We start from the raw sequence: 144,179 nt of genomic DNA, 5'->3' as shown, positions 1-144,179 counted from the left end.
AAGACTCCAACCACCCAAGCTATAGACTGGTCTCTCTGCTTCCGCACGGCAAGTGGTACCGGTGCATCAAGTCTGGCCCAACAGGCTCTTGAACATCTTCTATCCCCAAGACTGATAAATAGCTAACAAAATACCTAAACGGATTATCTGAATAAACCTTGAATCTTTATTGACCTTTTGCACTCTCTCTATACACAGTCACAGGCCCTTACAAACTCACAGGGCCCTACAAACTCACAGGTCCTTACAAACTCACAGGGCCTTACATAGTTATAAGGCCCTACAAACACACAGGACCCTACAAACTCACAGGGCCTTACATAGTTATAAGGCCCTACAAACACACAGGACCCTACAAACTCACAGGGCCTTACACACTCACAGGGCCCTACAATCTCACAGGGCCTTACACAGTCAAATGGCCCTACAAACTCACAGGGCCCTACAAACTCACAGGGCCCTACACACTCACAGAGCCTTACACAGTCACAGGGCCTTGCACAGTCACAGGGCCCCACACACTCACAAGGCCCTACACAGTCACGGGCCCTACACAGTCACAGGGCCTTACACACTCACAGGCCCCTACAAACTCACAGGGCCCTACAAACTCACAGGGCCTTACAAACTCACAGGGCCCTACAAACTCACAGGGCAATTACACACTCACAGGGCCCTACACACTAACACAGGGCCATACACACTCACACACACTCACTCCATCATCTTCTCACTCACACATAATGTGCCCATACATTTATACTGACACAAACACACCCACTCACATACCCACTCAGAGGAAGGCCCTAAAAATTGTCAAAGACCCCGGCCACCCCAGTCATAGACTGCTCTCTCTACTACCGCATGGCAAGCGGCACCGGAGTGCCAAGTCTAGGACAAAAAGGCTTTTCAACAGTTTTTACCCCCAAGCCATAAGACTCCTGAACATGTAATCAAATGGCTACCCGGACTATTTGCATTGTGTGCCCCCCCCCCCAACCCCTCTTTTATGCTGCTGCTACTCTCTGTTTATCATATATACATAGTCACTTTAACTATACATTCATGTACATACTACCTCAATTGGGTCGACCAACCAGTGCACATTGGCTAACCAGACTATCTGCATTGTGTCCCACCACCCACCAACCCCTCTTTTACGCTACTGCTACTCTAGTCACTTTAACCATATCTACATGTACATACTACCTCAGTCAGCCTGACTAACCGGTGTCTGTGTATAGCCTCGTACTTTTATAGCCTCGGTACTGTTATAGCCTCGCTACTGTTATAGCCTGTCTACTGTATATAGCCTGTCTACTGTATATAGCCTGTCTACTGTATATAGCCTGTCTACTGTATATAGCCTGTCTACTGTATATAGCCTCGGTACTGTTATAGCCTGTCTACTGTATATAGCCTGTCTACTGTATATAGCCTCGCTACTGTTATAGCCTGTCTACTGTATATACCCTGTCTACTGTATATACCCTGTCTACTGTATATAGCCTCTCTACTGTATATAGCCTCTCTACTGTATATAGCCTGTCTACTGTATATAGCCTGTCTACTGTATATAGCCTGTCTACTGTATATAGCCTCTCTACTGTATATAGCCTCTCTACTGTATATAGCCTGTCTACTGTATATAGCCTCTCTACTGTATATAGCCTCTCTACTGTATATAGCCTCTCTACTGTTATAGCCTCTCTATTGTATATAGCCTGTCTACTGTATATAGCCTGTCTACTGTATATAGCCTGTCTACTGTATATAGCCTCTCTACTGTATATAGCCTGTCTACTGTATATAGCCTGTCTACTGTATATAGCCTCTCTACTGTATATAGCCTCTCTACTGTATATAGCCTCTCTACTGTATATAGCCTCACCACTGTATATAGCCTCTCTACTGTATATAGCCTCTCTACTGTATATAGCCTCTCTACTGTATATAGCCTCACTACTGTATATAGCCTCTCAACTGTATATAGCCTCTCTACTGTATATAGCCTCACTACTGTATATAGCCTCTCTACTGTATATAGCCTCACTACTGTATATAGCCTCACTACTGTATATAGCCTCACTACTGTATATAGCCTCTCTACTGTATATAGCCTCTCTACTGTATATAGCCTCTCTACTGTATATAGCCTCACTACTGTATATAGCCTCTCTACTGTATATAGCCTCACTACTGTATATAGCCTCTCTACTGTATATAGCCTCTCTACTGTATATAGCCTCTCTACTGTATATAGCCTCACTACTGTATATAGCCTCACTACTGTATATAGCCTCACTACTGTATATAGCCTCTCTACTGTATATAGCCTCACTACTGTATATAGCCTCTCTACTGTATATAGCCTCTCTACTGTATATAGCCTCTCTACTGTATATAGCCTGTCTACTGTATATAGCCTCACTACTGTATATAGCCTCTCTACATTCATTTAAAAGAAACAACTGCATGGTTATGACCGAAAAGGGTTACCTTCAGAAAAATCATTGGCACAGTGCAATCAACCTGTCTACTGTATATAGCCTCACTACTGTATATAGCCTCACTACTGTATATAGCCTGTCTACTGTATATAGCCTGTCTACTGTATATAGCCTCACTACTGTATATAGCCTCTCTACTGTATATAGCCTCTCTACTGTATATAGCCTCACTACTGTATATAGCCTCACTACTGTATATAGCCTCTCTACTGTATATAGCCTCTCTACTGTATATAGCCTCACTACTGTATATAGCCTCTCTACTGTATATAGCCTCACTACTGTATATAGCCTCTCTACTGTATATAGCCTCACTACTGTATATAGCCTCTCTACTGTATATAGCCTCTCTACTGTATATAGCCTCACTACTGTATATAGCCTCACTACTGTATATAGCCTCTCTACTGTATATAGCCTCTCTACTGTATATAGCCTCTCTACTGTATATAGCCTCACTACTGTATATAGCCTCTCTACTGTATATAGCCTGTCTACTGTATATAGCCTGTCTACTGTATATAGCCTCTCTACTGTATATAGCCTCACTACTGTATATAGCCTCACTATTGTTATTTTCCACTGTCTTTTTACTGTTGTTTTATTTCTTTACTTACCTATTGTTCACCTAATACCTTTTTTGCACTATTGGTTAGAGCATTTCACTGTACCTGTGGTGTTTCGGCACACGTGACAAATACACTTTGATTTGATTTATACTGACTCTACACACAAACACACTCAAATACAAGCTGCTGCTACTCTGGTCATCTTATATCCTGTTGCCTAGTCCCCCCTATACATATCTACCTCCATCACATCACTAGCATCCCTGCACATTGTTAATATGGTATCGAACTGACCCTGTATATAGTATGGTATTAACTGACCCTGTATATAGTATGGTATTAACTGACCCTGTATATAGTATGGTATTAACTGACCCTGTATATAGTATGGTATTAACTGACCCTGTATATAGTATGGTATTAACTGACCCTGTATATAGTATGGTATTAACTGACCCTGTATATAGTATGGTATTAACTGACCCTGTATATAGTATGGTATTAACTGACCCTGTATATAGTATGGTATTAACTGACCCTGTATATAGTATGGTATTAACTGACCCTGTATATAGTATGGTATTAACTGACCCTGTATATAGTATGGTATTAACTGACCCTGTATATAGTATGGTATTGAACTGACCCTGTATATAGTATGGTATTAACTGACCCTGTATATAGTATGGTATTAACTGACCCTGTATATAGTATGGTATTAACTGACCCTGTATATAGTATGGTATTGTAGCGACCCGCACAGACAGCTGTGTGTTATGTGTTAGGCTAGGAGGTGGTTGTGTTGTACTGACCAGTACCCGGTGTTCGCGGGGTCCGACCTGTCAATCAACCTGCTATCTGCCAATCACGGGAATGCCTGGAATGTTCTGATGCCGGGCATCCTGGTGGTTGGCGGAGTGGCGTGGAGGGGGGTTGGGCAGGGGGGTGGAGCATTGGAAGTTAAGACCAGGTTCAGCCTTTGTTCTCTCTCTCTTACGTCTGGGTTTCACAAGAGAAGGTCACGATTGGCTTGTGGGTTATCTGTCATCTATTTGGCGTGTGCTACGGCCCAAACAGTAGCCTGTGTAAGGTTGGTGTAATAAACCGTCAATTCGTAAACTCAAGCCTCTGTCTGGACAATTGTTCATTTATGATCTAGTCAGGTCATTACATTGGTGTCAGAAGTAAAAACGTTGATACAAGTTAGCCAGCTAGCTAGCTGACTTATGTGGCTAGCTACCGTAGGGGAGAACGGGGATTGAAAATGCTTCGAGGGAATCCGAAAGTGAAGGTGGAGGTAGGGGACGATTATGGCCAAGGAGGTGCGTGTGAATGGACGTCGGGGCTCTGTCTGAGGAGATCGCCAGGGCGTCGGAGCGCAGAGGCCGCTTGGGGGAGGACGTTAGAGCGATGGCGGCTGAAGCGGGCATGAGTGCTTCGTCGAATGTATTTCGCGCGGATTCTGGTGGGCGGACCGAAGTGGTGACGTCGACGCGGCGTGACGAGGAATCTGGGGCTCAGGATGTAAACAAACATGGCGGCGCCCAGTTCCCGGCTGCGTCCGTATCTGTTAAGACCCCGAAGTATTCCGGTAAGGCGGATTGGGAAGCTTTTCATGCTCAGTTTGAACTGTTAGCTCATTTTAGGGGTGGTCGGATGAAGAAAGGGCACTGCAGTTGGCTTTATGCCTCACGGATGAAGCTCTGGCCTGTTTGATATTGATTAGCCCCGAGGACAGGCATGATTATGGGGCTTTAGTGGGAGCACTGAGGAGGCGCTATGGACAGTGTGTACAGCCCGGGCTACTGCGCTCCGAACTGAGTAATAGACGCAGGCAGCCTGGAGAGCCTCTACGGGTGCTAGCTAATGACATTGAGAGCCTCTCTCGGCGGGCATATGCTCACATGCCCCCTCCGTGCAGAGCGAGCTAGCACGGGACCAGTTCATACAGGCGCTCTCTCCTACGGAGCTGCGCATACAGACCCAGCTGGCTCATCCTGAGTCATTGCAGACAGCCTTGGAGATGGCTTTGGAGAGGGAGCTGGTGTGGGCTGGGGCTTCAGCTGGGGCTTTGGTGGGGGTGCAGGGAGACACACCCTCTGTGCGAGCTGGGGGCAGAGCAGCCCGGAGCCGGAAAAGCCTGCTTGGGTGGCCGAAATGACAAAACTCATTCGTGCTGTGTCGCTACAGGCGGAACGAAACACACGCCCTGGTCCCAGGGTCTGCTGGGGTTGTGGCCAGCCAGGCCATCTGCGCCGAGATTGCCCCATGTCCCCCAGAGCTCAGGGAAACGGCTCGGGGTCCGCATAGACCGGGTAGTGCGGACCCTGGCTTTCTATCCCAACCACCATCATCTTCAGGAGGAGCCCACCGGCACAGACGGGGAAGCAAGGCTCCACTTCCCCCAGAAGCAGACGAGGGCAAGCGGATGGAGCCTGTTGTTGTGGTGGGCCGGACCTGTGTTGGGGACTTTTGTCATGTCCCTGTCACTGTGGAGGGGGTGCCCTGCTCCGCCCTGGTGGACACTGGGTCCACAGTAACCCTGGTGAGGCCAGATATTGTGCCAGGTTGGACTCAGTGTGAGCCTACAACTGTGCAGCTCCGCACAGTCACAGGTGAGCTGGCACCCATGAAAGGGAAGGGAATAATGACTCTGACAGTAGGGGGCAGGACTGTGCGTCATCCTGTGTGGGTGGCGGCTGTGCAGGACCCTTGTATCCTGGGGTTGGACTTTCTTAGGAGCACAGGCTGCCAATTAGACCTAAATAGGGGCACACTGAGCTTCCAGGGAGGGACGGAAGTCACCATGGCCCCCCCTAATGTCACATTCACTCAACCCAACAAACCCTTTACTCCAACAGTTAAAGCAGCAGAGACTCATGGCTGCACCCCCTCCCCCACAGCTGTGTGTGACTTTTCCCCAGTCCCCCTGTCACCTACGGCGGTGTGTTACATTCCCCCAGCTACCTCCATGACACAGCCCTCTGTGAGCCCGGGCCGCACCCCCAGCCCAGCTACCCCAGATGGGAGAGGAGAGGACACTGTCTGCAGTGAGGGAGATATGGGGAGGAACTGTGTTGGTCTTGACCCTGAGCAGCAGGAACGGTTGTGGCAGTTGCTGTTTGAATTCAGAGACAGCTTTGCGTTGAGTGAGGAAGAGGTGGGTCAGACTCATCTGGTGCAGCATGAGATCGACACAGGTGATGCTCGACCCATCAAGATGCGTCCCCGCCGTATCCCGCTGGCACGCCAGGAGGCGGCAGACAAGGCTGTGTTGGAGATGCAGCGGGCAGACTTCATTGAGCCCTCAGACAGCCCCTGGGCGGCGCCAGTCGTCATGGTTCCGAAGAAGGGGGCAAGCTGAGGTTCTGTGCGGACTACAGGCGGCTGAATGAGGTAACCAGGAAGGACTCATACCCCATACCACGTATCGATGAGTCGCTGGACCTGGTTAGGGGTCCTCCTGGTTCTCCTCACTAGACCTCCGCAGTGGCTACTGGCAGGTGCCCCTCTCCCCAGAGGCCAGAGCCAAAACTGCGTTCTCCACTAACAGAGGACACTGGCAGTTCAAGGTCCTGTGCTTTGGCCTGTGCAACGCTCCAGCTACTTTTGAGCGTTTGATGGACAGGGTGCTGGATGGCATCCCCGACATCAGTGTCTGGTATACCTCGATGACATCCTGGCCCATGGCAGCTCCTTCCAGTCAGCCCTGGGGGCGCTACGGCGTGTGCTGGAGAGGGTGGCTGCCGCAGGTCTGAAGCTCCACCCCGAGAAGTGCCACTTCATGAGGAGAGAGGTGTCCTTCTTGGGCCACCGAGTGGGGAAGGAGGGGATCAGCACCATGGAGGACAAGGTAGGGGCTGTCAGAGACTGGCCCACCCCCACCGACCAGCGTCAGCTGAAGAGCTTCCTGGGCCTGGCCTCGTACTACAGGAGGTTTGTACGGGGCTTCTCAAGCGTTGCTGCTCCACTGAACCGCCTGCTGCCGAAGGACAAGGCTTTCACTTGGACAGTGGAGTGTGAGGAGGCGTTCAACACCCTCAAATGTGCACTGATCGAGGCCCCCGTGCTCGCCCCCCTGACCTCACCTTGCCCTTTATCCTGGACACAGACGCGAGCAATGTGGGCATGGGTGGGGTGCTGGCCCAGGTGGGGCCAGAGGGGAGAGAGTGGTGGCGTACTTCAGCAAAACATTTGACAAACATGAGCGCCGCTACTGTGTCACCCGGCGGGAGCTCTTGGCTGTTGTGGCTTCCGTCAAACACTTCAAGTACTACCTGGGTGGTCTGCCCTTTACTGTAAGGACTGACCACTCTGCTCTCCAGTGGCTCATGTCTTTCAGAGAGCCAGAGGGGCAGGTGGCACGCTGGTTGGAGGAGCTTCAGCCGTATGACTTCACGGTGGTGCACAGGGCAGGGGCACGCCACTCCAACGCCGACGCCATGTCCCGTCGGCCCTGTACTGCAGACGGCTGCCGCCACTGTGAACGGAGAGAGGGACGGGAGAGAGAGCTGCGGGCAGAGGAGGGTGTCTGTGCCACAGTGTGTCGGGCGAGCGGGCCTGTCTGCTGTGAGCTGCAGACTGTCGACGTGGCTGAATGGCGGCAGCAGCAGGGACGGGACACAGACCTACAGCCAGTGCTACAGTGGGTAGAGGCGCAGGTGAGGCCACCATGGGAAGAGGTGACAGCGCTCTCACTCGCGACCAAAGGGTTGTGGTCGAAGTTTGAGAGACTGCGGCTGGCTGATGGCGTGCTACAGCGGGCATGGAAGGAGTCAGCTACGGGAGAGGAGAGGTGGCAGGTGGTGGTCCCAAAAGCATTGCGGGAGGCTGTGCTCCAGAGTACTCATGGGGGGTGGGGACTGGACACTTTGGGGTCACAAAAACACTGCGCCGTCTCCGTCAGGGCTTCTACTGGGGGCAGCACAAGAGGGATGTGGAGGACTTTTGTCGCCGCTGTGACAACTGCACAGCGAGAAAGGGCCCCCCGGGCCGCTCTCATGCTCATCTCCAACAGTTCCCAGTGGGGGCTCCCATGGAGAGGTTGGGAGTGGATGTAGTTGGGCCGTTCCCCACCACAGACCTTGGAAACCGCTGGGTGCTCACGGCCATGGACTATTTCACAAAATGGCCCGAGGCCTATGCTCTGCCTGACCAGGAGGCAGAGACCATCGTCGACGCCCTGACAGCGGGGATGTTCAGCAGGTTTGGAGCTGCGGAGTCCATCCACAGCGACCAAGGCAGAAACTTTGAGTCCCGTGTGTTCGCCACCATGTGTGAGAGGCTGGGTATGCACAAGACCCGCACTACTCCTCTCCATCCTCAAAGTGATGGCCTTGTGGAGCGCTTCAACAAAACGCTTGGACAGCAGCTGGCCATCGTCTCTTCCAAACACCAGCGTGACTGGGACAAGCACCTGCCTATGGTCCTCATGGCATGCCGCTCCGCTGTCCAAGACTCCACTTCCTGCACGCCTGCCCTCCTCATGCTGGGGAGAGAGATCCGCACCCCTGCGGAGATGGCGTTTGGTCGGCCCCTGGATAGCCCTCATGTTCCTCCGGGGCCGGAGTATGCCCGGAGACTCCAGGACCGCCTGGAGACAGCCCACACCTTCGCCAGAGAGCAGCTGGTGAATGCAGGTGTGAGGCAGAAAAGGAACTATGACGTGCACACCCGGGGAAGGCACTTTGTGGCTGGGGAGCTGGTCTGGGTCTACAGCCCCTAACGAAAAAAGGCAGATGCCCCAAGTTGGACAGTCACTGGGTGGGACCCTGCAGTGTCCTGGAGAGGGTAGGGGAGGTTGTGTACCGGGTGCAGCTTCCTCCCAGGGGGAGAAAGGTGGCACTGCACCGGGACAGGTTAGCCCCATACAGAGGGGCCTCTTCTCCCCAAACCCCAGGAACCCCCACAATTCCCCTCTCTGGCAATGACATTCTCCAGGCACCCACCCTCAGGTGCCGCAGACAAGGCTCCAGACAGCCCACTCCCCCTGTCTCCCCCCCTGTGTCACCGCGTGGTTCCCCAGAGCCACGGACTGTATTACCCGTTCCCGCTTCCTTGTCACCCATATCCCTGCCTTCATCCCCTGGGTCCCAGAGGGGCACTCTGCGACCATCACGGCCACGCAGGCAAAGGAGACCTCCGGGTCGCTTCAGAGACTTTGTTTGTTCCCTCGGGGACGAGGGACTTTGTGGTGGGGGGGCTGTGTAGCGACCCGCACAGACAGCTGTGTGTTATGTGTTAGGCTAGGAGGTGGTTGTGTTGTACTGACCAGTACCCGGTGTTCGCGGGTCCGACCTGTCAATCAACCTGCTATCTGCCAATCACGGGAATGCCTGGAATGTTCTGATGCCGGGCATCCTGGTGGTTGGCGGAGTGGCGTGGAGGGGGGTTGGGCAGGGGGGTGGAGCATTGGAAGTTAAGACCAGGTTCAGCCTTTGTTCTCTCTCTCTTACGTCTGGGTTTCACAAGAGAAGGTCACGATTGGCTTGTGGGTTATCTGTCATCTATTTGGCGTGTGCTACGGCCCAAACAGTAGCCTGTGTAAGGTTGGTGTAATAAACCGTCAATTCGTAAACTCAAGCCTCTGTCTGGACAATTGTTCATTTATGATCTAGTCAGGTCATTACAGTATTAACTGACCCTGTATATAGTATGGTATTAACTGACCCTGTATATAGTATTCTTACTTACTTAGTTATTATGTTCTTCATATGTCTTCTTTTTTCGCATGTGTTTTGTCTAGTATTACATTGTCATTGATTATTACATTGTTGGGTTTTGAGTTTGCAAGAAACGCATTTTACCCTACTTGCGCATGTGATATTAAAAATTTAAACTTGTTCAATGTTTCTTTGGAATAAAAAAATAAAAAGTAATATTTAAACAAGAGTTCAGTTCATGTTTACCTTAAAATGAGGGACAAATGTAAATGAATCACTGATCACGTTGTCACGCCCTGGCAATAGAGGCTTTTATTCTCTATTTTAGGCCAGGGTGTGACTAGGGTGGGCATTCTAGTTTCTTTAGTTCTATGTTTTCTATTTCTGTTTGTTTGGCCGGTGTAACGGTTCTCTTGTGGTGAAGGAGAGTTGGACCAAAATGCAGTGTGTAGATTGCGATCCATGTTTAATAAACAAACGTAAAGCACAAATCAATTACAAACACTACAAAACAAAGAACGTAATGAAAACCGAAACAGCCTATACTTGTGTAAACTAACACAGCGACAGGAACAAGGACACTAAGGACAATCACCCACGAAACACACAAAGAATATGGCTGCCTAAATATGGTTCCCAATCAGAGACAACGATAAACACCTGCCTCTGTTTGAGAACCACTTCAGACAGACATAGACTTAACTAGAACACCCCACTAAGCTACAATCCCACTATCTACACACCACATACAAAAACCCCATGCCACACCCTGGACTGACCAAATAAATGAAGATAAACACAAAATACCTCGACCAGGGCGTGACAGCCGGGTATGGTTCTCAATCAGAGGCAGCTGTCTATCGTTGTCTCTGATTGGGAATCATACTTAGGCATCTGTTTCCCCACCTGTGTTTTGTGGGTAGTTGTTTTGTGTCTGCACCAGACAGAACTGTTTGGTTTTTTTGTTCTACTTTGTTTCAGTGTTGAGTTTGAATAAATTATCATGAACATGTGCTGCGCTTTGGTCCTCTTCTTCAGACGAGCGTTACACACGGTAACATAATGGATCATCTTCAAAGCAACAGAAATAACTAGAGCTTAACCCCGAAACCTTTTGGGGTTAAGAGGGTTCAAACCTCCATGTCCCACATGACTTGGGACATTTTAACACACATGATGTGGGGCATTTTAACACACATGACTTGGGACATTTTAACACATGACTTGGGACATTTTAACACACATGACTTGGGACATTTTAACACACATGACGTGGGACATTTTAACACACATGACTTGGGACATTTTAACACACATGACGTGGGACATTTTAACACACATGACGTGGGACATTTTAACACATGATGTGGGACATTTTAACACACATGACTTGGGACATTTTAACACACATGACGTGGGACATTTTAACACACATGACGTGGGACATTTTAACACATGACGTGGGACATTTTAACACACATGACGTGGGACATTTTAACACACATGACTTGGGACATTTTAACACACATGACGTGGGACATTTTAACACATGACGTGGGACATTTTAACACACATGACTTGGGACATTTTAACACACATGACTTGGGACATTTTAACACACATGACGTGGGACATTTTAACACACATGACGTGGGACATTTTAACACACATGACGTGGGACATTTTAACACATGACGTGGGACATTTTAACACACATGACGTGGGACATTTTAACACATGACGTGGGACATTTTAACACATGACGTGGGACATTTTAACACACATGACTTGGGACATTTTAACACATGACGTGGGACATTTTAACACATGACGTGGGACATTTTAACACACATGACTTGGGACATTTTAACACACATGACGTGGGACATTTTAACACACATGACGTGGGACATTTTAACACACATGACGTGGGGCATTTTAACACATGATGTGGGACATTTTAACACATGACGTGGGACATTTTAACACACATGACTTGGGACATTTTAACACACATGATACTTTATCAAGTCTTTATTCATGTAAAAAAAAAATCTGATTTATAGAATTTCCCATGTGATTTATTTTAAAGGGCATTTCATTTAATATAACAGGCTTTTTTTAAATGAAGTATTGGTGAACAATTTCAACATATCAAAGGAACGTAAAAAAGCATTCTATTCGTGGAACGATCCAATTCATATAAACGTTTTTTCTCTCTGGGATTTGCGGCAGCACCAATATTGATTTCTTCCAACATTGAAATTGGTAAAGAATGCCTAGATGGCACCTTTTAACCACAAAGTAGATGTTATCAGCATCCATTCAACAGTGACCGCTAGAAAAATATATCCATCCCAATCTGTGCCCCAAATTCTCAGTTCGCTAATGGAGTTGTGATGAAATGCAAACGCTAATTTATTTAAGTCCCATTGAGGTCAGAAGACATATTTCCCAGTTAAGAGGGACATGAGAGAACTAAGAGGTAGAATGATATATGTTCCACTACTACATCTGTCATTGTATTTTGATTATTGGGTCCAATTCCAAATGAACCTCTGTGTCCTTCCTACAGGACTATTTGTCTCCAGGACTATCTGTGGGGACTATACCTTGGTGGGTCAGACCAGTCATTGCAATGCAGGGATCAGTCTGGTACCCAGCCTGCTTGCCCTGATGAGGTCATGTTGGCTCAGAGGGTTATGGGTAGGTTAGGTAGGCTACTACCCTGGTTTTACATCACACTTTACATCCTATCCAAATCAGGAATGAACGTTATGCAAATGTGACATGACATTTTTTATTTTTTATAAAAGCTGATATATTGAACAGAATTTCAGGAAAAAATGTAAACATATTCCTCTACAGAGAATATTCGACACGTTTTCTTCACGCTGATCTGTAAATCCATCCACTTATCCTACCAATACATGGATCGGCTTTTCTTGCAAAGAAACATATGGTGAGCGTCTCGACAAGATAGAAACCCAGCTGTAGGCACAAAAACCAACTCCTCCACACATTATAATAATGGATTTGGTACAGTATATTGCCTCTTGTAGTCCTACTCTTTGCCCTCCTGCTTATAAATACAACAGAGACTCCTGTGGGGGGGTCTATGTGTAAGTCCACTAAACCATCTCCTGTAGGGAAGTGAGAAATGGATGGATGGGAGGAGTACACATGCCTCCTCTAGCCTTATTTAGTTTGTAACTTCATGTGACAGGACTGGCGGAGCTTCCAGCTGCTTTTCTTGGGAATGTCCAAGAATAGAGTGAGGAAAAGAGGAGGAGGTGAAGGGGGAGGGGTTAAGGGAAGGAGAGAAAGAGTGAAGCAGAGGCAGGGTGAAGGCCGAGAGATCAGCTGGTTCCGTCTGTCAAGGATAGATTAGACATTTGGACTAGCAGAGGTGACATCAGTGGTCCAAAGGGAGGCAGAGAGAGAGGAAGGAGAGAGGAATGAGAGAGGGAGAGAGAATGGAGAGAGGAATGAGAGAGGAGGGAGAGAGGAAGGAGAGAGAACGGAGAGAGGAATGAGAGAGGAAGGAGAGAGGAGGGAGAGAGGAAAGATAGAGGAGGGAGAGAGGAAATATAGAGGAGGGAGAGAGGAGAGAGCAGGAAGAAGAGAGGAAGGAGAGAGGAAGGAGAGAGGAGGGGATGTGTTAGCTGAGCCCTCTCCTTGGTATGAGAGGAAGGGGAGATAGATTGACTGCTACTTACGAGGTGCAACTGCAGTTGGGGTGAATGATTAGGGGCCAGCCAGAATGGTGTGTTGTTACACTTTGGGTAGCTCAAAGTCCGTGATGACAGATAACTGAATCTGCATTGAGTACGCCAAGACCTTGGTTTCCCTAACTATGTTATACAGCAGTATAATGCATACTTGTGAAACGCACTGCGCAGGCAAGAGAAACAGAGATAAAGACTTATTAACATTCCCTGACTTCCCCTTTCATGCACAGATTAAGAGAATTTGCCCAATATTAAGGCATTCCTACGCAACGCACAAATAATTTCTGGACAAATTGGCTTATTTTAATGGATGGTGATTGAACAGCCTAATTTTTTACATGACGAGGCTGTTCAAATGTGTTACTGGATTCAGCCAGGGACCCTCTTGTGTCTGCACTGAACTCTGAACTGAACTGCACTGAACGCAATGGATAAGGTTATGGAGTGCTTACAGTTACTGTAATGTATGTCTGTGGTTGAATCACGTCGAGCTCAGGATATTACGTCCATTTAAGGCATGTGCAAATCGACTTATCTCTGTAATAAAAATAGGACTCTCAGATTTAAGTTTTAAATTATTAGACTTGGCCTCAAATTCAGGTGTGGTTCTCTGTACTATGCTTTCATTTTGTGATGTAAATCACTTTTTTTTTTAAATACTTTGAAGTACTAGACTGAAAACAATATACACACAACATGTGTAGTGTTGGTCCCATGTTTCATGAGCTGAAATAAAATACGCACAAAAAAGCTTATCTCTCGCAAATGTTGTGCACAAATTTGTTAGTGAGCATTTCTCTGGCATATCAAGAAGCTGATTAAACAGCATGCATCATTACACAGATGCACCTTGTGCTGGGGACAATAAGAGGCCACTCTAAGATGTGCAGTTTTGTCACACAACACAATGCCACAGGTGTCAGGTTTTTAAGGAGCGTGCAATTGGCATGCTGACTGCAGGAATGTCCCCCATAGCTGTTTCCAGATAATTAAATGTACTTTTCTCTGTCATAAACCGCCTCCATCATCGTTTTAGAGAATCTGGCAGTACGTCCAACCGGCCTCACAACCGCAGACCATGTGTATGGCGTCGTGTGGGTGAGCGGTTTGCTGATTTCAACGTGAACAGAGTGCCCCATGGTGGCGGTGGGGTTATGGTATGGGCAGGCATAAGCTACCCCATGGTCTGGATCGACGTGTACGAACGAGTGTGTTCCAGTTCACTCAAATATCCACCAACTTCGCATAGCCATTGAAAAGGAGTGGGACAACATTCCTCAGGCCATAATCAGCCTGATCAACTCTATGTGAAGGACAACTGTCGCACTGCACTGTATGAGGCAAATGGTGGTCACACCAGATACTTACTGGTTTTCTGGTCCACGCACCTACCTTTTTTTAAAGTATCTGTGACCAACACATGCATATCTGTATTTCCAATCATGTGAAATCCATAGATTAGGGCTTCATGAATTTATTTCAATTGACTGATTTCCTCATATGATTTCCTAGACAGTCTTGCATGTTGAGTTTGTATTTTGGTTCAGTATTACTTACGTTGTTTTTTTGGGTATCTGTACTTTACTATTCATATTTTTTACAACTTTTACTTCACAACATTCTTAAAGAAAATAATGTACTTTTTACTCCATACATTTTCCCTTAAAAAGTACTCGTTACATTTTAAATGCTTAGCAGGACAGGAAAATAGTCCAATTCATGCACTTATCAGGAGAACATCCCTGGTAATCCCCTCTATCTGATCAGGTGGACTCACTAAACAGAGAACATCCCTGGTAATCCCTACTGTCTCTGATCTGGTGGACTCACTAAACAGAGAACATCCCTGGTCATCCCCTCTATCTGATCAGATGGACTCACTAAACAGAGAACATCCCTGGTCATCCCCTCTATCTGATCAGGTAGACTCACTAAACAGAGAACATCCCTGGTCATCCCCTCTATCTGATCAGATGGACTCACTAAACAGAGAACATCCCTGGTCATCCCCTCTATCTGATCAGGTAGACTCACTAAACAGAGAGCATCCCTGGTCATCCCCTCTATCTGATCAGATGGACTCACTAAACACAAACTTAGTTTCTAAAGTGTTGGAGTGTGCCCCTGGATATCCATAAAAATGATATACACTGCTCGGAAAAATAAAGGGTACACTAAAATAACACATCCTAGATCTGAATGGCTGAAATATTCTTATTAAATACTTGTTTCTTTACCTAGTTGAATGTGCTGACAAAACAATCACACAAAAATGATCAATGGAAATCAAATTTATCAACCCATGGAGGTCTGGATTTGGAGTCACACTCAAAATTAAAGTGGAAAACCACACTACAGGCTGATCCAACTTTGATGTAATGTCCTTAAAACAAGTCAAAATGAGGCTCAGTAATGTGTGTGGCCTCCACGTGCCTGTATGACCTCCCTACAACACCTGGGCATGCTCCTGAGGAGGTGGCGGATGGTCTCCTGAGGGATCTCCTCCCAGACCTGGACTAAAGCATCCGCCAACTCCTGGACAGTCTGTGGTGCAACGTTGCGTTGGTGGATGGAGCGAGACATGATGTCCCAGATGTGCTCAATTGGATTCAGGTCTGGGGAACGGGCGGGCCAGTTCATAGCATCAATGCCTTCCTCTTGCAGGAACTGCTGACACACTCCAGCCACATGAGGTCTAGCATTGTCTTGCATTAGGAGGAACTCAGGGCCAACCGCACCAGCATATAAAATCAAATCAAATCAAATTGTATTTATATAGCCCTTCGTACATCAGCTGATATCTCAAAGTGCTGTACAGAAACCCAGCCTAAAACCCCAAACAGCAAGCAATGCAGGTGTAGAAGCACGGTGGCTAGGAAAAACTCCCTAGAAAGGCCAAAACCTAGGAAAAAACCTAGAGAGGAACCAGGCTATGTGGGGTGGCCAGTCCTCTTCTGGCTGTGCCGGGTGGACATTATAACAGAACATGGCCAAGATGTTCAAATGTTCATAAATGACCAGCATGGTCGAATAATAACAAGGCAGAACAGTTGAAACTGGAGCAGCAGCACAGTCAGGTGGACTGGGGACAGCAAGGAGTCATCATGTCAGGTCGTCCTGGGGCACGGTCATTGGGCTCAGGTCCTCCGAGAGAGAGAAAGAAAGAGAGAATTAGAGAGAGCATATGTGGGGTGGCCAGTCCTCTTCTGGCTGTGCCGGGTGGAGATTATAACAGAACATGGCCAAGATGTTCAAATGTTCATAAATGACCAGCATGGTCAAATAATAGTAAGGCAGAACAGTTGAAACTGGACCAGCAGCATGGCCAGGTGGGCTGGGGACAGCAAGGAGTCATCATGTCAGGTAGTCCTGGGGCATGGTCCTAGGGCTCAGGTCATATGGTCTCACAAGGGGTCTGAGGATCTCATCTCGGTACCTAATGGTAGTCAGGCTACCTCTGGCGAGCACATGGAGGGCTGTGCGGCCCCCCAAAGAAATGCCACCCCACACCATGCCTGGCCCACCGCCAAACTGGTCATGCTGGAGGATGTTGCAGGCAGAAGAACGTTCTCCACAGCGTCTCCAGACTCTGTCACGTCTGTCACGTGCTCAGTGTGAACCTGCTTTCATCTGTGACGAGCACAGGGCGCCAGTGGGGAATTTGCCAATCTTGGTGTTCTTTGGCAAATGCCAAACGTCCTGCACGGTGTTGGGCTGTAAGCACAACCCCCACCTGTGGACGTCGGGCCCTCATACCACCCTCATGGAGTCTGTTTCTGACCGTTTGAGCAGACACATGCACATTTGTGGCCTGCTGGAGGTCATTTTGCAGGGCTCTGGCAGTGCTCCTCCTGCTCCTCCTTGCACAAAGGCGGAGGTAGCGGTCCTGCTGCTGGGTTGTTGCCCTGATACGGCCTTCTCTACGTCTCCTGATGTACTGGCCTGTCTCCTGGTAGCGCCTCCATACTCTGGACACTACGCTGACAGACACAGCAAACCTTCTTGCCACAGCTCACATTGATGTGCCATCCTGGATGAGCTGCACTACTTGAGCCACTTGTGTGGGTTGTAGACTCCGTCTCATATTACCACTGGAGTGAAAGCACCGCCAGCATTCAAAAGTGACCAAAACATCAGCCAGGAAGCATAGGAACTGAGAAGTGGTCTGTGGTCACCACCTGCAGAACCACTCCTTTATTGGGGGTGTCTTGCTAATTGCCTAGGATTTCCACCTTTTGTCTATTCCATTTGCACAACAGCATGTGAAATGTATTGTCAATCAGTGTTGCTTCCTAAGTGGACAGTTTGATTTCACAGAAGTGTGATTGACTTGGAGTTACATTGTGTTGTTTAAGTGTTCCCTTTATTTTTTTGAGCAGTGTATATAAAAAAACGTGCCGTTTGCATAATATCAGGAATTTGAAATTATTTATACTTTTACTTTCATACTTAAACAAAGTTTAGCAATTTCATATACTTTGGGATACATAAGTACATTTAAAACTATACCTACTGTACTGCAGCGCCAGCTGTGCCATCAGAGACTCTGGGTTCGTGCCCAGGCTCTGTCGTAACCGGCTGCGACCGGGACCGGGCTAGGGAGGGTTTGTCCGGTAGGGAAATCCTTGTCTCGTCGCGCACCAGCGACTCCTGTGGCGGGCCGGGCGCAGTGTGCGCTAACCAAGATTGCCAGGTGCATGGTGTTTCCTCAGACACATTGGTGTGACTGGCTTCCGGGTTGGATGGCGCTGTGTTAAGAAGCAGTTCGGCTTGGTTGGGTTGTGTATCGGAGGACGCATGACTTTCAACCTTCGTCTCTCCCGAGCCCGTACGGGAGTAGTAGCGATGAGACAAGATAGTAGCTACTAAACAATTGGACACCACAAAATTGGGGAGAAAAAGGGGTACAATTTAAAAAAATTAAAAACCTTTCAAAAAACTATACCTGTAGACTTTTACTCATGTAGTATTTTACCTGGTGACTTTCACTTTTACTCAAGTATGACAAATGGCTACTTTTTTTCATCATTGTTTTTAGTTGCACTGCAGCGTGTTCCAGTGTACTTGGATGTATTAGGAGGAGTAGTATTATGGTCATGATTATATATAATCTCCTATCCCCTTCATAAAATAGTCTTCCTAAATTTAGTTAATCTATTTAAGGTCTGATTATTACCTTAAAGAGATACTGTGAGATTAATTTTTCGATACCATGTCTATGTATCAGCGTGCAGAATGAAGAAAGTTCGAGGTCTTTTTGTGAACCAATGCTAACTAGCGCAGTCACGCAAGTTAGCGTTTTCTCGCCTAACTATCGACAAACAGAGCATCACACTATACAGGCGGCACTCGCCTAGCCACGCTAACCTCGTGCTAGCAAGCAAGCAAGCTAGCTAGGTAGTGCTACGTTTCGACAGCCATTGTCAGACAATTCAGTAAGGGTTGGAAGCTTCTGATGTTTCACCGCGCGATGTGTTTGTACAGTGTGAATGCACTAACGACCTGAATTGACTAGGGATGACGTTGTGCGATGAAACATTGGAACCCGTTCGTTTTCAATGGAAGGAAAGCAATGAGAGGTAGAACGGGCAGGGGACTGTTGGGCGAATCCAGCACGGGCTAGGGCATGTGAACAGGGTGGGACTAAGGAGCTTTATGCAAATGGTTGCAATATTGTAGCTTGATTGACCAATTGAAGCTCACCATAGCTTCCAGACCCTACTGGATTGGCTATTCATACCTAACACACTACCAGGCATGCTGTCGGCTTGCTAGCACCCACATGATATATATATATATATATATATATATATTATTATATTATTATATTATTATTATATATTATTATTATTATTATTATTATTATATTACATGATGAGCAAAGCTAGCGTGGTTGGGCAAAGTATCGCTGTATAGTCAATCATGGTCGTAAGGTTGCGTTTACACAGGCAGCCTAAATCAGATCGTTTGCCAATTGTTTGCATATCTGATACCTGATATCTGATCTTTTCCCTAATGTGTGAACAGAAAAAAAATCAACTATGGATCACATGTAAACTGAGTGACGACAGTAAGAAAAAAAGGGATCTAGAAAGGAAATCGAATTTGGGTTCTTAGGGCAGTTGTGTAAACACAGCCTTCTGTCCTTCATACTGCAAGCAGACACATGGAAATGGTATGCACGAGTTCACCTGACTCGGAGAAAAATGTCAAATAAAATACAGCTTAAAGGGACATGTCACGGTTTTCATATGGTGAAGGAGAGTCGGACCAAACTGCAGCGTGTCGATTGCGATCCATGTTTATTTAAACAAACGTAAACGCGAATAAACACAAACTCAACAAAACAATAAACGTAGTGAAAACAGCCTATACATGTGTCAACTAACATCGAACAAGGCCATCAAGACACTCAGGACAATCACCCACAATACAACCAAAGAATATGGCTGCCTAAATATGGTTCCCAATCAGAGACAACGATAAACACCTGCCTCTGATTGAGAACCACTTCAGACAGCCATAGACTTTCCTAGAACACCCCACTAAGCTACAACCCCACTAAGCTACACACCACATACAAAAACCCTGGCCTGACCAAATACATGAAGAAAAACACAAAATACTTCGACCAGGGCGTGACAGGACAGCTGAACCCAAAATGACAAATTGGTTTCCTTACCCTGTAAGCAATCTATAATGACAAGGTATGACATCAATCCATGCTTTGGTTTAGTTTCCCTGGAACTGTTTCGACATGCTAACGGTTTAGCATTTGTGGTACAAATCCCATTCCAAGTCATGGGATCGATATTAGCATTTTTCGCACATCATGTCCAAATCACATGAAAGTATTTAACATTGATTGTGAAGCTCAACAAAGTCACCTGTAGATGAAGTGGACATAATCTTACAGTATCCCATGACCAACTACAGAAAATGGATTTATTGTTAAATGAATGATAGTCTGTGTCACTGTGTTACATGTCATCAGTGAAATTGATCTGACAGGTGGATCAGATTTGTTCCTCACTTCCCACTGTGTTTCTCTGTTTGACAGTGAGCTCTGCATTGGTCTGTTTCCAGGAAGTCTTGACATCTAAAGAGACAGTAATAATGCCTGGGTCATTCCATGAAATAAAGTCGATTTTATAGTGCAAAATTGTCAACAAAAAAAAAGAAAAAAAAAACAAAACGATTACATTCACCTAATTGTAACATTCTGCCATAAAGAGCACGTGTTCAACTTAATTTAAAAAATCAGTTTTTCAAACTCAAGGGGACTAGACTCAGGACCTCTGCCTTGCTAGCACACATGACTGCCCTCCTGAAGCACCTTACCAGTCTGCACCAAGCAAAAAGCTAATCTATTCACTGGCTATTCGCAGGCGTAAATGGGGACACTTCAGGCTGAGGAGTAAGTTTCACACACCCCCATGGAGATACACACGATGAACAAACACAATGTAACTGTTAAAACCCTTCTAGCCTAGCTATCTCTGGGTAACAGGGTTGATGTGTTATTCTAGCCTAGCTATCTCTGGGTAACAGGGTTGATGTGTTATTCTAGCCTGTCTATCTCTGGGTAACAGGGTTGATGTGTTATTCTAGCCTGTCTATCTCTGGGTAACATGGTTGATGTTTTATTCTAGCCTAGCTATCTCTGGGTAACAGGGTTGATGTGTTATTCTAGCCTGTCTATCTCTGGGTAACAGGGTTGATGTGTTATTCTAGCCTGTCTATCTCTGGGTAACAGGGTTGATGTGTTATTCTAGCCTGTCTATCTCTGGGTAACAGGGTTGATGTGTTATTCTAGCCTAGCTATCTCTGGGTAACAGGGTTGATGTGTTATTCTAGCCTGTCTATCTCTGGGTAACAGGGTTGGTGTGTTATTCTAGCCTGTCTATCTCTGGGTAACAGGGTTGATGTGTTATTCTAGCCTGTCTATCTCTGGGTAACAGGGTTGATGTGTTATTCTAGCCTGTCTATCTCTGGGTAACAGGGTTGATGTGTTATTCTAGCCTGTCTATCTCTGGGTAACAGGGTTGATGTGTTATTCTAGCCTGTCTATCTCTGGGTAACAGGGTTGATGTGTTATTCTAGCCTGTCTATCTCTGGGTAACAGGGTTGATGTGTTATTCTAGCCTGTCTATCTCTGGGTAACAGGGTTGATGTGTTATTCTAGCCTGTCTATCTCTGGGTAACAGGGTTGATGTGTTATTCTAGCCTGTCTATCTCTGGGTAACAGGGTTGATGTGTTATTCTAGCCTGTCTATCTCTGGGTAACAGAGTCGATGTGTTATTCTAGCCTGTCTATCTCTGGGTAACAGGGTTGATGTGTTATTCTAGCCTGTCTATCTCTGGGTAACAGGGTTGATGTGTTATTCTAGCCTGTCTATCTCTGGGTAACAGGGTTGATGTGTTATTCTAGCCTGTCTATCTCTGGGTAACAGGGTTGATGTGTTATTCTAGCCTGTCTATCTCTGGGTAACAGGGTTGATGTGTTATTCTAGCCTAGCTATCTCTGGGTAACAGGGTTGATGTGTTATTCTAGCCTGTCTATCTCTGGGTAACAGGGTTGATGTGTTATTCTAGCCTAGCTATCTCTGGGTAACAGGGTTGATGTGTTATTCTAGCCTGTCTATCTCTGTGTAACAGGGTTGATGTGTTATTCTAGCCTGTCTATCTCTGGGTAACAGGGTTGATGTGTTATTCTAGCCTGTCTATCTCTGTGTAACAGGGTTGATGTGTTATTCTAGCCTGTCTATCTCTGGGTAACAGGGTTGATGTGTTATTCTAGCCTGTCTATCTCTGGGTAACAGGGTTGATGTGTTATTCTAGCCTGTCTATCTCTGGGTAACAGGGTTGATGTGTTATTCTAGCCTGTCTATCTCTGGGTAACAGGGTTGATGTGTTATTCTAGCCTGTCTATCTCTGGGTAACAGGGTTGATGTGTTATTCTAGCCTGTCTATCTCTGGGTAACAGGGTTGATGTGTTATTCTAGCCTAGCTATCTCTGGGTAACAGGGTTGATGTGTTATTCTAGCCTGTCTATCTCTGTGTAACAGGGTTGATGTGTTATTCTAGCCTGTCTATCTCTGGGTAACAGGGTTGATGTGTTATTCTAGCCTGTCTATCTCTGGGTAACAGGGTTGATGTGTTATTCTAGCCTAGCTATCTCTGGGTAACAGGGTTGATGTGTTATTCTAGCCTGTCTATCTCTGTGTAACAGGGTTGATGTGTTATTCTAGCCTGTCTATCTCTGGGTAACAGGGTTGATGTGTTATTCTAGCCTGTCTATCTCTGTGTAACAGGGTTGATGTGTTATTCTAGCCTGTCTATCTCTGGGTAACAGGGTTGATGTGTTATTCTAGCCTGTCTATCTCTGGGTAACAGGGTTGATGTGTTATTCTAGCCTAGCTATCTCTGGGTAACAGGGTTGATGTGTTATTCTAGCCTGTCTATCTCTGGGTAACAGGGTTGATGTGTTATTCTAGCCTGTCTATCTCTGGGTAACAGGGTTGATGTGTTATTCTAGCCTGTCTATCTCTGGGTAACAGGGTTGATGTGTTATTCTAGCCTAGCTATCTCTGGGTAACAGGGTTGATGTGTTATTCTAGCCTGTCTATCTCTGGGTAACAGGGTTGATGTGTTATTCTAGCCTGTCTGTCTATAGGTAACAGGGTTGATGTGTTATTTTAGCCTGTCTATCTCTGGGTAACAGGGTTGATGTGTTATTCTAGCCTAGCTATCTCTGGGTAACAGGGTTGATGTGTTATTCTAGCCTGTCTATCTCTGGGTAACAGGGTTGATGTGTTATTCTAGCCTGTCTATCTCTGGGTAACAGGGTTGATGTGTTATTCTAGCCTGTCTATCTCTGGGTAACAGGGTTGATGTGTTATTCTAGCCTGTCTATCTCTGGGTAACAGGGTTGATGTGTTATTCTAGCCTGTCTGTCTATAGGTAACAGGGTTGATGTGTTATTCTAGCCTGTCTATCTCTGGGTAACAGGGTTGATGTGTTATTCTAGCCTAGCTATCTCTGGGTAACAGGGTTGATGTGTTATTCTAGCCTGTCTATCTCTGGGTAACAGGGTTGATGTGTTATTCTAGCCTGTCTATCTCTGGGTAACAGGGTTGATGTGTTATTCTAGCCTGTCTATCTCTGGGTAACAGGGTTGATGTGTTATTCTAGCCTGTCTATCTCTGGGTAACAGGGTTGATGTGTTATTCTAGCCTGTCTATCTCTGGGTAACAGGGTTGATGTGTTATTCTAGCCTGTCTATCTCTGGGTAACAGGGTTGATGTGTTATTCTAGCCTGTCTATCTCTGGGTAACAGGGTTGATGTGTTATTCTAGCCTGTCTATCTCTGGGTAACAGGGTTGATGTGTTATTCTAGCCTGTCTATCTCTGTGTAACAGGGTTGATGTGTTATTCTAGCCTGTCTATCTCTGGGTAACAGGGTTGATGTGTTATTCTAGCCTGTCTATCTCTGGGTAACAGGGTTGATGTGTTATTCTAGCCTGTCTATCTCTGGGTAACAGGGTTGATGTGTTATTCTAGCCTGTCTATCTCTGGGTAACAGGGTTGATGTGTTATTCTAGCCTGTCTATCTCTGGGTAACAGGGTTGATGTGTTATTCTAGCCTGTCTATCTATAGGTAACAGGGTTGATGTGTTATTCTAGCCTGTCTATCTCTGGGTAACAGGGTTGATGTGTTATTCTAGCCTGTCTATCTCTGTGTAACAGGGTTGATGTGTTATTCTAGCCTGTCTATCTCTGGGTAACAGGGTTGATGTGTTATTCTAGCCTGTCTATCTCTGGGTAACAGGGTTGATGTGTTATTCTAGCCTGTCTATCTCTGGGTAACAGGGTTGATGTGTTATTCTAGCCTGTCTATCTCTGGGTAACAGGGTTGATGTGTTATTCTAGCCTGTCTATCTCTGGGTAACAGGGTTGATGTGTTATTCTAGCCTGTCTATCTCTGGGTAACAGGGTTGATGTGTTATTCTAGCCTAGCTATCTCTGGGTAACAGGGTTGATGTGTTATTCTAGCCTGTCTATCTCTGTGTAACAGGGTTGATGTGTTATTCTAGCCTGTCTATCTCTGGGTAACAGGGTTGATGTGTTATTCTAGCCTGTCTATCTCTGTGTAACAGGGTTGATGTGTTATTCTAGCCTGTCTATCTCTGGGTAACAGGGTTGATGTGTTATTCTAGCCTGTCTATCTCTGGGTAACAGGGTTGATGTGTTATTCTAGCCTGTCTATCTCTGGGTAACAGGGTTGATGTGTTATTCTAGCCTAGCTATCTCTGGGTAACAGGGTTGATGTGTTATTCTAGCCTGTCTATCTCTGGGTAACAGGGTTGATGTGTTATTCTAGCCTGTCTATCTCTGGGTAACAGGGTTGATGTGTTATTCTAGCCTGTCTATCTCTGGGTAACAGGGTTGATGTGTTATTCTAGCCTAGCTATCTCTGGGTAACAGGGTTGATGTGTTATTCTAGCCTGTCTGTCTATAGGTAACAGGGTTGATGTGTTATTTTAGCCTGTCTATCTCTGGGTAACAGGGTTGATGTGTTATTCTAGCCTAGCTATCTCTGGGTAACAGGGTTGATGTGTTATTCTAGCCTGTCTATCTCTGGGTAACAGGGTTGATGTGTTATTCTAGCCTGTCTATCTCTGGGTAACAGGGTTGATGTGTTATTCTAGCCTGTCTATCTCTGGGTAACAGGGTTGATGTGTTATTCTAGCCTGTCTATCTCTGGGTAACAGGGTTGATGTGTTATTCTAGCCTGTCTGTCTATAGGTAACAGGGTTGATGTGTTATTCTAGCCTGTCTATCTCTGGGTAACAGGGTTGATGTGTTATTCTAGCCTAGCTATCTCTGGGTAACAGGGTTGATGTGTTATTCTAGCCTGTCTATCTCTGGGTAACAGGGTTGATGTGTTATTCTAGCCTGTCTATCTCTGGGTAACAGGGTTGATGTGTTATTCTAGCCTGTCTATCTCTGGGTAACAGGGTTGATGTGTTATTCTAGCCTGTCTATCTCTGGGTAACAGGGTTGATGTGTTATTCTAGCCTGTCTATCTCTGGGTAACAGGGTTGATGTGTTATTCTAGCCTGTCTATCTCTGGGTAACAGGGTTGATGTGTTATTCTAGCCTGTCTATCTCTGGGTAACAGGGTTGATGTGTTATTCTAGCCTGTCTATCTCTGGGTAACAGGGTTGATGTGTTATTCTAGCCTGTCTATCTCTGGGTAACAGGGTTGATGTGTTATTCTAGCCTGTCTATCTCTGGGTAACAGGGTTGATGTGTTATTCTAGCCTGTCTATCTCTGGGTAACAGGGTTGATGTGTTATTCTAGCCTGTCTATCTATAGGTAACAGGGTTGATGTGTTATTCTAGCCTGTCTATCTCTGGGTAACAGGGTTGATGTGTTATTCTAGCCTGTCTATCTCTGGGTAACATGGTTGATGTGTTATTCTAGCCTGTCTATCTCTGGGTAACATGGTTGATGTGTTATTCTAGCCTGTCTATCTCTGGGTAACATGGTTGATGTGTTATTCTAGCCTGTCTATCTCTGGGTAACAGGGTTGATGTGTTATTCTAGCCTGTCTATCTCTGGGTAACAGGGTTGATGTGTTATTCTAGCCTGTCTATCTCTGGGTAACAGGGTTGATGTGTTATTCTAGCCTGTCTATCTCTGGGTAACAGGGTTTATGTGTTATTCTAGCCTGTCTATCTCTGGGTAACAGGGTTGATGTGTTATTCTAGCCTGTCTATCTCTGGGTAACAGGGTTGATGTGTTATTCTAGCCTGTCTATCTCTGGGTAACAGGGTTGATGTGTTATTCTAGCCTGTCTATCTCTGGGTAACAGGGTTGATGTGTTATTCTAGCCTGTCTATCTCTGGGTAACAGGGTTGATGTGTTATTCTAGCCTGTCTATCTCTGGGTAACAGGGTTGATGTGTTATTCTAGCCTGTCTATCTCTGGGTAACAGGGTTGATGTGTTATTCTAGCCTGTCTATCTCTGGGTAACAGGGTTGATGTGTTATTCTAGCCTAGCTATCTCTGGGTAACAGGGTTGATGTGTTATTCTAGCCTGTCTATCTCTAGGTAACAGGGTTGATGTGTTATTCTAGCCTGTCTATCTCTGGGTAACATGGTTGATGTGTTATTCTAGCCTAGCTATCTCTGGGTAACAGGGTTGATGTGTTATTCTAGCCTGTCTATCTCTGGGTAACAGGGTTGATGTGTTATTCTAGCCTGTCTATCTCTGGGTAACAGGGTTGATGTGTTATTCTAGCCTAGCTATCTCTGGGTAACAGGGTTGATGTGTTATTCTAGCCTGTCTGTCTATAGGTAACAGGGTTGATGTGTTATTTTAGCCTGTCTATCTCTGGGTAACAGGGTTGATGTGTTATTCTAGCCTAGCTATCTCTGGGTAACAGGGTTGATGTGTTATTCTAGCCTGTCTATCTCTGGGTAACAGGGTTGATGTGTTATTCTAGCCTGTCTATCTCTGGGTAACAGGGTTGATGTGTTATTCTAGCCTGTCTATCTCTGGGTAACAGGGTTGATGTGTTATTCTAGCCTGTCTATCTCTGGGTAACAGGGTTAATGTGTTATTCTAGCCTGTCTATCTCTGGGTAACAGGGTTGATGTGTTATTCTAGCCTGTCTATCTCTGGGTAACAGGGTTGATGTGTTATTCTAGCCTGTCTATCTCTGGGTAACAGGGTTGATGTGTTATTCTAGCCTGTCTATCTCTGGGTAACAGGGTTGATGTGTTATTCTAGCCTGTCTATCTCTGGGTAACAGGGTTGATGTGTTATTCTAGCCTGTCTATCTCTGGGTAACAGGGTTGATGTGTTATTCTAGCCTGTCTATCTCTGGGTAACAGGGTTGATGTGTTATTCTAGCCTGTCTATCTATAGGTAACAGGGTTGATGTGTTATTCTAGCCTGTCTATCTCTGGGTAACAGGGTTGATGTGTTATTCTAGCCTGTCTATCTCTGGGTAACATGGTTGATGTGTTATTCTAGCCTGTCTATCTCTGGGTAACATGGTTGATGTGTTATTCTAGCCTGTCTATCTCTGGGTAACATGGTTGATGTGTTATTCTAGCCTGTCTATCTCTGGGTAACAGGGTTGATGTGTTATTCTAGCCTGTCTATCTCTGGGTAACAGGGTTGATGTGTTATTCTAGCCTGTCTATCTCTGGGTAACAGGGTTGATGTGTTATTCTAGCCTGTCTATCTCTGGGTAACAGGGTTGATGTGTTATTCTAGCCTGTCTATCTCTGGGTAACAGGGTTGATGTGTTATTCTAGCCTGTCTATCTCTGGGTAACAGGGTTGATGTGTTATTCTAGCCTGTCTATCTCTGGGTAACAGGGTTGATGTGTTATTCTAGCCTGTCTATCTCTGGGTAACAGGGTTGATGTGTTATTCTAGCCTGTCTATCTCTGGGTAACAGGGTTGATGTGTTATTCTAGCCTGTCTATCTCTGGGTAACAGGGTTGATGTGTTATTCTAGCCTGTCTATCTCTGGGTAACAGGGTTGATGTGTTATTCTAGCCTGTCTATCTCTGGGTAACAGGGTTGATGTGTTATTCTAGCCTAGCTATCTCTGGGTAACAGGGTTGATGTGTTATTCTAGCCTGTCTATCTCTGGGTAACAGGGTTGATGTGTTATTCTAGCCTGTCTATCTCTGGGTAACATGGTTGATGTGTTATTCTAGCCTAGCTATCTCTGGGTAACAGGGTTTTGTGTTATTCTAGCCTGTCTATCTCTGGGTAACAGGGTTGATGTGTTATTCTAGCCTGTCTATCTCTGGGTAACAGGGTTGATGTGTTATTCTAGCCTGTCTATCTCTGGGTAACAGGGTTGATGTGTTATTCTAGCCTAGCTATCTCTGGGTAACAGGGTTGATGTGTTATTCTAGCCTGTCTATCTCTGGGTAACAGGGTTGATGTGTTATTCTAGCCTGTCTATCTCTGGGTAACAGGGTTGATGTGTTATTCTAGCCTGTCTATCTCTGGGTAACAGGGTTGATGTGTTATTCTAGCCTGTCTATCTCTGGGTAACAGGGTTGATGTGTTATTCTAGCCTGTCTATCTCTGGGTAACAGAGTCGATGTGTTATTCTAGCCTGTCTATCTCTGGGTAACAGGGTTGATGTGTTATTCTAGCCTGTCTATCTCTGGGTAACAGGGTTGATGTGTTATTCTAGCCTGTCTATCTCTGGGTAACAGGGTTGATGTGTTATTCTAGCCTGTCTGTCTCTGGGTAACAGGGTTGATGTGTTATTCTAGCCTAGCTATCTCTGGGTAACAGGGTTGATGTGTTATTCTAGCCTGTCTATCTCTGGGTAACAGGGTTGATGTGTTATTCTAGCCTAGCTATCTCTGGGTAACAGGGTTGATGTGTTATTCTAGCCTGTCTATCTCTGTGTAACAGGGTTGATGTGTTATTCTAGCCTGTCTATCTCTGGGCAACAGGGTTGATGTGTTATTCTAGCCTGTCTATCTCTGTGTAACAGGGTTGATGTGTTATTCTAGCCTGTCTATCTCTGGGTAACAGGGTTGATGTGTTATTCTAGCCTGTCTATCTCTGGGTAACAGGGTTGATGTGTTATTCTAGCCTGTCTATCTCTGGGTAACAGGGTTGATGTGTTATTCTAGCCTGTCTATCTCTGGGTAACAGGGTTGATGTGTTATTCTAGCCTAGCTATCTCTGGGTAACAGGGTTGATGTGTTATTCTAGCCTGTCTGTCTATAGGTAACAGGGTTGATGTGTTATTCTAGCCTGTCTATCTCTGGGTAACAGGGTTGATGTGTTATTCTAGCCTAGCTATCTCTGGGTAACAGGGTTGATGTGTTATTCTAGCCTGTCTATCTCTGGGTAACAGGGTTGATGTGTTATTCTAGCCTGTCTATCTCTGGGTAACAGGGTTGATGTGTTATTCTAGCCTGTCTATCTCTGGGTAACAGGGTTGATGTGTTATTCTAGCCTAGCTATCTCTGGGTAACAGGGTTGATGTGTTATTCTAGCCTGTCTGTCTATAGGTAACAGGGTTGATGTGTTATTCTAGCCTGTCTATCTCTGGGTAACAGGGTTGATGTGTTATTCTAGCCTAGCTATCTCTGGGTAACAGGGTTGATGTGTTATTCTAGCCTGTCTATCTCTGGGTAACAGGGTTGATGTGTTATTCTAGCCTGTCTATCTCTGGGTAACAGGGTTGATGTGTTATTCTAGCCTGTCTATCTCTGGGTAACAGGGTTGATGTGTTATTCTAGCCTGTCTATCTCTGGGTAACAGGGTTGATGTGTTATTCTAGCCTGTCTATCTCTGGGTAACAGGGTTGATGTGTTATTCTAGCCTGTCTATCTCTGGGTAACAGGGTTGATGTGTTATTCTAGCCTGTCTATCTCTGGGTAACAGGGTTGATGTGTTATTCTAGCCTGTCTATCTCTGGGTAACAGGGTTGATGTGTTATTCTAGCCTGTCTATCTCTGGGTAACAGGGTTGATGTGTTATTCTAGCCTGTCTATCTCTGGGTAACAGGGTTGATGTGTTATTCTAGCCTGTCTATCTATAGGTAACAGGGTTGATGTGTTATTCTAGCCTGTCTATCTCTGGGTAACAGGGTTGATGTGTTATTCTAGCCTGTCTATCTCTGGGTAACATGGTTCATGTGTTATTCTAGCCTGTCTATCTCTGGGTAACATGGTTGATGTGTTATTCTAGCCTGTCTATCTCTGGGTAACATGGTTGATGTGTTATTCTAGCCTGTCTATCTCTGGGTAACAGGGTTGATGTGTTATTCTAGCCTGTCTATCTCTGGGTAACAGGGTTGATGTGTTATTCTAGCCTGTCTATCTCTGGGTAACAGGGTTGATGTGTTATTCTAGCCTGTCTATCTCTGGGTAACAGGGTTGATGTGTTATTCTAGCCTGTCTATCTCTGGGTAACAGGGTTGATGTGTTATTCTAGCCTGTCTATCTCTGGGTAACAGGGTTGATGTGTTATTCTAGCCTGTCTATCTCTGGGTAACAGGGTTGATGTGTTATTCTAGCCTGTCTATCTCTGGGTAACAGGGTTGATGTGTTATTCTAGCCTGTCTATCTCTGGGTAACAGGGTTGATGTGTTATTCTAGCCTGTCTATCTCTGGGTAACAGGGTTGATGTGTTATTCTAGCCTGTCTATCTCTGGGTAACAGGGTTGATGTGTTATTCTAGCCTGTCTATCTCTGGGTAACAGGGTTGATGTGTTATTCTAGCCTAGCTATCTCTGGGTAACAGGGTTGATGTGTTATTCTAGCCTAGCTATCTCTGGGTAACAGGGTTGATGTGTTATTCTAGCCTGTCTATCTATGGGTAACAGGGTTGATGTGTTATTCTAGCCTGTCTATCTCTGGGTAACAGGGTTGATGTGTTATTCTAGCCTGTCTATCTCTGGGTAACAGGGTTGACGTGTTAAGCTCCACCTGCTCAGCTTCCCCCCACAAAACACCAGAAAATGGCCAAAAAGACGAGAACCAGTTTAGCTGCTTTCACACTTTGATTTGACTAGTAGATGTTCAATTTACTTTTAATTAATAATTTCACCATATTAAAACAAGAGTTCAGTTCACATAACAGGGTTCAAATTAATTCATTACCTTAAAATCAGGGGCAGATGTAAATGAATCACATGACATAAATAATAATGTTCAGAAATGAGCAAAAATAAAGCTTGGGCTTTACAATGATGATGAAAACATGAAGACATTTTGGGGCTGAGTCATTTAAAATCTTCCTGGAAGTTGGAAATACTTGATGAGGGTCATGCTGATTCTTGACACTTAGCAAGTTTTTATTCACATGAAAAAAAAAATGGCACTTCATTTAATATAGACAGACTTTTAAAATTCAATATTGGCGCACAATTTCTGTATTCTACTCGTGGAATGACCTGTCTGTGTGTAAGAGTGTGTGTGTGTGTGTGTGTGTGTATGTGTGTGTGTGTGTATGTGTGTGTGTGTGTGTGTGTGTGTGTGTGTGTGTGTGTGTGTGTGTGTGTGTGTGTGTGTGTGTGTGTGTGTGTGTGTGTGTGTGTGTGTGTGTGTGTGTGTGTGTGTGTGTGTGTGTGTGTGCATCTGGAAACTTTAGTAGTGTATTTTGTGTGAGTGCCTTAGTGTGACTGTCAGTAGCATTGTATGTTCAGTGTTTTATGTCAAATGAAATCTAATCTAAATGTTATTGGTCTCATACACATATTTAGCAGATGGTATTGTGGGTGTAGCGAAATGCTTGTGCTTCTAGCTCCGACAGTGCAGTAATATCTATGTGTATGTGTGTATGTGTGTATGTGTGTATGTGTGTGTGTGTGTGTGTGTGTGTGTGCGTGCGTGCGTGCGTGCGTGCGTGCGTGCGTGCGTGCGTGCGTGCGTGCGTGCGTGCGTGCGTGCGTGCGTGCGTGCGTGCGTGCGTGCGTAAGTCTGATTATGATTGCCAGTCTATAACACACACCGATGGGCCTTGAGAACAGATACTGTATATTTGCAAAGCCAACGAAACTCAAGATCTTGAAGGATTACCATGAGAGAAACCTGATCGGGCATGGAAGACCAATGAAGTGGATCGGGAGATTAGTGGCTGACAAGGTCACTCCTTGTGATTGGTCTGTAAGAACAGCCAAAGAGCAAGCAGCGAGAGAAAGATAGAACACAAACACACAGACATGAAACTGATATCTACAGTTACATTTAAAATATCAAGATATAACAGTCTTCAAAGTAGTTGTCGACTTCTAAGTTCTTGTATAATTAGATGGGTTTGATATCCTTGTTGAGACCTCTGATCTGTCGGCGTTTGGCAATTCTCAATGAGGAGAAAAAGAGATCGTTGTGATGGTTGATTTGATGTCACCGTTGTTCGATGAGAGATCATAACTTCATGTGCATGTCGTTTACAGATGTCACAAGTGCGAGGCCGTGAGTATCGTGAAGAGTGCAGACTGAGTGAAGACAGAAAATCCTTCCCCCTCATGTCCAGCCCATCCCACATACAACACAAGGCCAGTGCGTGTGTGTGTGTGTGTGTGTGTGTGTGTGTGTGTGTGTGTGTGTGTGTGTGTGTGTGTGTGTGTGTGTGTGTGTGTGTGTGTGTGTGTGTGTGTGTGTGTGTGTGTGTGTGTGTGTGTGTGTGTATGTACATGCTTGTGTGTGTGTGTATGTGTGTGTGACAGACAGTGTCCATCTGCTGTTAGATGGTCAATTGAACACTTGCCATAATACATGTCATTGAGACTGGCTACTCTTGTCCTTTAGCTAAATATGGAGGGAGCTTAAGGAGAGGGGGGTATGAGTGAGGTGGAGGTTTTGTGGCGTTACAAAGTAAGCAGCAAGACGATTGGTTGATGCTAGTCCAGGCAAAGGGCTTCTTGCCCAATCCTGATCATATTCAGACAAAAGTTACCTAGATAAGGGGTACTTATTGGGTAGTCATAGTACTGTGTCTATCAACGGTGTATCAGAAAGGCACTCTTTCCCTGGACCCCCTTTCTCTCTGTTGTCTGTTGCAGCGGAGACAGCCACCATGGTAAGATTCTGTAGAGGGAGAAACCGAGAGCGAACGAAGATAAGAATCTTTCTTGAACAGATGTTTCAGGACTGTTTGGTTCATTCTGCTTTTTTTTTCGACAGATGATGTCGGATTTCTTTTTTTCTTTAAAAAAAAGTTTTTGCTGATATTTTTTTCCATTGTGGGGAATAGAGTGGAATTGCTGAAGATGGATATTACTGATTGATTTGAAAATGGACTAGTCCTGCCTGTGATCAAACAACACACACACACACACACACACACACACACACACACACACACACACACATGCTGGCCCAGCTGTGGAGTACAGCTAGACCAAACAATTTACGTAAAGAGAGCGACTGATTTTACCGTTTTTGAAGGCTCTAGTTTTGTTCTTGTAGCATTTTTTCTATTTGCTTGTATGAGTGATATTAAGTTGCATGTACCATAGAGCAAACATCATACGGTATAATATCGGTTAACAACGGTATGCCGTTGTTAACGTTTTTCCTAGGCCACCATGGTCACCAAAGGTTACTGAGACAGTGGTGCTGGCTAGACAGAACACGGTGACAATGTGATTGATAGTGACAATGTGATTGATAGTGACAAAGTGAGTGATTGACAGGTGGATGGCCAGCATATCTGTGTCTATGTGTCACAGTGTAGACATAGACACTAGTAATGACTCTGGCATAATCTTTTGACATGCCAGAGGGAGGCAGGATAATGAATGTGAGGGATTGGGTTGCGGGGGGGCTGCTCAGAGTACAAGGAGTTGTTAAAGAGGATGAATGAATCAGAGTAGGGGCAGAATGGTGGGACATGACTGTGATTGACTATCAACTCTCCCTGGAGGTGTACCAAGTGGCTGTCATATGTTTTTGCTGTTGAACCCATATGGTTCAAGGAGCAAAGACAGACAGTCCTATACTGCTTCATTACTTTTCTTGGAAATAATCTATATTGCTTTTCTGCTGCTTCTTAACAGTTATACAATATGTTCATTAATGACATTGAAAGGAAATAAATAATGTTGTTAGATTCTTATTTTCTACCATGAACCTGTACAAATATGTGCTGGTTCTGTTTATGGACTATTGGTTCTGTTTATGGACTGTTGGTTCTGTTTATGGACTGTTGGTTCTGTTTATGGACTGTTGGTTCTGTTTATGGACCGTTGGTTCTGTTTATGGGCTGTTGGTTCTGTTTATGGACCGTTGGTTCTGTTTATGGACCGTTGGTTCTGTTTATGGACTGTTGGTTCTGTTTATGGACTGTTGGTTCTGTTTATGGGCTGTTGGTTCTGTTTATGGGCTGTTGGTTCTGTTTATGGACTGTTGGTTCTGTTGGTTCTGTTTATGGACTGTTGGTTCTGTTTATGGGCTGTTGGTTCTGCTTATGGACTGTTGGTTCTGTTTATGGACTGTTGGTTCTGTTGGTTCTGTTTATGGACTGTTGGTTCTGTTTATGGGCTGTTGGTTCTGCTTATGGACTGTTGGTTCTAGACTGAAATGATAAATGAAAATAAGGTGCTAAAAGTGGAAAGTTTGTGAACATTTAATATCTTGTTAAATAATGTAGCTGGTCATTTAGCTTGATGTAGATGTGTGAGGAGTTGCTGCCTGTCAATGGTAGGTAGGTGGAGGTGATGACAGATATATGGGGGGAAATAAGTGGCACAGAGGTTTAAGGCACTGCATCTCGGTGCTAGAGGCATCACTACAGATATTCTGGCTCAAATCCAGGCTGTACCACAACTGGCTGTGATTGGGAGTCCCATAGGGCGGCGCACAATTGGCCCAGCATCGTCTGGGTTTGGCCGGGGTAGGCCGTCATTGTAAACAAGAATTTGTTCTTAACTGACTTGCCTAGTTAAATAAAGTATGTTCTTTATTAAAATGTACTAAATGACCCATCCCATACAGTGTGATAACAGCTGTCTGTAGCTATAGGGTGTCCAGACTGTGGTCTGAATCCTACATGCTCTCTTCAATGACAGCTCTACGGCACAGTTGCAGTCAATTAGAATTGAAGGCAGTCAATTCAGGAAATAAACTGAAATTCCAATTCAATAATTGAAAAAAATGCAATCTGTTTTAAATTACTTCTCAAAAAACTAAAAAGTATTTCCATTTTTTAAAGTTTAAATTCAAATCGCTTATTGAATTGACTCCAACCCTGCTCTACAATGCTTGTATTAATCTTCTCAGAAAGGTTTATTTTAATATATAATATATAATTATATAACACCACAGGCACAGTGAACTAGTACATGAGAGAAAACATATATATGAATACAACTTCCCCTATCCTCCCCCTCTAGCCTACTGAAACACAGAGTGATGCCCGCTCCTTCCTGAGCGAGGACATGATTGCCGGTAAGCCACGTGTGTAATAAATAACCTATCCACATGTCTCTGATTGTACCAAGAGGACATTAAGGTCAACAGGTGAGAATTTGTCTCAGTAAACACCAACTTTCCCCTCCAGAGTTCCAGGCTGCCTTCAACCTGTTTGACAGTGACGGTGGCGGTGACATCAGCACCAGGGAGTTGGGTCAGGTGATGAGGATGTTGGGCCAGAACCCGACCAGAGAGGAGTTGGCCCTGATCATCGAGGAGGTCGATGAGGATGGTAAAATAACTGACTGGGTCAAATGTCTGGCCAGGGTATTTCTACTATTATTCATACATCCCATGTCCCTGCTTCATCTCATGAGCCCCTGGTTGTCTTCCCCTCCTCCAAACACCAGGTAGCGGCAGCATCGACTTCGAGGAGTTCTTGGTCATGATGGTGAGGCTCCTAAAGGAGGACCAGGCCGGCAAGTCTGAGGAAGAGTTATCAGAGGTCTTCCGTATTTTCGACAAGTACGTCGTCCCCGGAATCATAACTCCTGGAGTCTCGTGCTTATTGACATGACACAAAGGTTTCTCACCCGTGGTTCACCATAACCAACCAGGGATACCACACGGTATCTGATGGATGGATAATCACAGGACCTCGTTCGGAAGCTCTAATGACAAATACAGCAGCTATGTGTTACATTATTCTCATGTATCTCAACTGATCTTATCCTCTGCCCAATACAACAGAAATGGTGACGGTTTTATTGACCGTGAGGAGTTAAATGACATCTTGGCCGCCACTGGAGAGCCAGTCACAGAGGAGGAATGTATCGAGCTAATGACTGACGCAGACCTAAACAAAGACAACAGGCTTGATTTTGATGGTAAGACATTCACTCCCACACACACAGGCTTCATTTACTGCAATGGAAATATCATTCACATTCATGTGTTGTGCTAACTGAACATAAACATGTAGATGCCTAATAGTCAATGGTAAACGATAGCATAGTAACTTTGACTAGTGATTGGTTTGGGAATAACAGGGGCAATTTGGGTGCACGGTCTGTGGGTAAATATAGACTGGAATGCACACACACACACACACACACACACACACACACACACACACACACACACACACACACACACACACACACACACACACACACACACACACACACACACACACACACACACACACACACACACACACACACACACACACACACACACACACACACACACACACACACACACACACACACACACACACACACACACACACAGTTGACTGTTTAAACTATGGTAATTTGTGTAGGCAAGTTTATTTCTTTAATTAATATTAATGACCACAAGTCTTGACTAAACTCAACTCCCGCTGTTCTGGGTTTTTCTACAACAAATATTCACAACAGAATACAACGTTGAGGTCTGGGATCACGGAAGTACCACATCCACATGACATAAACATTAACATGAAAGGGCTCATATATAACATTGGTCCTCTGGTGACTGGACACATACAGGGTTATAGGGGGATACTATATATTGTGCTTGGGGTAGAAGGTTGTAGTTTGATGATTACAGTAAGGTGTTTTCGTATCCCACAGAGAGGGAGGTGGATAGGGATAAAAGTATTCTCAGTAGTAGTTGGTGGGAGAGGAACCAATGAACCCCTTTCTTCTGTGTTCCAGAATTTCTGAAAATGATGGAGAATGTACAGTAACAAGACCAACATTCCTTTGTGACCCTTTCCATGTGTCACTTCTCCTGCTTGAAGAAAAGAACAACTGTTTCTGAATGGAAAAAAATCTAATACAAAAATGAAAGCCACATTTTCTTTTTGAGTCTTTACGACTACTTACAGTAAAGAGTCTACCCAAAAACACTACAAATCAAATCAAAGTTTATTGATGGCGTACACAGATTTGCAGATGTTATTGCAGGTGCAATGAAATGCTTGTGTTAATATCAGTAATATCTAGCAATACAATAAAAAATACAGACTATACAACAAGTTTTTTTTTTAAATAGAAATGAAGAAATATTTTTTTTAAAGTCAAAGTCTAGAATATATACTGAACAAAAATATGAACGCAACATGGTTGGTCCCATGTTTCATGAGCTGAAATAAAATATCCCAGATATTTTTCACATGCACAAAAAGCTTAATTTCTCTAAAATTTTGTGCTAAAATTTGTTTACATCCCTGTTCGTGAGCATTTCTCCTCTACCAAGATAATCGATCCACCTGACAGGTGTGGCACATCAAGAATCTGATTAACGAGCATGATCATTACACAGGGCAGCAGGTAGCGTAGTGGTTAGAGCTTTGAGCCAATAACCGAAAGGTTGCTGGATTGAATCCCTGAGCTGACAAGGTAAAAAACTGTCATTCTGCCCCTGAACAAGGCAGTTAACCCACTGTTCCTAGAACAATGTTGAAAATAAGGATTTGTTCTTAACTGACTTGCATAGTTAAATAAACACAGCTGCACCTTGTGCTGGGGACAATAAAAGGACACTGCAATTGGCATGCTGACTGCAGGAATGTCCACCAGAGCTGTTGCCAGAGAATGTAATGTTAATTTCTCTACCATAAGCCCAGGACCTCCACATCCGGCTTCTTTCACTGTGGCATCGTCTGAGACCAGCCAACCGGACAGCTGAGGAAACGGAGGAGTATTTATGTCTATAAGAAAGCCCTTTTGTGGGGGAAAACTCATTCTGATTGGCTGTGCCTGGTTCCCCAGTGGGTGGGCCTGGCTCCAAAGTGGGTGGGCCTATGCCCACCCATGGCAGCGCCCCTGCCTAATCATATACATAGGATATAGATATAAATATATATATATATATATATAGATATTGTAAGGAGTCTGCCCAAAACAACTACAGTAATGATTCCACCCCAAAACACTACAGTAAAGCTAAAATAGGGTTTGAGAAAAGACAATAACGGAAGGTTATTTACCCCTTCCTCGATGCTGCCGATCTCAGTCATGTTGACTCTGTGGCTATAAATATACGTCCAACCCTTTTAAGACGAAGGGTCTTTCCGCTCCCCGCAACCTAACACTTCCCACCCAGCTGTCTCTTTACACCTGCTCCCTCTCAAGAAATGCTACACCCCTCTGGCCCCTCTGTGTCTCGCCACTCGCACCCCTCCCCTCGCCCCTCTCCTCTCTGCTTCTAGCCCCTCTCCTCTCTGCGTCTCGCCCCTCCTCCTATCCTCTCCTCTCTCTGTCTCACCCCTCCCACTCTCCTCTCTGCGTCTCGCCACTCTCCTTTCTGCGTCTCTCCCCTCTTGCAGTCAACCCTGTACAGAGTACTTTCAAAATAAATCTGCTTTCATCTTTAACATATGTTTCCATCTCCTTGTTGTCATGTTGATCCAGTAGACTGGATCATTGTCTGCTCCTTCTGTATGACTCCACTCTACCGTTTCTCCCATAATGCAACACTATCAGCCCTACTCTAATGAAACAGACTGCTCCAGTACCACTACTGCTCCAGTACCACTACCCCTCCCCCACCACAGCTACTTCTACCCCCGTCCCTTGCCACTCTCCCCCACCCTGACTTATGACTGCAACATCTCAGGTATCCTAGCCCCCACCTACCTTGCCTTGCCACTCTCACCCACCCTGACTTATGACTGCAATATTTCAGGTATCCTAGCCCTCCCTCACCCCGTATATTCCACGTTCTCCTCCTCTCTCCTATTCCCATATAATAACTATTCCCACCTGTCAGTGTCCTTGGTTTCTGAAAACACCTTTGTTCCAAAGTCCACAGAAAAAAAAACAGTCATCCTGATTGGCTCTGCCTAATCCTTCTGAGGTCCTTTGTTGTCGTTTTTCGTGTGATGAATCTTGAAAGATTCATGAAAACGGATGAAAGAGAAATAAGCCTACAACATTAGGTTAAGGAGCAAAGTCCAAAACAGTTAACTAAAATAAAAAGACTGTACAGATGAAGAAAACTTTCAGAAGCTTCTAATTGAGTAGCTAAATGCAACTTGCAAAATCAATGATCTTTTCATCACTTGAGAGATGTCATCCATGATGATCAAAAAACTAGACTGCAGCAGTTAACAGTGATAAGAATGCTCTGACACCGCTCTGACACCGCTCTGACACCACTCTGTCTCCATGAAGAGGTTACAAATACCATATCAGTATTGTAAGATGCCATCCCCGGAGGCTCTGACACCGCTCTGACACCACTCTGACACCACTCTGTCTCCATGAAGAGGTTACAAATACCATATCAGTATTGTAAGATGCCATCCCCGGAGGCTCTGACACCGCTACCCGATGCAACAGCGTACCTTGAAGATGTCTGGAATAAGAACCTAGAGGAGGTTTGTAATGTGTCGTAGCAGCACCCCACCAAATCCTTATTTTGGTGGATATCCTCTGTTCCCTGAGTATATAGCCATTAAACCCTCCCCCCTCCTCGCCACCACCACTAACAACATCCCACCCCCTTCTTCCCCATAATACCCCAGTATCCCACCGCTCCTCCTCCCTCTAAGACATCAGGCCTTATTATCTCTGCTCAGGAAACTACCACCATACAAGGATAGTCAAATATTGAGTGGTTGGCCTGTTTATTGGATACGATACTGTGATTAAGGGTGTGCTCCGTCTCTGTCCTGTCCCCATACAACCATAAATCGTCTGCTATTCAAGGCATAGCACTGCCAGCTTCCAGCTTCTGCAGCCCTTTTCCACAGGGTAGGGTTTCACGCCCAGAAGAAAACGCCATCCCACAGTCACAAACCACTCTGGGCCCACCCTTCTTTATCAGCAATGCAGAGGCCTACCTTGGTTTAAAGTATGGTAACAGCAATCACCATGTTTGCTTGAAATCACAAGTGCATGCTTGGACATAAGCTACACCTTGTTTCAGAATGCAATCATTTCAGAGATTGCTTAAAAGGGCAGGGTTCATTCCCTTCTGGAAATCTGCAAAAAAGGTTTAAACTTGGAGAGTGGGTCCGGAGAGGGAATTTGTTTAGGTTGATGAGCTAAAACATTGTGTCTGACAGGGAATAGATAGGCATACTGTTACATTCAGGCACCTCAAACCTGCTGCACTTACAACAGGGGTGTCAAACTCATTGCCTGGGGGGGCCTAGTCTCTGCTGGTTTTTGTTTTTTCCTTTCAATTAAGACCTCGACAACCAGGTGAAGGGAGTTATTTAATAATTATTGACCTTAATTCATCAATCAATTACAAGGGAATAGCGAAAACCAGCAAACACTCAGCCCTTTGTGGAATGAGTTTGACACTTGACTTACAATCAAAAGAAACAACTGGTAAGATGGATACTAATAAAAAAAGTCTTACTTCAATGCCCAGAAATGTTGTGCGCCTTTCAATAGTGACATGTACCTGAAAACTTCCCAAAACTTCCTAATAGCTAAGTTTACCCCATCAATTAAATGTTTGCAGATTCAAGACCACCACTCTCCACTTTTATTGGCTGGTGGGGGGCCTCAGAACCCTAAAAAGTTCAAGATTCTAAATCTGGAGTCCTGTGAGCATCAGTGGGCGTGTCTTAGGTGACCGGTTTAAAGTGTGTCTAAACTCACTTGACGTCTAGTCTTTCTGTTGAGGTGCACGCGGATTGACCACTCCTTTGGGCTATATTTCCGTGGATATTTAGGGGAAAGCTAATCAGCAACCATGGTAAGAACAATGACTTGAACACATGAAACCAATTACACGAATAAAAGCATAATGAATAGCGAGTTTGTACAGGTTAAATGTGCAAGGTTACATTTGGATGGGTAAAGAAATTAGGGCAATTAAAATAAAATTAGCCTAATTTTGAAATGATTTATTTGAGAATAATTTCAACAATGTATTTTCTCAATATAAAGTGTAAGGTATAAAACATCCGATTGAAATAGTACAGTAATTAGCTTAGCTCATGATTTCTCAATCATCTTGATAACAATCACTAAATTGCTTAACCAAAAAATATAAAGTGCATAAAGTGTCATATGTTTACAGTGTATAGATAGATCCTTTATATATCTAAGTTTATAGTGTGTATAGATATATAAAGTAGATATCTATATATATCTGGAACATGAAAGTTGTGGGGGCGCAGGGTAGATATGGGTACTTGTCAGGCACGCAACCTAAAAGGGAGTCCGACAGCAAGGCTGCGGATAGTGCTTATGCGACAAATTCTGTCAGATTGTATGTCAGTATGGCCATACACGGAGGGAGGGAGGGGGGTGTAATGTGTTGAGCCTAAAATAGCATGGCACATTTTCACTTGGCCTAAGAGCTGTCCGTAGGTCGTATAGGCCTAACCTACCCTTTTTGGGCAGGGCACGTGTGACTGTCAATACAAACACACGAATGCTAATAGCCAATAACTTTTGCTTCAAAAAATATATATGTTGTCTTGGAGAGATGGTCACTACAATGACTTGACACATGTGGCGCTGTTTTTCCTCTAGACTGACGCGCAACAGGAGGCCCGCTCATACTTGAGCGAGGAGATGCTTAACGGTGAGTAGGCCCATAGCAAACCATGTTGCCGTTAATTCACGTCAGGTCTAATGAATATAATAATTCGTTTCCCGATACTTATGGCCTAATCATTCTAGAGTTCAAGGCTGCCTTCGACATGTTTGACACCGACGGTGGCGGTGATATCAGCACCAAGGAATTGGGTCAGGTCATGAGGATGTTGGGCCAGAATCCGACAAGAGAGGAGTTGGATGAAATCATTGAGGAGGTCGATGAGGATGGTGAGAAACAGCTGAATCTAAAATAGACTGTTAGCCTACCTGAATGTGTGTGTATATACAAACCTAAATGGAACGCTTGCGTTTTGGGAAACCAATGCCCGTGTTGTGACCAGTGTTTCATAAGTACCTGTTAACATTGTCTGTAGTAGTTTTTTTTATTCGAGCGTGATGCGTAATCTGGCCCTTCACCTCAGGTAGCGGAACCATCGACTTCGAGGAGTTCTTGGTCATGATGGTGAGGCTCCTAAAGGAGGACCAGGCCGGAAAGTCCGAGGGAGAGTTAGCGGAATGTTTCCGTGTGTTCGACAAGTACGTTACAGGCTTGGGGAGAAGAGGTTACCGTTTACATGTGTGCAATTACAGTCAGCTTTCAAATGATGTCGAAAGGCTCGTAAACTCCTTCCAATTTGTTACTTATGCAGGAATGCCGACGGCTATATCGACAGAGAAGAGTTCGCCATCATCATCCGCAGCTCTGGCGAACAAATCTCAGAGGAGGAAATTGATGAGCTGCTGAAGGATGGAGACAAGAACGCTGATGGCATGCTGGACTTTGACGGTACGACATAGGGATGATGCCTTTAATTATAACTGTGGTGCTGATTGGCTAATTAGCCTACATATTGACCTGCATTTTCATAATGGATACTGAGGGACTTTTTAATTGACCCTGAAATACATTTACATGTTTTGTTCATAATGGATTCATTTTTCAGAATTCCTCAAGATGATGGAAAATGTGCAGTAAAACGGAGACTCATGGACATTCCTCCTTCCTTTGACCCCTGCTGACCTATTCCGATCCTCTATTGACCCACTCCAACTCACCCTCCCTATCTGGTCCATTGCCCCCATTCATCCACCTCGAAAAACAACTAGACCTGTTCGACAGGCACCTGGTGGAAGTTACCAGAGCTTTTGAGCCCTTCCTGCTTGTGATTATGACACCAAGCTGCTGCTGTTCCCCAAATCAGGTGGGCAAGGCCCGGGATGTGAAAATAACTGCAACTCTACAGAATGGCTCAGTGCATCATAGGCACTCAGCACAACAGCCTGAAGCTGGGAGCTTAGTCAGAACGTAGTCTAATGGGCTGCTTGTGATCGCTGCTTAGACCAATCACGTCACTGTAATAACAAATGGTTTGAAAGGAGATATTAATAAACACATGCTCACTGGAAGTTGGTCTGTAGGCTATTATTGAGGAATGTCAAAATATATATATTTTTTTAACTTTGATTCATACATCCATCTTGTCTTTGATGCCGTTACTGTTGGACCAAAATAACAAGCCAGATTAGAAAGCAGTGAAGCTAGGCCTACTTACTCATTGCAAAATACAAATAAATATATACCATCAGGGGGAAATCCTGGCAAGTTTTTAATATATTGATTATGCAAACTAAGTAGCCAAAGGAGTCCCACTTAAAATAGAGTACTGATAGTGGGTTAAGGCAGGGTTTCCTAAAGTTGGTCCTGCCCCAAGGGGTGCACCTTTTGCCCTAGCACTACACAACTGATTCAAAGCTTGATGAGTTGGTTGTTTGAATCAGCTGTGTAGTCCTTGGGTTAAAAAAAACAAAAGGTGTGCCTGGGGAGGGCTCCAGGACAGAGTTTGGGGAAACCCAGGGTTAAGAGACAAAGAATAAACTCAGTCCTGCAGTTTTCTTGCGTGCAGTTAGGTCCATGTGCATTCATTTGCAAACATTTAATAACAGAACAGGCCAAATAGTTAATTCAACTATAACACTATATATCCACTGTCTAAAGGTGTAGGAGCAAGTTAAATGGTTCTGGAACAAAAACCCATCCATGGAACAAAAACCCATCCATGGATTCATATAGAAAGTCTACATTGACCTCCCCTCTGGGCCATGTCCTGAAATATCTCCGTAAAGGATGGAAGACTGTGTCAAAAGGTGTAAGTTACTGTATTAATTTCACTATGCCTATCCTTAGCGATGAATGGGACAATCCTCTCACAAGAGCAAAGTTAGCTCACATGACATGATTTATACTGCAAAGCAATATCCTTCAGACAGTCCTTCTGTGGCTCAGTTGGTAGAGCATGGCGCTTGTAACGCCAGGGTAGTGGGTTCAATTCCCGGGACCACCCATACTTAGAATGTATGCACACATGACTGTAAGTCGCTTTGGATAAAAGCGTCTGCTAAATGGCATATATTATTATTATATATTACTTTAGTGAGAACTTTCCAGTATTAGGTTTCACATACACCGGATAAGTGCAGTGAAATGGGATGTTTTACAGGGTAAGTCATAGTAGGCAGCCCCCTAAAACAAATTAGGGTTAAGTGCCTTGCTCAAGGGTACAGACATTTACATTTAAGTCATTTAGCAGACGCTCTTATCCAGAGCGACTTACAAATTGACCATTTCTTTCAGTGTCAGCTCGGGTATTCGAAACAGCAAAACACTCCGCTACCTGCCATCCTGTTCGTCTACGCTATTAGATTGAGAAATTATTTGTGAACAAACGTGCAATTCCCAACTGAAAGGCAGCAACATAGCATCTAGTCTGCCAGAAAACCACACAAATATGATTTTGATAAAGATATGTAAGGCATTGGCATTTGACATGAGCACAAACATATCTGAAGTCACAAGTGGATGGTCAATTAATATCTCTATGGCCACATCTGCTACAAAATAAACGTTAGATCCTTATAAAAACATGTGTAATAATCATAGCAGAACAAACAGCATGGACAATGCGACATGTTGAAGCCCATATCCCTCTACAATCACAGGACCTAAGAACCATAGTTTGCTTCATCAAAGGCCTTGCGGGCTCTCTTCAACTCCTCGTTCATCGTCAAGAGGTCCTTCACTCTGGCAAACTTCCTTGGATCTTTCCGGATGAGGAAAACAATGTCTTCCACCTGGACACGGCCCTGGCGTCCGATGGACATGGCTTTGTGTGTCATCTCCGTGACGAACTCGATCACAAGGTCCTCCAGGATGTCCACTGATTCAGTGTATGGATTCTGGTCGTCTCCAAACCCATACATCATACACCGAAGCTCTTTAGAAAACAACCGTTTTCGCTTGCCGTGGCTCCCATCTGTTCCACCCGCCCCGTCATCCAAATCCTCGTCGAAATTGGTTTCGTCTTCCTCCTCCGCCATTCTACCAGCGCCAAACGGTGTACTAGAGCTAGCAATTGTAGCTAGCGTTAGCTACCTAGCTAATTAATAACGTGGCAAACTTAGCTGGCTAGTTACATTTTTTTTTAAAAACTTTATTTAACCAGGCAAGTCAGTTAACACATTCTTATTTTCAATGACGGCCTAGGAACAGTGGGTTAACTGCCTGTTCAGGGGCAGAACGACAGATTTGTACCTTGTCAGCTCGGGGGTTTGAACTCGCAACCTTCCGGTTACTAGTCCAACGCTCTAACCACTAGGCTACCCTGCCGCCCCAAATCCCAGTGTCCAACGGTGTTTCGCAAACGTTTCAGGAAGATGCAATTGGAATCCTGAAACGGTTTGTGTCGAGGTGTTTATATTTATTTTAGCTTAATATCAATGATAAAAACCTAGGAGCACAACAGCCAAACCTCCGAATTAGCGATTTCTTCTTCGCTGTAGTTGCCACCGGAAGTACTTACAGCACTTGTCTTGGCATTATTTTGCTTGGAAAAATAATAATACTGCCACCTAGCTGCGATGAGTGGGCCTCAAATCAAATGTTATTTGTCACATGCGCCGAATACAACAAGATTAGACCTTACAGTGAAATGCTTAACCAACAATGCAGTTTTAAGAAAAATAAGTGTTAAGTTAAAAATAAAAACATAATTAAAGAGCAGCAGTAAAATTGCAGCAGCGAGGCTATATACAGGGGGTACCGGTACAGCGTCAATCAATGTGCGGGGGACCGGTAAGTCAAGGTAAATGATTAATATCTACATGTAGGTAGAGTTAAAGTGACAATTTATAGATGATAAAGAGAGAGTAGCAGCAGTGTAAGAGTGGGGGAGAGGGGTACAATGCAAATAGTCTGGGTGGCCATTTGATTAGCTGTTCAGGAGTCTTATGGCTTGGGGCTAGAAGCTGTTAAGAAGCCTTTTGGACCTAGACTTGGTGCTCCGGTACTGCTTGCCGTGCGGTAGCAGAGAGAACAAGGGTGGCTGGAGTCTTTTTGACAATATTTAGGACCCTCCTCTGACACCGCCTGGTATAGAGGTCCTGGATGGCAGGAAGCTTGGCCCCAGTGATGTACTGGGACATACGCATTACCCTCTGTAGTGCCTTGCAGTCGGAGGCCGAGCAGTTGCCATACCATGCAACCAGTCAGGATGCTCTCGATGGTACAGCTGTATAACTTTGAGGATCTGAGGACCCATGCTAGTTTGTTGGTGATGTGGACACCACTTCTCTCCAGCCCCGTCGATGAGAATGGGGACGTGCTCGGTCCTCCTTGTCCTGTAGTCCACAATCATCTCCTTTGTCTTGATTTCATTGGGGGAGTGGTTATGCTCTGCCGTAATTGAATGGGGCGCACTTGATTCAGGTCATCCTGGACCAGGTAGGGAGAGTGATCCATCGCCTCTACCTCTCGCACTGTGATTCTTTCCATTGGACCAAGATCCCAAAATCCAACATGCACCAGCGGCTTCAGGAGAGCAAAATCAAGTGCATAGGTTAATTTGCTTGCACACATATCCAGATGATGCTGAGTACCATTTTGTGTAATGATGCTGTCGGTGTGATCAATGTGTCGGTCCACATACAGTGAGCTGATGGTTTGTGCTGCAAAGTGAGGTTTTCTGAAAGCTTCAGGGCTTTTTCACCCGGAAAACGGTTCATTACACAGAGCTCCATTATCTTTTCACAATGTACATTAGTGATATCTGCTGGTCAGCAATCAATAGCAGCGTGTGATTATCAGATTAAAAAAACGTCAATCAAAACTCCGTGGTGCAGCTTTGAGTCGTTGCTTTATTTAGGATGCTTAAGACAGAAGCTTATATTATACAAAATAAAACAAATTATTTGAACAACAACGCAGAAAGTGTGGTTTCACACACAAAAAAAATGTATAAATAGTGTGCCTTCAAAGGGATTGGATATTGCCTCACACATACCTACTTATTTAAAAAGTTTATTTTTTAATTATTCATAAATATTATCCTGAAAACCGTGAAAAAAGGCATACATTAAAATTGTACCTTTTTTGTAACGACCACCCAGAAACGCCGTTGCATCTTCTTTGACACTGTATTCATGTAAAGAAGGTAAGACACCGAGGTAATGTTGGTTTTATATTCACACATTACACATTCAACAGACATTCAACAGACATTCGCCAAAAGTCATTTTAAAATTGTAAAAATCAATAACTAATTCATCGATTGTCACAGAAATGTAAAAAAAAGATGTTTTTTTCCTATAAATGTCTAGCATACTTTTACAACCTTTGTTTTGAATAAAATGTCCAGTTTTGATTTGTTGGAATACATACAAAGTTTCAAATGCTATTTAAAGCTGTATAAATCAGTAACTAATTCAGTTGGTCACAGAAACATCAAACTAGGTGTGATTTATTCTATAAATGTCTAGCATACTTTTACAACTTTTGTTTTGAGTAAAAATTCCAGTCTTGATTTGACAGAGGACATGTAGTCTGTCTTGAGGGTGTGTGGTCAAAGATCTAACGAGTCTGTTTTACCCTATTAGAAGGGGCCTGGCATAAAATTCTGCATCTTCAGCCATATTACATGACATTACAGGAATAAACTACGTGATGAAGGCGTCAGGCCTGACTAACAAAGAAGACAGGTGGATGGATCAAGAGAACCAAGACGATCAACATGGACATTCCACAGTGGCGATAAGGAAAACTAAGAGTGAACCATAACATACACTACCGTTCAAAAGTTTGGGGTCACTTAGAAACGTCCTTGTTTTTGAAAGAAAAGCAGTGTAGACATTGTTAATGTTGTAAATGACTATTGCAGCTGGAAACGGCAGATTTTTTAATGGAATATCTACATAGGCGTACAGAGGCCCATTATCAGCAACCATCACTCCTGTGTTCCAATGGCACGTTGTGTTAGCTAATCCAAGTTTATCATTTTAAAAGGCTAATTGATCATTAGAAAACCCTTTTGTAATTCTGTAAGCAATGTGATAATAAATGTGTATTTTGTGATTGTGACCCAGAGACTCTTGACCATTTATTTTGGGACTACTCTTTTGTCAGAAGATTTGTGTGAGTTAGAAGATTTTATTTTAAAAGAAACAACTATTAATGTTAATTTGAAAGACTCTGATATTATGTTTTATTGTGATCTAAATTATATGGACCCTGATTTAACTATCATTGTTAATTTGTTTATCTTTAAGGGAAGATTATTTGTCCATAAAATGAAGTGGGCAAAGAACAAACCCCCTTTCACATTGTTTAAGATAGAATTTCAAAAATAATATTAAACTTCTATCAGTAAATGTAAAAACAAAAAAGTAATATGCACCATAAAAGTATTTAACAATTTGAAAATTAATCTTTATGTCATACTGTTAGGTTTATGTACTCTTGTTTGTATATTTCTGTTATTTTGTATTCGTTGTGTTCATAATAAAAAAAATATAAAAAAAATACAATAAAAAATACAAAAAGACAGATTTATAGTTGAACATATGAATTAAGATTTGACCCTATTATGGAGAGATGTACTGCTAGGATTATATACCTACGATATAAATCATTGTAAACAATTTAATGTAATCAATTTCATTATTCTTTTTGCCAAATGTCATATTCACAAGAGTACATTTACAATTAAATTAGACCTAGCTTTACAGCAGCCGACGGGAGTAAAGTATACGGGAGTTGTCGAGTAGGTGGCGGTAATACAACATGTTGGATGCCAACCGCTGTTAAACCTCATCGAATATGAAGCAGGCAACCGGGACCTGCCAAACTTTGCTTACGTTACCGCCGCCGTTCGCAAGTTGAGCTGGTGAGTTTAACCAGATGGTAGCCACAGTTTTATAAGATCTCTGGTGCAGCTAGCGCCAAACCGGAGCTAACTAGCAAGTTATCGACGAATAGCCCGGTGGTTTGCCCATACATACTGCTCTCCGGTGTCATCAGCAATGCAATCGATTTAGTTTGGCCACTGGATTTTCTAGTGACATCGCTACTACAGTGTTTAATCATTCAATTTTTTGTCAAATCTGCATGCTCATGTATAGTATTACTACCACACACATTTAAACCTATGCCTACATAAACATTGGAGTATGCTTACTGATAAGACTGGTCAGACAGATTGTTCAACTCAGTAGTCTGTCACATGCTCGCTGCAACCTGGTCTCGGAGCATTTCATACTATTCTGTATTTTAAACCTGTTCTCCATTTTGTATGATATGTTATGCATTACAAATTGTATTGTTTGTTACGATTTTGCCAAATGAACAATATGTTATGAATCTGCTAAATGTATGTTATGTTACAAATTGTGGCTAATGTTAGTTATCTCGGTAACGTTAGCTAGACTAAGGGTTAAGTTTAGGAGTTAGGGGAAAGGTTATCTAACATGCTAAGTAGTTGCAAAGTAGCTTAAAAAGTAGTAAGTACTTAAAGTTGCTAAAAGACTAAAGTTGTCCGTAAGCGTTATACACCTACCCCAACAAACCACCCAATGTTTGCCTTAACCATCTGTTGTATGTAAACCATACCAGAGATATTAGAGAAAGGAGGAGATAGGAATCCCATTGGGCAATGAATGAAGGAACGTATAACGCCCCACCCAGCAGACTAGACCAATCGCATTCAATTTGTCTTGCTGCATCACGCAGTTGCTAAACTGATCGTCACGCAATCCCTTCTCAAAGTCAGGTTATGATTAGAGAGACACTGCGATTTTCCACGGAAGTACGTAATTTCACAATTCCACAACTATACAATATTACAGATAGCAAGTTCATTATCTCACATCTTGGAAAATATTTGTAATATTGTACTAATTGTTGACAAAATTAATGCTAGTGTTGGGTTTTTGAGCTAGTGCCCAATTGACTCTTGTTCACTGCTTGAAGGAGAACACTCCTTAGTCCCAGAATCACCCAGAATGCACCGCGCTGCCCATTGACATAGCATGGGCAACGTACACAATGGGCGTTAATACGATTCCAATGGAGTTTCTCCATCTCCTCAAATGTATCATATCATACTAATGGAGCTTCTCGGATTTGCATACAGAATAATACAAAATGCTGTGAGACCAGGTTTCATGCTCAGCTAGCAGCAAATGATATCAGTAATTTGATTATATTGTCAACTACTCCCATCTTTCTCTCTCTCCCCCTCTTCCCTCCCTTCTAACTGTCCAACCTTCAGCACAGCACAGCGTGGTACATTGCTCCCGTTTGAAGATGGTGCCCCTGCAGTAGTTTTTGTGGGGAAGAGTGAACCTGCACCATGACTTGCCCTGTCCAGATCCTATGCCGGACAGACCGGTCTGTGAGCCTGGTCGTCTTTTTCTGTCTTCTCCATCGGCATTACTTTTTTTTAACAAGTGGCTAATGAAGGTGAGTCTGAGGCTGGCTCACACTCCTCAAGAGACATAGCATGGTATTTTAGGGCAGGTAGCCTGTTGGATCAGTAACTGAAAGGTAACTGGTAAGAATACTCAAGGTGAAAAATCAAGGGTTTTTCTTTATTTTTACTATTTTCTACATTGTAGAATAATAGTGAAGACGTCACAACTATGAAATAACACATATGGAATTATGTCGTAACCAGAAAATGTTCCGACATATGCTGAGCACTTGTTGACTGCTTTTCCTTCACTCTGCGGTCCAACTCATCCCAAACCATCTCAATTGGGTTGAGGTCCCCAATCCCCAAAGCCAACACCTACTTTGGCCGCCATTCCTTCCAGTTCTCTGCCGCCAATGACTGGAACGAATTGCAAAAATCGCTGAAGTTGGAGACTTCTATCTCCCTCACGAACTTTAAGCATCAGCTATCTGAGCAGCTCACTGATCGCTGCAGCTGTACACAGCCCATCTGAAAATAGCCCATCCAACTACCTACCTCATCCCCATATTGTTTTTATTGACTTTTTTTGCCCTTTTGCACACCAGTATTTCTACTTGCACATCATCTTCTCATCTATCACTCCAGTGTTAATTTGCTAAATTGTAATTAATTCGCTACTGTGGCCTATTTATTGTCTTACCTCCTTACTCCATTTGCACACACTGTATATAGATTTTTCTATTGTGTTATTGACTGTACGTTTGTTTATCCCATGTGTAACTCTGTGTTGTTGTTTATTCCATGTGTAACTCTGTGTTGTTGTTTACTCCATGTGTAACTCTGTTGCCAAACCAGATGGGATGGCATATCACTGCCATGCTGGTTAAGTCTGCCTTGAATTCTAAATAAATCACAGACGGTGTCACCAGCAAAGCACCATCACACCTCCTCCTCCATGCTTCCTCTGAACAGTTGATGTTGAGATGTCTGTTACTTGTACTCTGTGAAGCAGTTATTTGGGCTGCAACCTGAGGTGTAGTTAACTCTAATGAACTTATCCTTTGCAGCAGTGGTAACTGTGGGTCTTCCTGTTCTGTGGCGGTCCTCATGAGAGCCAGTTTCATCATAGCGCTTGATGGTTTTTGTGACTGCACTAAAATTAAAATAAAGTTATTTAAATTTTCCATATTGACTGAGCTTCATGTCTTAAAGTAATGATGGATTGTTGTTTCTCTTTGCTTATTTGAGCTGTTTTTGCCATAATATGGACTTGGGTCTTTTACCAAATAGGACTATCTTCTGTATACCACCAACTACCTTGTCACAACACAACTGATTGGCTCAAGAAGGAAATAAATACCTCAAATTAACTTTTTAACAAGGCACACCTTTTAATTTAAATGTATTCCAGTTGGTTGAGAGAATGCCAAGAGTATGCAAAGCTGTCATCAAGGCAAAGTGGGGCTACTTTGAATAATTTCAAATATAAAATACATTTTGATTTGTTTAACACTTTTTTTGGTTACTACAGTACACGGTTCCGTATGTGTTATTTCATAGTTTTGATGTCTTCACTATCATTCAGTTAAAGAACAACTTCTTATTCACAATGACGGCCAAAGAACAGTGTGTTAACTAACTTGTTCAGGGGCGGAACGACAACGTTTTACCAAGCAACCTTTCGGTTACTGGTCCAATGCTGTAATGCTCTAACCACTAGGCTACCTGCTGCCCCAATATATTTATTCAATTGCATACATACACACATGTTTACTTAATTGTATACATACACATGTATATATATTTATTCCATTTGTATACATACACACATGTTTACTTAATTGTATACATACACATGTGTATATATATTTATTCAATTGCATACATACATACACTCGTACAGTTGAAGTCGGAAGTTTACATACACTTAGGTTGGAGTCATTAAAACTCGTTTTTCAACCACTCCACAAATTTCTTGTTAACAAACTATAGTTTTGGCACGTCGGTTAGGACATCTACTTTGTGCATGACACAAGTCATTTTTCCAAAAATTGTTTACAGAGATTATTTTACTTATAATTCACTGTATCACAATTCCAGTGGGTCAGATGTTTACATACACAAAGTTGACTGTGCCTTTAAACAACTTGGAAAATTCCAGAATATGATGTCATGGCTTTAGAAGCTTCTGATTGGCTAATTGACATCATTAGAGTCAATTGGAGGTGTACCTGTGGATGTATTTCAGTGCCTACCTTTGAACTCTGTTCCTCTTTGCTTGACATCATGGGAAAATCAAAATAAATCAGCCAAGACCTCAGAAAAATGTGTAGACCTCCACAAGTCTGGTTCATCCTTGGGAGCAATTTCCAAATGCCTGAAGGTACCACATTCATCTGTACAAACAATAGTACGCAAGTATAAACACCATGGGACCACGCAACCGTCATACCGCTCAGGAAGGAGACGCACTCTGTCTCCTAGAGATGAACGTACTTTGGTGCGAAAAGTGCAAATCAATCCCAGAACAACAGCAAAGGACCTTGTGAAGATGCTGGAGGAAACAGGTACAAAAGTATCTATATCCACAGTAAAACAAGTCCTAAATCGACATAACCTGAAAGGCCGTTCAGCAAGGAAGAAGCCACTGCTCCAAAACCGCCATAAAAATACCAGACTACAGTTTGCAACTGCACATGGGGACAAAGATTGTACTTTATGGAGAAATGTCCCCTGGTCTGATGAAACAAAAATAGAACTGTTTGGCCATAATTACCATTGTTATGTTTGGAGGAAAAAGGGGGATGCTTGCAAGCCAAAGAACACCATCCCAACCGTGAAGCACGTGGGTGGCAGCATCATGTTGTGGGGGTGCTTTGCTGCAGGAGGGACTGGTGCAATTCACAAAATAGATGGCATCGTGAGGGAGGAAAATTATGTGGATATATAGAAGCAACATATCAAGACATCAGTCAGGAAGTTAAAGCTTGGTCGCAAATGGGTCTTCCAAATGGACAATGACCCCAAGCATACTTCCAAAGTTGTGGCAAAATTACTTAAGGACAACAAAGTCAAGGTATTGGAGTGGCCATCATACACAATTTAAAGGCAATGCTACCAAATACTAATTGAGGTTATGTAAATGTCTGACCCACTGGGAATGTGATGAAAGAAATAAAAACTGAAATAAATCATTCTCTCTACTATTATTCTGACATTTCACATTCTTAAAATAAAGTGGTGATCTTAAAACAGGGAATTTTTACTACGATTAAATGTCAGGAATCGTGAAAAACTGAGTTTAATTGTACTTGGCTAAGGTGTATGCAAACTTCTGACTAAAACTGTGTATACACTACCGTTCAGAAGTTTGGAGTCACTTAGAAATATCCTTGTTTTTGAAAAAGCACATTTTCTGTCCATCAAAATAACATCAAATTGATCAGAAATACAGTGTCGACATTGTTAATGTTGTAAATGACGATTGTAGCTGGAAACGGCAGATTTTCTTTTGATGGAATATCGACATAGGCGTACAGAGGCCCATTATCAGCAACCATCACTCCTGTGTTCCAATGGCACGTTGTGTTAGCTAATCGAAGTTTATTATTTTAAAAGGCTAATTGACCATTAGAAAACCCTTTTGCAATTATGTTAGCACAGCTGAAAACTGTTGTGCTGATTTAAAGAAGCAATAAAACTGGCCTTTGTGAAAAAATGCCCTTTGCTGAACTTTGAAGGAAATAAGTACAATGATCTGTACTTATGTTAAAAATAGAACAGGTATTGAAGGCTAATAATGAGTAACCCCCCACCACCACCACCAGTCATTATTGTTCTCATGCAGCTCTTAGGTGTACAGTTGGAATGGTCTACACATGGCCATTCTCAATAAATGCTTTTACCACCCCCCTCCCACACACACCCTCCAATATTAATCTTTGCGACTTCCTTTTCAATGTTAAGAGCTATATGATTAAGTGAATGGATTATGTATATATATATTATAAGCATGCCTTAGACCACTGCGCCACCCGTGAGGCAACACTCCCTTTTCAATGTGAAGAGCTATATGATTAAGTGAATGGATTATATTTTTAATCTGTAGGAGGAAGTTCAATTTCCTTTGTGTATTTAAAGGGACGGTTTGGGATTTTTCAATAATAATTTAGCAAAGGTAGTTTTGCCAGTCCCATTACCTTTATGTTCCATTACCCTTTATGTTCCATTACCTTTATGTAAACGATCAAAGGCAACTGCATCTATTTGAGTGTTTTTCTACGCACTTTGTGAAATGTCTGCATGTGGACAAAAGCAAGGCTTCTGTCCTGACCCCCCTCCCTCAAGTCCCCCTGTTTCTCCAGAACCCATGATAATGTTGATGGAATATTCAATGAACTGATGAAAACTAACCAAGCGCTCCAGGACAAATTGTCTGGAAATAAAGGAACTTAAAATCAAGAATTTCAACCAAGACAAAAAAAGACAAGGCCGAGGATAAAGTCTACTTCTGGAGAAACCCTGATAAAAGAGGTCCTCCTCTCCATGACAGAAGCAGGAGGGAGGCTGCTTACTTCTATCCACCTCGTCTGATCAACGTTCTACAACCAGCGCCTCATCCGCTTCCTGTGCCAGTTTTTTATCCAACGAGAGACTGGGCCGACGGAAGGGAGGAGGTGGCCGCGGACACGCGCACCGACGAGATGTCACACCCGACGGTGTAACGACTATCAGAGGCAGAGGGGACCTTTCACACGGTCCCAGAACCCACCAGACTGAGTGGTATTAATTTATCAAGCAAGATATTGAGCCCTGCCCATGTCTCCTTGCTTAATAAAGGGTTATCCGATACGTCAGTCCTTACCCACCCTGTTGATAAGGGTGGGTCGGTTGTACAATCCGATACGTCACTCCTTACCCGCCCTGTTGATAAGGGTGGGTCGGTTGTACAATCCGATACGTCACTCCTTACCCGCCCTGTTGATAAGGGTGGGTCGGTTGTACAATCCGATACGTCAGTCCTTACCCACCCTGTTGATAAGGGTGGGTCGGTTGTATAATCCGATACGTCAGTCCTTACCCACCCTGCTGATAAGGGTGGGTCGGTTGTATAATCCGATACGTCACTCCTTACCCACCCTGCCGATAAGGGTGGGTCGGTTGTATAATCCGATACGTCAGTCCTTACCCACCCTGCTGATAAGGGTGGGTCGGTTGTATAATCCGATACGTCAGTCCTTACCCACCCTGCCGATAAGGGTGGGTCGGTTGTATAATCCGATACGTCAGTCCTTACCCGCCCTGCTGATAAGGGTGGGTCGGTTGTATAATCCGATACGTCAGTCCTTACCCACCCTGTTGATAAGGGTGGGTCGGTTGTACAATCCGATACGTCAGTCCTTACCCACCCTGCTGATAAGGGTGGGTCGGTTGTACAATCCGATACGTCAGTCCTTACCCGCCCTGTTGATAAGGGTGGGTCGGTTGTATAATCCGATACGTCAGTCCTTACCCACCCTGTTGATAAGGGTGGGTCGGTTGTACAATCCGATACGTCAGTCCTTACCCACCCTGCTGATAAGGGTGGGTCGGTTGTACAATCCGATACGTCAGTCCTTACCCACCCTGTTGATAAGGGTGGGTCGGTTGTACAATCCGATACGTCAGTCCTTACCCACCCTGTTGATAAGGGTGGGTCGGTTGTATAATCCAATACGTCAGTCCTTACCCACCCTGTTGATAAGGGTGGGTCGGTTGTATAATCCGATACGTCAGTCCTTACCCACCCTGCCGATAAGGGTGGGTCGGTTGTATAATCCGATCGTCAGTCCTTACCCACCCTGTTGATAAGGGTGGGTCGGTTGTATAATCCGATACGTCAGTCCTTACCCACCCTGTTGATAAGGGTGGGTCGGTTGTATAATCCGATACGTCAGTCCTTACCCACCCTGCTGATAAGGGTGGGTCGGTTGTATAATCCGATACGTCAGTCCTTACCCACCCTGTTGATAAGGGTTCTTTACAATCCGATACGTCAGTCCTTACCCACCCTGTTGATACATGGGTCTTGTATAATCCAATACGTCAGTCCTTACCCACCCTGTTGATAAGGGTGGGTCGGTTGTATAATCCAACCCACCCTGCCGATAAGGGTGGGTCTCTTAATCCAACATTCTCTACCCACCCTGCCAACATGGGTCTCTTCAGCCAACATTCTCTACCCACCCTGCCAACATTCTCTTAATCCATACATTCTCTTCACCCACCCTGCCATACATTCTCTTCAGCCAACATTCTCTTCAGCCAACATTCTCTACAGCCAACATTCTCTTCAGCCAACATTTTCTACAGCCAACATTCTCTTCAGCCAACATTCTCTTCAGCCAACATTCTCTACAGCCAACATTCTCTTCAGCCAACATTCTCTACAGCCAACATTCTCTTCAGCCAACATTCTCTTCAGCCAACATTCTCTACAGCCAACATTCTCTTCAGCCAACATTCTCCACAGCCAACATTCTCTACAGCCAACATTCTCTTCAGCCAACATTTTCTACAGCCAACATTCTCTTCAGCCAACATTCTCTTCAGCCAACATTCTCTTCAGCCAACATTCTCTACAGCCAACATTCTCTTCAGCCAACATTCTCTTCAGCCAACATTCTCTACAGCCAACATTCTCTTCAGCCAACATTCTCTACAGCCAACATTCTCTTCAGCCAACATTCTCTTCAGCCAACATTCTCTTCAGCCAACATTCTCTTCAGCCAACATTCTCTTCAGCCAACATTCTCTTCAGCCAACATTCTCTTCAGCCAACATTATCTTCAGCCAACATTCTCTACAGCCAACATTCTCTTCAGCCAACATTCTCTACAGCCAACATTCTCTTCAGCCAACATTCTCTTCAGCCAACATTCTCTTCAGCCAACATTCTCTTCAGCCAACATTCTCTTCAGCCAACATTCTCTTCAGCCAACATTCTCTACAGCCAACATTCTCTTCAGCCAACATTCTCTTCAGCCAACATTCTCTTCAGCCAACATTCTCTACAGCCAACATTCTCTTCAGCCAACATTTTCTTCAGCTTTTGTTCAAAACCTATCTCAGAGTTTAACCAGTGGTAAACGGACAGACACCCTAAACTGTATCAAATGCATATACTGTTGCTGTCAGTGATGTGAAACAGGAGTTTTAACCTTATAATATGTGAAGTGACCAAACCTCAGGTAACCTTAATAATGATGGAAAAGTTTACTAGGAATTAAGGATTACTGATGTTCAATACATTTTGTTTTCAAATGCAATTGTAGGAAGGTGTGTGATTTGAGATTGAATAAACTGTGTTTGTGTTGCTGCTACAATGTGCTGGATGATCTTACTTTAAGTTTTAAAAAATGTGCACAGTTATTCAGACCATTATAAATAATTTCTTCACCAAAGTCTTTCACATAGCGGCACTCAGCGTGTGCTAAGTGGTGCTCACACTGGCTGGCCGAACATGTAATCACATTTAACATCACTTTCTCATGATGTGCACTGCTAGGCGCCAGCCCTTTACCTACTTTTGTTTGATTTTCTCATTTGGAATCTAATTTCATGTGGAGATACCTCGCTCTCATAAACCTGATTTAGTTGGCGTAACTTATAAAACCTGTGGAGAGACCTCCCTCTGAAAACCTGATTTAGTTTAACTTATAAAACTTGTGGTCATGTGAGCACTTCCTCAATTCCACTAGGTGGACGGAGACACGACCAGTCACTGAGTTTGAATATGTGGTGACACTAACAACGGGCAGACTGGGACGAGAAATCGGCCCCGGGCATTTCTAACTCAAAGGCCCATTATTTTCCTCGAGGCCCCCACACCTGCCCTTTTTTTTCTCTCTCAAAGCTCCCATTATTAGCTAAATAATGAGCATTCTGTACAAAACCCTCAATTTAGACAGACCCACTGAGCCAAAGATGGACCAACCCATCTGTTATTTCCCTGAACTGCTCTATGGCCAGTCTGCCTCTGACTGACCAAATGGAAATGTGGTAATACTGACATCTGTATTGGGTTTGTAACTCGAGAACATGAATAAGAATGTTTTTAGCTCTAAAAAATAAATAATACACTTTTTATTTGACTATTCACTTTAGCCTTTGCCATTTACTGCTGTCATTGGTGGTTTGGGTTTTGGTCCAGTGAATGTTAATTTACTTTGACTAGGCAATGTAAGAAAGTGCAGCTCTAGTTTCTACACAATTCATATTTTGTGGAAGAAATATTATTCAAGCTTATTCAGAAAACAAAACTTATTCACATTTACTTTCCTGGCTTTCATTATACTGATCTGACAGACAATGTTTTCCAGGTAACTTGTTACATGCATTCTGTCTGAAAAGGGGAACTGTGCTTCCTAATCTGCCGTGCGTAGTACTACTGCTTCAACTAGTTAATTCACTGATGGCAATATTCACCGGTAATGACAATAATGAGGAACTATGCTATTAACTACTGTCATAACCTTTGTTTTCTGATCTCCAGGTTTCTCATGCCTCTTACCTGCCTCTGACCTGGCTTCCCAGTGCTGATGGGGCTTTACCTGGTGATGGGGCTTTACCTGGTGATGGGGCTTTACCTGGTGATGGGGCTTTACCTGCTGATGGAGCTTTACCTGCTGATGGGGCTTTACCTGGTGATGGGGCTTTACCTGGTGATGGTGCTTTACCTGGTGATGGGGCTTTACCTGCTGATGGAGCTTTACCTGCTGATGGGGCTTTACCTGGTGATGGGGCTTTACCTGGTGATGGGGCTTTACCTGGTGATGGGGCTTTACCTGCTGATGGGGCTTTACCTGGTGATGGGGCTTTACCTGGTGATGGGGCTTTACCTGGTGCTGCTGGTCACCTCTTCCCAGTGCTGATGGGGATTTACCTGGTGCTGCTGGTCACCTCTTCCCAGTGCTGATGGGGCTTTACCTGGTGCTGCTACTCACCTCTTCCCAGTGCTGATGGGGATTTACCTGGTGCTGCTGGTCACCTCTTCCCAGTGCTGATGGGGATTTACCTGGTGCTGCTACTCACCTCTTCCCAGTGCTGATGGGGCTTTACCTGGTGCTGCTGGTCACCTCTTCCCAGTGCTGCTGGGGCTTTACCTGGTGCTGCTGGTCACCTCTTCCCAGTGCTGATGGGGCTTTACCTGGTGCTGCTGGTCACCTCTTCCCAGTGCTGCTGGGGCTTTACCTGGTGCTGCTGGTCACCTCTTCCCAGTGCTGATGGGGATTTACCTGGTGCTGCTACTCACCTCTTCCCAGTGCTGATGGGGATTTACCTGGTGCTGCTGGTCACCTCTTCCCAGTGCTGCTGGGGCTTTACCTGGTGCTGCTGGTCACCTCTTCCCAGTGCTGATGGGGCTTTACCTGGTGCTGCTGGTCACCTCTTCCCAGTGCTGCTGGGGCTTTACCTGGTGCTGCTGGTCACCTCTTCCCAGTGCTGATGGGGATTTACCTGGTGCTGCTGGTCACCTCTTCCCAGTGCTGCTGGGGCTTTACCTGGTGCTGCTGGTCACCTCTTCCCAGTGCTGATGGGGATTTACCTGGTGCTGCTGGTCACCTCTTCCCAGTGCTAATGGGGATTTACCTGGTGCTGCTACTCACCTCTTCCCAGTGCTGATGGGGCTTTACCTGGTGCTGCTGGTCACCTCTTCCCAGTGCTGCTGGGGCTTTACCTGGTGCTGCTGGTCACCTCTTCCCAGTGCTGCTGGGGCTTTACCTGGTGCTGCTGGTCACCTCTTCCCAGTGCTGATGGGGCTTTACCTGGTGCTGCTACTCATCTCTTCCCAGTGCTGATGGGGCTTTACCTGGTGCTGCTACTCATCTCTTCCCAGTGCTGATGGGGATTTACCTGGTGCTGCTACTCATCTCTTCCCAGTGCTGATGGGGATTTACCTGGTGCTGCTGGTCACCTCTTCCCAGTGCTGATGGGGCTTTACCTGGTGCTGCTGGTCACCTCTTCCCAGTGCTGCTGGGGCTTTACCTGGTGCTGCTGGTCACCTCTTCCCAGTGCTGCTGGGGCTTTACCTGGTGCTGCTACTCACCTCTTCCCAGTGCTGATGGGGATTTACCTGGTGCTGCTGGTCACCTCTTCCCAGTGCTGCTGGGGCTTTACCTGGTGCTGCTGGTCACCTCTTCCCAGTGCTGATGGGGCTTTACCTGGTGCTGCTGGTCACCTCTTCCCAGTGCTGCTGGGGCTTTACCTGGTGCTGCTGGTCACCTCTTCCCAGTGCTGCTGGGGCTTTACCTGGTGCTGCTGGTCACCTCTTCCCAGTGCTGATGGGGCTTTACCTGGTGCTGCTACTCATCTCTTCCCAGTGCTGATGGGGCTTTACCTGGTGCTGCTACTCATCTCTTCCCAGTGCTGATGGGGATTTACCTGGTGCTGCTACTCATCTCTTCCCAGTGCTGATGGGAATTTACCTGGTGCTGCTACTCACCTCTTCCCAGTGCTGATGGGGATTTACCTGGTGCTTCTGGTCACATTCCAGTTCCCTCATTGATAGCAGTTTGATATAATGTAGGTCTAGATGTGCTGACTAGATGACCCCCTGGGCTTTAGCTGTAGAAGCATACAGAGCCCCTGGCATTGTGCATTCTCTCCAGACTGACATGTAAATGTCTGTCTGACATACAGACTCATGTCAGCAAAATTAATTCCTCATGTAAGCAAAATGCACAAACTTTGTGTGCTGTTTTGATGTGTTATTATCAGTATGCAACAGTGCAGTGATGGCTGATGCTTTCTGGGTCTTTGGCAGCGCGTGGGTTGTTGTTGTTATTCATGGGAGTGTGGGGCCTTGACCCTCAGTCTCCCGCTCCACTCTGATCCTCTGCCAGAACAAGAAGCAGGGACACTACTTTAGCGTTTCCATATGAACAGAGACCTTTGCCCCTTACCCCTGTCCCAGCCCTCACCTCTCTCAATGACGCGATGCCCAAAGTCAGGCATCAACAGTGAGTGCTGTGATTCATGTCTGCAGTCCTCTGCGCCCCTGCCACACAGTGCTGTTCGGGCCATGACGTCATGTGCATATGGTGCCTTCAAACTGACCTTCGACCCCAGGCCTTAAACGAATTTCCAGTCCCTCTGACTCTCGCAGTGGAGAAAACACAGGGCCTGCTTTGAGCTGACCGAGAAAGCTTGAGAGGAGAACAGAGAGAGACACATGAAAGAAGAGGATTGTTAGGAAGTCCCCAATGGAAATTATGGCAATGAGACGAAAACAAGAGACAGATTTTAATGGGGAAGAGGGAGGGGAGGGCTCTTTTTCCATAACGGGAGGCCTGAAAACGTTTTACAACCTGCTCAAAACCCTACAAACAAAATGCACATCCACAGATACACATCTACAGATACACATCCACAGATACACATCCACAGATACACATCCACAGATACACATCCACAAATACACATCCACAGATACACATCCACAGATACACATCCACAGATACACAGCTCAGTTGGTCTCTCACAGCAAGCAATCACTGCAATAGACTTTCATGTTTTAAAGATAGATTCAGCAATACGACATAGGATGCAGAAGTTAAACTGCATAGTGAGTCAATTCCCGCAATAACTAAGAGCGTTGAAGTGCGAAGCTCAACTTCTCTGCTGTTTTGGTGCTCTGGCTACCAGGATGTAACAGTGTGGAGTTAACCCGTGCATATTAGTGAGGGGGGAGGGAGGGGGGGGGGTGTATACAGTTACATATTATTACTCTCCTCACTCTCACAGTCAACCCTCGTTAGAATCAACTCTCCTCACTCTCACAGTCAACCCTTAGTTAGAATCAACTCTCCTCACTCTCACAGTCAACTCTTAGTTAGAGTCAATTCTTCTCACTCTCACAGTCAACTCTTAGTTGGAGTCAACTCTCCTCACAACTCTTAGTTAGAATCAACTCTCCTCACTCTCACAGTCAACTCTTAGTTAGAGTCAATTCTTCTCACTCTCACAGTCAACTCTTAGTTGGAGTCAACTCTCCTCACAACTCTTAGTTAGAATCAACTCTCCTCACTCTCACAGTCAACTCTTAGTTAGAATCAACTCTCCTCACTCTCACAGTCAACTCTTAGTTAGAATCAACTCTCCTCACTCTCACAGTCAACCCTTAGTTAGAATCAACTCTCCTCACTCTCACAGTCAACTCTTAGTTATAGTCAATTCTTCTCACTCTCACAGTCAACTCTTAGTTGGAGTCAACTCTCTCCTCACAACTCTTAGTTAGAATCAACTCTCCTCACTCTCACAGTCAACTCTTAGTTGGAGTCAACTCTCCTCACAACTCTTAGTTAGAATCAACTCTCCTCACTCTCACAGTCAACTCTTAGTTAGAGTCAACTCTCCTCACTCCCACAGTCAACTCTTAGTACTCTCCTCACTCTCACAGTCAACCCTCGTTAGAATCAACTCTCCTCACTCTCACAGTCAACCCTTAGTTAGAATCAACTCTCCTCACTCTCACAGTCAACTCTTAGTTAGAGTCAATTATTCTCACTCTCACAGTCAACTCTTAGCTCTAACTAAGAGTTGACTGTGAGAGTGAGGAGAGTTGATTCTAACTAAGAGTTGACTGTGAGAGTGAGGAGAGTTGATTCTAACTAAGAGTTGGCTGTGAGAGTGAGGAGAGTTGACTCTAACTAAGAGTTGACTGTGAGAGTGAGGAGAGTTGACTCTAACTAAGAGTTGACTGTGAGAGTGAGGAGAGTTGATTTTAACTAAGAGTTGACTGTGAGAGTGAGGAGAGTTGATTCTAACTAAGAGTTGACTGTGAGAGTGAGGAGAGTACTAAGAGTTGACTGTGAGATTTCCTACTAAGAGTTGACTGTGAGAGTGAAGAGTACTAGAACAGTTGACTGTGAGAGTGAGGAGAGAGTACTAAGAGTTGACTTTGGGAGGAGTGAGAGAGCTGACTCTAAGTAAGAGTTGACTGTGAAAGTGAGGAGAGTTGATTCTAACTAAGAGTTGACTGTGAGAGTGAGAGAGTTGATTCTAACTATGAGTTGACTGTGAGAGTGAGGAGAGTTGACTCTAAGTAAGAGTTGACTGTGAGAGTGAGGAGAGTTGATTCTAACTAAGAGTTGACTGTGAGAGTGAGGAGAGTTGATTCTAACTAAGAGTTGACTGTGGGAGTGAGGAGAGTTGACTCTAAGTAAGAGTTGACTGTGAGAGTGAGGAGAGTTGATTCTAACTAAGAGTTGACTGTGAGAGTGAGAGAGTTGATTCTAACTAAGAGTTGACTGTGAGAGTGAGGAGAGTACTAAGAGTTGACTGTGAGAGTGAGGAGAGTTGACTCTAAGTAAGAGTTGACTGTGAGAGTGAGGAGAGTTGATTCTAACTAAGAGTTGACTGTGAGAGTGAGGAGAGTTGATTCTAACTAAGAGTTGACTGTGAGAGTGAGGAGAGTTGATTCTAACTAAGAGTTGACTGTGAGAGTGAGGAGAGTTGATTCTAACTAAGAGTTGACTGTGAGAGTGAGGAGAGTACTAAGAGTTGACTGTGGGAGTGAGGAGAGTTGACTCTAAGTAAGAGTTGACTGTGAGAGTGAGGAGAGTTGATTCTAACTAAGAGTTGACTGTGAGAGTGAGGAGAGTTGATTCTAACTAAGAGTTGACTGTGAGAGTGAGGAGAGTTGACTCTAACTAAGAGTTGACTGTGAGAGTGAGGAGAGTTGATTCTAACTAAGAGTTGACTGTGAGAGTGAGGAGAGTTGACTCTAACTAAGAGTTGACTGTGAGAGTGAGGAGAGTTGATTCTAACTAAGAGTTGACTGTGAGAGTGAGGAGAGTTGATTCTAACTAAGAGTTGGCTGTGAGAGTGAGGAGAGTTGACTCTAACTAAGAGTTGACTGTGAGAGTGAGGAGAGTTGACTCTAACTAAGAGTTGACTGTGAGAGTGAGGAGAGTTGATTTTAACTAAGAGTTGACTGTGAGAGTGAGGAGAGTTGATTCTAACTAAGAGTTGACTGTGAGAGTGAGGAGAGTACTAAGAGTTGACTGTGGGAGTGAGGAGAGTTGACTCTAAGTAAGAGTTGACTGTGAGAGTGAGGAGAGTTGATTCTAACTAAGAGTTGACTGTGAGAGTGAGGAGAGTTGACTCTAACTAAGAGTTGACTGTGAGAGTGAGGAGAGTTGATTCTAACTAAGAGTTGACTGTGAGAGTGAGGAGAGTTGACTCTAACTTAGAGTTTTGAGAGTGAGGAGAGTTGACTCTAACTAAGAGTTAACACTGTTGGTTCATTGTGACTTGCTAGAGTTTGATTAAAAAGCACAAACTTGCATAGAGGGCTTTCAGCACGAACAGTATAATTATCCATAGTTCTAGGTAAGTGCATCAGAAATTATTTTCCATTGTTGCATTTCCTTTCTATGCTTGTTTTTAAAGGATTTTCCAGAACACTACATTTATCCACTTCGCTTCCTGTACTGCTCACAGTAAAGCTGCCGTCCATACTAAACTCCATGAACTCTGGAGCCATAGCTGATAAAAGACAGCTAACTATAACTACAGCTCTCCTTTCTTGAAATTCTCATGATATACATCATATCCTCTCTTATCACATATTATCTATGTTGTAGCTGAATCTAGGCAGGTCTGTTAGAATTTTGCTCAGAAACAGTATGCCTGAAAATAGACATGAGACATGCATGCCTCATCTGCAGCTCTCTGGAGATGAGGAGAGAGGGAACAGAGAAAGGGGAGGTGGGACCATTATGAATGGGAGGAGGGGCCATTATGAAGAGGAGGAGGGATCAATATGAATGGGAGGAGGGACCATTATGAAGAGGAGGAGGGATCAATATGAATGGGAGGAGGGACCATTATGAAGGGGATGAGGGACCATTATGAAGAGGAGGAGGGATCAATATGAATGGGAGGAGGGACCATTATGAATGGGAGGAGGGACCATTATGAAGAGGAGGAGGGATCAATATGAATGGGAGGAGTGACCATTATGAATGGGAGGAGGGACCATTATGAATGGGAGGAGGGACCATTATGAATGGGAGGAGGGACCATTATGAATGGGAGGAGGGACCATTATGAATGGGAGGAGGGACCATTATGAATGGGAGGAGGGACCATTATGAAGAGGAGGAGGGATCAATATGAATGGGAGGAGGGACCATTATGAATGGGAGGAGGGACCATTATGAAGAGGAGGAGGGATCAATATGAATGGGAGGAGGGACCATTATGAATGGGAGGAGGGACCATTATGAATGGGAGGAGGGACCATTATGAAGGGAGGAGGACCATTATGAAGGACCATTATGGAGGAGGGATCAATATGAATGGGAGGAGGGACCATTATGAATGGGAGGAGGGACCATTATGAATGGGAGGAGGGACCATTATGAATGGGAGGAGGGACCATTATGAAGAGGAGAGGAGGACCATTATGAATGGGAGGAGGGACCATTATGAATGGGAGGAGGGACCATTATGAATGGGAGGAGGGACCATTATGAATGAGGAGGACCATTATGAAGATCAATATGAATGGGAGGAGGGACCATTATGAATGGGAGGAGGGACCATTATGAAGAGGAGGAGGGATCAATATGAATGGGAGGAGGGACCATTATGAATGGGAGGAGGGACCATTATGAATGGGAGGAGGGACCAATATGAATGGGAGGAGGGACCATTATGAATGGGAGGAGGGACCATTATGAATGGGAGGAGGGACCATTATGAATGGGAGGAGGGACCATTATGAATGGGAGGAGGGATCATTATGAATGGGAGGAGGGACCATTATGAATGGGAGGAGGGACCATTATGAATGGGAGGAGGGACCATTATGAAGAGGAGGAGGGATCAATATGAATGGGAGGAGGGACCATTATGAATGGGAGGAGGGACCATTATGAAGGGAGGAGGAGGGATCAATATGAATGGGAGGAGGGACCATTATGAATGGGAGGAGGGACCATTATGAATGGGAGGAGGGACCATTATGAATGGGAGGAGGGACCATTATGAATGGGAGGAGGGACCATTATGAAGAGGGAGGAGGGACCATTATGAATGGGAGGAGGGACCATTATGAATGGAGGAGGACCATTATGAATGGGAGGAGGGACCATTATGAATGGGGAGGAGGGAATGGGAGGAGGAACCATTATGAATGGGAGGAGGACCATTATGAAGGGAGGAGGGATCAATATGAATGGGAGGAGGGACCATTATGAATGGGAGGAGGGACCATTATTATGAATGAATGGGAGGAGGGATCAATATGAATGGGAGGAGGGACCATTATGAATGGGAGGAGGGACCATTATGAAGAGGAGGAGGGATCAATATGAATGGGAGGAGGGAATGGGAGGAGGGACCATTATGAATGGGAGGAGGGAGGGACCATTATGAATGGGAGGAGGGACCATTATGAATGGGAGGAGGACCATTATGAATGGGAGGAGGGACCATTAATGAAGGGACCATTATGAAGAGGAGGAGGGATCAATATGAATGGGAGGAGGGACCATTATGAATGGGAGGAGGGACCATTATGAATGGGAGGAGGGACCATTATGAAGAGGAGGAGGGATCAATATGAATGGGAGGAGGGACCATTATGAATGGGAGGAGGGACCATTATGAAGGGGAGGAGGGACCATTATGAATGGGAGGAGGAACCATTATGAAGGGGAGGAGGGATCAATATGAAGGGGAGGAGGGACCATTATGAATGGGAGGAGGAACCATTATGAAGGGAAGGAGGGATCAATATGAAGGGGAGGAGGGACCATTATGAATGGGAGGAGGGACCATTATGAAGGGGAGGAGAATGGGAGGAGGACATTATGAATGGGAGGAGGGACCATTATGAATGGGAGGAGGACCATTATGAATGGGAGGAGGGACCATATGAATGGGAGGAGGAGGGATCAATATGAATGGGAGGAGGGACCATTATGAATGGGAGGAGGGACCATTATGAATGGGAGGAGGGATCATTATGAATGGGAGGAGGGACCATTATTATGAATGGGAGGAGGGACCAATATGAATGGGAGGAGGGACCATTATGAATGGGAGGAGGGACCATTATGAAGAGGAGGAGGGATCATTATGAATGGGAGGAGGGACCATTATGAATGGGAGGAGGGACCATTATGAAGAGGAGGAGGGATCAATATGAATGGGAGGAGGGACCATTATGAATGGGAGGAGGGACCATTATGAATGGGAGGAGGGACCATTATGAATGGGAGGAGGGACCATTATGAATGGGAGGAGGGACCATTATGAATGGGAGGAGGGACCATTATGAATGGGAGGAGGGACCATTATGAAGAGGAGGAGGGATCAATATGAATGGGAGGAGGGACCATTATGAAGAGGAGGAGGGATCAATATGAATGGGAGGAGGGACCATTATGAAGAGGAGGAGGGATCAATATGAATGGGAGGAGGGACCATTATGAATGGGAGGAGGGACCATTATGAATGGGAGGAGGGACCATTATGAATGGGAGGAGGGACCATTATGAATGGGAGGAGGGACCATTATGAATGGGAGGAGGAGGGGAGGAGGGACCATTATGAATGGGAGGAGGGACCATTATGAATGGGAGGAGGGACCATTATGAATGGGAGGGGGACCATTATGAATGGAGGAGGGACCATTATGAATGGGAGGAGGGATCAATATGAATGGGAGACCATTATGAAGAGGAGGGGGATCAATATGAATGGGAGGAGGGACCATTATGAATGGGAGGAGGGACCATTATGAAGAGGAGGAGGGATCAATATGAATGGGAGGAGGGACCATTATGAAGGGAGGAGGGATCAATATGAATGGGAGGAGGGACCATTATGAATGGGAGGAGGGACCATTATGAATGGGAGGAGGACCATTATGAAGGGAGGGATCAATATGAATGGGAGGAGGGACCATTATGAATGGGAGGAGGGACCATTATGAAGAGGAGGAGGGATCAATATGAATGGGAGGAGGGACCATTATGAATGGGAGGAGGGACCATTATGAAGGAGAATGGGAGGAGGGACCATTATGAATGAGAGGAGGAACCATTATGAATGGGAGGAGGGACCATTATGAAGGGAGGAGGGACCATTATGAATGGGAGGAGGGACCATTATGAAGAGGAGGAGGGATCAATATGAATGGGAGGAGGGACCATTATGAAGAGGAGGGATCAATATGAATGGGAGGAGGGACCATTATGAAGGGGAGGAGGGACCATTATGAAGAGGAGGAGGGATCAATATGAATGGGAGGAGGGACCATTATGAATGGGAGGAGGGACCATTATGAATGGGAGGAGGGACCATTATGAAGAGGAGGAGGGATCAATATGAATGGGAGGAGGGACCATTATGAATGGGAGGAGGGACCATTATGAAAGGGAGGGGGAGCATTATGAATGGGAGGAGGGAGCATTATGAAGGGGAGGAGGGAGCATTATGAATGGGAGGAGGGACCATTATGAAGGGGAGGAGGGACCATTATGAAGAGGAGGAGGGATCAATATGAATGGGAGGAGGGACCATTATGAATGGGAGGAGGGACCATTATGAAGAGGAGGAGGGATCAATATGAATGGGAGGAGGGAGCATTATGAATGGGAGGAGGGACCATTATGAAAGGGAGGAGGGACCATTATGAATGGGAGGAGGGACCATTATGAATGGGAGGAGGGACCATTATGAAGAGGAGGAGGGACCATTATGAATGGGAGGAGGGACCATTATGAATGGGAGGAGGGACCATTATGAATGGGAGGAGGGATCAATATGAAGGGGAGGAGGGACCATTATGAATGGGAGGAGGAACCATTATGAATGGGAGGAGGGACCATTATGAAGAGGACGAGGGATCAATATGAATGGGAGGAGGGACCATTATGAATGGGAGGAGGCACCATTATGAAGAGGAGGAGGGATCAATATGAATGGGAGGAGGGACCATTATGAATGGGAGGAGGGACCATTATGAAGAGGAGGAGGGATCAATATGAATGGGAGGAGGGACCATTATGAATGGGAGGAGGGACCATTATGAATGGGAGGAGGGACCATTATGAATGGGAGGAGGGACCATTATGAATGGGAGGAGGGACCATTATGAAGAGGAGGGATCAATATGAATGGGAGGAGGGACCATTATGAATGGGAGGAGGGACCATTATGAAGAGGAGGAGGGATCAATATGAATGGGAGGAGGGAGCATTATGAATGGGAGGAGGGACCATTATGAAAGGGAGGGGGAGCATTATGAATGGGAGGAGGGAGCATTATGAAGGGGAGGAGGGAGCATTATGAATGGGAGGAGGGATCATTATGAATGGGAGGAGGGACCATTATGAATGGGAGGAGGGACCATTATGAATGGGAGGAGGGATCAATATGAAGGGGAGGAGGGAGCATTATGAATGGGAGGAGGAACCATTATGAATGGGAGGAGGGACCATTATGAAGAGGAGGAGGGATCAATATGAATGGGAGGAGGGACCATTATGAATGGGAGGAGGGACCATTATGAATGGGAGGAGGGACCATTATGAATGGGAGGAGGGACCATTATGAATGGGAGGAGGGACCATTATGAATCGGAGGAGGGACCATTATGAAGAGAAGGAGGGATCAATATGAATGGGAGGAGGGACCATTATGAATGGGAGGAGGGACCATTATGAAAGGGAGGGAGGGAGGAGGGACCATTATGAATGGGAGGAGGGACCATTATGAAGGGGAGGAGGGATCAATATGAATGGGAGGAGGGACCATTATGAATGGGAGGAGGGACCATTATGAATGGGAGGAGGGACCATTATGAATGGGAGGAGGGACCATTATGAATGGGAGGAGGGACCATTATGAAGAGGAGGAGGGATCAATATGAATGGGAGGAGGGACCATTATGAATGGGAGGAGGGACCATTATGAAGAGGAGGAGGGATCAATATGAATGGGAGGAGGGACCATTATGAATGGGAGGAGGGACCATTATGAATGGGAGGAGGGAGGAATGGGAGGAGGGAGCATTATGAATGGGGAGGAGGGAGCATTATGAATGGGAGGAGGGAGCATTATGAAGGGGAGGAGGGAGCATTATGAATGGGAGGAGGGACCATTATGAAGGGGAGGAGGGACCATTATGAATGGGAGGAGGAAGCATTATGTAGGGAGGAGGGACCATTATGAAGGGGAGGAGGGACCATTATGAATGGGAGGAGGAACCATTATGTAGGGGAGGAGGGACCATTATGAAGGGGAGGAGGGACCATTATGAATGGGAGGAGGAACCATTATGAAGGGGAGGAGGGATCAATATGAAGGGGAGGAGGGACCATTATGAATGGGAGGAGGAACCATTATGAAGGGGAGGAGGGACCATTATGAATGGGAGGAGGAACCATTATGAAGGGGAGGAGGAACCATTATGAATGGGAGGAGGAACCATTATGAAGGGGAGGAGGGACCATTATGAATGGGAGGAGGAACCATTATGAATGGGAGGAGGGATCAATATGAAGGGGAGGAGGGACCATTATGAATGGGAGGAGGAACCATTATGAATGGGAGGAGGGACCATTATGAAGAGGAGGGATCAATATGAATGGGAGGAGGGACCATTATGAATGGGAGGAGGGACCATTATGAAGAGGAGGAGGGATCAATATGAATGGGAGGAGGGAGCATTATGAATGGGAGGAGGGACCATTATGAATGGGAGGAGGGACCATTATGAAGAGGAGGAGGGATCAATATGAATGGGAGGAGGGACCATTATGAATGGGAGGAGGGACCATTATGAAGGGGAGGAGGGAGCATTATGAATGGGAGGAGGGAGCATTATGAATGGGAGGAGGGACCATTATGAATGGGAGGAGGGACCATTATGAAGGGGAGGAGGGACCATTATGAATGGGAGGAGGGACCATTATGAATGGGAGGAGGGACCATTATGAAGGGGAGGAGGGACCATTATGAAGGGGAGGAGGGATCATTATGAAGGGGAGGAGGGAGCATTATGAATGGGAGGAGGAACCATTATGAAGGGGAGGAGGGACCATTATGAAGGGGAGGAGGGACCATTATGAATGGGAGGAGGAACCATTATGAAGGGGAGGAGGGATCATTATGAAGGGGAGGAGGGACCATTATGAATGGGAGGAGGAACCATTATGAAGGGGAGGAGGGATCAATATGAAGGGGAGGAGGGACCATTATGAATGGGAGGAGGGACCATTATGAAGAGGAGGGATCAATATGAATGGGAGGAGGGACCATTATGAATGGGAGGAGGGACCATTATGAAGAGGAGGAGGGATCAATATGAATGGGAGGAGGGAGCATTATGAATGGGAGGAGGGACCATTATGAAAGGGAGGGGGGAGCATTATGAATGGGAGGAGGGAGCATTATGAAGGGGAGGAGGGAGCATTATGAATGGGAGGAGGGATCATTATGAATGGGAGGAGGGACCATTATGAATGGGAGGAGGGACCATTATGAATGGGAGGAGGGACCATTATGAATGGGAGGAGGGACTATTATGAATGGGAGGGATCAATATGAATGGGAGGAGGGACCATTATGAATGGGAGGAGGGACCATTATGAAGAGGAGGAGGGATCAATATGAATGGGAGGAGGGAGCATTATGAATGGGAGGAGGGACCATTATGAAAGGGAGGGGGGAGCATTATGAATGGGAGGAGGGAGCATTATGAAGGGGAGGAGGGAGCATTATGAATGGGAGGAGGGACCATTATGAAGGGGAGGAGGGAGCATTATGAATGGGAGGAGGAAGCATTATGTAGGGGAGGAGGGACCATTATGAAGGGGAGGAGGGACCATTATGAATGGGAGGAGGGACCATTATGAAGGGGAGGAGGGACCATTATGAATGGGAGGAGGAACCATTATGAAGGGGAGGAGGGACCATTATGAAGGGGAGGAGGGACCATTATGAATGGGTGGAGGAACCATTATGAAGGGGAGGAGGGATCAATATGAAGGGGAGGAGGGACCATTATGAATGGGAGGAGGAGGAGGGACCATTATGAAGGGGAGGAGGGACCATTATGAAGGGAGGAGGAACCATTATGAAGGGAGGAGGAACCATTATGAATGGGAGGAGGAACCATTATGAAGGGGAGGAGGGACCATTATGAATGGGAGGAGGAACCATTATGAATGGGAGGAGGGATCAATATGAAGGGGAGGATGGACCATTATGAATGGGAGGAGGAACCATTATGAATGGGAGGAGGGACCATTATGAAGAGGAGGGATCAAAATGAATGGGAGGAGGGACCATTATGAATGGGAGGAGGGACCATTATGAAGAGGAGGAGGGATCAATATGAATGGGAGGAGGGAGCATTATGAATGGGAGGAGGGACCATTATGAATGGGAGGAGGGACCATTATGAAGAGGAGGAGGGATCAATATGAATGGGAGGAGGGAGCATTATGAATGGGAGGAGGGACCATTATGAAAGGGAGGAGGGAGCATTATGAATGGGAGGAGGGAGCATTATGAAGGGGAGGAGGGAGCATTATGAATGGGAGGAGGGACCATTATGAATGGGAGGAGGGACCATTATGAAGAGGAGGAGGGACCATTATGAATGGGAGGAGGGACCATTATGAAGGGGAGGAGGGACCATTATGAATGGGAGGAGGGATCAATATGAAGGGGACGAGGGAGCATTATGAATGGGAGGAGGAACCATTATGTAGGGGAGGAGGGACCATTGTGAAGGGGATGAGGGACCATTGTGAATGGGAGGAGGAACCATTATGTAGGGGAGGAGGGACCATTATGAAGGGGAGGAGGGACCATTATGAATGGGAGGAGGAACCATTATGAAGGGGAGGAGGGATCAATATGAAGGGGAGGAGGGACCATTATGAATGGGAGGAGGAACCATTATGAAGGGAAGGAGGGATCAATATGAATGGGAGGAGGAACCATTATGAATGGGAGGAGGGATCAATATGAAGGGGAGGAGGGACCATTATGAATGGGAGGAGGAACCATTATGAAGGGGAGGAGGAACCATTATGAATGGGAGGAGGAACCATTATGAAGGGGAGGAGGGACCATTATGAATGGGAGGAGGAACCATTATGAATGGGAGGAGGGATCAATATGAAGGGGAGGAGGGACCATTATGAATGGGAGGAGGAACCATTATGAATGGGAGGAGGAACCATTATGAAGGGGAGGAGGGACCATTATGTAGGGGAGGTGGGACCATTGTCAGCTGTCTATGTGTCTGTCAGTAGCTTACTCACCTCTGTGACAATCTGATAGACTGTCTGATGTGTTGATATATCTGGCCTAAAGAGGTGACCCAGCCAGAGCTGATAGACTGTCTATCTGATGTGTCCGAGAGCATCTGGTCATTGTGATGGTAGAACAGGGCTACTCATTTCTCCTACATGGAGATTATCTATTTTCTCTCTCTCACCTGTCCATCTCCTAATTTGAATTCCATGCTGTCACTGTCCACTCAAACTTAACATGCATGAGAGTTCCTCAATGAGCTTGACAACTTGAAAAGCGAATTTCCTGATGGTAGCTCACTGCTCTTCGTACTGGGCGACTTCAACCTCCTGACGTCTGCCTTCTATTCAATTCCTTTCCACTGTCTTGACCTGTGAGGATCACAATGGGTCAAATCAGCTTGGCAATGGTTGACAATAACCATACCTTCTCTCACCCACAGACGAGGAGAGGAGGGAACTGGTGTGGGGGTTTTGACACCTCACGCCCTGTTGTAAATTTAAGGTAGAAGAAGACTCTCTCCCTCCCTCTTAAAATCCACCAGGGAATGTTCTTTGTGAACAGACTTTTTCCCGCCCGAAACTCAAACAGTTTCTAAAGCGAATACTGGAACAATATTTCTAACATAAGAACATGGGGAAATGTCAGAGACGAGCTATAGAAAACTAATATCATATTGGTTTTTATTTTGTGATGTCATTAAAAATGGTGTAATGTAAATACTGTAACTTGGAAAGTATATCCCCTTTATCTGTCAAGTTTATATGAAAAATGAAAAATGATTAATGTATTTTTGTTAAGATAGAAATGTGATTTTAGGAGGTATAAGAGAATCTCCAAAAACAGTGCATAGTAAGTAGCCATGCCCCGAGTGAGGTCAGAGAGCGTGTCAGACTGATGGAACCGTCCCCTTTCAGAAAAGAGTGCCCAAAGTAAACTGCCTGTTACTCAGGCCCAGAAGCTAGGATATGCATATAATTGGTAGATTTGGATAAAAAAACACTCAAAGTTTCTAAAACTGTTACAATAATGTCTGTGAGTATAACAGAACTGATGTGGCAGGCGAAAACCCGAGGACAAACCATCCAGAAAAAAAAATTTCAGCCTACCACTGTTTCCAATGGCTTTCATGTGTGATATGAAGGGAAAACCTCCCAGAATGCAGTTCCTAGGGCTTCCAGTAGATGTCTTTGGAAAGAGTTTCAGGCTTGTTTTTGGAAAAATTAGCTAGAATTTGTCATTTTTCTAAGTGGCTCCTATTTTGGCTGTAGTGTTTTCATGCGCGTGGATGAGAGGGCGTTCTTTGATGTTTATCTCTGGTAAAGACAATAACGATTCTCTGTCTTTAATTTGATAATTTATTCACGTATTAGGGTACCTGAGGTTTGATTATAAATGTTGTTTGACTTGTTTGGAGAAGTTTATTGGTAACGTTTGGGATTCATTTTGTATGCATTTTGACGGAGAGAAGCCGGTGGATTATTGAATGAAGCACGCCAGCTAAACTGCTGCAATAACAGCCTCCACTCGTCTGGGAAGGCTTTCCACTAGATGTTGGAATATTGCTTCCATTCAGCCACGAGTATTAGTGAAGTTGGGCACTGATGTTAGGCGTTCCAATTCATCCCAAAGGTGTTCAATGGGGTTGAGATCAGAGCTCTGTTTTTCCACACTTATCTTGACAAACCATTTTGGTATGGACCTCGCTTTGTGCATGGGGGCATTGTCATACTGGAACAGGAAAGGGGATTCGCCAAGCTGTTGCCACAAAGTTGGAAGCAGAATGTCATTGTTTGCTGGTGCGTTAAGATTTCCATTCACTGGGATTAAGGGGCCTAGCCCGAATCATGAAAAACAGCCCCAGACCATTATTCCTCTTCAACCAAACTTTACAGTTGGCACTATGCATTCGGGCAGGTAGAGATCTCCTGGCATCCGCCAAACCCAGATTCGTGCGTCGGACTGCCAGATGGTGAAACATGATTAATCACTCCAGAGAACCAGTTTCCACTGCTCCGGAGTCCAATATTGGCAAACTTTACTCCACTCCAGCTAACACTTGACATTGCGAATGGTGATCTTAAGCTTGTGTGCGGCTGCTCAGCCACGGAAACCCATTTCATGAAGCTCCAGACGAACAGTTTCTGTGCTGATGTTACTTCCAGAGGCAGTTTGGAACTCGGTAGTGAGTGTTGCAACCAAGAACAGACACTACGCACTTCAGTATTCAGTGGTCCTGTTCTAATAATAATAATAATAATATATGCCATTTAGCAGACGCTTTTATCCAAAGCGACTTACAGTCATGTGTGCATACATTCTACGTATGGGTGGTCCCGGGAATCGAACCCACTACCCTGGCGTTACAAGCGCCATGCTCTACCAACTGAGCTACAGAAGTTCTGTGAGCTTGTGTGGTCTACCACTTCGTGGCTGAGCCGTTGTTGCTCCTAGATGTTTCCACTTCACAATAACAGCAATTACAGTTGACCGGGGCAGCTCTAGCACGGCAGAAATTTGACAAACTGACTTGTTGGAAGGTGACATCCTATGACGGTGCCACGTTGAAAGTCGCTGAGCTCTTTGGTACGGGCCATTCTACTGCCAATGTTTGTCTATGGAGATTGCGTAGCTGTGTGCTCGATTTTATACACCTGTCAGCAACGGGTTTGGCTGAAATAGCCAAATCCACTCATTTGAAGGGGTGTCCACATACTTTTGTTGATGTAGTGTATCTCTGTCCTCCAGAGGTGCCCCAACCAGAGCTGATGCTGACGACCACACGCGGCTGGGCCACAGTGGCGGGTCTGGACTCCAGCCAGGAGTACGCCTTCCAGGTCCTAGTACTTAATGACACCCTGGTGAAAGTCATCAACAAAGAGACTTTTCACCAGTAAGCGATGGGAGAGGAGAGGAGAGGAAGAGGAGAGGAGAGGAGAGAAGAGAAGAGAAGAGAAGAGAAGAGAGGAGAGGAGAGAGGAGGAGAGGAGAGGAGAGGAAGAGGAAGAGGAAGAGGAGAGGAGAAGAGAAGAGAGGAGAGGAGAGGAGAAGAGAAGAGAAGAGAAGAGGAGAGGAGAGGAGAGGAGAGGAGAGGAGAGGAGAGGAGAGGAGAGGAGAGGAGGGTTAGACTGAGTGAATTGCATTGGACTTAGAATGGAATGGTGGAGGGTATTTGGTATGGTGGGGTCGATAATGCATAGGCATAATGCATATTTAAAAAAGGAAGCAAGACTATTAGGGCTGGGAATTGCCAGGCCTCATGATACAAAATTATCACCATACTTAGGTGCCAATATGTGTATTGCGATTCTCACGATTCTATATGTACTGCGATTGTATTGTGATTTGATGTTCCAAACATATTGCTCACTATTTGTCTGCTGTCAGTAGATACATAGATGACAGTAGCTACATAGATGACAGTAGATACATAGTCAACAGTAGATACATAGTTGACAGTAGCTACATAGTTGACAGTAGATACATAGTTGACAGTAGACACATAGTCGACAGTAGATACATAGTTGACAGTAGATACATAGTCAACAGTAGATACATAGTCAACAGTTGCTACATAGTCAACAGTTGCTACATAGTCAACAGTAGCTACATAGTTGACAGTTGCTACATAGTCAACAGTAGCTACATAGTCAACAGTAGCTACATAGTCGAGTAGATACATAGTCAACAGTTGCTACATAGTTGACAGTAGACACATACATAGATACATAGACAGTAGATACATAGTCAACAGTAGATACATAGTCAACAGTTGCTACATAGTCAACAGTTGCTACATAGTCAACAGTAGCTACATAGTTGACAGTTGCTACATAGTCAACAGTAGCTACATAGTCAACAGTAGCTACATAGTCGACAGTAGATACATAGTCAACAGTTGCTACATAGTTGACAGTAGACACATAGTCGACAGTAGATACATAGTTGACAGTAGATACATAGTCAACAGTAGATACATAGTCAACAGTAGATACATAGTCAACAGTTGCTACATAGTCAACAGTAGCTACATAGTCAACAGTTGCTACATAGTTGACAGTAGCTACATAGTCAACAGTAGCTACATAGTCGACAGTAGCTACATAGTCGACAGTAGATACATAGTCAACAGTTGCTACATAGTTCAGCTGTATTTTACATCCAGTACAGTTCAAGCTTGTCAGAATGTGATTGTGACAGGTCTTCCTATATTTTAACCTCTGTTTACCACTACTGTTTTTCTCAGGTTGTGATGGGCCCTTCAGGAAAGATGGCATCAGAAAGCGTATTTGGGCCCCTGGGAAATGGTGGCCCTCTGGGATATATACAGTTCAGAGAAAAGCAGTGGGTTGAACTGAAATTCTTCTTTATTTAGATCTTCCTTATTGTTCCACTGTGTTTAAAAAGTTCTACATTTATTTTGAATTAATTTATCATGTTTTAAATTTTTATTGTGATCAATTGAAATGAACGTATCTAACATGTCAGCATATTGCAGATCTCTGCTGTATAATTATGCAATTACAACATTGTAGATCACGTATGACCTCTCTGTCTGTTCTGTGTCTAAACACAGGGGACCTCCAGGGGAGAGAATTGTATTTCATTTTTATTTTACCTTTATTTAACAAGACAAGTCAGTTAACAACTAATTCTTATTTATAATGATTTTATTAACTATGCTGTGATTTGTAATTATAGTTCATTGTTCTTCATCACCACAGTGGCTAGTGTTCAGCAGACCATGCCCTATATATCACCACAGTGACCAGTGTTCAGCAGACCATGCCCTATATATCACCACAGTGACCAGTGTTCAGCAGACCATGCCCTATATATCACCACAGTGACCAGTGTTCAGCAGCCCATGCCCTATATATCACCACAGTGACCAGTGTTCAGCAGACCATGCCCTATATATCACCACAGTGACCAGTGTTCAGCAGCCCATGCCCTATATATCACCACAGTGACCAGTGTTCAGCAGGCCATGCCCTATACATCACCACAGTGACCAGTGTTCAGCAGACCATGCCCTATATATCACCCCAGTGACCAGTGTTCAGCAGACCATGCCCTATATATCACCACAGTGACCAGTGTTCAGCAGACCATGCCCTATATATCACCACAGTGACCAGTGTTCAGCAGACCATGCCCTATATATCACCACAGTGACCAGTGTTCAGCAGACCATGCCCTATATATCACCACAGTGACCAGTGTTCAGCAGGCCATGCCCTATACATCACCACAGTGACCAGTGTTCAGCAGACCATGCCCTATATATCACCCCAGTGACCAGTGTTCAGCAGACCATGCCCTATATCACCACAGTGACCAGTGTTCAGCAGACCATGCCCTATATATCACCACAGTGACCAGTGTTCAGCAGACCATGCCCTATATATCACCACAGTGACCAGTGTTCAGCAGACCATGCCCTATATATCACCACATATATCACGTGACCAGTGTTCAGCAGACCATGTCCTATATATCACCACATGATCTCTAGTGATCCCTCTCTCTATTCCTCCTCCCCTCCATCCATCCATACCGTACATCCATTTGTTTCAGGGTATGCCAGGACACCCAGGAGCTGTGGGTGAGGGGGGAGGAGAGAAGGGAAGTTTTACCTTACACGTTCATGTAGCGTCCGACTTTCAGATGGCCAGTGCTCTCTTGTTGACCCATTGATTGACAGACATGCTCTGTGTTTTAGGGAGAGCCTCAGTCCGTGGCAATGATCTTCCAGCTAGTCACACAGGGCTGTGAGCAACTGGTGCACAGTGCATATCATTATACATTCACAGCACAAGCATTCCCATGGTTATGTACACTGAACAGAAGTAGAAACGCGACATGCAACAATTTCTACGATTTTACTGTGTTACAGTTCATAAAGAAAATCATTCAATTTAAATACATTCATTAGGGTCCTATTTTATGGATTTGACTTGAATGGGCAGGGAACAGCCATGTGTGGGCCTGGGATGTATAGGGAAACAGGCCCACCCACTGGGGAGCCAGGCACAGCCAATCAGAATTGGTCTTTCCGTACAAAAGAGCTTTATTACAGGCAGTAAATATTCCTCAGTTTCATCAGCTGTCCGAGTAGCTGGTCTCAGATGATCCCGCAAGTGAAGAAGCCAGATGTGGAGGCTCTGGTCTGGCGTGGTTACACGTGGTCTGCTGTTGTGAGGCCGGTTGGACGTACTGGCAAATTCTTTAAAATAACGTTGGAGGCAGACAACAGCTCTGGCAACAGCTCTGGTGGACATTCCTGCAGTCAGCATGCCAATTGCATGCTCCCTCAAAACCTTAGACAACTGTGTCATTGTGCTGTGTGACAAAACTGCACATTTTAGAGTGGCCTTTTATTGTCCCCAGCACAAGGTGCACCTGTGTAATGATCATGCTGTCTAATCAGCTTCTTGATATGCCACACCAGTCAGGTGGATGGATTCTCTTGGCAAAGGAGAAATGCTCAACAGGGAAGTAAACAGATTTGTGCACAAAATTTGAAAGAAACAAGCTTTTTGTGCATATGGACAATTTCTGGGATTTTTTATTTCAGGTCATAAAACATAGGACCAACTTTACTTTACATGTTGCGTTTATATTTTTGTTCAGTGTACAATGACCATGATTGGCGCCAGCTTGTTCAGTCTGTGTGGAGCAGACACGGAGACCTCGTTGACAGAGAGAAGAGAGAACGTGCAAAATGGATTGAAAGCAGTTACTGTTGGGCGTATCTCTACCTGAAAATATAGGATCTATCTTTGATAGTTTGTATTCAGCAGTCATAAAAGTATGCCTTATTTACTTTGAAGAACTACTAAAATAGTGATTTTGTCAGACAGCATAGGCAGCAGCTCTATAGAGATGAGATGATGACTTGGAATGAAAGTCATTGAATAAAACAAATATTTTATTAAAGTAAAGTAATGTGAATACATTTTTATGAATTGTTTTATTCTGTGTTGTTACAACATTCAACCAACATAAAGCATAGTGCACTTAATGTCAATTTTTTAAAATCGAAAACATATTCTTTTTTAATAATCGAAGCAATGCTGAACTGACCTCAAAAAGCACTAATTGCTCAGCACTAATTAGCAGTGGTGGTGATACATTGTCAGTCCTGGTCAGACCACTTCTAGGCGATCAGAGTGTCTTTCATCAGTGGGTTCTTCTTTCCTCAAGGTGAAGAGGTGCCCCCGGGGGGAAAAAACGCTTAGGGACCAACGTCCAGGGACACCAGGGGATCAAAGGATTTGCAGGTACCTTCAGCACCTGTCTTTCTATGGCTGCGTTTACACAGGAAGCCAATTCTGATCTTTTATGTAGTTATTCGCAAAATATCTAATCTGATTGGTCAATAGACAAATGAATCGCAAAATATCTAATCTGATAGGTCAATAGACAAATGAATCGCAAAATATCAGAATTGGTTTGCCTGTGTAATCGCAGCCTAGAGGAAAACATTTAAATAAAAATATTCAAAAAGGTTCATTGCTGCTTACTGACCATTTATGATTGTGTTTGTGAAGGTCTCCTAGGTCGAGAGGATGACCAGACGGGACCTCCAGGCATCGCAGGAGCTGTCGGACAGACAGGAGAGATCGGTCCCCAGCACCGGCTGTCATAGAGGTGCTCAACCACAAGCAGGTACAACAGCCATATTCAGTACCATGTGACAAGCTATGATCATAACATTTCCACATCCAATTGATTTTACTATTTAAAAGTTGTGTTTGGTGAAAGGGGGGAAACCTAGATACCTGTACAACTGAATGCCTTCAACTCTAATTCCTTAATTATTAACATCCACATCTTCAGCACCTGGGGAACAGTGGGTTAACTGCCTTGCTCAGGGGCAGGAAGACAGATTTTTACCTTGTCAGCTCAGGGATTTGATCCAGCAAACTTTCAGTTACTGGCCCAACGCTCTAACCACTAGGATACCTGGTGCTATGGTCTCTTATCTGTTCATACTTTCATCTGCATCTAATTGTACAGAGGACCCATATGTTTTATATATCAGCCTTGAGCACACTTGAAAGATGGATTTTCTTGTGACATTGGGGTCCATCTCCTATCATCTCCAATTTAAGGCACTTATGCCAGTGAACCTGATGGGAAGACTGGGGCTGACGAAGCACCACAATAGAGCGTATTTGGTGCGTTGGAGCTAGTCGGTGACTCAGAGACACATGCTCCACTATAAAGGGGAAAAGGAAGTTGACCTGGTGCCTGCTCTTCACCTCTTCCTCTTCTCATGTAACACAAACGTTTCAGGTGTTTTCTCTTACATAAAAAAGTACATTTGTACGTATTTGAATAAGTCAACCAAGTGTGTCAACAAAATTTCTAACATATTGTATAAGACAACATTTTAATGGAAGCTAGTGGATATTTTGTTAGAAAGTATTTGTAGTAGTTAACTGATGTTCCCAACTTCACCCTGAAAATGTTTGTATGTCTATTAATTATGATCCATGTTTTGTGTTTTCATGCACTCTTTGTGTATGCATGCGCCGCATTTGACCATGAGACTGGCTTTTACAGAAATAGTCTTCAAGTTTCTACAGTAGGATGACAATGAAGAATAACACAACCATGTCTATAAAAGTGCACTGGTTCTAACTTTCCTAATCCCCAAACAGTGGGCACGTTTTTACTTCAATGAGATAATGATTATATTGTGTAGTTATTGCAAGACAGTACTATTAAATAGGCTACTGTTACTGGGGAATAACATTGGCAGTTGTGTATGTATGATCAGTATTATCCAATATCTAAAATCAAGAGACGTATTCTTTGTTGCAAGATCGCCACCTAGTGGTAGCTATATTGCTAGGAACAAATTATTTTAAGAATTTGTTGCAGGGGTGGATATTTCTGAGAGCACCCGCATCCGGATCAACATTCCAACATGGCAAGCCGAAAAGGTTCACATCAGAGCCGGGGAAATGGTGATAAATATTCGGTGTTGTTGCCAACTTACAATGAACGTGAGAATCTACCTCTTATTGTGTGGCTACTGGTGAAATACTTCGGTGAAAGGTTAGTAGTCGTTTCAAGTCATTAGCTACACTAGCTGTAGCCCAGAGTCAATGACAAGATCTGTAGCCCAGAATCGGAGATGAGCTGTCACTAAAAATCAGACTTGCTAGGTGACAGCCAATGGCTTACTTTAACAATCTGCTGCTGAGATTTTCAGCCGGTCATTTGTAATATAATTTTATGAAATACCCCCTGTTTTTTCTTCTTTATTTTCCTGTACAATATGACAAAAAATACCTTAATTAATGAGCTTATTACAAATGCCTTACCTCTTCATAACAACAAAAAGAAGTTGTGGGTGGGCCAGTCAATTATTTAAACATTGTACGCCATAGACAAAAAAGACTGTAATCACATTTGACATGTTGTGCCTTTTTAAAAGAGTAACGTTAATTCTTGTAAGTTAATTAACTAACTCAATTTGAACAGAACTTGCACGTTTGTAAGACATTTTGACTGAAGAAATAACTGGAACAATGTAAAGTCCCTTTGTAAAGTCCCTGTTTTAATCAGTTGTCAGACTAGCATTTTATTTGTGTGCTGAGTTGAAACATCTGTTTGCTTGTTATTTACAGTGGATACAACTACGAGATTATTGTAATTGATGATGGAAGTCCGGATGGGACACTTGAAGTGGCAGAACAACTACAGAGGATATACGGAGAGGACAAGATAGTACGTGATTGGAATATATATTAGTAGTTGTAATTTGACATTCACATACCTGCTGACAATACACATTTGTTCTGGGGTTTTTTTCTCCCTCAGCTCCTTCGACCTAGAGCAAAGAAACTAGGGTTAGGCAAGTGTCACATACTCATTCATCAAAGTGAACACAGTGTTGCATCTGTATTTTAGCACAATATCTCAGACACACTACACACACACGTCTGATAATGTCATTTGATTCTTCATTCAGGTACTGCCTACATCCATGGCATTAAACATGCTACTGGGAACTATGTTTTCATAATGGACGCAGACCTCTCCCATCATGTGAGTGGATCTCCTGTATACCTGGCGGAGACAATACAATAGCAGACGAACAGGGTGGGATAGTGGCTATGGACCCTGTACATTCAATACGTTTTAGTCCAATACTATATTTAGTTCATTTTACTATTCAGGAGGTAACTTGTGGTGTTATAAAACTTGCTTGGTTGAATAGGCCTATTTGTATACGAATGCTTCATAGACAGAAGGTCTTTGAAATCCTTTGAATTCATCCATGCTAAAATACATCCGTTATATCTTTTGTTTGCAGCCTAAATTTATTCCAGAATTCATAGAGTAAGTAATCTATTTGAATTTATCCCAAAATGTGTGTATTTTTCATAAATGCACACATTCACTAATACGCTGCATCTCTACCACATGATCGTCAGTTGCCAAATAGCGGATATGAATGTGTTTGTCTCCAAGGAAACAGAGAGAAGGCGGGTATGACCTGGTGTCAGGCACCAGGTACAGAGGAGACGGTGGTGTATACGGTTGGGACCTGCGCAGGAAGCTCATCAGGTAACTGCAGTGGCCCCAGCTCACTTCTGTTACATTAAGACCTTTTGGCTGGCATTTTATTTTATTTATTTAACTAGGCAAGTCAGTTAAGAACAAATTCTTATTTTCAATGACGGCCTAGGAACAGTGGGTTAACTGCCTGTTTAGGGGCAAAACGACAGATTTGTACCTTGTCAGCTCGGGGATTTGAACTTGCAATCTTCCGGTTACTAGTCCAACGCTCTAACCACCTGCTGCCCCATTTCTCCTGCTTGTGCTAGCACACAAAGCAAGCATCTAACTCTCATGAGAGTTTAATTAAATATTCAATTTTCCTCATATCTTTCTGTCCTTCCCTTCCTATCTCTCTTATAGTCGGGGAGCTAACTATGTCACACAGGTGCTGCTGAGACCTGGGGCATCAGACTTGACTGGCAGCTTCAGGTAAGTGGCAAAATGTAAATAAGTTTGAAGAACAGCAGGTACAGTTATCACACCTGCATATCAGCCTCTATCTGTGAACTATTGTCGGATGAAAACCTTGTAACTCCATTTATGTCAATAAAACAAATACAAATATTGAACATGTATTGAAAGCAGTTCTCTAAACAGGACCAATACAATTAATTCAAAATAACTTCTGAAGTTTCGTAATTATATGTTTATTAACGGGAAAATATGGCAGTTTTTTTTTCTCTTCTATTTCCTGAAAAGTGAATGTTTTGGAGATGAGCGGTTTTCATTCGTCAGCAACGTAGTGGGTGTTATCTCACGTGGGTGTTTGTTCTAATGCATGATGACATCAGGCTCTACAGGAAGGAAGTACTGGAGAGTCTGGTGGAACGGTGTGTGTCCAAAGGCTACGTCTTTCAGATGGAGATGATTGTCCGTGCTAGACAGGGGAACTACACTGTTGGAGAGGTGAGGCCTTTCAACCCTTTGTGTGTTTTGTGTCGTTGCGCCATTTTGAACGCTTGTCATGTCAATGGGTTGTATGTAAGTTAAACTAGATTTTTTTTCCCCGTCTTCCAAACAGGTTCCGATTTCGTTTGTGGATCGTGTTTATGGGGAGTCAAAACTGGGAGGAAATGAAATCGTATCGTTCCTGAAAGGACTGCTTACTCTCTTTGCGACAACATGATTTATGATGCTCTAGGTTTGGACTCAGCAACACTGCTTATATTATGTTTTTTGTTGTTGTCATTAAGTCAGGGCGTTCAGTGCAGTAATTAGCCAACATCAAAATGGAAAATGACAAGACTATGCCCTTTTTTATAAATCGTTGATTATTGACAAGAAAAGCACAGATGGAAATGAATTAGAATAATTAATATCCCCTCCATAGAGTCTAGATGTATCTCCAAACCAGTGGAGGCTGTTGAGGGGAGGACGGCGTACAATAATGGCTGGAACGGAGCAAATGGAATGTGTTTTGATGTATTTAATACCATTCCTCCTATTACGCTCCAGAGATGACCACGAGCCCATCCTCCCTAGTTAAGGTGCCACCGACCTCCTGTGCTCTAAACAGACAGATTTTGAAGCATAATTCCAGATGAATACAGTCACAAGATCCTTATGTATACTTATCGATGAACTTATTTTCACATTTTTCAAAGATTTGTATTCATCCTAAACTGAGAGAGCTGGGATTGTTGTAAAAAAAAATTAAAAAATCAATGGTAATAAATAGTTGACCTTATTTCCTATTATTTTGAATTGGTTGCTGTATAATCTATGTAAACTGTCATGTGCAGAAACAAACACAATACACATTGTTAGTGTGCTAATTGGCCGCATTGTGTTCATCTGGTTTCCTACACTAACAACAGTGAGTGTGACAGTATTTTCTTTCTTTACCCAGTGATCTGAAGTTCTCACAAAATATGTAAAATTGCAAATCAAACACAATATAGCAGGATGCTTAGGCTCCTGCATGTTTCAACATTGAAAGGATGATATTAGTTTGGAATGTAATGCCCAGAACATGGTGCAATGGGGAGAAGTGGCCTTCAATGGGCCTGGCCTTTGCTGAAATAATCCTTAAACATTAAATAGATGAGACCTTGAAGGAGACAATAACTAACCACCCATTAATTTAAATCCAGTATTCACATGATATGGTCCCTCCATCCCTCCACCACCCCAATCTCCCAGAGGCCCATGGTAAGATGAGCAGAGAACAATTTGCACCCAGGCTTGGGAAATACCCCAGACTCAGGAAAGTAGTCCCGGTGAGTTTAGTGTAATGGGAACGTATCATAGAACAGCGCCACCTACTGTTCTCATTGCACTCTGACGTTGGGCAAGTGCAAAGGCACTGAGTACTGAGGCACTGTATACATCCGACCCTCTGCAATGTAGGAAGCCAGATGTAGTCCTATAACGCATGCGTTCATGCCATGCTAAACTAGAGTGCGCCAGCTGTTGGTTAAATCTAGCAAATGCAGCTCGAGCTTGTTTACCCCAGTCCCTCAGGCATAGAAACTACCGACCCCTGACAGACGTTGAATAACGACCGAGGACAGCATCTGAGGCCTGTCTTGAAAGGTAAGAGCATATAAAGCTAATTGATTTAACACACTAATTGAGTTGTTTAATAAGGCTCGACTCATATGGATATCACAATGAGTTAAAAAAAAAAAAATGCTAATCAAACACCTATGTCACTTCCGCCCTTTCAATTGCGCCATTTTGGATAGGGCAGTTTCCAGGCTGCTCGGGGTGTATTGTCTCTATAGGAAGATACGGGAGGTGCGTTGTCAGTGAACAGTCACAGAGTTAACACATTCTTGGACGAGGGGTTCCTCGTAATATTTACTACAACGCCAGCCACACGATATGTCCCTACAATGGGCGTTATATGTGTTTTATCTAGCTAACTAAATTAGTTTCAATGGCACTCCATACCCGGTAGCCGGGAAGGATAGTGTTGTGTCGGACAGGAGTCGAGCTCCCTCTCTCGGTGTGGTGTGACCGCTTGGAGAGAAGACGGCAAGGCGGTTAACCCCGGCTGCGTATTTGGAGCAATAGGAGTGAACGTGCCTAACGCATTGTCTCCCTGTTTCTCTTGAAGTGATATAATTCACTACAACAAGAGGGCACCGGATTTGAGACCAGGTAAACACATCATACTCCGCTTTTCAGATAACCAAGCTAGTTAGGACACACAGCTAACTGGGTTTAGCCACGGTAACGTTATGATGATGCGTTGTTCGTTCATAGTTACGGTCGGGGAAGAAGAAGAAGAGAAATTATATATATATATATAATCTTAACATGACATGGGTTGATACTTGAGGGTAACAAATGAAACAACGTGGAGTATTATGATATAGTTAAATGAAAGCGACAATCCATAAATAATAAATAAAAAAATACAATTATGATAGCGTATATGATAAGTTGTCGGTGAACATGACACCGCTTTTGGCTCGCTGAACTTGGGCACTGAGTGGCGCTCAGAATCAGCACCGACCGACGAGCTTTTTCTTATACTCGGTTAGCAGCTGCTAGTTCGCGGTGTTTCTACGTGCGCTTCCCTTTGTGGTGGCTCACTACTACACTAGCTACTGCTAGCAAGCTACTATCACCTATCGAATCTAACGTGAGTGGAGAATAATACCAGATCAGATGTTATTTTGGCGTAAAACCACGATGCAAAGATGCATGTAGTAATCGTGTTAGATCTATGCGTATCCTCTTTCGTTGGTCAACCAGATGTAGACATTAAACAATTATACATCATTGACTTCAATCAAAGCCATGACCACATCAATAAGAGGGGAGATAGAGATAGCTCGTGAATAACCTCCTCTACTCGCTTAGTTATTACTAGTCACATTTGACCTATATTAGGTCGCTTCTCTTATCAAATGTAACCGTATTTTTCTAACATTATTTTTTTTTTTTTTAAAGTGAACCGGGATTTATAATCAAGTCTGGTAACGTTACCAGATTCATTCAGCAACTTGAGAGAGAGACACTAGGTGACACGGGGTTATTATCCGCACATCGCAGGTTTGATTTTGACTGTCGTGATGTCGTATGAGAAAGTAGTGTCCCGCCTCCTTTATTCACGTCACGCAACTATCACAATTGCTATGTGATTTAATGATCCAGCTTTTTTTTTTTAATGTACGGTGTCAACATTGTCTTGGAGGTTAGTTGCATACTCTATTGATTCAACCCTCCGTTCACATGGTCCCTGGTGTGAGGGCAATCCGGATGAAGACTGGTGGTGAACTCGATTGAACCTTTTGGTCATTTATGCTAGGTGTTCTACTTAAATGCCAACTCCCTTTATGTGGTGTTTATGGTCATAGATGACCCTTTGCTGACAGGATATGACTGATACAATCAACTTTGTTTTTATTTTTTGGTAAGCAATGTGAGTTTGGAGGATCAGAGGTGACCAGAGCAAATGGCATTATTGATTCTTAGGACAGACAGAGCTCTGTTGTATATATGAGATAGGACATAAGGTTTATGGGTAAAATATAGACTACTACTGTCTTCCTCTCGTCAGCTGTTGAGTGGCTATTCTCTGCCGGCTACCCACCCAGCCCCCACTCCCCTGTAGACACATTGTAGATGTTGGGTTCTGCTGCTGACTCAATAGGAGGCGCCATTCCGTGATCGCAGAAAAGGGGGCAGGCAGAGCAATGGAGGCCTTACATAATGGAGGCAGAGCTGTCCTCTAGCGCCATCTACAAGCCATGGGAGAAAGCATCGGCAGGAGTAAGCCCAGTCAGCAATGTAGTCAGGCAGCCAGACAACATTCAGCCAGCAAGGTAGTTGGGCAGCCAGGCAACATTCAGCTCAGCAAGGTAGTTGGGCAGCCAGACAACATTCAGCTCAGCAATGTAGTCAGGCAGCCAGACAACATTCAGCTCAGCAAGGTAGTCAGGCAGCCAGACAACATTCAGCTCAGCAAGGTAGTCAGGCAGCCAGACAATATTCAGCTCAGCATGGTAGTCAGGCAGCCAGACAACATTCAGCTCAGCAAGGTAGTCATTCAGCTCAGCAAGGTATTCAGGCAGCCAGACAACATTCAGCTCAGCAAGGTAGTCAGGCAGCCAGACAACATTCAGCTCAGCAAGGTAGTCAGGCAGCCAGACAACATTCAGCTCAGCAAGGTAGTCAGGCAGCCAGACAACATTCAGCTCAGCATGGTAGTCAGGCAGCCAGACAACATTCAGCTCAGCAAGGTAGTCAGGCAGCCAGACAACATTCAGCTCAGCAAGGTAGTCAGGCAGCCAGACAACATTCAGCTCAGCATGGTAGTCAGGCAGCCAGACAACATTCAGCTCAGCAAGGTAGTCAGGCAGCCAGACAACATTCAGCTCAGCATGGTAGTCAGGCAGCCAGACAACATTCAGCTCAGCAAGGTAGTCTTGCAGCCAGACAACGTTCAGCTCAGCATGGTAGTCAGGCAGCCGGACAACATTCAACTCAGCAAGGTAGTCAGGCAGCCAGACAACATTCAGCTCAGCAAGGTAGTCAGGCAGCCAGACAACATTCAGCTCAGCAAGGTAGTCAGGCAGCCAGACAACGTTCAGCTCAGCAAGGTAGTCAGGCAGCCAGACAACGTTCAGCTCGGCAAGGTAGTCAGGCAGCCAGACAATATTCAGCTCAGCAAGGTAGTCAGGTAGCCAGACAACATTCAGCTCGGCAAGGTAGTCAGGCAGCCAGACAACATTCAGCTCGGCAAGGTAGTCAGGTAGCCAGACAACATTCAGCTCGGCAAGGTAGTCAGGCAGCCAGACAACATTCAGCTCGGCAAGGTAGTCAGGCAGCCAGACAACATTCAGCTCGGCAAGGTAGTCAGGCAGCCAGACAACGTTCAGCTCGGCAAGGTAGTCAGGCAGCCAGACAACATTCAGCTCAGCATGGTAGTCAGGCAGCCAGACAACATTCAGCTCAGCATGGTAGTCAGGCAGCCAGACAACATTCAGTTCAGCAAGGTAGTCAGGCAGCCAGACAACATTCAGCTCAGCAAGGTAGTCAGGCAGCCAGACAACGTTCAGCTCAGCAAGGTAGTCAGGCAGCCAGACAACATTCAGCTCAGCATGGTAGTCAGGCAGCCAGACAACATTCAGCTCAGCAGCAATGTTCCATCTTCTGGAACATTCAACAAAAGCTATGGCATCGGTGGGTGGATGGATGAAGAGTGTTTGGCCTTGTACTGCTTGTTGCTAAAGCATCTTGTCCTGACCTTTGACCTGAATAGAGAATCAATTCTATAGTGTTCCCATTGTGCAGCGTTGGCTGGAATATAACAAACCAAACAGCCCAGACAGACAGACGTATGAAGGTGGTAGTGGTAAGGTCATAAAGGATAGACTTGAGTGATGCTGCTGAGGTAAACCACTGATGGATTTATGATGAAAAGGTGACTGGCAGACAGCAGGTATTATTGTGGCATTGTTTCACAGGGGCAGTAGAGTAACAATCACTGAAGTGGATATTAGCTCTAGTGTTATTTGGGAAGTGTGTTTCCATCCCCCAGGGTTTTTGTTTTGGGTCTACTGAAGGCTGCTCTCTACAACAATGATCAGTTCATATGTTGACCTGGGGTTTATTCACTAGGAACCAAATGGAAGCAAACAGAATGAAACGGGGGCGGGACCTACCTGAATTTGTTTTCATTGCGAAACGTTTTCCATTTGGAGTAAATGTTTTCCGTTGCAAAACGTTTAGCAACTGTTTACTACGGTCTTCGTCTAATGAATACACCCCTGAGCTCACCTGTTGCTCTCCCCTGTCCACCTACCTGTGTCCCTCCCTTTTCCAGGTGGGCAGAATGTTCCAGCTCCCGGTCAACAACCTGGGCAGCTTACGGAAAGCCAGGAGAAATGTCAAGCGGGTTCTGGGAGACATTGGCCTGGAGTTTTGTAAAGACCACATTGAGGTGAGCAGCACATCGTTTGATCTGTTCCGCCATCCATGTGTGAGCATGCCCCTTGATACACATTATCACACCGAAGAGATAATAGCTCATTCATTAATAGCAAATTTAATTAATCAGTCTAGAAACATTTTAGCCATCAACTTAGGAAGCCTCAAATTTCTCCCGTCTGTTTGACGTTATAATAAATGAGCCCAGTCCGCAACTATGATAGAGATTTGCTAGGAGTCGACGACCTATCAGACTCGACGTTTTGTATTGACTCTATATGAATTGTGATTAATCGTGTATTTCTCTCCCCTTTAGGACTACAAAGACTATGTCCCTGATAATAACGAGTTCTACATCAAGCACACCACCTGGGATGATGTATGTGTGTGGGATCCTTCACTGACCAAATCCCAGGTGAGTGGCTCACTGCCTGCCTGGAGGGGCACACTGGAACACCTTGTATTTTAGCGTTGTTGCTCTTTTGTCTCTTAAAAGCTTTTAACTGGGTTATTGTCTGTATTTTCAATAAATAATGTTTTATTTACATAGAGTAAATGTCATCACACGACTGACCACTGTCTCTATCTCCCCCGTCTCCCAGGACTACAGATCAAAAACTTTCTGCTGTTCCGGCTGCCCTTTTTCCTCCAAATTTTTCTCAGCGTACAAGAGTCACTTCCGCAATGTCCACAGTGAGGACTTCGAGAGCCGCATCCTGCTTAACTGCCCCTACTGCACCTACAATGGGAACAAGAAGACTCTGGAGACGCACATCAAGCTGTTCCACATGCCCAACAACGTGGTTCGCCAGGGCCCCGGGGGCATGCAGGGGGCAGTGGGTGGGCTGAAGGACGGCATGCAGCTGGGCAAGAGGCCTGGAGAGAGTATCGAGCAGGCGGTGTACTACTGCAAGAAGTGCACCTACAGGGACCCGCTTTACAACGTGGTGCGCAAACACATCTACAGAGAACACTTTCAGCATGTGGCCAAGCCCTACCTGGTTAAGCTTGAGGAAAAGGCCACGCCCAATGGTGCCGCAGCAGGTAACACCACGGGCACAGGGAACACAGACCGCAGCAGTAATGCTAACGCCAACAGCAACACCATCCACTGCAAGCGCTGCCTCTTTTTGCCACGCACCTATGAGGCACTGGTGCAGCATGTTATTGAGGACCACGAGCGAATCGGTTACCAGGTGACCGCCATGATTGGTCACACAAACGTGGTGGTACCTCGCGCCAAACCTGTCATCGTGGTATCCCCGAAGACGGGGGAGAAGACTGTCATCGGGGTAGGACCTAAAGGTCAGCTAGTGACCACCACAGTGGGGGGGGTCCGCTCCGTTTCTACCCAGAACCTCAGCAGGATCGTCATCCCAAAGTCAGGCCTGAGCTCAACGGGACTCCTGTCTGGGGTTCACCTGAAGCAAGGGGCGTTTGGGTTAAAGAGTGGGACTACCCAATCCTTCTCTATAGGCGGGCAGCAGGTGAGAATCACTTTGCCTGGCAACGCAAAAGTGTCTGTGCCCCAGCATTCTCAAGCAGCCAAACAGAACCTCACTGGTGGTTTGCGGAGCCCCATAGTGGTGAGTTCCTCCTCGTCTACGCTCAACTCCCGGGTCCAGGCGGCTGCCGCCACGGTGGCCTCCGTCACGGCCAAGGGGAAGGGGGGTAGCTCTGTCCTGGGCACGTCGTACACACAGAAGTGGAAAATCTGCACCATCTGCAACGAGCTCTTCCCTGAGAATGTGTACAGCTCTCACTTTGAGAAGGAGCACAAGGCGGAGAAGGTCCCTGCAGTAGCCAACTACATCATGAAGATCCACAACTTCACCAGCAAGTGTCTGTACTGCAACCGCTACCTGCCCAGCGACACACTCCTCAACCACATGCTGATCCACGGCCTGTCGTGCCCACACTGCCGCGCCACCTTCAACGACGTGGAGAAGATGGTTTCGCACATGCGACAGTCCCACCCGGACGAGACGGTGGGGCCGCGCACCGATTCCCCTCTGACTTTCGACCTCACTCTTCAGCAGGGCAACCCCAAGAACGTCCAGCTGATTGTCACCACCTACAACATGAGAGACGCACCGCAGGAGTCCATGGCCCTCCATGCCCAGAGTGCCTCGTCGTCCACACAGACGGGCAAGAGGACCGTGCCCAGCCAACCCCCAAAGATGCCCTCTGATTCAGAAGATGGCTCGCCTGCCAACAGTGCACCTCAGGCGGCCGTACCGTACAAGAAAGACGTGGGCAAGACTCTGTGCCCGCTGTGCTTCTCCATCCTCAAGGGCCCCATCTCTGATGCACTGGCACACCATCTGAGAGAGAGGCACCAGGTTATCCAAACCGTGCACCCGGTGGAGAAAAAACTCACCTACAAATGTATCCACTGCTTGGGTGTGTACACAAGCAACATGACAGCCTCCACCATCACACTGCACCTCGTCCACTGCCGCGGTGTGGGGAAGACCCAGAACGGGCAGGACAGCAGGCCTGCGCCCTCCCCCAGGGTCTCCCAGGCCCAGGGCATTAGCCTCAAACGGGCCGGCTTCGAAAACTGTGACCCAAACGACCCAAAGCGGCGTAAGCTGCCGCCTGGAGAGCCAGAGAGCCCTGCAGCTTTTGTAGAGAATCCAGATGACCCTGTCAACCTGATCCTTGACCCCAAAGGTCACGAGGATGAGTCGTACGAGGCGCGGAAAGCCTTCCTTTCGCAGTACTTCAACCGCGAGCCCTACCCAACGCGTAGGGAGGTGGAAAAACTAGCCTCAAGTCTGTGGTTGTGGAAGTCTGATATCTCCAGCCACTTCACCAACCGCAGGAGGAAATGCACGCGGGACTGTGAGACCCAGAAGGCTGAGGTGTTGCTGGGCTTCAACATGCAGGACATCAGCCAGCTCAGCCACGAACTGACCTTGGACTCTGAGTGCTTGTTTGAGGGCAAAGGAGACCGTGGCGAGACAGTGGAGAGGCGGACGTCCAGGATGTGCATCGGACGGTCTGAGCAGGCCATTCAGCGCATGGAGGAGAGGGCTGTGGCTAACGGTGGTGCTACTCTCCAGCTGGGTATTTCAACAGGGTCTGGCAGTGAGGCCAGGGTCACAACCCAGCACCACCGGGGGGCCAAGAGCAACCAAAACAAGACAATCGGAAGCACCTTAAAACAGAGGGTGCCTAAGTATCTTTCAGAACCCATAGCTATTGACTCAGATAGCGATGAAATAGATGATGATGATGATGATAAGGAGGAGGATGAAACGGGAGCAGTAGAAGTGAATTCCATGGGTGATGACAGGCTGGCTGCTGGGAGAGAGGGAGAGGTGGTAGGGACAGGGGCCCACTGTGTCCCACAGGACATGGAGGAGGAGGAAGAAGAAGAGGGTCATGTAGAGAATGGATATGGCTCAACGCTGCTGGAAAGGCAGGCTAAAGGGAAGGAAGCTGTTGCCAAACTGGGTCAATCGGGAAGTGGAAAAACTAGGGCCCAACTCGGCAAGCATCAGGTCTGACCAATTGACACAAACAAATGACACGACGCGCACAGAGACGTTACATTTGATCCAACAGCTCTGCCTCACCAGAACTTTAGAGCTGGAAATGGTCAATGGTGTCATGAAGGAGACGAGGTGAGAAGGAGAGCCTCTTTCCTTTTCACTTCCACAAGCCATCCAATGATGTTTAAACAAGTCATGTCAAAAGGCCAATTAAAGCTGCTCTGCAGTCCTAAAGTAGCTGTGAGTGATGTAAGATTTGTGAACAGTTTATATCTTACCTCCAGGGGGTAAGAGAACCCTGAAATGATTTGCCTTCTATTTACTTTACGAGAAAATTCAGATTAGTACTTATTCTTGTCCATTTGGCGCCGAGTTTCACTGTGGCAAATAACTTGAGTTATTACGATTTACTAGCTTTTAAGAGAAACTAGAGAATCCCCCATTTTTTTTTTCCCGTTGCAGGTATGCAGGAATAGCTAGTGTATATTTGTACAGTCTTTTAGATCTGTTTGGAGAGAAGTTGCTATAGATGTACTCATGAAATATTTTCTTTTCTTTCTGTGTACAAGCTATCTGTGTATGTTCTACATTGGTTTGCTAGATGTTGCTTTGGTGACTGGTATTTTCTCTGTTTTGTTATTTGTATTTTTTTAACAAAACCATAGCGTTTTTGCTAAATAATATATCTATATATATATAAATGCAAATTTTAAATGAACATAATTGATTGCTTTTTTTTCTCTTCGCTGTTTGTTTACTATGATTGATTATTCTTTTTTATTTGCAGTAATAACTTTGGTTCTATTGAAAGAGTTCCTCATATCCTTCTCCCCTGTTAGTGGAAGGGCCATTTCGACTGATCTCTGTAGCCCTGTGCTTTGTAGTCTAGACTGTACTTTCTTCACTCACCTATTCCCTATTTTACCACCGAGAAGTTTGCTGGCGCCTTTGAAACAGAGAGCATTCGCTATTAATATGACGTTTCTGTGTGTATGTTTTTAATTTGTGATCTTCCATTTTATTTGTTTTTGTTTTTAACTTGAGCATCTATGAACAATAAAGTGTTGCATTGTGCTTCTCCTAGTCAAACCTATTGTCCTGTGTCTTATGCTCTGATGTGACACACCCTTTTAAAAAAAAAAAAATGGAGACTGAGATATGGTTTGTCCTAAGAAGTAGCACTTGAAGTTAGGTTTTCCCAAACGTAACCCATGAGCTAGCTGTAAACAGTCACTGGTGGTACAAATCCTATTGTCTCCGGTATTATTACAGTTCATTTTGACAGTAAATTACACAAAGGTTAAACACTGTTTTCGGTGTGTAAAACAAGGGGTTCATGAGTTTAGTCCATGTGAGCTATGCTATTCTGTGAGACTGGAGCACATGAGGCGTCTGGGATTTAGTGGACCCACTACTGGTTGAGATGGTGATGGTTGATGAGAAATCAACAGTAGATTGCATTAACTCTTTGTTAGTGGATTGTATTAACCCTTTGTTGAGGCTAATTTGCTCTAGTGTGTATCAGTCTGGTGCCAAACCCCAAAAATTATGACAGTTCCATATTGACTCCGCTTGTTTTATAGTGATGATTTTATATACGAGTTATTCATTATGCTACAAATGTGTGTTTTGTGCTTATATTTCATACCATAGGTTGTCTCTAGCCTCCTGGTAAGAATGATATAAGATGGAGGGAAATTGCCCCTCTGCGAGAGCGCATCCTCCCCCTTGCTGGCTTGCTCAGTGTTGCTATGCTGGTATGAGGGGAGGGAGGGAGTGGCAGGGGGAGGCTGAAAGAGAGGCCTAGCAGACTGGGAGATGTGAAGGCCTCATCTGCAGTGTTGTGAGCAGCAGGAGTGCTAAGCAGACTGAGGGGGAAGGGAGACTGGGGGGGAGGTGAGGGAGGGAGAAAGGGTGAGGGAAGGGGAGGCAGGCAGGTGAGAAGGGAATGTAAATGGGAGAAAGAAAGCATGGCAGAGGAAAGAGAGGTTGGGGGAGACGGGGGGAAGGCAGACAGAGGGGGATGGGAGAACAAGAGAGGAAAGGGAGAATGAGGGTGAGGGGGGAAGGGAGACCGGGAGAGAATGGGAGGGGGGGCAGAGGAGGGAGGCAGGCAGGCGAGGAGGGAATAGAATGGGAGAAAGGATGACGGGGAGAGGAGGAAAGAGAGGGTGGGGGAGACGGGGGAAGGGAGACTGGGAGAGAAAGGGGGAGGGGGGCAGAGAAGGCGAGGGAGACGGGCGAGGAGGGAATGGAATGGGAGAAAGGAAGACGGAAAGAGAGGGTGGGGGAGACGGGGGAAGAGAGACCGAGAGGGGGATGGGAGAACGAGAGAGAAAGGGGAGGGAGATGGAGAACGAAAGAGAAAAGGGAGGGAGGGGAGAAAAGGAGAAGGAGAGGGAGGGAGGGGAGATTAGGGGGAGGAGGGAAGGGAGTGAAGTAAGAAAGGGAGAAGAGGGGGAGGGGAATGGAGTGAGGCAGTGAGGAATTGAAGCTCCTACTGGTGCCCCCTGGAGTTAGAGTGTCTCTGTACTGTCTCTCGTGTTAAACACAACACACTGTAAGTATGGCGTCAACAAGAGTACCAAAGGTTAGGAACAGTCAGCACAGTATTTGGGGATGAGTTTTTACCTGTCTGTGTTACATCTATTTCGGCAAGGGTGATTTCATATCGATGGTTCAATGGTGTCATCGTGGCATGGCTGTTGTCCAATTTGTTGACCAAACTGTGGTCTTGTTTAAGAAAATATAAAACTCCAGGGACATAGCCATTGACTGGAGCACATCATCTTCTGCAGGAGCTTTAGATCGCAATGACCTATGAAATGGCAAACTGTGAAGCGCTTCAATGGAAATAATACACCAATTAGAGTATTAAAGGGAACAATACCATCTGTCGTCAATGTGTCACAGTATTTAAAGACACCAGATAAAACATAAATATTCCGGGATTATTCATATTAGTTGATGTGGACATCCCAATCAGATTGAGTAAAAAAAAATAAAAAATCTAAATCATGTTTAAATTGCTCTCTAATTGTCAGTGTTACAAAACGGGACATTATTTTGTATTTTTATCTAAACATGCAAACACCATCAGATATAATTCCGAGCGAGCAGTGCACTGAAATAACATTCAGATGAACTGGAATGACATTCACTTTCATGAGATGGGTGGTCCAAAAATAACTAACTGAAAGCGACACTTCTAAGAAGCCACGAGAGTGACTGCATTGAGGCATATGTCACTGGGCTTCAATGGCTATGTGCACTGACACTGTCTACTTAATTTGTTCAATTAGCAAACAAGTGTCAACACACCTATATTTGAGCTTTAATTAGCTTAAAAAATTCATGGCAAAATGTGTAGAATAACATAAGATTAGCTATAAAACTGCTCATTTTTATCTTTGCCCCATAGCAAAATGTGTATAATTGCAGGAAGTTAGCGGTTTTCCCAAAACAATAGTTTTATAAAAATTGTGGGGCCCACCCAAATTTCAGCAGGCCCATCGACCAACGAATTTCAGGCTACGCTACTGGTTGACATTTTGTATGTCAAATTGAACTTGCAAATTGAAACTGGTACTTCCTGTATATAGCCGTGCTATATTCTTCTGCCTGTATATAGCCATTGTATTTTACTCTTGTTAATCATTATTCAGTGTGTATTTATTCCTCGTGTCACTATTTCTATCTTATATATTTTTATATTTAACTCTTGAGTTGTTGGAAAAGGACTCGTAAGTAAGCATTTCACTGTTTGTCTACACTTGTTGTTTACGAAGCACGTGACAAATAAAATGATATTTCATTGTATTTTGCTGAATTATATATTTTGAAGGAAACTGTCTGCGCTAACAACAGATGGCGCAATTGAACAACATACAAACATCAAGCAGTCCGGGAAAGGACCTCACTTTGGCCAAGGTGAATTGCAAAGGTTTATCTTCGATGTACACGACAGTGACAGAAAACCTAGCGCATTTCCTTATGCTTTACTTTCTTCGTACTTTAAATACTTTACAAGGCATTTTAGACATGTATTCACAATATATGACATGCAGATAAACCTTTTTTTTAAAACGTGGACAAGTTTATGTGGACAAAAGACAAAACATTTATTGACTTTTCGGTTGCGTCATAGAATTGTACAGGACCTTATTAAAAGTGATCAAGATAAGTTTGACTTGATTCTGACAGTAGCGGGAGGGTGCGTGTTGGGAACGAGGCTCCAGGCAGGGGCCGCTTCCTGGGTGCGTTAGAAGCGTCACGCAGGACAGCGTCGAAGTGGTTAAACGGGCGATGTGACGGAGAGTTTTGAGAAGATAAGTTTAGAGCAGGTTGGTTGTGGAGGAGGACAATAAATTTAAGTATTTTATAAGGACACACAGCTAACTGGAATAACTTGTGTTGATATAATTTGGGATAGAGGGCAGACGAGGGCAGCCCCGTGAGGGCAAGTGTTTGCTGTGGCGCTCCTGTTAGCGAAAGATGAACAAGAACCACCGAGTGCCGAGCAACCGGACTCTGGGCGCCGTGGAGGTGAAGAGCAAGGTGCGTTGTTTGCTAAATTAGCTAGCTAGTTGCCAACACAAAACAGCTAGCTATGTAACTATTGTATGTGTGAGTTATCGAAGTCTTCAAACCCCTTACTTTCAAATCATGGCTAAATGTACCTGCTTATTCGCTTGTCAGCAAGTTATGATGTTGTAATTATCTCGTCTGCGCCAGTATTGCAAACGATCTAGAAAGGTAACTAGTTGGCCAGTCAGTTTATCTAGCCAGTGAATGAACAGGTGTCAAATGTGGATTGGTGTGAGGAAGGCATGTGTTTGGTAGCCAATGCTTGGAATCAATGTTTTATCACGTTCTATTGTTTGTACGAATTCCATTATTAGTTTACTGTCGGATTAGGCAATGTTGTGACTACCCAGCCAGGCACATCATGAGCCAATACTTGTCAGCAAACCAGACAGTTCTGTGGTTGAACAGTATGTTCCGCAATTGCATAGGATGTGTTTGGTTATACATTTTATGATTTACAAACTAGTTTAAGTTTTAAATGCTAGAACCGTAGGATTCAAAAGCATCTGAGACACAGATTGTATGGCCTACTGACTGGTTGGTAATGAATCTGTATAGAAGGTTGTTGGCCTTGGACGCTGATAAATCACTGTGCTGTTTATTGTCCTTTGCGCAGGAATCACAGTTGATCTCGGTTCCTTCCGCAATGGATCGCTTGTAGTAAACACACGTTTCGCTATTTGCGTACATATTTCATACTTACTAACTACTTACTACAGTTTCCTTGATTGCGATATCCTCAATGAATAGCCACTACCACTATTGCACTGTCACATACTAGTAATTCCGGGTTACTTCCAAGTAGTAACTTATATGTATCAATCAGCACTCTTCAATAATGAGATGCTTTCAAGACTAGACATGAAAAGGATGACAATAGTACCAGTCTTTAGTTTCCCAAGTGCAGATAAAGAAGAATACAATTTGCTTGTTTTTTCCCAGCCTGGTTAAACAAGAGGTCACGAATCTAGCATTGTGTAGCACTAACCACAACACTGCTAGTAGCTGTGGGTGCCATCACAGGGTTTCGCCAACTTCTATCTATTTAAAAGTGTGCCTTTGCAGAGCTAAATATGTGTGTTTTGATATATATTGTGCAAGGGACAATAAACATCACAGTGATTTATCAGTGGTGTAGGCCCACATGCACATTACCAGTCGAGTTTGGACACAGTCAAGGGTTTTCTTTATTTGAACTATTTTCTACATTGCAGAATAATAGTGAAGATGTCAGAACTATGAAATAACACATTGAGTCAAGTAGTAACCAAAAAAGTGTTCAAGTCTAAATATATTTTATATTTGAGATTCTTCAAAGTAGCCACCCTTTGCCTTGATATCTCTTGGCATTCTCTCAACCAGCTTCACCTGGAATGTTTTTCCAACAGCACCATGCTGGTTAAGTGTGCCTTGAATTCTATATAAATCACTTAGTGTCACCAGCAAAGCACCATCACACCACCTTGTCCTCCTTGCTTCACACATGCGGAGATCATCCGTTCACCTACTCTGCGTCTCACAAAGACACGGCAGTTGGAACCAAATATCTCACATTTTGGACTCATCAGATCAAAAGACAGATTTCCACCTGTCGAATGTCAATTGCTTGTGTTTCTTGGACCAAGCAATTCTCTTCTTCTTATTGGTGTCCTTTAGTAGTGGTTTCTTTGCAACAATTCGACCATGAAGTCCTGATTCACACAGTCTCCTCTGAACAGTTGATGTTGAGATGTGTCTGTTACTTGAACTCTGAAGTATTTATTTGGGCTGCAATTTCTGAGGCTGGTAACTCTAATGAACTTATCCTCTGCAGCAGAGGTAACTCTGGGTCTTCCTTTCCTGTGGCGGTCCTCATGAGAGCCAGTTTCATCAGAACGCTTGATAGTTTTTGCGACTGCACTTGACATTCTCCAGATTGACTGACCTTCATGTCTTAAAGTAATGATGGACTGACGTTTCTATTTGCTTATTTGAGCTGTTCCTGCCATAATACGGACTTAGCCCTATCTGGAGAAAGACCATCTTCTGTATACCAACCCTACCTTAACACAACACAACTGATTGGCTCAAACGCGTTAAGAAGGAAAGAAATTCCACAAATTAACTTTTAACAAGGCACACCTGTTTATTGAAATGCATTCCAGGGGACTGCCTCTCAACTAGCATGAAGCTGGTTGAGAGAATGCCAAGCTGTCATCAAAGCAAAGGCTACTTAGAAGAATCTCATGTTAAATATATATTTTGAATTGTTTAACACTTTTTTATTTTTATTTTTTTGGTTACTACATGATTCCCGTATGTTTTATTCCACAGTTGTGATCTTATTCACTATTATTGCACAATGTTGAAAATAGTACAAATAATGATATGAGTGCACACACCAACTCATTCCACGGGTGTTCTTTTATTTGTACTATATATTACATTACAAATGTGTATCTGCTGTTGTATTAGTATAGGTGACACACTACAGGCGCACCCACAGATGCATATCAAACGTTCTCACTGACGCACAGATTGGACTCGTCTTTTACACTAATAAGCCAAGGACACATAATCATCAGTAACGCTCTGGGCTTCTAGACACCCCGATGGTGATGCACAGATTGACTCAGAAAAGGTTTAGGGTTATTCAATATTGTCTTGCTGAAGGGCGGGTGGGTGGTGGGTGGGCTGGTTGAATAAATAGAAACGATACCTAATGTAAAATATACTGTCTCCGTAAAATATATGTAGATTCAGAACTTTTGTGAAACGGCACAGTTAAAAAATATGTGACAAATACAATTGAAACCGGATGGTTTTCAGAGAGAGATGGTACGGGGGTTGAGGGTAGCTGAAGGATGCGATTTAATTACATTTTTTATTGTAAAATACATTGTCTGTAAAATGCATATAGTATGTAGAAGCCTACGTGTTGTTGTACATTAGTTTACTCCAATTAGGGGAGGGGTGAAAGGGTTAGGGGAAAATAATATATATTTTCAAAAATATTTATATTTCCAACAACAGAAAATATGTGGGATTGTAAATGATGCAGACAATTGCATTGATGGAAGCCACAATCTATCTGCAATATTAAAGCTGATCTATCCCCTGAAGGAAAAAAGATGCATATGGATGTTTCAGGTATCTTTCTTATGCAATTTATATCTATATTCTGCATTGAGGTCTTAGGCTAAAATAATTTATCTGCTATTAGTGCGTAGGCCTAAGCTTTAACTCTGAACTGTACCCGTACCAAATACGGTACACAGCCAATCGCCAGATAATGATTTTGGGAATGGGCAGGCAAGGTTAACGTCAATCCATGGAGGCAAAAAGGCCATTGTTGAAGTTTAATTCAATAAGACAAAAGCTGCTGAAGGAGGGGTGAAAACAAATAGAATAGAATGGAGGGCCAGAAAGGTCAGGGCCAAAGAGGATGATAGTGGTGTGATTGTTAGGTCAGGTGGCGTGGTTAAAGAGGTCATAGTGGTGTGTGTGATGATTGTTAGGTCAGGTGGCGTGGTTAAAGAGGATGATAGTGGTGTGATTGTTAGGTCAGGTGGCGTGGTTAAAGAGGATGATAGTGGTGTTATGTGTGATGATTGTTAGGTCAGGTGACGTGGTTAGAGGATGATAGTGGTGTGATTGTTAGGTCAGGTGACGTGGTTAAAGAGGATGATAGTGGTGTTATTGTTAGTGATGATTGTGGTGTGATTGTTAGGTCAGGTGGCGTGGTTAAAGAGGATGGTTAAAGAGGATGATAGTGGTGTGATTGTTAGGTCAGGTGGCGTGGTTAAAGAGGATGATAGTGGTGTTATGTTGTTATGTGTGATGTTAGAGGTGATTGTGGTGTTATGTTGTTATGTGTGATGATTGTTAGGTCAGGTGGCGTGGTTAAAGAGGATGATAGTGGTGTGATTGTTAGGTCAGGTGGCGTGGTTAAAGAGGATGATAGTGGTGTTATGTTGTTATGTGTGATAATTGTTAGGTCAGGTGACGTGGTTAAAGAGGATGATAGTGGTGTTATGTGGTGATTGTTAGGTCAGGTGGCGTGGTTAAAGAGGATGATAGTGGTGTTATGTGGTGATTGTTAGGTCAGGTGACGTGGTTAAAGAGGATGATAGTGGTGTTATGTTGTTATGTGTGATGATTGTTAGGTCAGGTGGCGTGGTTAAAGAGGATGATAGTGGTGTTATGTTGTTATGTGTGATGATTGTTAGGTCAGGTGGCGTGGTTAAAGAGGATGATAGTGGTGTTGTGTGATGATTGTTAGGTCAGGTGGCGTGGTTAAAGAGGATGATAGTGGTGTTATGTTGTTATGTGTGATGATTGTTAGGTCAGGTGACGTGGTTAAAGAGGATGATAGTGGTGTTATGTTGTGATTGTTAGGTCAGGTGGCGTGGTTAAAGAGGATGATAGTGGTGTTATGATAGTGGTGTGATATGGTGTTATGTTGTTATTGTTATGATTGTTAGTCAGGTGACGTGGTTAAAGAGGATGATAGTGGTGTTATGTGATGATTGTTAGGTCAGGTGACGTGGTTAAAGAGGATGATAGTGGTGTTATGTGATGATTGTTAGGTCAGGTGAAAGAGGATGATGGGTTATGTGATGATTGTTAGGTCATGAAAGAGGATGATAGTGGTGTTATGTGATGATTGTTAAAGGGATCAGGTGTTATGTGGTTAAAGAGGATGATAGTGGTGTTATGTGATGATTGTTAGGTCAGGTGACGTGGTTATAGTGGTGTTATGTGATGATTGTTAGTGGTGTGATTGTTAGGTCAGGTGACATGGTTAAAGAGGATGATAGTGGTGTTATGTTGTTATTTGGACTTGGGAACAAGAGTGGAGAAATATTATTTCTTTCTTCATCTTGATAGAACGCAATGCTCAGCCACATACCATATGTACAGGGGCCGTCTTCATAAATGCTGATAGCATTTCAACCACACAAAATATGCATCAAAGCCAAACCGAAATCTTATCAGAAACACTTTTGGTCATTTTCACAATTTTCTATTTCCTTGCAACCGGTCAAACTGATGTCATTTGGACTTTTTTTTTTTTCTTGTATGGAAAATCTAACCCTTTTTTTTGTGTGTTGTATTTTCTCCCCGGTCCCTAAACCTCTGCTCTGCGAAAGATGACAGAGAACTCTTACTGATGTCAACTAGATAGATTGATAGAATGAATGCTTCAATTACATTATTCTGTTGAGCAATGTTTTTTTTTTTTGTCTTCTAGAGCAACATATTACAGAAGAGAAGCTACGTGTATCTAATTATATACAAGTTGACTAACAAATAGCCTACAGAAATGTTGGAAATTACAAGCAGAAACGGATCTAAATTAGACAAAAAAAACATCCTGCACCCCCGGTCAAAACAATCGTTCCGCCGTATTTGACTGTAGCCTACAGCGCGGGTTGGGGTTGGGTGCAGGCCTCAGATCAGTCACTTTATCACATCTAGTCGGGTGGTTGCGGATGAACAAACAGTTGACCAGCACACCCCTAGTCCCGAAACGCATTCAGCTGCAGACTATTTGTTTCTTGAGCAGATGGGGGTTATTAAATTATAAATAATTTGTACACTGCTAATTGACTGCAAGAGGCCCAAACAGATAGTATTTGACAAAAACAGAATCAATTCAAACCTTGATTACATGGGACGGCAGGGTAGCCTAGTGGTTAGAGTGTAGAGGCGGCAGGGTAGCCTAGTGGTTAGAGTGTAGAGGCGGCAGGGTAGCCTAGTGGTTAGAGTGTAGAGGCGGCAGGGTAGCCTAGTGGTTAGAGTGTTGGACTAGTAACCGAAAGGTTGCAAGTTCATATCCCCGAGCTGACAAGGTCTGTCGTTCTGCTCCTGAACAGGTAGTTAACCCACTGTTCCTAGGCTGTCATTGAAAATAAGAATCTGTTCTTAACTGACTTGCCTAGTTAAATAAAGGTCAAATAAACATGGGGATGTGGTCACATATGGTTTATTTCTCTAGCTATGCGTGGGAACAGATTTCCTCAATTAAAATCACTTTGGGCTGATTTCGTTGTGAGTCTTATGTCCGACAATGAATTTTCAACAGTAACTTGTTTGGGGCTGAGAACTCAAGGGGGTCAAATAAAATCTCCTGCCGGTTTGTGAACTCTTCTCTGTCACACAGCAGTCATGAGTTATAATATAATAATAATATATGCCATTTAGCAGACGCTTTTATCCAAAGCGGTTTGTGAACTTCTGCTCTGTCACAACAGCAGTCATGAGTTTAATTGCTTTAGAGCTGTGTGCTCTGGAAGAGGAGGCCTACTGCTTAAACAAACAGGCAATTTGCCTGTGTCAACCATTGTGTAATGTCTTTCTTGTTTGTTGTTAACTGTTTCCTGCTAAATTCTTTCTACAAACACCAAGGTCATTATCATTCCTCCAATCCAAAGTGTGTCACATTTCTGTCTCTGTCTGTCTGCGTTCTCCTGTGTCCCAGTTTGTGGCTGAATTCCGCCGGTTCTCCCTGGACCGGTCCAAGCCGGGCCGGTTTGATGAGTTCTATAGGCTCCTACAGCACATGCACCGGATCCCAAACGTGGACCTGCTGGTGGGCTATGCTGACGTCCACGGTGACCTGCTGCCAATCAACAACGATGACAACTACCGCAAAGCCATCTCTGTGGCTGACCCTGTGCTACGCCTCTTCCTGCAGAGGAAAGGTACAACCTAGCCTCAGGGCAGTTTGTTACATTTTGGACGTTTTATTTTTATCCCTCCATTATTAGTATGACATTTTCAACGTTGCTAATGGAACAGAGGTCGTACAACATATCGACTTACATTTTTATTGGTTAGTACACATTTTGCAGGGAAATGCTTCTGTTTCTAGCGCCAGCAGTGCAGTAATCCTCCGTATGGATAATGTGGTCAGACTGAAAGGTAAGGAAGGATACGTATCTAGATACATGGGCCCTGATACATAAAATATAAACGCAACATGTAAAGTGTATGGTGTTGTGTAGGTGAGCAGTTTGCTGATGTCAACATTGTGAACAGAATGCCCCATGGTGGGGTGGACAACAAATAGACATTTACATTTGAATCGATGGCCATTTCGATGCACAGAGAGAGCGCGACGAGATCCGGAGGCCCATTGTTGTGCCATTCATCCACGGTCATCACCTCATGTTCCAGCATGGTAATACACCTCCCCATGTCGCAAGGATCTGTACACAGTTCCTGCATGCTGAAAATGTCCCAGTTCTTCCATGGCCTTCATACTGACCAGACATAGTCACCTGTTGAGCATGTTTGGGATGCTCTGGATCTACGTGTTCGAAAGCGTGTTCCAGTTCCCGCCAATATCCAGGAACTTTTTTTCCCTTTTTTAAAATGTTATTATTATTGTTATTATTTTTTAAAGTTGTCTGTGTCCAACACATGCATATGTGTTCCCTGTCAGGTGAAATCCATAGATTAGGGCCTAAGGAATTTATTTCAGTCGACCGATTTACTTTAATGAACTGTAACTGAGTAAAATCTTTTGAAATTGTTGCGTTCATATGGCCCTGATACCATACAGGAAGGATATGTTTTAGTTTCACACGTTTCGGTTTGATTAGAGAACGAATTGATGCGATATGACACGTTTCAATGCATTAACATTTGTTGCATAAACGCATAACTTTTCCATTCTAAATTCAAACCCGCTGATGATGGAGGTCAAGGTGATTGTAGTGGATTTCTTAATTGCTTAGTTACACAGGTGTTCCTTGTTCAGGTGAGTTAGCTTGTTTTTTTTATTTATACCAGCTTTCAGTCACATGGAATATTCTAGGAGTGTGTGATTCCAGTCTTTCCCCCGTTTCCTGAACTGTCTCTGAGGTTTCCTTCTTAACCTTCAAGTGTCCTATTCCACACTCTGTATGGTCATTGCCTTCTGCTATTGTAAATGTCTATACATTCTGGATTGTTTCAGTATGACAACATGTGTTCTGTAAATAGGCCTATCAAGCTACTGCCTAGATCATGTTCGGACTGCACGGGGAGTATTCGGTTTAGCCTATTGTCTCACCGCGGTACCGTAGCATCCTGGACATAGTTGATAGTCGTTGAGCAGTGATTTTAGCCTTAGTTGTGTGTGTGCGCCCGTTCAGTCATTTCTGTTTTTAGCGTTGGTGTTGAACTCCGTCTTCGTAGTCTTGTTGTCGTCATAATTGAGTGTAGGGATGGACACGGATAATGGAATATCCAGATATCCAAATGGACATTGGCATTAGATTACTTGAGTGAGTGTTCGTTATTGGAAACGATTTTTAACAATGTAAAAGCTTTGTCTAAATTATCCATGTGACATTTCTACCTACAAGAATATACCATAACATTTGAAATTCTTAGTTGAATAAAACAAACTTCTGTAATGTTGCGTCGAGCTGCTGCCACACTATTTTACAAAGGGTTTAACTTGACACGTACAATCTAATTTCCTGATTTATCAATAACAAAATGGCCATCTCTTAACAAATTCCTTAGCTTTTCTCAAATTAAGAGCTATACCATTGGCCTGTATGCCTATAATTTGGTGTTATTTTGAAACGGACAGATATGAGGGTTTAATTGAGACGGCTTATAACAGCGGCCCCTATAGCCCAATTGTTGCCATTATTTTTGACCAAGTTACTCACGTCACAGCCTCTAGTTTGTGTGCCAAATTAGAAAAGTGACCAATCTAATGCTTGTTATTTGACAAAGTCTAAAATATATATATGTGTGTATGTATAGTATTTATTTATTTTTATGTGTGTGAGAATAAATAAATAATAATTCGGACAATAATATTTATTTTTATAATATCTGAAAAAATGTAATGAAATGATTTGAATAGTTAAAAAGTGTAAAATGCCCCGTTCCTTATTAAATATGTAGTGTGATCTGTTGAATCCAAAGGCACTGGGCTGTTGTCTATGAGTCTAAGCTCTCTAACTGTGCCGTATGACCTATAGATGCTAAGCCACTTTGTCAGGAGGGGATTACAGTGGTCTCTGTGTAACACTGTGTAGGCCCTGGGTTTCAATTACACGCTAGACACTAACGTCATGCTGGGTCTCTGTGGCTGCAGCCCCCCCCAACCACACACACGCTTTACATTTTTCCCCACTACCTTTCCCCAACAGTGTCGGGAGAAGTTATAGCGAACTGCCTAGCCATAGGGACTTGTCTTGATGTCGGTTCACATATTGTCTCCTTGTACTAATGGGTTATGGACCATTAGGCTAAATGGTGTCAGGGTTCTTCCTCTGGGCTAAGCCTGTTTTTAGGGGGGGTTGCCCAGGCAACCAGCATCATTTTGCTACAGCACCTTGCTTGTTTCAGCAAAAGGTGTCAAGTTTCGTGTGTGAGAGAGAGAGAGGGAGAGAATCATTAGGTAATTTCTCTATCAATAGCTTGTCACACTGAAAGCATTTGGACACAAACACAATGTCTGGACGGCTGCAGTGCCACCAGTCCCCCCCGCCTGTTTACCTGTTACCATGGTAGCCCTGAAGAGGCCCATTGGCTTAATGGGTATTGTTTAGGGCTGATGGGAACTGCAAAGCCTGCTGGGGGAAATACACACACACACACACACACAATAATAGTTTAAACTTTTTTGTTTTACCATTTTGTGTTTTGAGGTTTACTCTGTGAACTTCAAGGGTTATGAATTATGCATTGTGTTTTTCCTTCGCATGACAACTTGGTTTCTGTTTCCAAAGTCCAGTTTGCTGCATCTGGTCCCAGTGTAGTATGCTCTAAATTCACGTTGTTTTTGTTTAGTTGGACGAGCACGAGAGCCCTGTGCCTTTACCCATACCTCCCCCATGGCACACGGGTTCTGCTGAGGTCAGTGTAACATGCTGTTTATTGTGGTCAGCCAGAGAACGAGACCTGTTCTCATCAGCCACCGTATCTGAGAAGAGTAGAGTTAAGGCTTATCAGTTGTCACGGGGATGGTGTGGTGTACAGGTGACTTGTGTTGGACAAGTGGAACACAGGGTTTGTCAAAAGAGAATTCCGTTGTGGTATGACATCATCTTAATCGGTATCTTCACCTCCTGTCCTCGCAGCATGAGACTATCCAGGTTTCCAGACTGATTGAACCCAGTCTTTATTCAGGGAATCTGGGTGTGTTTTTGTTGAACTAATGATGTCATCACCGTCATAGTTTCAGTTGTGAAAAGCACAAGTGTTTTTTTTATGAGGGCGAATAGAATTAGTAACCATGCCTCATAAAGAGGGAACAGCACTGCCTAATGTTTTAGTAAGAGATACTCTCTACCCACACAGTAAAGCAATCATTGAAGCTTGATAACTGTGGGTTTTAAGAGTGACCGAGTAGACTGCATGATATGGAGGCAGGGAGACGTAACGGAAGAGAGTGAAGAATGCAGAGTGAGGCCCTAGATGGGGGATGGGGAGCTGGAAGAGGGGGCTTCATTGAGTGGAATGTGGCTAGCCTCTGATCACCACTGCTGGGTAGATTCAACTGGACAGTCGGCCATACACAACACTGGAGCCATGGGCCAGAAGTTAGCTGGGCTGCCCCGCCAGGGACGGAGAGAGAGAGCTAGTGCTGAGCTACTGAGGCCCAGTGGAGAGGGAGAAAACAGTAGGAGGGAGAGGGGGAACTAGTGCTGACCTACTGAGGGCCAGTAGAGAGGTGGAAGACAGCAGGAGAGAGGGGGAACTAGTGCTGACCTACTGAGGGCCAGTAGAGAGGGGAAGACAGCAGGAGAGAGGGGAACTAGTGCTGAGCTACTGAGGGCCAGTAGAGAGGTGGAAGACAGCAGGAGAGAGGGGGAACTAGTGCTGAGCTACTGAGGGCCAGTAGAGAGGTGGAAGACAGCAGGAGAGAGGGGGAACTAGTGCTGACCTACTGAGGGCCAGTAGAGAGGGGGAAGACAGCAGGAGAGAGGGGGAACTAGTGCTGACCTACTGAGGGCCAGTAGAGAGGTGGAAGACAGCAGGAGAGAGGGGGAACTAGTGCTGACCTACTGAGGGCCAGTGACAGCAGGAGAGAGGGGGAACTAGTGCTGACCTACTGAGGGCCAGTAGAGGGGGAAGACAGCAGGAGAGAGGGGGAACTAGTGCTGAGCTACTGAGGGCCAGTAGAGGGCAGCAGGAGAGAGGGGAACTAGTGCTGACCTACTGAGGGTAGAGAGGTGGAAGACAGCAGGAAGGGGGAACTAGTGCTGACCTACTGAGGGCCAGTAGAGAGGGGGAAGACAGCAGGAGAGAGGGGGAACTAGTGCTGACCTACTGAGGGCCAGTAGAGAGGGGGAAGACAGCAGGAGAGAGGGGGAGCTAGTGCTGACCTACTGAGGGCAAGTAGAGAGGGGGAACTAGTGCTGACATACTGAGGGCAAGTAGAGAGGGGAACTAGTGCTGACCTACTGAGGGCCAGTAGAGAGGGGAAGACAGCAGGAGAGAGGGGGAGCTAGTGCTGACATACTGAGGGCCAGTAGAGAGGGGGAAGACAGCAGGAAGGAAGGAAGGAGGGAGGGAGAGGGAACTAGTGCTGACCTACTGAGGGCCAGTAGAGAGGGGGAGCTAGTGCTGACCTACTGAGGGCCAGTAGAGAGGGGGAACTAGTGCTGACCTACTGAGGGCCAGTAGAGAGGGGGAAGACAGCAGGAAGGAAGGAAGGAGGGAGGGAGAGGGAACTAGTGCTGACCTACTGAGGGCCAGTAGAGAGGGGGAACTAGTGCTGACCTACTGAGGGCAAGTAGAGAGGGGGAACTAGTGCTGACCTACTGAGGGCCAGTAGAGAGGGGGAACTAGTGCTGACCTACTGAGGGCCAGTAGAGAGGGGGAACTAGTGCTGACCTACTGAGGGCAAGTAGAGAGGGGGAAGCTAGTGCTGACCTACTGAGGGCCAGTAGAGAGGGGGAACTAGTGCTGACCTACTGAGGGCAAGTAGAGAGGGGGAACTAGTGCTGACCTACTGAGGGCCAGTAGAGAGGGGGAAGACAGCAGGAAGGAGGGAGGGAACGGGAAACAAAATGCCAAAGGGAAGTACAGGAGGTATTGTTTACCATGTTGGTCAAAGGGCAATGCCTTTATGCATTGTACCACTAACTTAATGTCAGCTAGGAGGAAATCTCTCTCATCACTATCTCACTGTAGGGCTGGGCCTTATTCTCATCGTGATATGAATGTTGGAAATATGATTTCATCATTCCCTGATATTGACATTAGTTCTCCACATACTGCAGACTACCATGGTGAAGTTCAGTTTGGTGATACTGTTATCAAATGGAGGCTGTTGATGTGTCACATGAACATGGTCACATAGGAATACACCTTATTCATATAGATACCTGGTCACATTCATCATATTGTTATCCAGGATGTGACGGGGATATTTGTCTCCATCGCCCAGCTCGAAATAGGCAGTATAAAATGTATATGTGATTTCTACACTAACCTGTCCCTCAGAGCCCAGATCAAAGTGACCACTGGGCTCCCTGTCTCTGCAGAACCCCAGGAGGATGAGCGATGTGGTGAGGGAGACCGAGGTGTTCTGAGCCAGGATGCATCACCAGTAAAGTCTTTGTTCAGGAGAATGAGCGACAGGGTTGCCCGGATAGGGAAGGGAATTACTGACCCACGTGCCTGCTCCTCCCCCCCCTTCCTCCCCTCTGTCTCCCCCCTCACCTTGGAGGCTGCGTGTAGAGGCCACAGCAGGAAGCTGAAATTCAGCACAGGCATGGCCCAGCAGCAGCATCATCAGTCCCCATCAGACAGCGGTGAGAGACAGGGCAGAGAGAACCAAGCCAGTCTGGATGAAAGGGGACAGAGGGCGAAGCAGAGACTGCAAGAGGCAGGGAGAGACTGAGGGAAGGACAGAGAGAAAGGGGCAGTAGGGTGGTGAGACAAAGCATATAAGACAAAGCAGTACAGAAAGATCCCTCTACACTACAGTACTGTAATAATGCTGGAGATGGAAACAGTTGAAGAGTGATGACCTGCTAATTGATTTAAGAGTTTGTGAATGTTACCGGGCCACTTTTGGCTCATGAATGTGTTGTTGTAAAACATGATATGAATTATATCATTGGAGCTTAAGTTTAGTCTGTGTGTTATTTTGTTCTTCTTCTGGTCTCTGCTCCTACTTCCCTTTACCTTAGTCCTGGCTTACACCTCTCTTGCTTTCGTCTCCCTCTCATTCTCCTCACTGCTTTTCTCTCCCCCCCCTCTCTCACACACTCTCCCCTGGAGGGGCGGTAGGTAGCCTAGCGGTTAAGAGCATTGAGCCAGTAACCGAAAGCCGGCAAGGTGGAATTAACGCCCGTTCTGCCCTTGAGCAAGGCAGTTAACCCCCAACAACTCCTCCCAAGGCGCCAATATGGAGAACTTTGATTAGTGCAGCCCCCCACCTCTGATTCAGAGGGGTTGGGTTAAATGCAGAAGACACATTTCCGTTGAATGCTTAGAGTATCCCCTTTCTCCTGTCCTCTCCTGTTTTCTGTTTCCTCTCCTGTTCCTCTCCTCTTCCTCTCCTCTTCTCTTCCTGTCCTTTCCTCTCCTCTTCCTGTCCTCTCCTGTTTTCTGTTTCCTCTCCTCTTCCTGTCCTCTCCTATTCCTGTCCTCTCCTCTTCCTGTCCTCTCCTGTTTTCTGTTTCCTCTCCTCTTCCTGTCCTCTCCTCTTCCTGTCCTCTCCTCTTCCTGTCCTCTCCTCTTCCTGTCCTCTCCTCTTCCTGTCCTCTCCTCTTCCTGTCCTCTCCTCTTCCTCTCCCTCTCCTCTTCCTGTCCTCTTCTCTTCCTCTCCTCTCCTCTTCCTCTCCTCTCCCTCTTCCTCTCCTCTCCTCTTCCTGTCCTCTCCTCTTCCTGTCCTCTCCTATTCCTGTCCTCTTCTTTCCTCTCCTCTCCTCTTCCTGTCCTCTCCTCTTCCTGTCCTCTCCTCTTCCTGTCCTCTTCTCTTCCTCTCCTCTCCTCTTCCTCTCCTCTTCCTGTCCTCTTCCTCTCCTCTCCTCTCCTCTCCTCTCCTCTTCCCCTCCTCTTCCTCTCCTCTTCCCCTCCTCTTCCTCTCCTCTTCCTCTCCTCTTCCTCTCCTCTTCCTCTCTCTCTTCCTTTCCTCTCCTCTTCCTGTCCTCTCCTCTTCCTGTCCTCTCCTCTTCCTGTCCTCTCCTCTTCCTGTCCTCTCCTCTTCCTGTCCTCTCCTCTTCCTGTCCTCTCCTCTTCCTGTCCTCTCCTCTTCCTGTCCTCTCCTCTTCCTGTCCTCTCCTCTTCCTGTCCTCTCCTCTTCCTGTCCTCTTCCTCTTCCTGTCCTCTCCTCTTCCTGTCCTCTGTTCCCTCTTCCTGTCCTCTCCTCTTCCTGTCCTCTCCTCTTCCTGTCCTCGGTTCCCTCTTCCTGTCCTCTCCTCTTCCTGTTTTCTGTTCCCTCTCCTCTTCCTGTCCTCTCCTCTTCCTGTCCTCTCCTCTTCCTGTCCTCTCCTCTTCCTGTCCTCGCCTCTTCCTGTCCTCGCCTCTTCCTCTCCCTGTCCTCTCCTCTTCCTCTCCTCCTCTCTCTTCCTGTCCTCGCCTCTTCCTGTCCTCTCCTCTTCCTGTCCTCGCCTCTTCCTGTCCTCGCCTCTTCCTGTCCTCTCCTCTTCCTGTCCTCGCCTCTTCCTGTCCTCGCCTCTTCCTGTCCTCTCCTCTTCCTGTCCTCTCCTCTTCCTGTCCTCTCCTCTTCCTGTCCTCTCCTCTTCCTGTCCTCTCCTCTTCCTGTCCTGTCCTCTTCCTGTCCTCTTCCTGTCCTCTTCCTGTCCTCTTCCTGTCCTCTTCCTGTCCTCTTCCTGTCCTCTCCTCTTCCTGTCCTCTTCCTCTTCCTGTCCTCTCCTCTTCCTGTCCTCTCCTCTTCCTGTCCTCTCCTCTTCCTGTCCTCTCCTCTTCCTGTCCTCTCCTCTTCCTGTCCTCTCCTCTTCCTGTCCTCTCCTCTTCCTCTCCTCTTCCTGTCCTCTTTCCTCTTCCCTTCCTGTCCTCTCCTCTTCCTGTCCTCTCCTCTTCCTGTCCTCTCCTCTTCCTGTCCTCTCCTGTTTTCTGTTCCCTCTCCTCTCCTGTTTTCTGTTCCCTCTCCTCTCCTGTTTTCTGTTCCCTCTCCTCTCCTGTTCTCTGTTCCCTCTCCTCTCCTGTTTTCTGTTCCCTCTCCTCTCCTGTTTTCTTTTCCCTCTCCTGTCCTCTCCTCTCCTGTCCTCTCCTGTCCTCTCCTCTCCTCTCCTGTCCTTCCTCTCCTCTCCTGTCCTCTCCTGTCCTCTCCTGTCCTCTCCTCTCCTCTCCTCTCCTGTCCTCTCCTCTTCCTGTCCTCTCCTCTTCCTGTCCTCTCCTCTTCCTGTCCTCTCCTGTCCTCTCTCTCTCCTGTCCTCTCCCTCTCCTCTTCCTGTCCTCTCCTCTTCCTGTCCTCTCCTCTTCCTGTCCTCTTCTCTTCCTGTCCTCTCCTGTCCTCTCCTGTTTTCTGTTCCTGTCCTTTCCTCTCCTCTCCTCTCCTGTTCCTGTCCTCTCCTGTTTTCTGTTTCCTCTCCTGTCCTCTCCTCTCCTGTTTTCTGTTTCCTCTCCTGTCCTCTCCTGTTTTCTGTTTCCTCTCCTGTCCTGTCCTGTCCTGTCCTGTCCTGTCCTGTCCTCTCCTCTCCTGTTTTCTGTTTCCTCTCCTGTCCTCTCCTCTCCTGTTTTCTGTTCCCTCTCCTCTCCTGTCCTCTCCTGTCCTGTCCTCTCCTGTCCTGTCCTGTCCTGTCCTGTTTTCTGTTCCCTGTCCTGTCCTGTCCTCTCCTCTCCTGTTTTCTGTTTCCTCTCCTCTCCTGTCCTCTGTCCTCTCCCTGTCCTCTCCTGTTTTCTGTTCCCTCTCCTCTCCTGTTTTCTGTTCCCTATCCTCTCCTGTCCTCTCCTGTTTTCTGTTCCTGTCCTCTCCTGTCCTCTCCTGTCCTGTTTTCTCCCTCCTCCTGTCCTCTCCTGTCCTGTCCTCTCCTGTCCTCTCCTCTCCTGTTTTCTGTTCCTGTCCTCTCCTGTCCTCTCCTGCCCTGTCCTGTCCTGTCCTGTCCTGTCCTGTCCTCTCCTGCCCTGTCCTCTCCTGTCCTGTCCTCTCCTCTCCTGCCCTGTCCTGTCCTGTCCTCTCCTGCCCTGTCCTGTCCTCTCCTCTCCTGCCCTGTCCTGTCCTCTCCTGCCCTGTCCTGTCCTCTCCTCTCCTGCCCTGTCCTGTCCTCTCCTGCCCTGTCCTCTCCTCTCCTCTCCTGCCCTCTCCTGTCCTCTCCTGCCCTGTCCTGTCCTCTCCTGCCCTGTCCTCTCCTCTCCTGCCCTGTCCTGTCCTCTCCTCTCCTGCTCTGTCCTGTCCTCTCCTGCTCTGTCCTGTCCTCTCCTGTCCTTTCCTGCCCTGTCCTGTCCTCTCCTGTTCCCTCTCTTATCAGCATACAGCTCATATCTCAGCTGTACCAGGGAGGTATGTTCATTACTCACAGAATAGAAACACTTTATTTTTTCCACCCCTCCCCCTTCTCTTCATTCTTTAATAAGCACCGTCCCTCCCCCCCACGCACTCCCTCCCCCGTTTGTATCGCTCTGTGCCTGGAACACCATGGTACTCACCATGTGTGGGAAATCCAGGCCTGTCGTCAGCTTATGAGACCATTTCCAGAGCAGTTCTTATTGAGCAACATTCAGTCCAGAGCAGAACAGATGTATTCTCTAGAGTTCAACACAAACCTAGTCATACAATATTAAACATGTACAGTAAATACAGCCATATTCCAGATCTACATTTGGATGACTGACACATTGGTTGTTTTAGCGTCATTAACTCCCAATGCGCTGATGGTCATGACAGAACAATGGATTTAGAATGTATGGCTCTGGGTTTATGGGTGATTGACAGTCCTGTTGCTATGTGAAGGTAATTGCTGTCACCTGATAATGGTGTCCCATTAACGCTGACATGGCCCTCAGCTCTGTCTGTGACCTAGCAACACACAGGATGTCCGGTGGCTCCGTCAGGGATAAAGTCACCGGGCAGCACAGTGTTCGGTACTAGGACCCTCCCTTTTCCTGAGATATAGATATTGTAACGGTAGCCTTTTGAAAATATTATTTAGACTTAATATCTGACTGACATAGGTCCCTGTGTTTTGTGCAATCATGTGACATAGCAAGATGTTATCCTGTACTTTAAAGCATCATCGAAAAATTTGAATTACACAAGAAGTTTAAGCAATTGTCTAAGGATGGTGCTGGACCAGCCGACATAAAAAAATAAAATGGGGCAGTTTGAAAAATATGGGGGGGGGAGAGTATTTGGGGGGGAAGAGTATTTGATCCCCTGCTGATTTTCTGTTTGCCCACTGACAAAGAAATGATCAGAATAACAACAATCCAGAAAAACACATGTCAAAAATGTTATAAATTGATTTGCATTTTAATGAGGGAAATAAGTATTTGACCCCTCTGCAAAACATGACTTAGTACTTGGTGGCAAAACCCTTGTTGGCAATCAGAGGTCAGACGTTTCTTGTAGTTGGCCACCAGGTTTGCACACATCTCAGGAGGGATTTTGTCCCACTCCTCTTTGCAGATCTTCTCCAAGTCATTAAGGTTTCGAGGCTGACGTTTGGCAACTCGAACCTTTGGCTCCCTCCACAGATTTTCTATAGGATTAAGGTCTGGAGACTGGCTAGGCCACTCCATCGTCCCTTTGATGCGGTGAAGTTGTCCTGTCCCCTTAGCAGAAAAACACCTCCAAAGCATAATGTTTCCACCTCCATGTTTGACGGTGGGGAAGGTGTTCTTGGGGTCATAGGCAGCATTCCTCTTCCTCCAAACATGGCGAGTTGAGTTGATGCCAAAGAGCTCCATTTTGGTCTCATCTTGTAGCCCTTTCCAGCCTTGTGTAGGTCTACAATCTTGTCCCTGACATCCTTGGAAAGCTCTTTGGTCTTGGCCATGGTGGAGAGTTTGGAATCTGATTGATTGTGGACAGGTGTTTTATACACAGGTAACAAGCTGATATTAGGAGCACTCCCTTTCAGAGTGTGCTCCTAATCTCAGCTCGTTACCTGTATATAAGACACCTGGGAGCCAGAAATCTTTCTGATTGAGAGGGGGTCAAATACTTATTTCCCTCCATTTAAAATGCAAATCAATTCATAACATTTTTATCATGTGTTTTTCTGGATTTGTTGTTATTCTGTCTCACTGTTCAAATAAACCTACCATTTAAAATGATAGACGGATCATTTCTTTGTCAGTGGGCAAACGTACAAAATCAGCAGGGGATCAAATACTTTCCCCCCCTCACTGTATCTAAGGGCTAGGAGCTGATCACATGACCTGAAACGGGTTTTTTTCAGTAGGATAAACACTCCTGGCCCCGTTTTATCAAGCGCCTCAGAGTACAATAGGAGTGCTGCTCTATTATCCTGTCCATATAATCTTATTCATTATTATCTGAAAGGCTGAACTGATTCTAGCTCAGCATTTCTACTCTGAGAGGATTTTGACCTAAATAGTGAGTTTTTATGTGTTTGGGTAGAACAGACCGTGGTCAGTAGGTTTTATGTGGTGTTTGGGTAGGACAGATTGTGGTCAGTAGGTTTTATGTGGTGTTTGGGTAGGACAGACCGTGGTCAGTAGGTTTTATGTGGTGTTTGGGTAGGACAGATTGTGGTCAGTAGGTTTTGTGTTTGGGTAGGACAGATCGTGGTCAGTAGGTTTTGTGTTTGGGTAGGACAGACCGTGGTCGGTAGGTTTTATGTGATGTTTGGGTAGGACAGACCGTGGTCAGTAGGTTTTGTGTTTGGGTAGGACAGGTCGTGGTCAGTAGGTTTTATGTGGTGTTTGGGTAGAACAGACCGTGGTCAGTAGGTTTTATGTGGTGTTTGGGTAGAACAGACCGTGGTCAGTAGGTTTTATGTGGTGTTTGGGTAGAACAGACCGTGGTCAGTAGGTTTTATGTGGTGTTTGGGTAGGACAGACCGTGGTCGGTAGGTTTTATGTGATGTTTGGGTAGGACAGACCGTGGTCAGTAGGTTTTATGTGATGTTTGGGTAGGACAGACCGTGGTCAGTAGTTTTTGTGTTTGGGTAGGACAGACCGTGGTCAGTAGTTTTTGTGTTTGGGTAGGACAGGTCGTGGTCAGTAGGTTTTATGTGGTGTTTGGGTAGAACAGACCGTGGTCAGTAGGTTTTATGTGGTGTTTGGGTAGGACAGACCGTGGTCAGTAGTTTTGTGTTTGGGTAGGACAGGTCGTGGTCAGTAGGTTTTATGTGGTGTTTGGGTAGGACAGACCGTGGTCAGTAGGTTTTATGTGGTGTTTGGGTAGGACAGACCGTGGTCAGTAGGTTTTATGTGGTGTTTGGGTAGAACAGACCGTGGTCAGTAGGTTTTGTGTTTGGGTAGGACAGGTCGTGGTCAGTAGGTTTTATGTGGTGTTTGGGTAGAACAGACCGTGGTCAGTAGGTTTTATGTGGTGTTTGGGTAGGACAGACCGTGGTCAGTAGGTTTTATGTGGTGTTTGGGTAGAACAGACCGTGGTCAGTAGGTTTTATGTGATGTTTGGATAGGACAGACCGTGGTCAGTAGGTTTTATGTGATGTTTGGGTAGGACAGACCGTGGTCAGTAGTTTTTGTGTTTGGGTAGGACAGACCGTGGTCAGTAGTTTTTGTGTTTGGGTAGGACAGGTCGTGGTCAGTAGGTTTTATGTGGTGTTTGGGTAGGACAGATTGTGGTCAGTAGGTTTTGTGTTTGGGTAGGACAGATCGTGGTCAGTAGGTTTTGTGTTTGGGTAGGACAGATCGTGGTCAGTAGGTTTTGTGTTTGGGTAGTACAGACCGTGGTCAGTAGGTTTTATGTGGTGTTTGGGTAGAACAGACCGTGGTCATTAGTGAATGGAGGTGGACTGACTTTGAACTCCTGTACTGAGAGCAGAGTCCCTACTTTAAAAACCCTGTGGGGGTTGGAAATGCAATTGTGTGTGTTTGTGTGTGTGTTCATTCTGGTCCTGTCTTTACCATCCTCTCTCCAATGACTATTCAAATCAAATTTGATTTGTCACATTCACATGGTTAGCAGATGTTATTGCGGGTGTAGTGAATTGCATGGAATTAAGAATATATAAATATATGGACGAGCTATGTCAGAGCGGCACAGACTAAGATCGTTGTCTGTGAAATTGTAGCGTTCAGAATAGTTTACCCTTCTAGACCCATGAAAAATGTCTAGCTGTTGGATTTGGTCCAGAAAACACAGGTCTGATGTTTATACTAAATGACTGTCAAATTCAGACTTTACAAGCCAACAAATGCAACCAAATGGCCTTGTACCCAACCCTGACTCTCACCCTGGAGGGCTTGTGCCCAACCCTGACTCTCACCCTGGAGGGCTTGTGCCCAACCCTGACTCTCACCCTGGAGGGCTTGTGCCCAACCCTGACTCTCACCCTGGAGGGCTTGTGCCCAACCCTGACTCTCACCCTGGAGGGCTTGTGCCCAACCCTGACTCTCACCCTGGAGGGCTTGTGCCCAACCCTGACTCTCACCCTGGAGGGCTTGTGCCCAACCCTGACTCTCACCCTGGAGGCCTTGTGCCCAACCCTGACTCTCACCCTGGAGGGCTTGTGCCCAACCCTGACTCTCACCCTGGAGGGCTTGTGCCCAACCCTGACTCTCACCCTGGAGGGCTTGTGCCCAACCCTGACTCTCACCCTGGAGGGCTTGTGCCCAACCCTGACGCTCACCCTGGAGGCCTTGTGCCCAACCCTGACGCTCACCCTGGAGGCCTTGTGCCCAACCCTGACTCTCACCCTGGAGGCCTTGTGCCCAACCCTGACTCTCACCCTGGAGGCCTTGTGCCCAACCCTGACTCTCACCCTGGAGGCCTTGTGACCACCCTGGAGGCAACCCTGACTCTCACCCTGGAGGCCTTGTGCCCAACCCTGACTCTCACCCTGGAGGCCTTGTGCCCAGGCCTTGACTGACTCACCCTGGAGGCCTTGTGCCCAACCCTGACTCTCACCCTGGAGGCCTTGTGCCCAACCCTGACTCTCACCCTGGAGGCCTTGTGCCCAACCCTGACTCTCACCCTGGAGGCCTTGTGCCCAACCCTGACTCTCACCCTGGAGGCCTTGTGCCCAACCCTGACTCTCACCCTGGAGGCCTTGTGCCCAACCCTGACTCTCACCCTGGAGGCCTTGTGCCCAACCCTGACTCTCACCCTGGAGGCCTTGTGCCCAACCCTGACTCTCACCCTGGAGGCCTTGTGCCCAACCCTGACTCTCACCCTGGAGGCCTTGTGCCCAACCCTGACTCTCACCCTGGAGGCCTTGTGCCCAACCCTGACTCTCACCCTGGAGGCCTTGTGCCCAACCCTGACTCTCACCCTGGAGGCCTTGTGCCCAACCCTGACTCTCACCCTGGAGGCCTTGTGCCCAACCCTGACTCTCACCCTGGAGGCCTTGTGCCCAACCCTGACTCTCACCCTGGAGGCCTTGTGCCCAACCCTGACTCTCACCCTGGAGGCCTTGTGCCCAACCCTGACTCTCACCCTGGAGGCCTTGTGCCCAACCCTGACTCTCACCCCTGGAGGCCTTGTGCCCAACCCTGACTCTCACCCTGGAGGCCTTGTGCCCAACCCTGACTCTCACCCTGGAGGCCTTGTGCCCAACCCTGACTCTCACCCTGGAGGCCTTGTGCCCAACCCTGACTCTCACCCTGGAGGCCTTGTGCCCAACCCTCTCACCCTGAGGCCTTGTGCCCAACCCTGACTCTCACCCTGGAGGCCTTGTGCCCAACCCTGACTCTCACCCTGGAGGCCTTGTGCCCAACCCTGACTCTCACCCTGGAGGCCTTGTGCCCAACCCTGACTCTCACCCTGGAGGCCTTGTGCCCAACCCTGACTCTCACCCTGGAGGCCTTGTGCCCAACCCTGACTCTCACCCTGGAGGCCTTGTGCCCAACCCTGACTCTCACCCTGGAGGCCTTGTGCCCAACCCTGACTCTCACCCTGGAGGCCTTGTGCCCAACCCTGACTCTCACCCTGGAGGCCTTGTGCCCAACCCTGACTCTCACCCTGGAGGCCTTGTGCCCAACCCTGACTCTCACCCTGGAGGCCTTGTGCCCAACCCTGACTCTCACCCTGGAGGCCTTGTGCCCAACCCTGACTCTCACCCTGGAGGCCTTGTGCCCAACCCTGACTCTCACCCTGGAGGCCTTGTGCCCAACCCTGACTCTCACCCTGGAGGCCTTGTGCCCAACCCTGACTCTCACCCTGGAGGCCTTGTGCCCAACCCTGACTCTCACCCTGGAGGCCTTGTGCCCAACCCTGACTCTCACCCTGGAGGCCTTGTGCCCAACCCTGACTCTCACCCTGGAGGCCTTGTGCCCAACCCTGACTCTCACCCTGGAGGCCTTGTGCCCAACCCTGACTCTCACCCTGGAGGCCTTGTGCCCAACCCTGACTCTCACCCTGGAGGCCTTGTGCCCAACCCTGACTCTCACCCTGGAGGCCTTGTGCCCAACCCTGACTCTCACCCTGGAGGCCTTGTGCCCAACCCTGACTCTCACCCTGGAGGCCTTGTGCCCAACCCTGACTCTCACCCTGGAGGCCTTGTGCCCAACCCTGACTCTCACCCTGGAGGCCTTGTGCCCAACCCTGACTCTCACCCTGGAGGCCTTGTGCCCAACCCTGACTCTCACCCTGGAGGCCTTGTGCCCAACCCTGACTCTCACCCTGGAGGCCTTGTGCCCAACCCTGACTCTCACCCTGGAGGCCTTGTGCCCAACCCTGACTCTCACCCTGGAGGCCTTGTGCCCAACCCTGACTCTCACCCTGGAGGCCTTGTGCCCAACCCTGACTCTCACCCTGGAGGCCTTGTGCCCAACCCTGACTCTCACCCTGGAGGCCTTGTGCCCAACCCTGACTCTCACCCTGGAGGCCTTGTGCCCAACCCTGACTCTCACCCTGGAGGCCTTGTGCCCAACCCTGACTCTCACCCTGGAGGCCTTGTGCCCAACCCTGACTCTCACCCTGGAGGCCTTGTGCCCAACCCTGACTCTCACCCTGGAGGCCTTGTGCCCAACCCTGACTCTCACCCTGGAGGCCTTGTGCCCAACCCTGACTCTCACCCTGGAGGCCTTGTGCCCAACCCTGACTCTCACCCTGGAGGCCTTGTGCCCAACCCTGACTCTCACCCTGGAGGCCTTGTGCCCAACCCTGACTCTCACCCTGGAGGCCTTGTGCCCAACCCTGACTCTCACCCTGGAGGCCTTGTGGAGTGCCCAACCCTGACTCTCACCCTGGAGGCCTTGTGCCCAACCCTGACTCTCACCCTGGAGGCCTTGTGCCCAACCCTGACTCTCACCCTGGAGGCCTTGTGCCCAACCCTGACTCTCACCCTGGAGGCCTTGTGCCCAACCCTGACTCTCACCCTGGAGGCCTTGTGCCCAACCCTGACTCTCACCCTGGAGGCCTTGTGCCCAACCCTGACTCTCACCCTGGAGGCCTTGTGCCCAACCCTGACTCTCACCCTGGAGGCCTTGTGCCCAACCCTGACTCTCACCCTGGAGGCCTTGTGCCCAACCCTGACTCTCACCCTGGAGGCCTTGTGCCCAACCCTGACTCTCACCCTGGAGGCCTTGTGCCCAACCCTGACTCTCACCCTGGAGGCCTTGTGCCCAACCCTGACTCTCACCCTGGAGGCCTTGTGCCCAACCCTGACTCTCACCCTGGAGGCCTTGTGCCCAACCCTGACTCTCACCCTGGAGGCCTTGTGCCCAACCCTGACTCTCACCCTGGAGGCCTTGTGCCCAACCCTGACTCTCACCCTGGAGGCCTTGTGCCCAACCCTGACTCTCACCCTGGAGGCCTTGTGCCCAACCCTGACTCTCACCCTGGAGGCCTTGTGCCCAACCCTGACTCTCACCCTGGAGGCCTTGTGCCCAACCCTGACTCTCACCCTGGAGGCCTTGTGCCCAACCCTGACTCTCACCCTGGAGGCCTTGTGCCCAACCCTGACTCTCACCCTGGAGGCCTTGTGCCCAACCCTGACTCTCACCCTGGAGGCCTTGTGCCCAACCCTGACTCTCACCCTGGAGGCCTTGTGCCCAACCCTGACTCTCACCCTGGAGGCCTTGTGCCCAACCCTGACTCTCACCCTGGAGGCCTTGTGCCCAACCCTGACTCTCACCCTGGAGGCCTTGTGCCCAACCCTGACTCTCACCCTGGAGGCCTTGTGCCCAACCCTGACTCTCACCCTGGAGGCCTTGTGCCCAACCCTGACTCTCACCCTGGAGGCCTTGTGCCCAACCCTGACTCTCACCCTGGAGGCCTTGTGCCCAACCCTGACTCTCACCCTGGAGGCCTTGTGCCCAACCCTGACTCTCACCCTGGAGGCCTTGTGCCCAACCCTGACTCTCACCCTGGAGGCCTTGTGCCCAACCCTGACTCTCACCCTGGAGGCCTTGTGCCCAACCCTGAGGCCTTGTGCCCAACCCTGACTCTCACCCTGGAGGCCTTGTGCCCAACCCTGACTCTCACCCTGGAGGCCTTGTGCCCAACCCTGACTCTCACCCTGGAGGCCTTGTGCCCAACCCTGACTCTCACCCTGGAGGCCTTGTGCCCAACCCTGACTCTCACCCTGGAGGCCTTGTGCCCAACCCTGACTCTCACCCTGGAGGCCTTGTGCCCAACCCTGACTCTCACCCTGGAGGCCTTGTGCCCAACCCTGACTCTCACCCTGGAGGCCTTGTGCCCAACCCCTGACTCTCACCCTGGAGGCCTTGTGCCCAACCCTGACTCTCACCCTGGAGGCCTTGTGCCCAACCCTGACTCTCACCCTGGAGGCCTTGTGCCCAACCCTGACTCTCACCCTGGAGGCCTTGTGCCCAACCCTGACTCTCACCCTGGAGGCCTTGTGCCCAACCCTCACCCTGAGCCTTGTGCCCAACCCCTGACTCACCCTGGAGGCCTTGTGCCCAACCCTGACGCTCACCCTGGAGGCCTTGTGCCCAACCCTGACGCTCACCCTGGAGGCCTTGTGCCCAACCCTGACGCTCACCCTGGAGGCCTTGTGCCCAACCCTGACGCTCACCCTGGAGGCCTTGTGCCCAACCCTGACGCTCACCCTGGAGGCCTTGTGCCCAACCCTGACGCTCACCCTGGAGGCCTTGTGCCCAACCCTGACTCTCACCCTGGAGGCCTTGTGCCCAACCCTGACTCACCCTCACCCTGGAGGCCTTGTGCCCAACCCTGACTCTCACCCTGGAGGCCTTGTGCCCAACCCTGACTCTCACCCTGGAGGCCTTGTGCCCAACCCTGACTCTCACCCTGGAGGCCTTGTGCCCAACCCTGACTCTCACCCTGGAGGCCTTGTGCCCAACCCTGACTCTCACCCTGGAGGCCTTGTGCCCAACCCTGACTCTCACCCTGGAGGCCTTGTGCCCAACCCTGACTCTCACCCTGGAGGGCTTGTGCCCAACCCTGACGCTCACCCTGGAGGGCTTGTGCCCAACCCTGACTCTCACCCTGGAGGGCTTGTGCCCAACCCTGACGCTCACCCTGGAGGCCTTGTGCCCAACCCTGACGCTCACCCTGGAGGGTTATGCTGGTGTTTACTTCCTACACAGTTATCACTGATTGGTTAGATTAATTAACTCACATATGCTAACTTACTCAATTGCGTTCCTGAACGTTTGTCACCTTGAGCATAAAGGTGAACTCATATCTCCAGGTGAGATGTGTATTTTATCAGCCAACCGTTGAACAAAATGAGTTGAGACTGATCAACGCTCTCAAAACACTGAGCGTGATGGTGACCCCGGCTGCCCGGCCCAGAGGTAACTGTGATATTATGACACTGACCCCCAAAGGGACACACCGAGACAGTCAGACTATTAGTCTGGGTCCTGGGGCATTAGCTCCATGGTATTGACTATTTACGCTTGCTTTATCGACCATAGGAAACCAGTGGTGGCGGGTTGGAGGGATAACATTTAGGAAAGGTCTACTCTTTGATCAGGTGTGTGTAAAAGATTAGAAATGACTCTTTAAAGCCTTGCTAGCTCCTGTAATGAGACTGACCGCCTTGCTAGCTCCTCTAATGAGACTGAAAGCCTTGCTAGCTCCTGTAATGAGACTGACCGCCTTGCTAGTTGCTGTAATGAGACTGACCGCCTTGCTAGTTGCTGTAATGAGACTGAAAGCCTTGCTAGTTGCTGTAATGAGACTGAAAGCCTTGCTAGTTGCTGTAATGAGACTGAAAGCCTTGCTAGCTCCTGTAATGAGACTGAAAGCCTTGCTAGCTCCTGTAATGAGACTGAAAGCCTTGCTAGCTCCTGTAATGAGACTGACCGCCTTGCTAGTTGCTGTAATGAGACTGAACGCCTTGCTAGTTGCTGTAATGAGACTGAAAGCCTTGCTAGTTGCTGTAATGAGACTGAAAGCCTTGCTAGTTGCTGTAATGAGACTGAAAGCCTTGCTAGTTGCTGTAATGAGACTGAAAGCCTTGCTAGTTGCTGTAATGAGACTGAAAGCCTTGCTAGTTGCTGTAATGAGACTGAAAGCCTTGCTAGTTGCTGTAATGAGACTGAAAGCCTTGCTAGTTGCTGTAATGAGACTGAAAGCCTTGCTAGTTGCTGTAATGAGACTGACCGCCTTGCTAGCTGCTGTAATGAGACTGAAAGCCTTGCTAGTTGCTGTAATGAGACTGAAAGCCTTGCTAGTTGCTGTAATGAGACTGAAAGCCTTGCTAGTTGCTGTAATGAGACTGAAGGCCTTGCTAGTTGCTGTAATGAGACTGAAAGCCTTGCTAGTTGCTGTAATGAGACTGAAAGCCTTGCTAGTTGCTGTAATGAGACTGAAAGCCTTGCTAGTTGCTGTAATGAGACTGAAAGCCTTGCTGGCTGCTGTAATGAGACGGAAAGCCTTGCTGGCTGCTGTAATGAGACGGAAAGCCTTGCTGGCTGCTGTAATGAGACTGAAAGCCTTGCTGGCTGCTGTAATGAGACGGAAAGCCTTGCTGGCTGCTGTAATGAGACGGAAAGCCTTGCTGGCTGCTGTAATGAGACGGAAAGCCTTGCTGGCTGCTGTAATGAGACGGAAAGCCTTGCTGGCTGCTGTAATGAGACTGAAAGCCTTGCTGGCTGCTGTAATGAGACTGAAAGCCTTGCTAGCTGCAATTAGGGTTAAGTGCCTTGCTCAAGGGCACATCGACAGATTTCACCTAGCTTTGGAATTCAAACTAGCAACCTTTCGTTTATGGGCCCAACCTCTTAACTGCTAGACTACCACCCAGTTTTCACGCCCCTTTTTCCACATTTTGTTGCTACAGCCTGAATGTATTAAATGTTGTTTTGTCACTGGCCAACACACAATACCCCAAAATGAAAAGCTGAAATGTCTTTAGTCAATAAGTATTCAACCCCTTTTGTTATGGCCTAAATAGATTCAGGAGTAAACATTTGCTTAACAAGTCACAAGTTGCAATGTTGTTTAACATGATTTTTGAATGACTACTTCATCTCTATAACCCCCACACACAATTATCTGTAAGGTCCTTCAGTTGAGCAGTGATTTTGAAACCGATTCAACCACAAAGACCTGGAAGGTTTTCCAATGCCTCGCAAAGAAGGGCACCGATTTGGTAGATGGGTCAAAATCAAATATCCCTTTGAGCATGGTGAATTAATTCATTACACTTTGGATGGTGTATCAATAGACCCCGTCACTACAAAGATACAGGTGTCCTTCCTGACTCAATTGCTATGAGCCAAAGGTGACTTTAAAACAGTCACAGAGTTTAATGGCTGTGATAGGAGAAATCTGAGGATGGATCAACAACATTGTAGTTCCTCCACAATACTAACCTAACTGACACAGTGAAAAGAAAATATCCTGTGCAAGATACAAATATTCCAAAACATGCTTCCTGTTTGCAACAAGGCACTAAAGTAAAACTGCAAAAATGTGGCAAGGCAATTCACTTTTTGTCCTGAATACAAAGTGTTGTGTCGTGTTGGATTTGCCCCAAACATATCATGGAGTAGTACCACTATACATAATTTCAAGCATAGTGGTGGATGCATCATGTTATGTGTATGCTTGTCATCGTTAAGGACTGGGGAGTTTTTCTGGATAAAAAGGAAACGGAATGGAGCTAAGCACAGCAAAACCCTAGTGGAAAACCTGGTTCGGTCTGCTTTCCAACAGACACAAGGCCAAATCAACACTGGAGTTGCTTACCAAGAAGACAGTGAATGTTCCGGAGTGGCAGAGTTGGTTTCAACTTAAATCTGCTTGAAAATCTATTGCAAAACCTGAAAAATGGTTGTCTAGCGATGATCAACAACCAATTTGACAGAGCTTGAAGAATTGTTTTAATAATAATGGGAAAATGTTGCACAATCCAGGTGTTCAAAGCTCTTAGAGAATTACCCAGAAAGACTCACAGCTCTTAGAGAATTACCCAGAAAGACTCACAGCTCTTAGAGAATTACCCAGAAAGACTCACAGCTCTTAGAGAATTACCCAGAAAGACTCACAGCTCTTAGAGAATTACCCAGAAAGACTCACAGCTCTTAGAGAATTACCCAGAAAGACTCACAGCTCTTAGAGAATTACCCAGAAAGACTCACAGCTCTTAGAGAATTACCCAGAAAGACTCACAGCTCTTAGAGAATTACCCAGAAAGACTCACAGCTCTTAGAGAATTACCCAGAAAGACTCACAGCTGTAATCGCTACCAAAGGATTCTAACATGTATTGACTCAAGGGTGTGAATACTTCTCTAATCAAGACATGTTAGTGTTTTTATTTTACATATATTATAATTTTACATCCACTTTGACACAGTATTTTGTGTAAATCTTTGACCCCAGAAAATTACAATTAAATCCATTTTAATCCCACTTCGTAACACAAGAAAATGTGGGGAAAGTCAAAGGAGTGTGAATATTTATGAAGACCCTGCAGGCTTCCTCTGTGTTTACATCATGCAGATTAGCTGAGTTTGGATTAACATATCAGTGTGTGTTTTTGTGAATATTCAAACCTATATTTTGTATGCATACAGTTGTAATGTCCGGACAGTAAGGAGGCAATGAACTTATGTTTCATGAGAACTGAAATGGGATACTCCTCTACACTTGATCCTTTGTTTTTCTGGTTGGGGGGAGGGGGATCTGTCAATCTGAGGGCTGGAATCCTTATCGACAACCTGACAACCTGCCTGCACCCTATCTCAGAACACACACACACAATTACTGATGATGTCATTCACTCTAGAACACACTACAACACACCATGGGATACGAGAACATGTCATTCACTCTAGAACACACTACAACACACCATGGGTTACGAGAACATGTCATTCACTCTAGAACACACTACAACACACCATGGGATACGAGAACATGTCATTCACTCTAGAACACACTACATCACACCATGGGTTACGAGAACATGTCATTCACTCTAGAACACACTACAACACACCATGGGTTACGAGAACATGTCATTCACTCTAGAACACACTACATCACACCATGGGATACGAGAACATGTCATTCACTCTAGAACACACTACAACACACCATGGGATATGAGAACATGTCATTCACTCTAGAACACACTACATCACACCATGGGTTACAAGAACATGTCATTCACTCTAGAACACACTACAACACACCATGGGTTACGAGAACATGTCATTCACTCTAGAACACACTACAACACACCATGGGATACGAGAACATGTCATTCACTCTAGAACACACTACATCACACCATGGGATATGAGAACATGTCATTCACTCTAGAACACACTACATCACACCATGGGATATGAGAACATGTCATTCACTCTAGAGCACACTACATCACACCATGGGATACGAGAACATGTCATTCACTCTAGAACACACTACAACACACCATGGGATATGAGAACATGTCATTCACTCTAGAACACACTACATCACACCATGGGTTACAAGAACATGTCATTCACTCTAGAACACACTACAACACACCATGGGTTACGAGAACATGTCATTCACTCTAGAACACACTACAACACACCATGGGATACGAGAACATGTCATTCACTCTAGAACACACTACATCACACCATGGGATATGAGAACATGTCATTCACTCTAGAGCACACTACATCACACCATGGGATATGAGAACATGTCATTCACTCTAGAACACACTACAACACACCATGGGATATGAGAACATGTCATTCACTCTAGAACACACTACATCACACCATGGGATACGAGAACATGTCATTCACTCTAGAACACACTACATCACACCATGGGATACGAGAACATGTCATTCACTCTAGAACACACTACATCACACCATGGGATATGAGAACATGTCATTCACTCTAGAACACACTACATCACACCATGGGTTACAAGAACATGTCATTCACTCTAGAACACACTACATCACACCATGGGATATGAGAACATGTCATTCACTCTAGAACACACTACAACACACCATGGGATACGAGAACATGTCATTCACTCTAGAACACACTACATCACACCATGGGATATGAGAACATGTCATTCACTCTAGAACACACTACATCACACCATGGGATACGAGAACATGTCATTCACTCTAGAACACACTACATCACACCATGGGATACGAGAACATGTCATTCACTCTAGAACACACTACAACACACCATGGGATACGAGAACATGTCATTCACTCTAGAACACACTACAACACACCATGGGATACGAGAACATGTCATTCACTCTAGAACACACTACATCACACCATGGGATATGAGAACATGTCATTCACTCTAGAACACACTACATCACACCATGGGATATGAGAACATGTCATTCACTCTAGAGCACACTACAACACACCATGGGTTACAAGAACATGTCATTCACTCTAGAACACACTACATCACACCATGGGATACGAGAACATGTCATTCACTCTAGAACACACTACAACACACCATGGGATACGAGAACATGTCATTCACTCTAGAACACACTACATCACACCATGGGATACGAGAACATGTCATTCACTCTAGAACACACTACATCACACCATGGGATACGAGAACATGTCATTCACTCTAGAACACACTACAACACACCATGGGATATTCACTGAGAACATGTCATTCACTCTAGAACACACTACATCACACCATAGGTTGGGTACAAGAACATGTCATTCACTCTAGAACACACTACATCACACCATGGGTTACGAGAACATGTCATTCACTCTAGAACACACTACATCACACCATGGGATATGAGAACATGTCATTCACTCTAGAACACACTACATCACACCATGGGATACGAGAACATGTCATTCACTCTAGAACACACTACAACACACCATGGGATACGAGAACATGTCATTCACTCTAGAACACACTACATCACACCATGGGATACGAGAACATGTCATTCACTCTAGAACACACTACATCACACCATGGGATACGAGAACATGTCATTCACTCTAGAACACACTACAACACACCATGGGATACGAGAACATGTCATTCACTCTAGAACACACTACATCACACCATGGGATACGAGAACATGTCATTCACTCTAGAACACACTACATCACACCATGGGATATGAGAACATGTCATTCACTCTAGAACACACTACAACACACCATGGGATATGAGAACATGTCATTCACTCTAGAACACACTACAACACACCATGGGATACGAGAACATGTCATTCACTCTAGAACACACTACAACACACCATGGGATACGAGAACATGTCATTCACTCTAGAACACACTACAACACACCATGGGATACGAGAACATGTCATTCACTCTAGAACACACTACAACACACCATGGGATACGAGAACATGTCATTCACTCTAGAACACACTACATCACACCATGGGATACGAGAACATGTCATTCACTCTAGAACACACTACATCACACCATGGGATACGAGAACATGTCATTCACTCTAGAACACACTACATCACACCATGGGATACGAGAACATGTCATTCACTCTAGAACACACTACAACACACCATGGGATACGAGAACATGTCATTCACTCTAGAACACACTACATCACACCATGGGATATGAGAACATGTCATTCACTCTAGAACACACTACATCACACCATAGGTTGGGTTACAAGAACATGTCATTCACTCTAGAACACACTACATCACACCATGGGATACGAGAACATGTCATTCACTCTAGAGCACACTACATCACACCATGGGTTGGGTTACAAGAACATGTCATTCACTCTAGAACACACTACATCACACCATGGGTTGGGTTACGAGAACATGTCATTCACTCTAGAACACACTACATCACACCATGGGTTACGAGAACATGTCATTCACTCTAGAGCACACTACATCACACCATGGGTTGGGATACGAGAACATGTCATTCACTCTAGAGCACACTACATCACACCATGGGTTGGGATACGAGAACATGTCATTCACTCTAGAACACACTACAACACACCATGGGATACGAGAACATGTCATTCACTCTAGAACACACTACAACACACCATGGGTTACGAGAACATGTCATTCACTCTAGAACACACTACATCACACCATGGGATACGAGAACATGTCATTCACTCTAGAGCACACTACATCACACCATGGGTTGGGTTACAAGAACATGTCATTCACTCTAGAACACACTACATCACACCATGGGATACGAGAACATGTCATTCACTCTAGAACACACTACATCACACCATGGGTTACGAGAACATGTCATTCACTCTAGAACACACTACATCACACCATGGGATACGAGAACATGTCATTCACTCTAGAACACACTACATCACACCATGGGATATGAGAACATGTCATTCACTCTAGAACACACTACAACACACCATGGGATATGAGAACATGTCATTCACTCTAGAACACACTACATCACACCATGGGATACGAGAACATGTCATTCACTCTAGAACACACTACAACACACCATGGGATACGAGAACATGTCATTCACTCTAGAACACACTACAACACACCATGGGATACGAGAACATGTCATTCACTCTAGAACACACTACAACACACCATGGGATACGAGAACATGTCATTCACTCTAGAACACACTACATCACACCATGGGATACGAGAACATGTCATTCACTCTAGAACACACTACAACACACCATGGGATACGAGAACATATCATTCACTCTAGAACACACTACATCACACCATGGGATACGAGAACATGTCATTCACTCTAGAACACACTACAACACACCATGGGATACGAGAACATGTCATTCACTCTAGAACACACTACATCACACCATGGGATATGAGAACATGTCATTCACTCTAGAACACACTACATCACACCATAGGTTGGGTTACAAGAACATGTCATTCACTCTAGAACACACTACATCACACCATGGGATACGAGAACATGTCATTCACTCTAGAGCACACTACATCACACCATGGGTTGGGTTACAAGAACATGTCATTCACTCTAGAACACACTACATCACACCATGGGATACGAGAACATGTCATTCACTCTAGAGCACACTACATCACACCATGGGTTGGGTTACAAGAACATGTCATTCACTCTAGAACACACTACATCACACCATGGGATACGAGAACATGTCATTCACTCTAGAACACACTACAACACACCATGGGATACGAGAACATGTCATTCACTCTAGAACACACTACAACACACCATGGGATATGAGAACATGTCATTCACTCTAGAACACACTACAACACACCATGGGATACGAGAACATGTCATTCACTCTAGAACACACTACATCACACCATGGGTTACGAGAACATGTCATTCACTCTAGAACACACTACAACACACCATGGGATATGAGAACATGTCATTCACTCTAGAACACACTACATCACACCATGGGATATGAGAACATGTCATTCACTCTAGAACACACTACAACACACCATGGGATACGAGAACATGTCATTCACTCTAGAACACACTACATCACACCATGGGATATGAGAACATGTCATTCACTCTAGAACACACTACATCACACCATGGGATATGAGAACATGTCATTCACTCTAGAACACACTACATCACACCATGGGATATGAGAACATGTCATTCACTCTAGAACACACTACAACACACCATGGGATACGAGAACATGTCATTCACTCTAGAACACACTACATCACACCATGGGATATGAGAACATGTCATTCACTCTAGAACACACTACATCACACCATGGGATATGAGAACATGTCATTCACTCTAGAACACACTACAACACACCATGGGATACGAGAACATGTCATTCACTCTAGAACACACTACATCACACCATGGGATACGAGAACATGTCATTCACTCTAGAACACACTACATCACACCATGGGATACGAGAACATGTCATTCACTCTAGAACACACTACATCACACCATGGGATACGAGAACATGTCATTCACTCTAGAACACACTACATCACACCATGGGATATGAGAACATGTCATTCACTCTAGAACACACTACATCACACCATGGGATACGAGAACATGTCATTCACTCTAGAACACACTACATCACACCATGGGTTACAAGAACATGTCATTCACTCTAGAACACACTACATCACACCATGGGATACGAGAACATGTCATTCACTCTAGAACACACTACATCACACCATGGGATACGAGAACATGTCATTCACTCTAGAACACACTACATCACACCATGGGATACGAGAACATGTCATTCACTCTAGAACACACTACAACACACCATGGGTTACGAGAACATGTCATTCACTCTAGAACACACTACATCACACCATGGGATATGAGAACATGTCATTCACTCTAGAACACACTACATCACACCATGGGATATGAGAACATGTCATTCACTCTAGAACACACTACATCACACCATGGGATATGAGAACATGTCATTCACTCTAGAACACACTACATCACACCATGGGATATGAGAACATGTCATTCACTCTAGAGCACACTACATCACACCATGGGATACGAGAACATGTCATTCACTCTAGAACACACTACATCACACCATGGGATATGAGAACATGTCATTCACTCTAGAGCACACTACATCACACCATGGAATATGAGAACATGTCATTCACTCTAGAACACACTACAACACACCATGGGATATGAGAACATGTCATTCACTCTAGAACACACTACATCACACCATGGGATATGAGAACATGTCATTCACTCTAGAACACACTACATCACACCATGGGTTACAAGAACATGTCATTCACTCTAGAACACACTACATCACACCATGGGATACGAGAACATGTCATTCACTCTAGAACACACTACATCACACCACGCCGTACCCTTATCCTACTCCTCCTCTTCCTCTGGTGATGTACAGGTTAACCCAGGACCTGTAGCCCCCAGTTCCACTCCTATTCCCCAGATGCTATAATTTTACTTCTGTAACTGTAAAAGCCTTGGTTTCTTACATGTTAACATCAGAAGCCTCCTCCCTAAGTTTGTTTTATTCATTGCTTTAGCACACTCTGCCAACCCGGATCCTAGCCGTGTCTGAATCCTGATTTAGGAAGTCCACCAAAAATTCTGAAATTTCCATCCCCAACATTTTCCACCAAGATAGAACTGCCAAAGGGAGTGGAGTTGCAATCTACTGCAGAGACAGCCTGCAGAGTTCTGTCATGCTATCCAGGTCTGTGCCCAAACAGTTCAAGCTTCTACTTTTAAAAATCCACCTTTCCAGAAATAAGTCTCTCACTGTTGTCGCTTGTTACAGACCCCCCTCAGCCCCCAGCTGCGCCCTAGACACCATATGGGAATTAATTGCCCCCCATTTATCTTCAGAGTTTGTACTGTTAGGTGACCTAAACTGGGATATGCTAAACATCCTGGCTGTCCTACAATCTAAGCTTGATACCCTCAATCTCACACAAATTATCAAGAAACCTACCAGGTACAACCCTAAATCCATAAATATGGCACCCCCATAGATATAATCCTGACCAACCTGCCCTCTAAATATACCTCTGCTGTCTTCAACCAGGATCTCAGCGATCACTGCCTCATTGCCTGTGTCCCTAATGTGTTTTCGGTCAAACGACCACCCCTCACTGTCAAACGCTCCCTACAACACTTCAGCGAGCAGGCCTTTCTAATCGACCTGGCCCAGGTATCCTGGAAGGACATTGACCTCATTCTGTCAATAGAGGATGCCTGGTTATTATTTGAAAGTTACTTCCTCACCATCTTAAATAAGCATGCCCCATTCCAAAAAATGTAGAACTAAGAACAGATATAGCCCTTGGTTCACTCAATACTTAACTGCCCTTGACCAGCACAAAAACATCCTGTACAGCATTAGCATTGAATAGCCCCCGCAATATGCAACTTTTCAGGGAAGTTAGGAACCAATATTCACAGGCAGTTAGGAAAGCATCTTGTAGCATAAACTCCTAAATGTTCTGGGACATTAAAGTTCATGGAGAATAAGAGCACCTCCTCCCAGCTGCCCACTGCACTGAGGCTAGGAAATTGTCACCACCAATAATTCTATGATAATCGAGAATTTCAATAGGCATTTTTCTACGGCTGGCCATGCTTTCCACCTGGCTACCCCGGTCAACAGCTCCGCAACTCGCCCAAACCTCCCCCCACTTCTCCTTCACCCAAATTCAGATAGCTGATGTTCTGAAAGAGCTGCAAAATCTGGACCCCTACAACTCACCTGTGCTAGACAATCTGGATACTCTCTTTATAAAATCATCCTCTGCAATTGTTGTGACACCTATTACCAGCCTGTTCAACCTCTCTTTTGTGTCGTCTGAGATACCTAAAGATTGGAAAGCTGCCGCGATCATCCCTCTCTTCAAAGGGAGAGACACTCGAGACAAACTGTTACAGACCTATATATCCTACCCTGCCGTTCTAAAGACTTGGAAAGCCATATTAACAAACAAATCGCCAACCATTTTTGAATCCCACCGTACCTTCTCCGCTATGCAATCTGGTTTCCAAGCTGGTCATGGGTGCACCTCAGCCACGCTCAAGGTCCTAAACAATATCATAACCACCATTGATAAAGACAATACTGTGCAGCTGTCTTCATCGACCTGGCCAGGGCTTTCGACTCTGTCAATCACTGCATTCTTATCGGGCAGACTCAATAGCCTTGGTTTCTCAAATGACTGCCTCGCCTGGTTCACCAACTACTTCTCTGATAGAGTTCAGTGTGTCAAATGAGAGGGCCTGTTATCTGGACCTCTGGCATTCTCTATGGGGGTGCCACAGGGTTCAATTCTCAGGCCGACTCTTTTCTCTGTGTACATCAATGATGTCGCTCTTGCTGTTGGCGATTCTCTGATCCACTTCTACGCAGACGACACCATTCTGTAAACATCTGGCCCTTCTTTGGACACTGTGTTAACACATCTCCAGCCATACAGCACTCCTTCCATTGCCTCCAACTGCTCTTAAATGCAAGTAAAACTAAATGCATGCTCTTCAACTGATCGCTGCACGCACCCGCCCGCCCGACCAGCATCACTACTCTGGACGGTTCTGACTGAATATGTGGACAACTACTGTTCGCTGCTCTGGCCCCCCAATGGTGGAACAAACTCCCTCACGACGCCAGGACAGCGGAGTCAATCACCACCTTCCGGAGACACCTGAAACCCCACCTCTTTAAGGAATACCTAGGATAGGATAAAGTAATCCCCCCCCCTTAAAAGATTTAGATGCACTATTGTAAAGTGGCTGTTCCACTGGATGTCATAAGGTGAATGCACCAATTTGTAAGTCGCTCTGGATAAGAGCGTCTGCTAAATGACTTAAATGTAATGTAAATGTAACTACAAATACCTAGGTGTCTGGTGAGACTGAACTCTCCTTCCTTTCACATTAAGCATCTCCAATCCAAAATTGTAATCTAGAATCGGCTTCCTATTTTGCAACAAAGCATCCTTCACTCATGCTGCCAAACATAACCTCGTAAAGCTGACTATCCTACCGATCCTTGATTTCGCCAATGTAATTTACAAAACAGCCTCCAACACTCTACTCAGATAATTAGATAATTGGATGCGGTCTATCACAGTGCCATCCGTTTTGTCACCAAAACCCCATATACTACCCACCACTGCGACCTGTATTCTCGTTGGTTGGCCCTGGCTTCATACTCGTCGCCAGACCCACTGGCTCCAGGTCATCTAAGTCTATGCTAGGTAAAGCCCCGCCTTATCTCAGCTCATTGATCACCATAGCAGCACCCACCCGTAGCACGCGCCCCAGCAGGTATATTTCACTGGTCATCCTCAAAGCCAACTCCTCCTTTTGCCACCTTTTACTCCCAGTTCTCTGCTGCCAATGACTGGAACGAATTATAAAAATCATCAGCTGACAGAGCAGCTTAACCATCATTGCACCTGTAAATAGCCCACCCAACTACCTCATCCCTTTGTTATTTATTTTTCTCCTTTACATCCTAGTATCTCTACTTGAACATTGATCTTCTGCACATCTATCACTCCAGTGTCAATTGCTAAATTGTAATTATTTTGTCACTATGACCTATTTATTGCCTTACCTCCCTAATCTTACTGCATTTGTACACACTGTATATAGATTTTTCTATTGTGTTATTGACTATGTTTGTTTATCCCATGTGTAACTCTGTCACACTGCTTTGCTTTATCTTGGCCAGGTCGCAGTTGTAATTGAGAACTTGTTCTCAACTGACCTACCTGGTTAAATAAAGGTGAAATGTAAAATATAATTCATTCCAGAACATACATAGAAAGTGGGAGGAAGAAGAGACAGAGAGCGATGAAGGGGGGGACTGGGGCACAACCCAGGAGGGAATGAACGTTATGATATTGTTTGGCATCCGTATGCTGGTGGTTAACCATTAGAGAGCCATGGCTTCTCCCTCGTCTTAGACCTTTGATCAAGCCTTGAACCCTGTCCCCGCTCTACGCCATGCTCAGGTGAAAGTCCAGGTATTTCTCAGAGCAGCTCAGTTGCCGTGAGTAAGCCTCTGAAGAATTTCCAAAAGCCCTACCCACGAGAGACCAGAGTCGATGCATTTATTACACATGAAGAATAAGCCCAGGGAAGAGATGGTGAAAGCCCTGTAACAAGGCAAGGGAGGGGCTCTAAGATAAAGGAACCCTAGGCCTCAGGCTTAGAGCAACACCATCGCTTTTGCATAACTACAGCATAGTCTGAGGTAGAATGTCAGTAATGATTCATAGTTCCACCATAAAGATCAGTAAGCATTTCCGGTATGAGATTAGATCCTGTATCGTGTGATATCGATATGGTTCTGATGCATTGTTCTCTTCCCTCCCCCAGAGGAAGCCGACTACTCTGCGTTTGGTCTGGACTCTCTGACCCGTCCCAAGAAGACGGTCCTAGCGGCCATGTTGCTACGGCCTGATGCCAACCGGAAGAAGCCCCTTGTGATCATCAGCCTGCCCAGGGACTTCAGGCCCATCTCCTCCATCATCGATGTGGATATCCTCCCTGAGACACACCGCCGGGTTCGCCTCTACAAGCATGGCCAGGAGAAACCACTGGGCTTCTACATCCGAGATGGCTCCAGTGTCCGGGTCACGCCCCAGGGCCTGGAGAAGGTTCCTGGGATCTTCATCTCCCGCATGGTGCCTGGGGGCCTGGCTGAGAGCACTGGCCTGCTGGCAGTCAACGACGAGGTGCTTGAGGTCAACGGCATCGAGGTGCAAGGCAAGTCCCTGGACCAGGTGACAGACATGATGATCGCCAACAGCCACAATCTCATCGTGACTGTGAAGCCGGCCAACCAGCGCAACAACATCGTACGGAGTGGCGGGGGCGGGGCAGCGTCCGGGAGCTCGGGGCACTCGTCCGACAGTGGCACCAGTTTCTACGGCTACTCCTCCCCGGGCATTGTCGTGGCGACGACTCCGGCAGACATCATCCAGAACTTCCATCCAGAGGAGCTGGAGAGTGATGAGGATGATGAGGACCTGGTGATCGAGGTGGACGGAGAGGCCATGCCCATCCCACGGACCTCCTCGGCCAGCTGTACCATACCCTTCATTCCTCGCTACATGCCCCACCTGGACCTCCGCACCACCAACGGAGCCCTGGCCTCCCACAACCTCTCCGGCTCACTGGGCACGCTCAGCACTGCCGACAGGGGCCTGGAGGGAAGGAGCTTAGAGGAGGAAGGCACCGTCATTACACTGTAAACACACACTGTCGTAAGTTGCACAGTATTTATGGGAACGCAAACACATAGTCTGACATACACTAAAGTGTACCCTCATGCATACACAAAGAACGACAACATCCACACATGCGTTGCCATAGTATCGACACCGCCCTCCCTATGCTGTCTGACAGACACATTGATTACCCGTGGTGTTTTGTGTGGAGGAGGAAAGTGACTCTGCCTCTGAGAAAGGCCTCCAACTTCTTATTGACAACCATAAAAAGCACTTGTTTCTATTTCGTGAGGGGGAGACTGTTTCTGTGGTCTTCCACTTGAGGGCAGCAATGAGATGCTACACTGTTGTTTTTAAAATGTTGTGAACCATAGGAAAGGACTGATTTTAATGAACAAACACATGAATGAATGAATGAATGAATGAATGAACGAATGCAGATATCTTTAGGCTTTGACCTTACCCTAGCTATTCTGCCCTGGTTTGTTTGATAGAGGAGACTACATTTCACAATCTGCTTTTGCCTTGACAACAACCACTCCCCTAGGAGATTACAGCTTGTGATTTGGGAACAAAAGTAATGGCTTCTATCCTACATGTTACCATACTAACTACCAAAGAGTAGAGGTCTGCAATAACACTCAGATTTTAGTCTGAGGAGAAACAATGTATATGGGTCTCTCTTCATGGACCCGGACATTAACCACTATTCCTGTGTTTCGTCTCCAAGCTTTTAATGTTGATAATCACAAGAAAAAAACTAGAAGCAATTTATACAAAGCAACTGAAATGACAAAATCTCTAAAGGTGGCAATCTGTAATTGCTACATCCAATTTTAGTCTTTTAAATTAATTATGTGTGTGTCTATATCTATATATCTATATAGATATATAGATAGATATATAGATAGATATGCATACACACATGCATACATACTCATTGATTCTTAAAGAATATAACTAATAAAAGCCTTGTGAGCTTAGTTCTATTGTCGAACCCCATCAGAATCCAAAATATAAGCTTGCATACCCCTTTGTTTGTAGACTAGGTAAATACAAACGAACACTGTATAGCCTGGTTAGAACTATCATTTTGTTATCATGGATTGTCATTCCTTGTATCTGTCGATCTGTCCATGGGTTCGAGAGTGTTTTCAATTCTATAAACCCCAACCTTCAGCCTTCTACCAAAATAGTGGCGGGGAGTCAGTTTTGTTGTTCTGAACCGCAGATTTCCGCTCTAAATATTTTCATTCTATTTCTTTTACGGTTTTATTTAAATGTAAAATGTTTGACTGTATGATTTTTATTTAGTGTAAAATGAGTATCTCGATCCACCGTCACAGACAAACACCTCATTAGACGGGGGTGTGCTGTCCCTGCCTCCATCTTGTTTTTCATCCAACTTCTCTTTCCTCACCACCAGGGCAATTTCCACACTTCGTGTACGTAGTGTGACAGAATGGGATTGTAAATGTGATTCTCTGATTTCTCAGACCATGACTCTTCACTCATCTCAGCATGTTCTCTCTCTCGCTCTCTCATCTGGCTGTCTGGTTTGGGAGGATGTATTTGTAACAACAGATGGTGGCTTTCTTAGTTTTCCAACTCTGAGTTCACTTGGATGTGGCCTGAATCATTCACATTTGAAGAGTGTCCTCGCTTCATGTACAGTATTTATTCACTATTTCAGTCGATCTTCAATAGAATGTGATACTGGTATAGATGACTAGCTGGACTGTGACAGAGGACTACAGAGATGGTATGTAACTTAGAGACGCTAATGACCCCAGCGAGGATGGATGGGACTGTTCTAGAACCCAGTCTGCAGAAAGAAGTTAGATTATTTTGTCTTGCACACGCTCTCATACATACCGACCCGGTCTCTGTGTTTGAGTAAGGTGGAGTTTGTCTAGCGCTATGCATTATGACTTGTATCAGGTGAGCACAGGTCTACTCCCACTTGTTCCTGGTCACATGACATCACCTGATGACTGTACCTACCTGTTCAGGAGGGTCAACACCAGCAAGTTCATTAGAATGTCATTAGTGTACAGCCAACAGACTTCCCCAAAACACATGACAGGATAGCACTGCAGAACATCCTCATTCCAATTGATTGTAGTTTTATTCTGTGTGTTTAGTTGCCAGTGAGCTTGTTGTGAAGTATAATGAGAATTTAGACTAAGGCTGTACTCAACATGTAAACATTAAATGACGCTAACAGACTCCACTGAGAGCAGATTGTGTATCGATGTCCATTTCTCCTATTGCTTTTTACAATCCTCTCTGATGGAGAAGCTAAATGTACTGGGAACTGTTGCCTCCCTCACCCCACTCTCCTCCTCAGTCTGACTGCAATGGGTCTTACCTGCAGAAATACCTGATGAGAATCATAAACACTGGATCACTGTAATCAGACATGCCATCTACCCAGAGTAGGGTATCATGTGAACTCAACTAGCCCTCCCTATCAGACATGCCATCTACCCAGAGTAGGGTATCATGTGAACTCAACTCCCCCTCTTCATACTGTGAGGTACAGTACTACTCTATTCTCTGTTATGCTACAGGGTGTAGAAGAGTTGGGATTGCTTTCTCTCTCTCCCTCTCATTCCAAACAGTTCTGGAACATTCAAGGTATGATGAGTCACATTTTAGAATGGAAAGATTTTTTTTTTTTATCTGTTAATTTATTATTGTTTTAACTACACAGGACATGGGGATCGTAACCACAACAACTATTTATTTTCTAATCATGTTTCTGTATATTCCTTTTCATTGCTAAGTCAGTTAACATTTTAATGTGTTATAACTGATCCACTGTGTTAAGTCATGGTTTAATTTCATTTTCTAATCTGTTCTTTCCATTTTTTCAAAAGTGATTTTGTTAAATAGCTTATTTTCTGTACAAACAGCTTCTAGGGGTGTAGATTATGACACTATTCCTGTACTGTGAATTCCTCTATTCCTGGGAGAGACCTGCATGTTTCAGAGAACTCTAACCAGGCTGGGAGAGACCTGCATGTTTCAGAGAACTCTAACCAGGCTGGGAGAGACCTGCATGTTTCAGAGAACTCTAACCAGGCTGGGAGAGACCTGCATGTTTCAGAGAACTCTAACCAGGCTGGGAGAGACCTGCATGTTTCAGAGAACTCTAACCAGGCTGGGAGAGACCTGCATGTTTCAGAGAACTCTAACCAGGCTGGGAGAGACCTGCATGTTTCAGAGAACTCTAACCAGGCTGGGAGAGACCTGCATGTTTCAGAGAACTCTAACCAGGCTGGGAGAGACCTGCATGTTTCAGAGAACTCTAACCAGGCTGGGAGAGACCTGCATGTTTCAGAGAACTCTAACCAGGCTTCGGAATTTGGTTTGTCTGTTCCTTTTTTTTTTTCTCAAGATAATGAGCAATGATTTTTGCTTGTCAGATAAATCAAGGTATAGATTTGTGCTGAAAATTGTCAGTATTTTCTTATTGATAGTATATGATGTACATTTTTATCACATTTTAATGAGAAAGTAATAAAGAAATGTATGAATTTACATGCACTTGTATAATTCTGGATTCCATGAGATGGAAATATAAAACAAATGTGGCAAACATTGAATATATAAGTTTTGTTTAATGAATAGAAAATACAAAAACATGCATTTAAATAACTTGATACATTTTTCAACAACCAAAATGAACAGAAAATGTGCAAGTTCATATATCAGTTAGAGGATGATGGGACTAATGTTACAGAACCCAGTTAGACAGGATGGATGAGGCTATTGTAAAACCCAGTTAGACAGGATGGATGAGGCTGTTGTAAAATCCAGTTAGACAGGATGGATGAGGCTGTTGTTAAACCCAGTTAGACAGGATGGATGAGACTGTTGTAAAACCCAGTTAGACAGGATGGATGAGACTGTTATGGAACCCTGTCTGCAGGAAGAAGTTACTATTTTGCATTTTACATTTTAGTAATTCAGCAGACAGTAATCCAGAGTGATTTACAGTTAGTGTGTTCATATTAAGATGGCTAGGTGGGACAACCACATTTCACAACTCTAGTAAGTACACTATCTCAGTAGTTATCAGCAGTCCAAGCTAGTAGGGGGGGAAAAGTCAAGTGTGAGTGTTTAGATCAGGAAAGGCTCTTTTTGTGTGTGATTGTGGGGGGGGTGCTGTGGGATTATTTAAGATACTCTTTAAAGAGGTAGGGTTTCAGATGTTTTGGGGAAAATGGGCAAGGTATCTGTCCTGGCGTCAGGGGGAAGCTGGTTCCACCAATGTCAGGACAGAGAAGAGCTTTG

General features: G+C 45.4%; 6 protein-coding genes and 2 long non-coding RNA genes across 10 annotated transcripts; 7 read left to right on the top strand and 1 right to left on the bottom strand.

Moving 5' to 3' along the window:
- The first annotated feature begins 32,894 nt into the window (after positions 1-32,894).
- On the top strand, positions 32,895-38,757 carry LOC118381478 (troponin C, skeletal muscle-like). The gene is made up of 6 exons (XM_035768423.2): positions 32,895-33,060; positions 35,375-35,429; positions 35,542-35,685; positions 35,804-35,918; positions 36,144-36,280; positions 37,094-38,757. Exons 1-6 carry the CDS (start codon positions 33,058-33,060, stop codon positions 37,123-37,125), a joined length of 486 nt encoding a protein of 161 aa, XP_035624316.1. The 5' UTR covers positions 32,895-33,057; the 3' UTR covers positions 37,126-38,757.
- A 2,189-nt stretch (positions 38,758-40,946) lies between these two features.
- Positions 40,947-43,354, top strand: LOC118381479 (troponin C, skeletal muscle-like). Its single transcript, XM_035768424.2, has 6 exons — positions 40,947-41,096; positions 41,882-41,933; positions 42,032-42,175; positions 42,370-42,484; positions 42,598-42,734; positions 42,892-43,354. The coding sequence occupies exons 1-6, from the start codon at positions 41,094-41,096 to the stop codon at positions 42,921-42,923; spliced, it is 483 nt and encodes a 160-aa protein (XP_035624317.1). The 5' UTR covers positions 40,947-41,093; the 3' UTR covers positions 42,924-43,354.
- Positions 43,355-43,541: 187 nt separating this feature from the next.
- On the bottom strand, positions 43,542-45,802 carry LOC118381480 (transcription initiation factor TFIID subunit 13). Its single transcript, XM_035768425.2, has one exon. It carries the CDS (start codon positions 45,320-45,322, stop codon positions 44,948-44,950), a length of 375 nt encoding a protein of 124 aa, XP_035624318.1. The 5' UTR covers positions 45,323-45,802; the 3' UTR covers positions 43,542-44,947.
- A 3,154-nt stretch (positions 45,803-48,956) lies between these two features.
- Positions 48,957-51,868, top strand: LOC118381481 (uncharacterized). The gene is made up of 3 exons (XR_004825104.2): positions 48,957-49,161; positions 50,545-50,735; positions 51,756-51,868. It is a non-coding gene; the product is annotated as an uncharacterized LOC118381481 (long non-coding RNA).
- Positions 51,869-82,916: 31,048 nt separating this feature from the next.
- Positions 82,917-86,272, top strand: LOC118359539 (dolichol-phosphate mannosyltransferase subunit 1-like). Its single transcript, XM_035738046.2, has 9 exons — positions 82,917-83,085; positions 83,661-83,760; positions 83,854-83,887; positions 84,005-84,081; positions 84,350-84,375; positions 84,508-84,603; positions 84,958-85,026; positions 85,389-85,503; positions 85,619-86,272. Exons 1-9 carry the CDS (start codon positions 82,955-82,957, stop codon positions 85,721-85,723), a joined length of 753 nt encoding a protein of 250 aa, XP_035593939.1. The 5' UTR covers positions 82,917-82,954; the 3' UTR covers positions 85,724-86,272.
- Positions 86,273-86,970: 698 nt separating this feature from the next.
- On the top strand, positions 86,971-96,056 carry LOC118359538 (activity-dependent neuroprotector homeobox protein-like). 2 transcript variants are annotated; one of them, XM_035738045.2, is made up of 4 exons: positions 86,971-87,132; positions 91,379-91,495; positions 91,799-91,897; positions 92,085-96,056. In XM_035738045.2, the coding sequence occupies exons 2-4, from the start codon at positions 91,388-91,390 to the stop codon at positions 94,995-94,997; spliced, it is 3,120 nt and encodes a 1,039-aa protein (XP_035593938.1). In that variant the 5' UTR covers positions 86,971-87,132; positions 91,379-91,387; the 3' UTR covers positions 94,998-96,056. The 2 variants fall into 2 exon arrangements, with proteins under 2 accessions (XP_035593938.1, XP_035593937.1); XM_035738044.2 differs by lacking the exon at positions 86,971-87,132 and adding an exon at positions 87,281-87,702.
- Positions 96,057-98,915: 2,859 nt separating this feature from the next.
- Positions 98,916-143,423, top strand: LOC118359537 (partitioning defective 6 homolog beta-like). 2 transcript variants are annotated; one of them, XM_052481674.1, is made up of 4 exons: positions 98,916-99,325; positions 99,415-99,539; positions 106,033-106,255; positions 139,024-143,423. In XM_052481674.1, the coding sequence occupies exons 2-4, from the start codon at positions 99,477-99,479 to the stop codon at positions 139,899-139,901; spliced, it is 1,164 nt and encodes a 387-aa protein (XP_052337634.1). In that variant the 5' UTR covers positions 98,916-99,325; positions 99,415-99,476; the 3' UTR covers positions 139,902-143,423. The 2 variants fall into 2 exon arrangements, with proteins under 2 accessions (XP_052337634.1, XP_052337633.1); XM_052481673.1 differs by having other exon boundaries at positions 98,917-99,539.
- LOC127912443 (uncharacterized) lies at positions 103,045-103,902 on the top strand. Its single transcript, XR_008082743.1, has 3 exons — positions 103,045-103,116; positions 103,443-103,550; positions 103,604-103,902. It is a non-coding gene; the product is annotated as an uncharacterized LOC127912443 (long non-coding RNA).
- Positions 143,424-144,179: the final 756 nt, after the last annotated feature.

Source organism: Oncorhynchus keta, chromosome 27 (assembly GCF_023373465.1).
Source record: "Oncorhynchus keta strain PuntledgeMale-10-30-2019 chromosome 27, Oket_V2, whole genome shotgun sequence".
NCBI lineage: Eukaryota > Metazoa > Chordata > Actinopteri > Salmoniformes > Salmonidae > Oncorhynchus > Oncorhynchus keta.
This window is presented reverse-complemented; position numbering and strand designations above follow the sequence as displayed.

Bases quoted from the DNA above. Each gene is read 5' to 3' on its own strand.
- LOC118381478 (XM_035768423.2), top strand. The intron at 35,686-35,803 runs GTAAAATAACTG...TCCAAACACCAG, and splicing joins CGAGGAGGTCGATGAGGATG to GTAGCGGCAGCATCGACTTC. The intron at 35,919-36,143 runs GTACGTCGTCCC...CCAATACAACAG, and splicing joins GTCTTCCGTATTTTCGACAA to AAATGGTGACGGTTTTATTG.
- LOC118381479 (XM_035768424.2), top strand. The intron at 42,176-42,369 runs GTGAGAAACAGC...CCTTCACCTCAG, and splicing joins TGAGGAGGTCGATGAGGATG to GTAGCGGAACCATCGACTTC. The intron at 42,735-42,891 runs GTACGACATAGG...TTCATTTTTCAG, and splicing joins TGGCATGCTGGACTTTGACG to AATTCCTCAAGATGATGGAA.
- LOC118381480 (XM_035768425.2), bottom strand. From the start codon at position 45,322: ATGGCGGAGGAGGAAGACGAAACCAATTTCGACGAGGATTTGGATGAC.
- LOC118359539 (XM_035738046.2), top strand. From the start codon at position 82,955: ATGGCAAGCCGAAAAGGTTCACATCAGAGCCGGGGAAATGGTGATAAA. The intron at 84,376-84,507 runs GTAAGTAATCTA...TTTGTCTCCAAG, and splicing joins TTTATTCCAGAATTCATAGA to GAAACAGAGAGAAGGCGGGT. The intron at 85,504-85,618 runs GTGAGGCCTTTC...TCTTCCAAACAG, and splicing joins GGAACTACACTGTTGGAGAG to GTTCCGATTTCGTTTGTGGA.
- LOC118359538 (XM_035738045.2), top strand. From the start codon at position 91,388: ATGTTCCAGCTCCCGGTCAACAACCTGGGCAGCTTACGGAAAGCCAGG. The intron at 91,496-91,798 runs GTGAGCAGCACA...TCTCCCCTTTAG, and splicing joins TTTGTAAAGACCACATTGAG to GACTACAAAGACTATGTCCC. The intron at 91,898-92,084 runs GTGAGTGGCTCA...CCCGTCTCCCAG, and splicing joins CTTCACTGACCAAATCCCAG to GACTACAGATCAAAAACTTT.
- LOC118359537 (XM_052481674.1), top strand. From the start codon at position 99,477: ATGAACAAGAACCACCGAGTGCCGAGCAACCGGACTCTGGGCGCCGTG. The intron at 99,540-106,032 runs GTGCGTTGTTTG...CCTGTGTCCCAG, and splicing joins CCGTGGAGGTGAAGAGCAAG to TTTGTGGCTGAATTCCGCCG. The intron at 106,256-139,023 runs GTACAACCTAGC...TCCCTCCCCCAG, and splicing joins CCTCTTCCTGCAGAGGAAAG to AGGAAGCCGACTACTCTGCG.